At 36.4% G+C, this 144,179-nt stretch overlaps 6 protein-coding genes across 9 annotated transcripts in view; 4 read left to right on the top strand and 2 right to left on the bottom strand.

Moving 5' to 3' along the window:
• LOC138335852 (uncharacterized) overlaps positions 1 to 6,863 on the top strand; it is a 12,113-nt gene extending 5,250 nt beyond the window's left edge. Inside the window, exons 5-6 of the mRNA XM_069285011.1 lie at positions 1,480 to 3,333; positions 3,693 to 6,863. Coding sequence (XP_069141112.1) covers positions 1,480 to 3,333; positions 3,693 to 4,003 — 2,165 coding nt within the window. The 3' untranslated portion in view covers positions 4,004 to 6,863. The remainder of the gene's footprint in view (positions 1 to 1,479; positions 3,334 to 3,692) is intronic.
• Positions 6,864 to 10,623: 3,760 nt separating this feature from the next.
• Positions 10,624 to 38,772, bottom strand: LOC138335846 (ubiquitin carboxyl-terminal hydrolase 19-like). 2 transcript variants are annotated; one of them, XR_011210340.1, is made up of 28 exons: positions 38,441 to 38,772; positions 36,942 to 37,073; positions 36,453 to 36,580; positions 35,901 to 36,072; positions 35,653 to 35,699; positions 35,068 to 35,168; positions 34,620 to 34,691; positions 33,570 to 33,685; positions 33,032 to 33,252; positions 32,228 to 32,387; positions 29,800 to 29,933; positions 29,329 to 29,421; positions 28,710 to 28,775; positions 28,208 to 28,318; positions 27,454 to 27,564; positions 26,698 to 26,781; positions 26,228 to 26,322; positions 22,253 to 22,313; positions 21,799 to 21,914; positions 21,392 to 21,535; positions 20,317 to 20,906; positions 18,629 to 18,729; positions 18,193 to 18,232; positions 17,677 to 17,752; positions 17,268 to 17,420; positions 15,534 to 15,700; positions 11,632 to 15,140; positions 10,624 to 11,588 (listed from the first exon to the last, which is right to left on the bottom strand). XR_011210340.1 is itself a non-coding variant. In XM_069285002.1 (27 exons), the coding sequence occupies exons 1-27, from the start codon at positions 38,598 to 38,600 to the stop codon at positions 14,707 to 14,709; spliced, it is 3,885 nt and encodes a 1,294-aa protein (XP_069141103.1). In that variant the 5' UTR covers positions 38,601 to 38,772; the 3' UTR covers positions 10,624 to 14,706. The 2 variants fall into 2 exon arrangements, 1 of the variants encoding a protein (XP_069141103.1); XM_069285002.1 differs by having other exon boundaries at positions 10,624 to 15,140.
• LOC138305107 (uncharacterized) lies at positions 13,648 to 14,666 on the bottom strand. The gene is made up of 2 exons (XM_069245506.1): positions 14,649 to 14,666; positions 13,648 to 14,274 (listed from the first exon to the last, which is right to left on the bottom strand). The coding sequence occupies exons 1-2, from the start codon at positions 14,664 to 14,666 to the stop codon at positions 13,648 to 13,650; spliced, it is 645 nt and encodes a 214-aa protein (XP_069101607.1).
• Positions 38,773 to 38,873: 101 nt separating the features above from the next.
• LOC138335845 (E3 ubiquitin-protein ligase Hakai-like) lies at positions 38,874 to 52,738 on the top strand. Its single transcript, XM_069285001.1, has 6 exons — positions 38,874 to 38,898; positions 41,654 to 41,845; positions 43,090 to 43,181; positions 48,174 to 48,260; positions 48,508 to 48,569; positions 50,021 to 52,738. The coding sequence occupies exons 1-6, from the start codon at positions 38,883 to 38,885 to the stop codon at positions 51,228 to 51,230; spliced, it is 1,659 nt and encodes a 552-aa protein (XP_069141102.1). The 5' UTR covers positions 38,874 to 38,882; the 3' UTR covers positions 51,231 to 52,738.
• An 11,626-nt stretch (positions 52,739 to 64,364) lies between these two features.
• LOC138335844 (platelet binding protein GspB-like) lies at positions 64,365 to 117,522 on the top strand. Of its 3 annotated transcripts, XM_069285000.1 has the most exons (14): positions 64,414 to 64,476; positions 67,271 to 67,335; positions 73,952 to 74,104; positions 75,008 to 75,145; positions 76,024 to 76,084; positions 77,494 to 78,064; positions 78,548 to 78,679; positions 80,351 to 81,104; positions 83,285 to 83,423; positions 84,498 to 84,611; positions 105,876 to 105,975; positions 106,111 to 106,158; positions 107,263 to 107,300; positions 114,605 to 117,522. In XM_069285000.1, exons 2-13 carry the CDS (start codon positions 67,329 to 67,331, stop codon positions 107,293 to 107,295), a joined length of 2,250 nt encoding a protein of 749 aa, XP_069141101.1. In that variant the 5' UTR covers positions 64,414 to 64,476; positions 67,271 to 67,328; the 3' UTR covers positions 107,296 to 107,300; positions 114,605 to 117,522. The 3 variants fall into 3 exon arrangements, with proteins under 3 accessions (XP_069141099.1, XP_069141101.1, XP_069141098.1); XM_069284998.1 differs by lacking the exon at positions 107,263 to 107,300 and having other exon boundaries at positions 64,365 to 64,443; positions 114,605 to 117,521; XM_069284997.1 differs by lacking the exon at positions 107,263 to 107,300 and having other exon boundaries at positions 114,605 to 117,521.
• Positions 117,523 to 133,660: 16,138 nt separating this feature from the next.
• On the top strand, positions 133,661 to 140,216 carry LOC138335839 (uncharacterized). Its single transcript, XM_069284994.1, has 2 exons — positions 133,661 to 133,778; positions 137,969 to 140,216. Exon 2 carries the CDS (start codon positions 137,971 to 137,973, stop codon positions 140,101 to 140,103), a length of 2,133 nt encoding a protein of 710 aa, XP_069141095.1. The 5' UTR covers positions 133,661 to 133,778; positions 137,969 to 137,970; the 3' UTR covers positions 140,104 to 140,216.
• Positions 140,217 to 144,179: the final 3,963 nt, after the last annotated feature.

Raw genomic sequence — 144,179 nt, 5'->3', positions numbered from 1 at the left:
ACAGAAAGTGATCCTATTAAATAGGTGGTCTTTATACAGAGGACTCTAACACAGGATTTTCTGTAGTTTGTTTTTGTCCAAAAAGTGTGTTATTTGTTTACAGCCGTGCTACCCCAACTGAGAACGATTCGTGTATATAAACCCCTACCGCTCTACCGCTGACTTGTATCGATGTATTGAATGAGTGTACTCTGTAGCCGTGTTATTTATAGACTCGAGTACTGTCGCCAAATCCACAGGTAAATTGGTACTGGATGCTACGCTCGGGCCTCTCCTCCAGCTTAACGAAACTGAATGGCTAGCTAGCTTAACCGATCTATATATCATCAACAATGCGTCTGTATCTACTTAAAAACAAAACAAATATTCTTCAAATTACATCAACATTCACTTGACTAGCATGTCTTTACTTTAGATATTTTAACAATCTTCATATTTCTAGTAAAATTGCATATGAAACTCCTTATAGAACCGTCATGTGTCCCGGCTGCAGGCCGTGTGCAAAAAGTCAAAACACATGTGGGATTTATAAGATGGGTCCTAAACTGTCCTATATTTAGGACTTTCAGTAAGTGGTTTGTAATATTATTACAGCAAAACTAACAAGCTACAAGGTTAGTGGCATTTTTAACCGTATTGTTTTATATAATTAGCCATCAGCTTGGATCTGGTTACCTGCAAAATGTAGTGAGTTCACTCACAATGTGCATGTTTATTGCAAGCCAACGTATCTGCTATCCGATTGCTCTTTAAAGTTTGTTAATGATCTCAAACACACTAATAACTTATTGTGGCAATTTTAAGTAACTAGATTATAATATTTTCAAATAGTTCTGATAACTATTAATGTGTTATATCTCCAGACATTGACATGTACGGAGTACGGCGGACTGTCGATGTTTTTGACATGTTCTGCAAGATATATTTCACTGTTTCAGTTACGGCAGTGGCCAATAAAAGAAAACAAACACAATGCAATTATAATATGATATTTCTTCAAAATACAACACTTCTTTGTGCAAGTTGTCAAGCATTTATTGTGAATGTTTTGCAATGAAATTACCACCTTTATAACATTGAATTTGTGGTTCCCCGGACATCGTTTTCCCCCCAATTTTTAAATGCGGAAAATATACCGATACGATAGTAGATTTTTTTTCAGCATTTTCAGCCCTAAGAGAAAATGCATGTGCAAAGTACACTGGTGTGTAAGTTACACAAGTTTATGGTATTTGTAACAGTTACGATTGTGTTTAGTACAGCTAATGTAGCCAGAGCGCCCGCGATTTACCTGTGGATTGGCGACAGTACTCAAGTCTATAAATAACTAGCTTCACTCATTCAATACATCGATACAAGTCAGCGGTAGAGCGGTAGGGGTTTATATACACGTATTGTTCTCAGTTGGGGTAGCACGGCTGTAACTTTAAGTTGTACCAAGTCAGAACCTTAACACTATGTTGAATTGTACTGTTGCAGGAGACCCTAATGCACCCGAAGTTTTGGAGGGGACGTCTCATCTGCCGGTCGGAGCTATCATAGGGATCGTGTTAGCACTGGTGTTACTGATCGCCTTCATCATCCTACTCTGTTGGTGCTTTAGGATGGGCAAGCTGCCTGGTATGGACGGAAGGCCCATAAACAAACGTCGTCCGAAGGCAAGGCCACAGGACCGGTCCTTGTCAGGCACTGTCAACTCTGCCTTTTCAGAAAAGAAAGTGTCCATGGATCCTTCTCGTAATAATAAATTTAATCTGAACAACCAAGATTTGTGGGATACCATGACAAATGCTTCTCAAGGCTCAATGGCCTCCCTAACTACAGGTCAGCCCACTGGTAAACGTTACATTAACAACTTTAACAGGAATGGGACAAATGCGTCGGGAAGGGGTAGACGTGGACAGGATAATGTGACTGATGATTCAGCTGTTCTGGCCGGGAATCTGGCAAAGAATGCCAATAATCGAGCTATAAATAGCAGTCAGGATACAGATATTGATCAGATGTATGAGAACTATACGTCACCGGCAGCCAGTAGTACGGTCAACAGGCCAGGGCGACAAAGAAGGCCGCAGGAGGAAAATGAAGTAGAGACAAAACGTTCTTTGATAGAAAAACCCAAAGAAAAAGAAGGACCTATAAAGTCATCAGAGACCAAGACAGATGTACCAGAAGAGAAACCGAGTGGTATGTTAGCTGAGTTACAAAGGGAGCTCAGCAAAAGGAAGAGCATGAGAGCAGCCAAGGAGACAGACATCAATGACACAGCACCAGGTGGACCATCCGGCAAACCTGGTGGTGCTAAGGCTCTCCTTCCTGAGGAGATGGACTCGCTGGACGACACCAAGCTGATGTCTATAGATCAGCAGAGTGAGCCTCTGGAGTCTGATAAGATGTCTAATCCTATGTTAAGTAATGCTAATCCTGCCATCCGTGCCTCTGTCAATGAGCTTCGTCCCAGGACAGAGGAGTCGCCAAGAACAAAGAAAAAGAAGAAGAAGAGGAAGAAGTCTATCAATGATTCTGGTCCGCGAAGGCACAGAAACGCTCCCGAAACTGGTGATGAATACGAGCCAGACCATCCTACTGGTTATACTACAGAAGAACCGTTGGAGCCGTTGTCCAAAATTCCGTATACCAATCCCTTATCATCCATACCTCTGCCTCCGGAGGCGCTGGCTCCTGTGTTTGCTACAGACACCTCTACACAGCCCCACTACTACACTCAGCCAGACCAGTATGGCTACCAGCCTCAGGTAGGCGACCAGTATGCCCAGCCACAGATCATTGGCTATGACGGCTATGGTAATGCAGTATATGGCTACAATAACCAGGCCCCCGGGGGTGCCGGTGGAGCACCCTACAATGCTCAGCCTACCTACTACATGCAGCCCGACGGTCAGATTGTGATGATCCCACCCCCGGGGATGGAGAATCAGCCCTATAACCCAGGCCTACAGATAACAGACTTGGGATCCCCAGGGGCACCGGGATATACATCAACACCTTCAATCTACGATCCAAACACCCGCCATCGCAGTCCCAAACATGGACGAAAGTCTAAACCTACAGGTGCCCTGTCAACAGTTCCAGGGGGTCCTGCCGGGACCGTTTTAGACGACCCTAACCTTCCACCCCCGGGGACCACCATGATGAGGACAGGCATTGACCCGTTGAGCGGGGCTCAGGTGAATCAGGTTGTGTGGAGCGACGTGAATCGTGACCCCACTGACCCTGTAGGTGTGGACAATCCTCAAATCACAAGGAAAACCATGGTGAGGGTTACAACAAAAGCTAACGAGGGCGGAGGTGTACCAGATGCTCCTAGTCCAGGTAAACACTCTTCTTCTATCAGACAATCACTGTATGTCTGTCACTAAAGCTCATGACATCTTCAGTAAAGTTCATGGAGTGAATTGTAATCAGAAGACTTAGCTAGAGAAGACGACTTCAGGATAAATGTCTAAGAAATGTTTCTGCACTCCTCATGAGTGCATATGTTAAGTCTACTGGTATTCTGGTACCTAAAGCGTTATGCAATATTAACTTTACAATGAAATTAGAATTAGATGTAAGTGGTTCATAATCCACTTAAATCTTATGATAATATTATGACCATGACAGATTGTGTGATATTCAGACATTGATATTTTGATTTTATACTCAGCTATTTATTTTCTCTTGTTTTGAAGCTTTGCAGCAGATGTCGTTCAATGCGGCCCAGCAGCTTAAGACCGGTGCTGAGCCTGCCTTTATGTCCCCGTCCCGGGGCCAGGTCCAGGGGGGATCCCTACCCTACATGACCCCGGCCCCTATATATGCTGCAGAGACCCCTGAACGTGAGAACACAGGTTTTTACACCGGAGTAAAACCTGGAATTCAAGACACTCCTCAGGTCCCCGCGTCGGGCCCTGGCGGTCCTCGGGTGCACAACGCTCCCCGAGCCAATAACGCCTTCAGAAATAAAATCACTCTTTCCATGGAGGACGAGTCAGCAATTTGATCAGGGGTTACATTTAGTACCAGTTAAACATATAGCACTGCAGCTCAACTGAGATGTAAGGACGTTTATATTCATTTACTACACATCAAGTGTATACCGTGTGATTTCTTCTGTTACATGAGTTATGTACTGTTGTGTTAGATCATTGACCCGTTCACTTAGTCACATCTGTGCTGGCATTAGCAGATATTCTGTTAATAAAACAATGCTGTATTCTGATAGGCAAGTTTAGGCCTAGACACTTCTACATATGTTATATCAGTTATCTTGATATTGTGCACATTTTATTGTATAAAGGCTATACCCCTGAAGTCTTTTGACCTTCTCAATAACATTTCATAGTGTTTTTATGTTTACACAATTTACATTCCTTTGTCTCATTAACCAATCTCATTTTGTCATCAAGGTCACATGTTCTATTGTTCAAATCTGTATATTAATTAATATTAATAGCAATGGATGAAATGTCATACATGTGTATTTTGAACCAGAAGCGATTTGGCATTAATGTTTGTGAAATTGATAGAAATTTAAAGTCCTGATATCTACAGTAAAATTTGAATTTGTTTAAAAGTCAGTAACATACATCTTATCCTTATATGACAGAAGTGTAAAACTATTTGACCTGCCATCCTTGCATTTTCATATAAAGAGTGCTCTTATAGATCAAATATTAATAGTAATTTTGTTATACATGCATTTGTTTGCTTTTAAAAAAACATTTTTTTTTTTTTATGTATTAATTTCTATTGTTGACAAAAAAATCCTGGTAAAAAAAAGAAGGAAAAGGATAGCTCGCCTACAATTGTTCCATCATAAGCTTTAACTGGCTACATGATGTCCCCACCTAATTGACCAGGAACACAGCTACTGTTCAGGTCCATGACCAGGAACACAGCTACTGTTCAGGTCCATGACCAGGAACACAGCTACTGTTCAGGTCCATGACCAGGAACACAGCTACTGTTCAGGTCCATGACCAGGAACACAGCTACTGTTCAGGTCCATGACCAGGAACACAGCTACTGTTCAGGTCCATGACCAGGAACACAGCTACTGTTCAGGTCCATGACCAGGAACACAGCTACTGTTCAGGTCCATGACCAGGAACACAGCTACTGTTCAGGTCCATGACCAGGAACACAGCTACTGTTCAGGTCCATGACCAGGAACACAGCTACTGTTCAGGTCCATGACCAGGAACACAGCTACTGTTCAGGTCCATGACCAGGAACACAGCTACTGTTCAGGTCCATGACCAGGAACACAGCTACTGTTCAGGTCCATGACCAGGAACACAGCTACTGTTCAGGTCCATGACCAGGAACACAGCTACTGTTCAGGTCCATGACCAGGAACACAGCTACTGTTCAGGTCCATGACCAGGAACACAGCTACTGTTCAGGTCCATAAGCTCTAACTGGCTAGCTACATGATGACTGACCCATCTGACTGACCAGGAATGGTCCAGCTAGGTACTGTCTGGGTCTGTTGTCCAACAATAATTAATAGTCTATAACAGCAATCTACAGTGACATTAAAGGTCTGGCTAACAGCCTCTGGGTACATCATGTATGTATAATAACATTAGGTCTGATGTGTATAAAATATATCATACATAGCCTAGAGGCATCATTCTATCAACAAACATGCACAGCGGGCTGGCTTTATCTGCAGTTTGCCAGTCACTTCACAAACTTATTTTATGTTTATCGTTTAATCAATGGCATTATACACTAAGTAAACTGTAAGATAAGTGCAGACATGGTAAATGCTCTAGCTAGAATTCCGTGATTCTCATCTTTGGGTATTTTCTTATGATTTTTGTTTGATTTTTCCCCCAAACATTTTTTTTTGTGAACAAACAAGTACTTGACATGTATTTATAAATTCTTGCTGCATGAGCTTGTGGCAGTATACCTATATGTAGTAATATGCTTGTAGGAAGTGTGTGCTTTTCTATAAATACAAAATTAATCAACATGCATATTGACCGTTTCTGAACGTGGCCTAAAGCTTATCTATCTTATAGATACTTGTACATAATGAAAAATAGAAAAACTACTTTCAAAACGTTTATCATGTAAACTTTGATGAACACAATGAACTTTTCTGTGTTAATGTACCACCACTGTACATTAGGTAACATGTAAATTGTGCCATAAACAGATTGAGTAATTAACTTGTTTTTGAGGGTGTGGTGTTCATAATCTAAGAGAAGTATTAATTTTCTTAACCTTAAGGATGTTTGTATGACAAACTGTTCAATTTTGATTTCAACAATGATTTAAATTTATTGTAATTTTGTGTGTTTTAGATAATTTCACTGTTTAATTTCTATCCATGATCTGGAACCAAGATTATGAAATAGTCTCTTTTTAAGTCTTCAACAATTTTAAGCTTTGATTTGGCCAAATATACATGTCATTGCAAAAAGTTTCCGCTTTTTTAATTGGCAAAGCCCAAACTGAATTGAATCCTGATCTTGGAGTCTGGGGCTTCCTGAATCTGTCACAACTGGGGTACCAAGGATCCTGTTTCTGTGTTGTGCTGATCATTATGGAAATATTTTCGTGTTCAACTGTTGTTCCGCAATTATTTCATGAGTAAAACTCACTAATTTTAAATACATAATGTATGTTGATTTTTATGTAATGAATGTTACTGCAATAATTTTAAAGTCAATGTCTTAAGGTCAATTATCATCTTTTTTAATTCATCATTTCTGACTCTGTCCATGCGGATTACCTCGTATGATCATCAAATTTATATTTATACACAAATAATAAACTATCACTTTTATATTGTAGCTGTCTTTTTTAAATGATAGAATCAAAATAAATACATGTAGTAAAATTCATTTGAGAGTTTTGTTATTCAGAATTGTGTGATTATAGATTGTAATTACATCATATAACTGCACCAGTCACTCTTTCCTAGGAGAGCATCATATGCTCGGAGTAGCATGCAGGCCTTCGTTATATATTTACTGTTGCCATCAGATATAGCTTGAAAACACAAATACTTTATACTTTGTAGGTTTGCAACCAACAAATATAGATGAGATTGTATGTCAAAAGGATTTGTGTAGGTTTGAACAGGTTTGCACTTTGATAACCAAATAACCACATATGATTGAATGTATTTAAACTAGCAAATATTTCAAGCACCTGCAAAAAGTCTTCTTATGTAAACCAAGTGATTTTAACACGCAATTAAAATTTAACTGTAAATCAGGAAATTAAATTAGCGTGAAAAAAGATGGTTTACAGTATATAAGGAGGTATACACACAGTCCATCTACCAGTATATAAGTAGGTATACACACAGTCCATCTACCGGTATATAAGTAGGTATACACACAGTCCATCTACCAGTATATAAGTAGGTATACACACAGTCCATCTACCAGTATATAAGTAGGTATACACACAGTCCATCTACCAGTATATAAGTAGGTATACACACCGTCCATCTACCAGTATATAAGGAGGTATGCACACCGTCCATCTACCAGTATATAAGTAGGTATACACACAGTCCATCCATCTACCAGTATCTACATAAGTAGGTATACACACAGTCCATCTACCAGTATATAAGAGTAGGTTACACACAGTCCATCTACCAGTATATAAGTAGGTATACACACAGTCCATCTACCAGTATATAAGTAGGTATACACACAGTCCATCTACCGGTATATAAGTAGGTATACACACAGTCCATCTACCAGTATATAAGTAGGTATACACACAGTCCATCTACCAGTATATAAGTAGGTATACACACAGTCCATCTACCAGTATATAAGTAGGTATACACACAGTCCATCTACCAGTATATAAGTAGGTATACACACAGTCCATCTACCAGTATATAAGGAGGTATACACACAGTCCATCTACCAGTATATAAGGAGGTATACACACAGTCCATCTACCAGTATATAAGTAGGTATACACACAGTCCATCTACCAGTATATAAGTAGGTATACACACAGTCCATCTACCAGTATATAAGGAGGTATACACACAGTCCATCTACCAGTATATAAGGAGGTATACACACAGTCCATCTACCATGATAATGAACAAACTCTTGTCAAATTAGAAAATAACTGCACCACAGCAATTATTTAATCACATGAGCAAAGATTCAGTTAAAAAAGGTAGATATTTTTTAATTATTAATTTTGAAAAGGTCACAAAATTTAACATTGATAGCAAGAGGGGCTCTTAGAAAGTTTTAATTCCATACTCCTGAGAAACAGCGGCAACAAATTTCATTGTCAATATTCAAGATGGCTGCCTTTCTACATTGTTGTTTTTGGATTACTCCAATAAAGGTTGCACACAAAAGAATAGATGATCAAAGGATCACAGATAACCATCAGTTTAATTAAAATCCACCATCTTATGAGAGTGTGCTTATGATAGTGCATCATCTGATGAGAGTGTGCTAATTATAGTGCATCATCTGATGAGAGTGTGCTAATTATAGTGCATCATCTGATGAGAGTGTGCTAATTATAGTGCATCATCTGATGAGAGTGTGCTAATTATAGTGCATCATCTGATGAGAGTGTGCTAATTATAGTGCATCATCTGATGAGAGTGTGCTAATTATAGTGCATCATCTGATGAGAGTGTTAATTATAGTGCATCATCTGATGAGAGTGTGCTAATTATAGTCCATCATCTGATGAGAGTGTGCTAATTATAGTCCATCATCTGATGAGAGTGTGCTAATTATAGTCCATCATCAGATGAGAGTGTGTTAATTATAGTCCATGGTCTGATGATAGTGTGCTAATTATAGTCCATCATGTGATGAGAGTGCTAATTATAGTCCATCATCTGATGAGAGTGTGTTAATTATAGTCCATGGTCTGATGATAGTGTGCTAATTATAGTCCATCATGTGATGAGAGTGCTAATTATAGTCCATCATCTGATGAGAGTATGCTAATTATAGTCCATCATCTGAAGAGAGTGCTAATTATAGTCCATCATCTGATGAGAGTGTGCTAATTATAGTCCATCATCTGATGAGTGTGCTAATTATAGTCCATCATCTGATGAGTGTGCTAATTATAGTCTTATGAGTGTGCTTATTATAGTCCATCTGATGAGAGTGTGCTAATTGTAGTCCATCATCTGATGAGAGTGTGCTAATTATAGTCCATCATCTTATGAGTGTGCTAATTATAGTCCATCATCTGATGAGAGTGTGCTAATTATAGTCCATCATCTGATGAGAGTGTGCTAATTATAGTCCATCATCTGATGAGAGTATGCTAATTATAGTCCACCATCTGATGAGAGTGCTAATTATAGTGCATCATCTGATGATAGTGTGCTAATTATAGTCCATCATCTGATGAGTGTGCTAATTATAGTCCATCATCTGATGAGTGTGCTAATTATAGTCTTATGAGTGTGCTTATTATAGTCCATCTGATGAGAGTGTGCTAATTGTAGTCCATCATCTGATGAGTGTGTGCTAATTATAGTCCATCATCTTATGAGTGTGCTAATTATAGTCCATCATCTGATGAGAGTGTGCTAATTATAGTCCATCATCTGATGAGAGTGTGCTAATTATAGTCCATCATCTGATGAGAGTATGCTAATTATAGTCCACCATCTGATGAGAGTGCTAATTATAGTGCATCATCTGATGAGAGTGTGCTAATTATAGTCCATCATCAGATGAGAGTATGCTAATTATAGTCCATCATCTTATGAGTGTGCTAATTATAGTCCATCATCTGATGAGAGTGTGCTAATTATAGTCCATCATCTGATGAGAGTGTGCTAATTATAGTCCATCATCTGATGAGAGTGTGCTAATTATAGTCCATCATCTGATGAGAGTGCTAATTATAGTGCATCATCTGATGAGAGTGTGCTAATTATAGTCCATCATCAGATGAGAGTATGCTAATTATAGTCCACCATCTGATGAGAGTGCTCATTATAGTCCACCATCTGATGAGAGTGCTAATTATATTACATTATTGGATGAGAGTGTGCTAATTATAGTCCATCATCTGATGAGTGTGCTAATTATAGTCCATCATCAGATGAGAGTATGCTAATTATAGTCCATCATCAGATGAGTGTGCTAATTATAGTCCATCATCAGATGAGATTGTGCTAATTATGGTCCATCATCTGATGATAGTGTGCTAATTATAGTCCATCATCTGATGAGTGTGTGCTAATTATAGTCCATCTGATGAGTGTGCTAATTATATTACATTATTGGATGAGAGTGTGCTAATTATAGTCCATCATCTGATGAAAGTGTGCTAATTATAGTCCATCTGATGAGTGTGCTAATTATAGTCCATCATCAGATGGGAGTATGCTAATTATAGTCCATCATCTGATGAGTGTGCTAATTATAGTCCATCATCTGATGAGTGTGATAATTATATTACATTATTGGATGAGAGTGTGCTGATTATAGTCCATCATCTGATGAGAGTATGCTAATTATAGTCAATCATCAGATGAGAGTGTGCTAATTATAGTCTGATGAGATTGTGCTAATTATAGTTCATAGTCTGATGAGAGTAAGCTAATAAAAACAAATATTCACCTTTGTTTCGACAATGTAAAGCATTTTATTTACATATCACACTTAAAAAAAGGAATTGAAATCAGTAACAAAATTACAATGGTTTATGATAACAAGTGGATCTTTATGCAACAAAATTACCGTATAGCTGTTATTTACAGGGTCAAAATTTTCATTATTTTACACAAAGAAATTTTAATTTTAGTTGTTATAAATTTCCACAATTTGGCCATGTATATATGATTCAACCATTTCACATTTCAAATTTTCAAATCAAAACAATGTCTCATGAAATTATCTTCTCCGTGAAAATATACGGCTATACGGTAATTGTTTTCTCGAACAGAAAACAAATAATAACACTTTAATCTACATACATACATCACAAGAATAGGGGTGACTCACTAATGCCCTGGTTTTATAATTGATTTATTTACCGCCTCAAAATTACACCCCATACTTAACACCCAATAATAAGTATCTTTTAAAGATCTACTTTTATAATTCTCATTTTCTTTCACAAAATGAATAAAGAAAAAGTACCGTGGGATATAATAAGTTTTAATTCAGAGTTGTGCTCCTTCCTAGAGATACATGGCTACTGTATTTCTATTAACCTAGCAATTTACTTAATTGGTACGTTTCACTTGCAATAACCAATTTTAGATATGACAAAGAAGCTAGGGAAAGACAATGGCTAATCAATTAGACTTGTTTGTTAACTAAGAGGTTATCTTGGCTGCACGAGTCATTGTCTTATTATTGGGTGTGTTTATCACTAAATCAGTTCTGGTCCACAATCCATCAAGGTTATTTGACGAGATGCTCCTATCATACACTGATACAATACAATACATGTTTATGTTACTAGTATTGTCTACAGGAACGCTATCGTTTATAAGTTTGTATGGTTGGACCTTGTTGTTCATTTGTGAATTAATAATAGATCTGCTGATTTATATTGTTTTCAGACAACATTGACAAAGTCCTTGTTGCCTGTATTAGAATCTGCAGACAAAATTGACAAAGTCCTTGTTGCCTGTATTAGAATCTGCAGACAACATTGACAAAGTCCTTTTGCCTGTATTAGAATCTGCAGGTTCATCTGGATTTTTCTTGAAATAATTCCCTTTACAAACAGTCAAACTAGTCCAACCGTATGAATATAAACGGCCCTAGAGATGTTTCTACTGCTTTAGTGTAAGCTAACAATGACCATCTTTTATATTTTAGGGATATTTTGGACATTTTCCTTGTGAGCTCCTGATATATCAGATTTCTTAAAACATAATTTCAAAGGAATGCACAAATTTTGTATGAATTTAAATCTTTAAGATAACATCCTTATAGGATATATAAATGATGTAAATGTCATATTCTCCTCAGAAATATCACAATGTATTAGGGCTATTCCTTACTTCTATACCCATAGATGGATTTCTTTTAAATAAATATCTGATACATGTATATGGGGGGTCTCCCTGAACATCATCCTAGGCCAAGGTATGTTTTACTGGAATAGCCCCGCGATTAAATAAGAATATATGGCCAAACATTTCAATGTGATAGGTACCGATTATTGAGATCACAGTTTCTATGTTCCATCTATTGGCGTTTCACACACAATTGATAGATAAATGAGACAGTCAGATGAGAGTTGAACAAGATTGCTCCTCTTTACCTAGCATCATGATCAAGCTTGTCATGTGCACCTCTATACCTTAATCCAAGGTACCTCCCTGCATGATTCTTTACCTCCATAAATCAGTCTTACACACAAGTTTATGGAATTTAACATAAGTGGAGATAATAAAACACATTCAATCCATAATGAACCCCCATTATCAAATTAGCATCTTTTCTATAACATCACCCCCATTATCAAATTAGCATCTTTTCTATAACGTAACCCCAATTATCAAATTAACATCTTTTCTATAACGTAACCCCAATTATCAAATTAACATCTTTTCTATAAAGTCACCCCCATTATCAAATCAGCATCTTTTCTATAACGTCACCCCCATTATCAAATTAACATCTTTTCTATAACGTAACCCCAATTATCAAATTAACATCTTTTCTATAAAGTCACCCCCATTATCAAATTAGAATCTTTTCTATAACGTAACCCCCATTATCAAATTAGCATCTTTTCTATTACGTCACCAGAATTATATAGCTGTTACCTGTGGAATCAGGAGGGAATTACAAGTGTAGTGTACACCGCTGGTCTATAAAGGACTTCTTCAACATGATTAGACAGAGAGAAATACTTACCAGGGTCTAGACTCAATCTTCTGTACTGAAGACATAGCCATATGATTTAGCCTTGTCTAAGTCATCATAATCAGGGAATAATACTCCCACAAGTAATATAAGATTATCTATTAACACAGAACTGTTGGCATCTAAACTTCATACTTTAATAAGCAGATTCTTCATTAATTGAATTCATTAGCACATGTAGTTTGTAAAGACAATTTTCATTGAGTTATCCTTTCACATACGTTAATTAAATCCTCTGACATTTTTACTATAAATTTGATAATTTTTTTTTTTTTTACTTTAAACGTCAAATTTTACACAAAAAATTTAAAATCTTTGTTTGTTAACTGTTTTACATCATATTAACAGCCTTGGTTATTTAAGGATGTGCCAGGTTTGAAGGGTTGAGGATCAGGAGGAAAACTATGACCTAAATTCAACAGAGTTGGTTCTTGGCTGAAATAGGTTTTGAACTGTCTACCCTGAGGCAGAGGGCTAGTGATAAAAAGTTAGAACATGGAACATCCTAACCACTCAACCACTCCCTCTCCTTGCTGCACAAATTTAATAATAACTCCATTAATAGGGAACATTACAGAACTCTATATAGTTTACTCAACTCCCCTTTATGTCAGGGTTCTGTGTACCAAATTTTATCAAAATCTGTCCAGTAGTTTAGGAGTTTGACAAAGTTGTGTCTACAGACAGACAGACAGACGGACAACCCGATTCCAGTATACCTCCCCCACCCCCGTGTGAATAATAACAGGTTTTCACACATAGACAGCTATTTCTCACTGATGCTAGAGATCAGAGCAATCGTTGACTCACTGATGCTAGAGATCAGAGCAATCGTTGACTCACTGATGCTAGAGATCAGAGCAATCGTTGACTCACTGATGCTAGAGATCAGAGCAATCGTTGACTCACTGATGCTAGAGATCAGAGCAATCTTTGATTCACTGATGCTAGAGATCAGAGCAATCGTTGACTCACTGATGCTAGAGATCAGAGCAATCGTTGACTCAATGATGCTAGAGATCAGAGCAATCGTTGACTCAATGATGCTAGAGATCAGAGCAATCGTTGACTCACTGATGATAGAGATCAGAGCAATCTTTGATTCACTGATGCTAGAGATCAGAGCAATCGTTGACTCACTGATGCTAGAGATCAGAGCAATCGTTGACTCACTGATGCTAGAGATCAGAGCAATCTTTGACTCACTGATGATAGAGATCAGAGCAATCTTTGACTCACTGATGATAGAGATCAGAGCAATCGTTGACTCACTGATGCTGGAGATCAGAGCAATCGTTGACTCACTGATGCTAGAGATCAGAGCAATCTTTGATTCACTGATGCTAGCGATCAGAGCAATCTTTGACTCACTGATGCTAGCGATCAGAGCAATCTTTGAAACAAATATCACAAAAATCACAAGGGATGTCTACAATGAGTAGAGAGTAAAAAATGATGTAAAAGTTTGATAAATATTTCTCCAGATAAAAACAACAAAGTAACCTACACATTCATTATAAAGATTATCTGATGACTTTATATAAACAATATGTATCACATGTCAAGCTTCCAAGACGTTCAGATATATATCAAGTTTTATATTACTCCTGGTCTAACAAGAAATACAACATAGTAAAACAACCTTCCACACGTCATACAACCTACTCACAACTTGTCAACTCCTAAAGATAAATACGTCTCATAAACACATATCCTTATAGTGCCATGTTACCAAGGCAACCTCTAACATCACAATTAACTCGTTACCAAGGCAACCTCCGCCATCACAATAAACATGTTACCAAGGCAACTTCCTACATCACAGTTAGTCGACAGCCTCCATATCCATGTATCCCAGATCTACAGGAGCCTTGTACGTACTGATACGAGTGTCCTCCTCATCCTCGTCACTTTCCTCTTGGTGCTGGGGCTGGCAGTAACGGTTGTCCAGTGTAGCCTCAGTAGCGTTCCCTGAGAGAGACCCTACACTTTTGTCCGTGGAGCCTGTATTGTCCGTGGAGCCTGTATTGTCCGTGAAGTCTGTATTGTCTATGGAGCCTGAAGCATTGCCTGTATTTTTTGTATCATTTGAAGGCTTGGTTTGATCGGAGTCCCTCACACTGTCTGGTTCTGGGGACACTTCTTTGGGGATTGAGAATATATCCCGTCGGCGATAAAATAATAGGTACGCTCCTCTGGTCACTATGTTTTTCTCGTTACTTAATGATGTCACTCTGCTGTCGTCACACAAACGCCAGTCTGACAAAATAATATCGACACGTATGTATAATCATAACTAAAAATTGATTATAATTAAGGTTGTAACCAAAACGCCTATGTATCCAAAACAAAGGTTATATAATTATATTAACTAAGAATTATAAAATAACGCCAATTTATCCAAAACAAATGTTATATAATCATATTAACTAAGAATCATAAAATATCTGTAAGCCTTGAGTGTTCACCTTCATATGAAATTAGTTTATGGAGTAGCTGGCAGGGTAACAATACTATATGCTCCCTCCACAAACATAGCAGGGGAATGAAAAAGGACAGAATCTGATAAACAAGAGAGTCGGACATTGATCATACATACCCACATCATTTTTAATAAGAACACAGAAGATGTCAGACCCTGATCATACATACCCACGTCGTTTTTTGTGGAGTCTGTGAGGTCTGCACACCTCACAAAGGCCGTGTAGTGACCCCCTAGGATGCCCCCGTAATGGTTTACCACCGCATACAGATCATAGATTGGTGGCGGCTCGTTCTTAGGCCGAGTACCGATGTAGAACTTGGATAGATCAAAACCTCTGTGGGCGAAAATAAAAGAGTAACTGATAAATGCTGGTATATTGAATATAAAAACATACAGCAAATTGAGGAATTCTACAAGTCTTGGGAATATGGTACTACAGGAAGTATTGGAGAAACAGCACAATTTACAGGATACCACAATCCAACTCTACTATGGAGTATAACTTTTTATTCCCAGTATACCACAATCCAACTCTACTTATGGAGTATAACTTTTTATTCCTCAGTACTCACTTTTTATTCCCAGTATACTTTTTATTCCCAGTAGTATAACTTTTTATTCCCAGTATACTTTTTATTCCAGTATCACTTTTTATTCCCAGTATCACTTTTTATTCCCAGTATAACTTTTTATTCCCAGTATAACTTTTTATTCCCAGTATCACTTTTTATTCCCAGTATAACTTTTTATTCCCAGTATCACTTTTTATTCCCAGTATCACTTTTTATTCCCAGTATCACTTTTTATTCCCAGTATCACTTTTTATTCCCAGTATCCTTTTATTCCAGTATCACTTTTATTCCCAGTATAACTTTTTATTCCCAGTATCACTTTTTATTCCCAGTATCACTTTTTATTCCCAGTATCACTTTTTATTCCCAGTATCACTTTTTATTCCCAGTATCACTTTTTATTCCCAGTATCACTTTTTATTCCCAGTATCACTTTTTATTCCCAGTATAACTTTTTATTCCCAGTATAACTTTTTATTCCCAGTATCACTTTTTATTCCCAGTATAACTTTTTATTCCCAGTATAACTTTTTATTCCCAGTATCACTTTTTATTCCCAGTATAACTTTTTATTCCCAGTATCACTTTTTATTCCCAGTATCACTTTTTATTCCCAGTATCACTTTTTATTCCCAGTATCACTTTTTATTCCCAGTATCACTTTTTATTCCCAGTATCACTTTTTATTCCCAGTATAACTTTTTATTCCCAGTATCACTTTTTATTCCCAGTATAACTTTTTATTCCCAGTATCACTTTTTATTCCCAGTATAACTTTTTATTCCCAGTATAACTTTTATTCCCAGTATCACTTTTTATTCCCAGTATACTTTTTATTCCATATCACTTTTTTTCCAGTATCACTTTTTATTCCCAGTATACATTTTTCCCAGTATCAACTTTTTATTCCCAGTATAACTTTTTATTCCCAGTATCACTTTTTATTCCCAGTATCACTTTTTATTCCCAGTATCACTTTTTATTCCCAGTATCACTTTTTATTCCCAGTATAACTTTTTATTCCCAGTATCACTTTTTATTCCCAGTATCACTTTTTATTCCCAGTATAACTTTTTATTCCCAGTATCACTTTTTATTCCCAGTATCACTTTTTATTCCCAGTATCACTTTTCATTCACTTGATTTGTAGCTTTTTTACTTATGAATTAATTCAATCTAAAGCCTGAAAGATCTCCCTAGAGGACTTAAAATCGAGTCGGCTTGAAGTCATTACTAATATAGGTATCATCCAGTTGACAATCAGAATGCTGACTCTACTGACATACAACGGTATCACAGAAGGCACATCTTACAGTACTCTTAACAGACCTGACTGGAAATTCCACCATTTTGTCAATCTTGTCGCGCCAGATAAAGTTACGGAATGAGAAGCGTTTGAGTTGAATGATGAGTGTATGGGGCAGTCTCCAGATGGACATTTGTTTTGTGGCCTCTCGATGCTCCTTGCACTTGGGACAGTACCTGCATGAAACAAGGACATAATCATATTATTCTGTGACTTAGTTACCTTATTTTCTGTTTTATAGTATTCTCATTAAAATTGCCAAAACTGAAATAGTCTGAAAATAGTTTTACCTACTTTTGCTTTTCTGAATTTGAGAGTAGCTTTATGATAGGTAGTTCTTTTGTTTACTTTGTCCAATCCTAGTCATGGCCTTGAACTTTGACCTAATGTTCAATGAGGTCATCAATCTATATTCTGAATTAGCAGACTTACCAAGCCTCCTCTGGACTGAGGACTTCGGGCTCTGTGAACAAGTCTAAACACTGGGTAATGGTGATGTTACTGTTCTCTGTAATAAAATACATTATCCTAAGTAACTATTTCACAGCAATAATAAAGAAACCGACGTCAATTAAATGGGATAAATTAAGCCCAAACCGGTAGTGATCAAAGCTAAGATCATGATATTCAGTTTCCAAAAGTATCCCTTGTATCCTAATTTTATTGAAATCAGACAATGTTTTAAAATTATGAGCATTTTTTTTTTTTTTTTTTTTTTTAGAGATTATGGTGGCCATTTTGGATTTCTCACGAAAATTCAAATTCATATTGCACATGCCGCTCATGTCTACATATTACCAGGCATTACCATGTGCAAATCGGCCCCTTTATGTACTTATGTTGTCTGGTCATTGTCTGATGAAGGTGACCGTGTACATATACGTTTTCCTCAGAACATTCACAGGCTGTGTAACAATATCATTTTATAAAAGAATTGGTCTGTCTTACCGTCCAATGAAGCCTGCATACTGGGATCCTCTTCACAGTCCTGTAAAGACAAGGGAAATAATCATAACATTTCTGCACAAACCTGGCAAAGTAGTCCGACCGACAAAAAACACAAAGATATCATAATTTTCCAACTATTCTGCCATATGATGTAGCTAAGACATGAACATTTAAAGATCATAATGCACCAGATTTAAAATGTTCACTTTTATATGTATCATAGAAAATATTTTATTTCTTTTTATCTAATTTTCCTTTTAGCCCTAAAAAATTTGTTTGTGATGTGATTACACATGTGATAAAATAATTAAAAAACATTGAATTCTGCCATAAAAATAATGGTTTGACATTCAACAATATTGAGAGTGTATGTTGCTAATGAAACTTCCTTTAATATCTTTAGATATCATCCAAAACTACAATTAATGAGACATACCAATTCTTTGGTTTGCACGAGAGCATATGGACTGAACTTGTCATTATTCTTCCAATCAATAGAGAGAAACTGGCGATAAGACAAATCCAGGGGTACGTCTCCTATAGGATGATAAGACAGGAATCAACAAAGGTCATTATTCCATCTTTGATTTGGTACAGTAACAACAAAGGTCATTATTCCATCTTTGATTTGGTACAGTAACAACAAAGGTCATTATTCCATCTTTGATTTGGTACAGTAACAAACAAAAGGTCATTATTCCATCTTTGATTTGGTACAGTAACAACAAAGGTCATTATTCCATCTTTGATTTGGTACAGTAACAACAAAGGTCATTATTCCATCTTTGATTTGGTACAGTAACAACAAAGGTCATTATTCCATCTTTGATTTGGTACAGTAACAACAAAGGTCATTATTCCATCTTTGATTTGGTACAGTAACAACAAAGGTCATTATTCCATCTTTGATTTAGTACAGTAACAACAAAGGTCATTATTCCATCTTTGATTTGGTACAGTAACAACAAAGGTCATTATTCCATCTTTGATTTGGTACAGTAACAACAAAGGTCATTATTCCATCTTTGATTTGGTACAGTAACAACAAAGGTCATTATTCCATCTTTGATTTGGTACAGTAACAACAAAGGTCATTATTCCATCTTTGATTTGGTACAGTAACAACAAAGGTCATTATTCCATCTTTGATTTGGTACAGTAACAACAAAGGTCATTATTCCATCTTTGATTTGGTACAGTAACACCAAAGGTCATTATTCCATCTTTGATTTGGTACAGTAACAACAAAGGTCATTATTCCATCTTTGATTTGGTACAGTAACAACAAAGGTCATTATTCCATCTTTGATTTGGTACAGTAACAACAAAGGTCATTATTCCATCTTTGATTTGGTACAGTAACAACAAAGCTTTGTATGAAGACCATACACAGAAATTATCTAACGACAAATATTTGCTATATACATATGCTAAAAGAAGATCATTCTATCTTGAAAACTTTCAAAATAAATGTGATCACATAAAATTTCACAGGAAGTATAACTTGGAAACCTTACAGAATTAGTTATAATTATCTATCAGAGAATCTATATGTCAATAAGAAAGAGGCATTTTAAATCCGTCATGTACCCGGAAGTTTTAGACTATATACCATTTAGCTAATATTTTTTGCAAGGATGATATTTTTTGTGCTTTTGTGATTTTATTTCATCTATGAGATAGGAAGTAATCAGACAAGTTGAGATAGGAAGTAATCAGACAAGTTGAGATAGGAAGTAATCAGACAAGTTGAGATAGGAAGTAATCAGACAAGTTGAGATAGGAAGTAATCAGACAAGTTGAGATAGGAAGTAATCAGACAAGTTGAGATAGGAAGTAATCAGACAAGTTGAGATAGGAAGTAATCAGACAAGTTGAGATAGGAAGTAATCAGACAAGTTGAGATAGGAAGTAATCAGACAAGTTGAGATAGGAAGTAATCAGACAAGTTGAGATAGGAAGTAATCAGACAAGTTGAGATAGGAAGTAATCAGACAAGTTGAGATAGGAAGTAATCAGACATACTCTAATAACCATATAGAACAATTTAATAATGAAATTATGATTTTTCCATTTTAAGTGAAAAACTGCGAAAATTCCCAGCTGTACCATATATAATTATACCTTTGTCATCCAGTCTTTCCCCATCAGGGCCCTTCAGGCCGATACCCTCTTGGTTGACTGGCTTGATGAAGAAGAGAGGCGAGACCCTATCCATATCATCTGATTTAATGCCCAGTACAGGGTTAGTGGGGGTCGGCCTATGGGTCCGCCCGTCTTCCATATCCTCATCCTCCCCTCCCATCTCCGCCTCCCTCGTCATGTCAGCGTAGTCTGACTGGGGCAGTTTGAAGGAAGGATACTCGGGTAGATTCCTCTCGTCCAAGGCCTCGTCGGCTGGTCCCGGATTGAGCTGTATATCTATATCTGTGGGACTAACCTGGTCTATATCACTACTAGAGGGATAATCCTCAGCGTTACCAGTATCGGTGGTGACACTGGACGATGAAGCGGTCAGATCTATCTCCCCTAACTGGTCCTGGCCAGCTGTGATTGTACATGTACTACTGATTGATGATTGACTATCCAAACTGTTCATACTGCCACTCGATTGGCTGCTGCTGCTACTGAGGCTGGACGACGTGGATGATTGACTGCACAGTTTACCAGATGCATCAGGTTTTACGGGAGGTTGAAACACATCCACAGAGTATCTACAAACACAAACAATACATAATATACTATAACAAGCATACTGAGTATTGCCTCATCTGAGTAGATCTAAAGCAATACATGTCCTTTGCCGGTCCCCTATTGGCCTGATCACCTTTAAATTTGTCAAATTCAATTTGATTATCTATGTATACGTTAAATTTGGTAATAACTTGTAATGTTGCTGTGAGAGCACTGTTTCTTTTGAAAATAGTATTCAGTGACCATGACCTTATCACCATGAAATTTGAACTTGTCCAAGATATTTTGATATACCTTTACATATGTGAAATTTGATGATAATCTGTTAAAACTGAAGCTGTGAGAGCACTAAAAGACTTCGTGCAGACTGATGGAAGAAAAGAGAGATGGACAGACAGAGAGATGGACAGACAGACGGAGAGAAATGAAAACTAAAGTCATCTCTAGGCTCACTTGCAGGCACTGATAAGCATGGTTATTTGATCTGTAATTCTGAGGTACTCACCTGGCATAAGCTTCCAAGAGGGTACAGAGCCTGGAGAAGGTTGTCCGTGACTCGGGGATACTGAGTATATATGGACATCCGACAGGTTCTGGGGTAGGTTTACAATTAGTACGATGGAGATTCCAGTGGTCCCTCTGACATTTCCTGACAGTAATTAAAACTAAAGCTGAGAACCCAGTATCATCAATTCAATTACCTTCATTTACAATGAAAGACATAAAAAATGTTAGAGATTATGGTATGTTTATCAAAAGTGTACTAAATGACATGTTATAAATGGTGACACAGAATCCTGATTGACCTCTCTGAACAGTACTGATATAGCCATGAAGTATCTATTCCTTACACATACCTATCACAATATCCGACTTTGAAACATTTTGTACATCTCTTAAGCTTACACATACCTATCACAATATCCGACTTTGAAACATTTTGTACACCTCTTTAGCTTGGTTCCATCAGGACACGGTCGTTTACAGGACGCACAGTGTGAGGGGGCGACGTTAGGTAGAATTGTTCTCTGGAAACATACAATTCTTCATTAATACAAGCTTACAGTAAGTGTTGCAAGCAACACATGTCATCTGGCGTCAATTATATTTTCTAATCTATGGCAATTTGTTATTGTTGCTTAGTTATGCTATCATTGTATGAAGTTTGAACAAATTCTGTTGATGTGTTCTCAAGTTATTGTCCGGTAACTAAAATTTTTGAAACAATCTATTTGAGTAACAGTGACCTTTGTAGTTGACCTTTTGACCCCAAATTCAATACAAAGTTGTATTTTCTCATATGTTACCATTGTATGAAGTTTGATCAAACACTGTAGTCCCCTCTGGTTTCATTGGTTCAACATACCTGAACAACATAAACTTCATACACTGGTTCTCCGGCCACCTCTTCTGATAACACTTCACCTCTGTAATGATTTTAAGCATGTCAGTTTTCAGCATTTTTTTTCTCTCCAATATCCAGGTTTTATCTATACCTAACTGTGATTGGTTTTAGATTTTTTCTGTCATGCCTGTGAGTCCTTATATAATAAAAACAATAAGTATTTACTTACACTCAACATAATGATGGTATCACTGGTCAAACGACCTAACCACTTACATAATGATGGTATCACTGGTCAAACGACCTAACCACTTACATAATGATGGTATCACTGGTCAAACGACCTAACCACTTACATAATGATGGTATCACTGGTCAAACTATCTAACCACTTACATAATGATGGTATCACTGGTCAAACGACCTAACCACTTACATAATGATGGTATCACTGGTCAAACGACCTAACCACTTACATAATGATGGTATTACTGGTCAAACGATCTAACCACTTACATAATGATGGTATCACTGGTCAAACGACCTAACCACTTACATAATGATGGTATCACTGGTCAAACGACCTAACCACTTACATAATGATGGTATCACTGGTCAAACGACCTAACCACTTACATAATGATGGTATCACTGGTCAAACGACCTAACCACTTACATAATGATGGTATCACTGGTCAAACGACCTAACCACTAACAAAATGATGGTATCACTGGTCAAACGACCTAACCACTTACATAATGATGGTATCACTGGTCAAACGACCTAACCACTTACATAATGATGGTATCACTGGTCAAACGATCTAACCACTTACATAATGATGGTATCACTGGTCAAACGACCTAATCACTTACATAATGATGGTATCACTGGTCAAACGACCTAACCACTTACATAATGATGGTATCACTGGTCAAACGACCTTACCACTGACATAATGATGGTATCACTGGTCAAACGACCTAACCACTTACATAATGATGGTATCACTGGTCAAACGACCTAACCACTTACATAATGATGGTATCACTGGTCAAACGATCTAACCACTTACATAATGATGGTATTACTGGTCAAACGACCTAACCACTTACATAAAGATTGTATCACTGGTCAAACGACCTAACCACTTACATAATGATGGTATCACTGGTCAAACGATCTAACCACTTACATAATGATGGTATCACTGGTCAAACGACCTAACCACTTACATAATGATGGTATCACTGGTCAAACAACCTAACCACTTACATAATGATGGTATCACTGGTCAAACGACCTAACCACTTACATAATGATGGTATTACTGGTCAAACGATCTAACCACTTACATAATGATGGTATCACTGGTCAAACGACCTAACCACTTACATAATGATGGTTTCACTGGTCAAACGACCTAACCACTTACATAATGATGGTTTCACTGGTCAAACGACCTAACCACTTACATAATGATGGTATCACTGGTCAAACGACCTAACCACTTACAATATGATGGTATCACTGGTCAAACGACCTAACCACTTACATAATGATGGTATTACTGGTCAAACGACCTAACCACTTACAATATGATGGTATCACTGGTCAAACGACCTAACCACTTACATAATGATGGTATCACTGGTCAAACGACCTAACCACTTACATAATGATGGTATTACTGGTCAAACGACCTAACCACTTACATAATGATGGTATTACTGGTCAAACGACCTAACCACTTACATAATGATGGTATCACTGGTCAAACGACCTAACCACTTACATAATAATGGTATCACTGGTCAAACGATCTTACCACTTACACTATGATGGTATCATTGGTCAAACGACCTAACCACTTACATAATGATGGTATTACTGGTCAAACGACCTAACCACTTACATAATGATGGTATCACTGGTCAAACGACCTAACCACTTACATAATGATGGTATCACTTGTCAAACGACCTAACCACTTACATAATGATGGTATCACTGGTCAAACGACCTAACCACTTACATAATGATGGTATCACTGGTCAAACGACCTAACCACTTACATAATGATGGTATCACTGGTCAAACGACCTAACCACTTACATAATGATGGTATCACTGGTCAAACGACCTAACCACTTACATAATGATGGTATCACTGGTCAAACGACCTAACCACTTACATAATGATGGTATCACTGGTCAAACGACCTAACCACTTACATAATGATGGTATCACTGGTCAAACGACCTAACCACTTACATAATGATGGTATCACTGGTCAAACGACCTAACCACTTACATAATGATGGTATCACTGGTCAAACGACCTAACCACTTACATAATGATGGTATCACTGGTCAAACGACCTAACCACTTACATAATGATGGTATCACTGGTCAAACGACCTAACCACTTACATAATGATGGTATCACTGGTCAAACGACCTAACCACTTACATAATGATGGTATCACTGGTCAAACGACCTAACCACTTACATAATGATGGTATCACTGGTCAAACGACCTAACCACTTACATAATGATGGTATCACTGGTCAAACGACCTAACCACTTACATAATGATGGTATCACTGGTCAAACGACCTAACCACTTACATAATGATGGTATCACTGGTCAAACGACCTAACCACTTACATAATGATGGTATCACTGGTCAAACGACCTAACCACTTACATAATGATGGTATCACTGGTCAAACGACCTAACCACTTACATAATGATGGTATCACTGGTCAAACGACCTAACCACTTACATAATGATGGTATCACTGGTCAAACGACCTAACCACTTACATAATGATGGTATCACTGGTCAAACGACCTAACCACTTACATAATGATGGTATCACTGGTCAAACGACCTAACCACTTACATAATGATGGTATCACTGGTCAAACGACCTAACCACTTACATAATGATGGTATCACTGGTCAAACGACCTAACCACTTACATAATGATGGTATCACTGGTCAAACGACCTAACCACTTACATAATGATGGTATCACTGGTCAAACGACCTAACCACTTACATAATGATGGTATCACTGGTCAAACGACCTAACCACTTACATAATGATGGTATCACTGGTCAAACGACCTAACACACATAATAATGATGGTATCACTGGTCAAACGACCTAACCACTTACATAATGATGGTATCACTGGTCAAACGACCTAACCACTTACATAATGATGGTATCACTGGTCAAACGACCTAACCACTTACATAATGATGGTATCACTGGTCAAACGACCTAACCACTTACATAATGATGGTATCACTGGTCAAACGACCTAACCACTTACATAATGATGGTATCACTGGTCAAACGACCTAACCACTTACATAATGATGGTATCACTGGTCAAACGACCTAACCACTTACATAATGATGGTATCACTGGTCAAACGACCTAACCACTTACATAATGATGGTATCACTGGTCAAACGATCTAACCACTTACATAATGATGGTATCACTGGTCAAACGACCTAACCACTTACATAATGATGGTATTACTGGTCAAACGACCTAACCACTTACATAATGATGGTATCACTGGTCAAACGACCTAACCACTTACATAATGATGGTATCACTGGTCAAACGACCTAACCACTTACATAATGATGGTATCACTGGTCAAACGACCTAACCACTTACATAATGATGGTATCACTGGTCAAACGACCTAACCACTTACATAATGATGGTATCACTGGTCAAACGACCTAACCACTTACATAATGATGGTATCACTGGTCAAACGACCTAACCACTTACATAATGATGGTATCACTTGTCAAACGACCTAACCACTTACATAATGATGGTATCACTGGTCAAACGACCTAACCACTTACATAATGATGGTATCACTGGTCAAACGACCTAACCACTTACATAATGATGGTATCACTGGTCAAACAACCTAATCACTTACATAATGATGGTATCACTAGCCTGTACACTGGTCCAGTCTGAGTCTCTGTTATAGAACTTGTAGATTTTACTTTTGTATGCTTCAATTATCCTCATCTGAAAAATGTAGTTACATACTATATTAGTTTCTATATCCTCATCTGAAAATGTAGCAACAGAGTATTTAGTTACTGTAATAGAACTTGTAGATTTTACTCTTTGTTTCTTTTATCATCCTATGAAAAATGTGAAATCATACTATTTTAGTCTCTTACAGAATTTGTAAGGAAGTGAAAACATTCTGTGTAAAAAGAACAAAGAAATATTTCTAATGACACTGCCGATCTTGTAAACTGTATTTTACAATTTTGAATTTTTTTTATCAAACTGCCTATCTTGTGAACTGTATTTAAATATTTTGAAATAGTTCTTATCAATCTGCTGATTTTGTTTGTCCTTTTTCAATATTAGACAAAGGTTTGATAAACTCACATCTCTTGCTTTAACTCCAGTTTTCTTTGACGCGGCCTCCTTCACCATATCTGTTGTACATTCCTTTGCTAACCAAAGCATTAACTGTAAAACAAAATAAGTGAGTTAAGAACAATTAAGTAATTCCAAATAATGTATTGTGACACCATGTTTTTCATACATTAAAGATGCTCCATCGCCGAAAGAGCATAAACGATTTTCATCATTTTGAAAATAATTGATGTTTAATCGTGTATATAGATGTCTAATTTTGGTGCATGCGCAATCAGTACTTCATTTCATATAGGACATAGTGCCACAGATTTTCGGGATGCAATTAATTATTTTTAATATGTTTTATCTTGAAGTAAAATTAGAAGCTCAAACTTTTCAATGGTGATAATAGTGTTAAGTAAGTAATTTTTGTAACTGAAGAAAAATACTAATTGTCTGCTCCTGGTAGTGAAAAATACCATTTGTCAGCGGTGGAGGATCTTTAATTATAGTAAATGTCATTTCTCATTATTACTTATTCATCTTTGCAATTTAAACAGAAATTTGGGAATATGCCATTTAATATATTTCAAGCCTTTAAAAAATACATCTTTGACCTGTCATGTGGATAAATGGGTCTCCTGAAAATAGTGGTTATAACTAAAATTTTCAACTCCACTCTCCTACGCTATATCAAAGAATAAAAATTGTTCTAATATTTTCTATCTTAATTTATGAAGTTTATAAAAGAGCTAACAAGGAAGGTCCACAAATCGAGTTTACCTGTACAGGTTTTTTGTAGGGGTCCCTCCACATAAATATCACAGGTAACTGTCGCTTCTTCTTTGGTAGTGGCACAGATAGGTAAAGGAAAGGGTCAAAGGTTATCGATACCTGTAGCAAAAAGGAAGAGAACAAATAAAGGGTGTACAACATAAGTTGTGTCTCAATATATAAACAATTATACAATGTAAACATAAACAATTATCTGATATAGCAGAACAACAACAAAATACAAGAAATAGAACTGTACAACCCAAATCTTTGATTCTACACTATCTGTACAGATTTTTTATTAGTATTATAAAACTTTAATTCATGTAACTTTTCTGCCGTGGCCATCTCATGACAGGTCAGTATCTCAGGACTAGAGTCGAACCCACTTGATTTGAAATCAGATCTATAGAAATATTGTTTAATTTAAGATTACATTTTAACTACATAGAAATATGAAGATATGTTGGCTTAAGGTTGAATCCCCAGTTATATTGAAATCTGGTATTTTTCCTTGAAGATTTCAAAGTAACATTGGTTTAGTGTATGGAAATTCAACTTGTTGAGTTCCTACCTGGTATTAAAGCTACAGGTGATGTGTCCAATACAAGGGAGATAATCCTTGATTAATAAACACCAAATTAACAGAGTAAACCTTTAATCCTGTTTCAAACTTATTTGGCTTGCCAAAAATAGTTATTCCAATAACATTTATGTCAGTAAAGAATTTTTTCATAATAAAGCGTTGCTATGAAATACGTACCTTCCCACACACGGGACAGACCAGTTTGGACTTGTACTGGCCTTGGAATAGATCCACAATAAAGGAATCATTTCTCTTCTTATAAACATCCCAAGCCTCTCTGGCAACAGTCTGTTACAGAAAACATTGTATCTTATTTCTCTCTTGTTAATTTAGCTACAGGAGATATTGTAAATGTACATAATTTATCTCTGGCTAGTCTACTAACAGGAAAATTAAAAACATTTCACTTTTGCCACAGCCTGTTACATAAAACATTGAACATTTTGTGCAAATCATGTCTCTTTGGCTACAGTCCGTTATGAAAATTATGGGATATAATATCTTTTGAAATAATCTGTAACACTGAATCCTAATGTCTCTTACTATGGTCTGTTAAAGCAGACATAGAGTATGGTGTATTTCTTTCTGGCTACAGACTGATAACAAAATATGTATCAAATAGATTCGTATGTTGGAATAAAGTGAGCTTGGCAGATTCATACAAGGGCTGGATACAAACCTCATCTGATTTGCCATCAGAGTCAACTGTTTCTGTGTATGGCTTCTTCTTTACTCGATTTAAGTCCTAGGTACACAAAGCAGGAATAACAATTATTCGTCTTACTTCTCTGACAACATTCAGTCTTAACCTCAAAAATAATCCAAAATTTTGAATCTTACATTAAATATTATTTTTTTTACAGGTAAAATGATAAGAAAGATCATGATATTTATTTTATGACATTTTATTGTATGGAAAACCAACACTTAAAACAAAAACTGTAAAATGTTGTATGGTTGTTCATCATCATATCATCAATTATGGTTTTATATAACGTATAGCTGGATATATTCGTGGGGATGATATTTTCACGATTTCGCAGGACATTGCTTTGATCGCGAAAATTTGATGCGAGAAATATTGAAAAATGGTTGAAATATATCTTTAAATCCATATCGCGAAAATTTAAAATCGCTAACATTTGATTTTCTCGTTTTTAGATCAAATCGCGAACATTTTGGTTCGTGAAAATAGCCAGTTATACGGTATTTGTAAAAGGCACATACACTTTATATTTCGTCATATTAATCAAACATATAAACTAAAACAAAAGATTATAAAAGGACTAGCTTGTTACCTCATGAAGACCATCCAAAAGAAAAGCCATGAATTCCTGAGCGTCGTGTTGTGCAAATCCTGTGAACTGACTGGCCTTCATCGCCACTAGACTCTATAAACACCAAAAGATCCATAGGTAAGAAATACCAAATATCATGGACAACTAAAAAATTTTTTTACCATACAACAAAATCTTTCTAAAGTAAATCTATTGACCTTTATCCTTTAAACAAATACTTATCCAACAAAATGTCTTTATTCAAGATAAAACCAAGAAAACTTGCATCAATCAAATCAATGATATAAACAAACATTAGTCATAGAATTGAATACAAAATGATCTGAAGGCATATCATTAGACCTATTTAATATCTATTTTTAATCAGCTTAAAATAAATGCCATTTTTGAGAATTTCATGGTCAAATTTAAGTGAGAACTATCTTTATGCCAACGCTTCAGATCAGGGTTGTTAGAATGTAGGAGATGTACCTTGAGTTTTGAAGGAGCGTAAGAGTAGTGCTTGGCAGACCACAGTATTTTGAGCAGATGTGCGAATTGTACAGCAAGTTTTCCTCCACTACCCAGAGGGTTATCTGTGTTAATGTCTTTCTGATAGGCTCCACCTACAAAAGTACAACTTATAAATACTGCACATACTTAGTATCACTTGGAAAAACTGGCCTTGGCCTGGCTCTCTGTGGATTACAGCATTATTTTATGGCATTTCCCTTCTGTTTTATCATTGCAATTAAAACCTTTATAATCCAGAAACTTGGCTATACTGACCAATACGCTGGTTCAAGGGACATCCAGTATAGATGTGATCGGGTGGTGTAGTGGTTAAGCTACTCGCTTTCACCTAGCCGGCCGGGGTTTGAACCCCGGCACAGAAGTGAAAAGGTTAGGGGTCACCTGCCCGATCACGGGAGTTTTCTCCAGGCACTCTGGTTTCCTCCCACACTAAGACCCCTTGCACACTTACATCCGGGCCATCAAGAGTGATTTACGTAAGTTGTATAACTTGTTAATTTCGTAAGGATGTAAAAGAAATAAAGTTTATATTTATATTATATATTATCCAATGTAGACAAGTTACATTCTATAGTGTATATAAATATTCAAATCTGTGAGATCTAAAATAGTTTCAAAAGCTCTAGATGAAATCAGCAGTTGTATTTTTCTTATACTTTTTATGTTTAGTACAAGTTATGTTTTCACACTTGAGGTTTACATTTTCACTTTCTGTTATAGTCATATGTTTTCACACTTGAGGTTTACATTTTTCACTTTTACTTGTTATAGTTATATGTTTTCACACTTGAGGTTTCACATTTTCACTTTCTGTTAATGTTTTTGACTTTTTATGTTTAGTACAAGTTATATGTTTTCACACTTGAGGTTTACATTTTCACTTTCTGTTATAGTTATATGTTTTCACACTTGAGGTTTACATTTTCACTTTCTGTTATAGTTATATGTTTTCACACTTGAGGTTTACATTTTCACTTTCTGTTATAGTCATATGTTTTCACACTTGAGGTTTACATTTTCACTTTCTGTTATAGTTATATGTTTTCACACTTTCACTTTCTGTTATAGTTATATGTTTTCACACTTGAGGTTTACATTTTCACTTTCTGTTATAGTCATATGTTTTCACACTTGAGGTTTACATTTTCACTTTCTGTTATAGTTATATGTTTTCACACTTGAGGTTTACATTTTCACTTTCTGTTATAGTTATATGTTTTCACACTTGAGGTTTACATTTTCACTTTCTGTTATAGTTATATGTTTTCACACTTGAGGTTTACATTTTCACTTTCTGTTATAGTTATAAATGAGGAGTATGTCACGACTTTTCCATGCTTCATCTGATGCACATTTAAAAATGTTTATGTTCATGCTATCAAGATACTTTGAGGTAATTACTTTCAGATGTAATTTTCCATGTGCTTCATCTGATGCACATTTAAAAATGTTTATGTTCATGCTATCAAGATACTTTGAGGTAATTACTTTCAGATGTAATTGTCCTTGTGCTTAGAGAAGCACAACAAAATGGACACAGCTACATGATATGCCCCCATTTCACAGTTCTTTACAAAGGTGAATATGTGATACAATCAACATCAACACTGTCTCAGAATTCCCTGTAATTTGGACTTTTAAAGACAGTAAAATTTACAGCTACTTATTGTAAAAGTCGCAGAATTCCCTGGAATTGGGGCTAGGACAGTTACTTACTGTAAAACAAGTCGCGGAATTCCCTGGTATTGGGGCTAGGACAGTTACTTATTGTAAAAGTTGCGGAATTCCCTGGCATTGGGGCTACGACAGTTACTTATTGTAAAAGTCGCTGAATTCCCTGGTATTGGGGCTAGGACAGTTACTTACTGTAAAAGAAGTGGAATTCCCTGGTATTGGGGCTAGGACAGTTACTTACTGTAAAAGTCACGGAATTCCCTGGTATTGGGGCTAGGATAGTTACTTACTGTAAAATAAGTCACAGAATTCCCTGGTTTTGAGGCTAGGACAGTTACTTACTTTAAAACAAGTCACCGAATTCCCTGGTATTGGGGCTAGGACAGTTACTTACTGTAAAATAAGTCGCAGAATTCCCTGGTATTGGGGCTAGGACAGTTACTTACTGTAAAATAAGTCACAGAATTCCCTGGTATTGGGGCTAGGACAGTTACTTACTGTAAATTTTAAAGAAGTCACAGAATTCCCTGGTATTGGGGCTAGGACAGTAACTTACTGTAAAATAAGTCACCGAATTCCCTGGTATTTGGGCTCGGACAGTTACTTACTGTAAAACAAGTCACAGAATTCCCTGGTATTGGGGCTAGGATAGTTACTTACTGTAAAAGAAGTCGCAGAATTTCCTGTTATTTGGGCTAGGACAGTTACTTACTGTAAAAGAAGTCACGGAATTCCCTGGTATTAGCCAATGACTGTAAAACGCTGTTCATGAAGCAGGTATTGCCGAGATTATCCAGGCCTGTGTTACCAGGGGAGACAACTTGCTCTAACTCCTTAGATTTGTTCATTGGAGAAACTTTGCATGTAGGTTTCTATAAATAACAACATGTAATATGCAGGTGTAAGGTGCTTAATGCCAGACAAATATTGTAAAACACTGTAGACCAACTAATTTTCACTGCGACATATTTACATCAATTCAATTTCACAATGGTACCGAGTAAAACACTTTACTTACATGCAGTTCATTTTTGTTTCATTGTAATTTTTTTCTCTCTATCGTCTGAGAAATACTCACAAATAAATTGCACATGAAAACAAGTTTGGTGATGATAAATAGTTATTTTAGCTCACAATTGATACTAAAACATAGAATTTCCTTAGCTGTAATATTACTTGCACTGCCTTCTGCAGGATAACACTATGACCTTTTACAGTATTGTTAACTTAGTCCTAATAAAACTTACTCTTTTAACAAGTTGCCCTTGTAATGGAAACAATTCTGACTTAGCTACTAATAAATTGTTTCTATTTTTATATTTGCTGCAATTCATAATTATGAAGCAATATGACAAGAATACATTTATACCAGTACCTTAATAAAACAATGAAGAGTTCTCAGAAAGTTTGATAAAATGAGTTGATGAATAGTGTCACTTGGAAAACTGATGTCCATAACGGTCTCTATCACATGCCAAGTAATCATTGACTATAAAAGAAGTATAAAATTATTTACCTGTGTGTTGATGTCTTTGAGGGGTTGTATCGAGTCGGTGGCTCCCTTGCATGCCTCTATGGTTCTATTGTCAGTGAAGTCACCCTTTTTGACAGTAGATATACTAGAAAGCTCATCAAATACTACACTAGACTGGCCCTCACTGCCGGTGTTCACTTCTCTAGGACTGGATGGTTTTCCTGTGGAAATCCAACTGTCCGACTTGGAAGAACAAGCACTTTCTGGAAAATACAAAGCAAAATGCCCTAAATTTTTGCTTCATTTTCCTAAAGTATAACTGGAGGATCTCTGAACTCAACTAATTTGGATTTCATCACTTATGTAACTTTACATTAAATAATGTTGCCATTTGATACGGTACATAAAAGTTATACAAACTTTAGTGTAAAATTGATTTTGAACATGTTCGTGCTATCATGGAATGAAATATGATCTACACAATATGGACACAAATGTTTTGGTATAAAAACATGAAAATATGATTAAACACTGTTTCATGTTTAGTTTACTTAGGTCTTATAGCTACACATGATCTAACCTTTTCTCTGAGGTGCTTCGAGAGTGTTCCATCGCTGAGGTTTCTTTTTAGTCAGAGTAACTTCTATCATTGTCTGAGTTAAGCGGTATTTTGACTTCGACGGAACAATTTCATTCCTGAAAACATAAAACACATTACACATAAGAATCTACTTATCCATTTTCTCTTTCATATATGGGAGATAATTATTTTCTCTTCACTTTCATATATAGGAGATTATTATACACCCTTTATTAATCCATCTGTATGTAAATGTCTGTATCGTAAAGTTAACACCTGGCTCCAGGATTATAAAACAATCTTAGACCTCAGATTACGTAACTTTTTGTAACATCATCTTTGATTGGCTAAGTCTAAACTATATACAGTTCTGGACTTAATAGTGTTTCACGATCCTGAGGCCAGATACGATCCTGAGGCCAGATCTTAAAATTTATGTTATAAGGCGGCCATATTTTCATAAAGATAATCACAGTTTTCCTGAAATAAACATCATTCAGAAGGGTTAAGATTTAATTAACAATTTTTTAGGAGACTACTTTTTTCAGAATGCTCATGAAAATGAGAGGTCATTCCTTGGAGATTAATGTGGAACATATAACTAGTCCATTTTAATATAACAAGAATTCCACAAAAAATAGTTATTTACAGTTGAAAATATACTGTTAATAATTAGGTGAAGTTATAAAGTCCCGTAACTCTTGCAAATATTTACAGCTTTTGACCAGTATCAAACCACTAAGAGATCTCAATAATGTAAAGCAATATACCAAATTTGTTTGAAATTGGGACAATAAATATCAAATTCATCGAGCTGAAGCCATCTGATTGGATGATTTCAAAGTCCTGTAAGTCTTGCAAGTATTCCCAAATTTTGACCATTATCGAACTCATTCGAGATCACATTGATATACCAGATTTGGTTGAAATTGGAAAATAAATACTAAAGTTACCGCATGGAACCCTTTTCCCAAAGCCGACATAGTGATACCTAAGTGTCACCCTTGCACTGCAGACGACACAATAAAACCATACATTTTTATTACTTACTTCAACTGCACTTCCCAATTGAAAATGGTATTTTCATCAGTATCTACATGTAGCTGTAAAAATTTGGAATTTCTGAAAAAAACCAACCATGAAATATTCCATTTAACACAAACATAATAACAAGCATGTCAAATCCACAATGATCTAGTAAAACATTTGCTGTTGTTTTCTTCCCAAACATTAAAATACTTTGTATGATTTGGTTTGATATTGCGTACAACAAAGGTCATTGATATATCTGCTGTGTTGCATGTGTTTAGGAGACTGCAGATAATTTCCTTGTAATGGTAGGAAATTTCTTGCCTATTTAGCATACTGCATCAGATCATGTCATACTGCCTATGTCACTATGTGGCAAATCAGTTGTCCCACTGTCTTCATACTGAGAGTAAAGCAGAAGCACAAGTTGCCATTTTTATAAGTCTCTGCAGTACATATGATAACTTACCCAGTCTGGAAACACACAGATAGAGTGTGAAGATCAAACACAACCTGTACACCTTGCTGTTTCACTTCCTTTACGTAAATGTGTACCACCATGACATTATCCTGGAAGTAAAATTAAATATGTGATAAATATCAACTGAAACATATGACTGAATCTCACTTTTCAACTAAAACTTCTCTACCATACACAATACCAAATATGAAACTTTATAAATAATTACCAGAATGTCTCTACCGTCAATACATATATTCTTAATAAAGCATATCCAGGAAAAAGCCACTGTACCCTAGGCCTGATAAGTTGAAAATTTTGTCCAAAGACATTGTAAGTAAACTGTATTCATCTAAGCCTAACATAAATTTGCTTATAACCTATTCCATATTAATGAGTTTATTGGCCCAGACACAACTTCAAACTTGATCGCTGTTAACTTGCATCTGAAGTACAAATGTACTTCGATGACTAGAAAATTAGCTGTGGTCCTGCAAATTTCCTAGATAATGAGATTCAAATGTCCATGTAAATGAATGGATTACTGGGTAAGAAAACGCAACCTACTGCTGTGTGTTTGTTACCATTAATTACCTTCTCAATCCAGTCATGCTTGGTATGTTGTAGACGGTAAGCTGATTCTGAAGTTACAGAAAAGAAAGATGTTGAAGCATTCAAATGGATCTAAATACATGAGATAAAATAACCATGGAATATTCTACGCAATGTTAAACTGGACATCATCTAAATACACAAGATATATTAACCATGGACTATTTTGACTAAACTGAACATCGTCTAAATACATGAGATATAAGTATCCATGAAACATCTATACCCACTGTTCATACTGCTAGGCTCCTCCGAGGGGGAGCATTTCCCTTTAGTTTCTTTAGCACCCTTCTCTTCCTGAGGTGATTCTGCGTTCTCAAAACTTTTTTCAGGAATTTCTAAATCCAATTTCTCCGCTGTTTTATTGTCCCTTATATCATCCTCAGATAGATACTTTGGAATCTAAAATACAATTGGTAAGTGTTACAAAACATTTTTATAAATACTTGATAATTATAATAAAATATTGCTCAATTGGTTTGTATATTGTATTTGCTTTCCCTAGTTAAAACAGAAAGTTATTTCAGCTGTTAAAATATTATTGGGTGAATCTTAGCAGAAATGTCTGCCTGAACTCAACGGACTGATGCACTTAATCAAGGGATACTTAAATTGGTATCCCATAGTTTGAGGACCATGTGGTAGATCAGGTTTTCACTTCACTTTTAATTATCCATCCTTAATACATCAAATTTATCAGTATCATTACAGATTTTTAGAAATAATAATCCACTTGCTGGACTTTAATGGAAGTGTTGAAGTTGTTATGATTTTATAGTTACCATGTAAGACATCCAATGGCCACTTTCCTTTTTTACTGCATAAATAACAAGCTGCTTGTTTTTGAAACTGAGTCTGCAAGTATCTGCTTGTATCTGTTGGAAAAAGTTACATGACCAGGTCCTTCCATCTAAAACAAAATAAATGACCTTTATAACTCATCTCACATTTAAATAGTTTAAATGTCATTAATTAATATGTTAATTACCTTTTTAACAAATGGGCCTAGTCTATGACCTTTAAGTCTTATTAGCCCTCTTTCACCTTGAATGGAGGCAAAGGCCATTCATTTGAATAAATTTGGTCACCATGCATTCTAGCATGTTACAGGCACAACATCATTAAATCTTTGCTTATTAGTTTTAGAGAAGAAGACGGTTAAAAGGAAAGTTTGAAGTCATATGGACGATGTGCCATAAGCTCACACGTCCTTTGGGTACTGTAGGTGAAAACTTTTAAGCGAGTGACATCGACAATATCATGTGACGTACCTGGGAACTTGAGGTGGGCATCTGTGTCTGTGATTGAGGGATCAACACCATTCAACTGCTCTGGTTTGAGGTCAACATTCAATATAATTTTTAAGTCAGCATCTGTTTGCAACCACTCAACATCCATATCAACTGCAAATCAAGAAATACATCAACAATTGAGAAAGTAATGTATTGTTTGAGAAGGAAGAAATATATATCCCTGAATCAGCTTTTCAAGTAAACCAGCAGTCTAATGTTTAAAGTACCTAGGACTGAATAGGGAACCAGCATAAAAATGAAGAATAACCAAATGTAATAGAGTTGGAGCACCATCAATGATCATCAAGCAATTCAAGGTGCCAGTACTGTGCAATATAAAGATGACAACCTGTTTCTGCTAGACCTAACACCACATATATCTGGCATATAGATCACAAGTTTTAAAACTAATTTAAAACATGTACCATCCTAAAATCTTTTTACGAAATTCAAGCAGTACGTAGTACATCAATACATAAGACAAAAATAAAGGAAACCTGCTATGGCCTATAAATTTGAGATCCTCTGACAATTTCAAGATAGACTGCACTATTCACCTATTATAGCATCTCTCCATCAAACAAGTGCCTTCATCCAAATGTTCATGTACATTTATTTTTTGCTTGAATTTAATTTAAATATTAACGTAAAGTTACTAAAGTAATTAAAAAGCCAGTCTCTTAAGTTAGCCTATCCTGATTTACAAGATATTATGACTATCAAAAGAGGCCGGTCTAGAAAATAAGCCTGGGATTTTCTACCAAAAAAAAAGAACATAAGCCGTTGCTGCCTACCAAGATTTTAGTGTATATGTACAATCCGCATAACCACTCCTTTTATGCTACATACTTCACCTGTTTTCTTAAGATTTCCTAAATCTCTCTCCAATACCCTAAAAACACATTCTGCATGTTATTTAATATTGGGCAACTATGTGGAAGACCAGTGCATGAAAATACTGGTACACACATTCCTGTTACATGCCTTTACACAACTCCTGTTTTCCTTGAAATCGCAATGAGGCTAAAATCACCTTTCATTAATATAGGTTAAGCAGATAGGTAGCAAAGTATCCAAAAGTAGCGAAAAATACACATTCCTGTCAAGTGCCACGACCAGAAATTGGACCAGGTCTCCAGTGTGAAAAACTATGCCTGAGCCAAGAAGTAGGCCTATATGATCCATCAGCTGAGCGACAGAGACTATATTTAACACTATGTACAACCCACACTGACCAATGCAGATCAGCTAGCTCCTTTTTCCATACGCGTACATCCAATATTACGGTATTCACAGTATGTAATAAATAAACATTATTCCAAATAGAAGATACATTTTATATGGTGAGTGACAACAGATAACAATTATGATGGTCAATATTCGACCCAACATCAGCTATTATATTTTTGACAGCTCATTAACATTTTTTTAGTTATTCAATATATGCTATGGAACCGTTATAAATTTTTTTCTCTCACTTTCTTTCAATCCTGGATGTCCTTCTCGTTGATTTTCTATTTCTTTTTTGCGTTTTGACATATGAAGAGAGGCGGTAAGTTCTTGTCTTGTCTTCAGTGTGTCTTTGTTTTCTTGAACCTGTGCTGTGTCAGTGTCAATGTTCTCTGTACTTGAAGCCATTGCAAATTTGTTCTTGCATTCGGTTCTGGTGCACACCTCAGGCGTGTGCCGTCTTTTCCTGGGATTTTGATCTATTTTCGACAGTTTGTCCTCCGTTTATAAAGTAAACCTTTAGCAGCGTTCCACGGATTTGTTTTAGTTTCTCCACAAGTCATTCACAACTGTCAGGTCGACCGCATGGTAGGTGAATACCAGCCAATCAACTGGCGCCTTACAACAACACAATTTATTAACATCCAATCAGCGAATCCGTTACATCAAAGTTCAAGAAAATCTACCAAGATGGCGGATGAAGCAGGTAACTTGTGTTAACTAATAATTTTAAAATGAAATTTATAGTGGAGTAAGATGTTTTTAATGTAAATCACTTAAAGGAATCACACGGTATCTTAAGCATGCAACACTGCACACAATAAAATTCATTTAGACATATTTTCAATTGCAATTTCCGTATGTAACGTCAAAGTGAAAATGAAAATTTCACATGGAAAAGCCGCTAAGAATCTGGCGAAGTTTTACTTGCGATAATGATAACTCATAATGAAATTGTAATAATTAATGCACTATTTATTGACCGTTTCCGTTTTCAAATGCATATATAGCTGTTTTAAAAGCTCCATGTGTTTCTTCATCGCACATTTTAAAGTATTGATATCTACAATGCTTATGTAACAGGAGAGGAGAAAATGTAGCGGCCAGACCGGGATTCGAACCCGGGACCCTCAGAATACTAGCCGAGTGCTCTACCGACTGAGCTACCTGGTCACCGATGATCGACCCAGTCCAATCCCGCTACACTCCTCCCTCCTTTCTCGAAGTCTTCGCCCTCGAAGACACACGAGACCCTTCCAAACACCACCACCGTGGGTTATTTAGTTGGGCGCCAATTCTGTAAAAGGAGAGGAGAAAATGTAGCGGCCAGACCGGGATTCGAACCCGGGACCCTCAGAATACTAGCCGAGTGCTCTACCGACTGAGCTACCTGGTCACCGATGATCGACCCAGTGCAATCCCGCTACACTTATCACACTCCAGAAGAAAAAAAATACCATAAATAACCCCTTTCACTTCTCCGCGTTCCCCTCTAAATCGTATAATCAAAACGCAGAAGGAGGTGTGCAAATCTAAAAATAAAAAAAAAATAAAAAAGATATGGAGTTGTAGTGGTTTGTACACTTGTCACTTGTAACCATTTCGGATAATTGCCAGGTTCTGTATTCAGGTTGGGCACATGTAAATTTATTGCTATTATAGCGATATATAGCTAAAATAGCTATTTATAGCTATACAAAACTGATGGTTAACAACATTTTTGAAGATAAAAATGCTTCTGCTTAAAACCGACTCCTGAAACTTGCAGTTGTTGTTTATAATGATCATTCAAACATATTGAAAGCAGTTTTGATAAGGTATAATTATTATTAAGGTAATTAAGTTTATTATTGTTTCGAATGTGTTCAAATGTTCCTTATACACATTCCGTGCAAGTTTTAGGAGTAAGTTTTGAGCGCAAGCATGTTTATCTCCAGAAATGATGTTTTTCGCTAGTTTTGTATAGCTATAAATAGCTATTATAGCTATATATTGCTATAATCGCAATAAATTAACATGTGCCCAACCTGATAATAGGAGTGGAGAAAATGTAGAGGCCATACCAGGATATGAACCGAGGACCTCCAAACACTAGCCAAAACTGAGCTTCCTGGTCACCAATAATCGACCTATAGTCCAATCTTGCTATAGTTTAATTCAGTCTGTAGACTATATATATACACTGTTATCACAGTAAGAGTTATGAGGTCCCGGGTTTGAACCAAGGTCTGTGTGTGCATTTTCCCTGCTCCTCTTAAATTTTGATGCCTGTGACCAAAACCATGATTTAAGTGAGATGAACAATAATATTTCTTGACGAGAGGAAACCTGAACATGGTTTGTGTCTTCAGAGCAAAGACTAAGGAAAAAAGGAAAGAAAGCTGAAGAGTGTAACAATTCTAGATGCATATGCATGGTGCATATTGCTAAAGATATCTGTTTGAAATTCCATATTTAGATTCTTCTTTTTCACTTAAGATGTATTAAATTGTCAATAGCGTTTTGTGAATGTAAAGAAAACTGCATGACTGATTGGAATTGATAAGATGCCATCTAGAATTTTGCCACTTTCTCAGCAAGAACTGAAGAGGTCTATCTTCCTTAATTTTAAACTAGGTAAAATGGGAGGTCTTTTTGGTTTTGAGTTCTGCATATCTATTTGGGAACAAATCTGATTGGGTGACCAGGTTTTTTATCACCATTTTTCAGAAAGTACTGAAGGGATCACTCAAATTCTATCATTGTAGTATCAATATGAATTGATGTTCTTGGTGCCTAGTTATATATGCAAATTGCATTTTTTATTGATTTGACATGCACCACAACAAGATGGCTGACAGCCTAAGTGACAGGCAGTATGTATGTCTTCTTCAATTATGATATCTAATGTTTGTATATTCAAAAAGAACTAAGTAGATTTCTCTTAAATTTCACTTTTATAGAAATGATAAGAATTTTAGAAATTTTACAAAAGTGGTTTTTATACCAAAACAGTTACATGTGTATATTATTGAATAACAATTGTGTTTAATTATATACTCCTAATTGAATGTTATATTATATGCAGAACAGTTACATGTATATCTTATCTAATTACATTGGTACGTATATAACTACTCCTAATTTGAATCTACATGTTGGTCATGAGGGGAAAGTGAGGTACGTGTGTATGCCCTATATATAACCTATATATATATAGTGGCTATGATGGTATTAATTATGTATCATAACCAAATATTGATGTTTATTATCTAATATATTTTTATCAAGCTGAAACTGTCCGATGTGAACTGAAGGCCTCAAAACAGCTAGCTAGTGAGATGCTCTAGTGTTTGAGCTACATATATACCTGGTCACAGATGATCAACCTTGTCCAGTCGTGCTACAAATTTAATGATACATCAGTGTCATTGGTATTGAAGCTATTCAATTACTTATTTGTTCTCATTGTTTATTGACAGAGTTAGAGCTGGAATCTGAAAGTGATACAAATACAACTGCTATTGGCACTAGAAGTGTGAAGAAAAACATTTCTATAAAACTGAAACAGCCTGCTAAAGCCACCCGTGGTCGCCCCAGGAAAGGTTCAAAAGTGACCCGCTCTACTTCAAAAAAAGAAGAAACCCTAGAAAAGCCAGATACAGGTGACCAAGGTATGGCTGATAACTAAAATGTGACAAATTCTGACTGTAAACTGCTTATTGAAGGTAAAAGCATGCAGTTACCACTCTACTACTGATCATGAGTGCTTACCTCCAGTAGCTAAAACTGCACTCAACTATTAGCATGTATCAAAGAAAGTTCTGTAAGATTCCATCTCAAGAAATTATACAAAATAATCAAATACAGTATATGACATAATTGAGATCATGATTAGGCTTAGTTTGATATAGTTATTTTTAGCATCAAACTGGACTTTGTTTGCTTGTTTGTGTGAGTTTTACGGCCCATCGATGACCTTAGTTGTCGATGGGCATTAAAACTCAAACAACCAAACAAAGCCCAGTTTGATGCTACTGAATAACTAAATTATCATTACTCATAGCTTTATAAAGCTCTTCTATTTTCAGTGTTTCAGATTGGGGCTAAATTTAGACCATTTTGCCAGTACTCTTTCAAAATTCAATGTCCTTAAGTTTTTGAAAATCCTTACAATAGAGAATGTCCTAACAATGTTTTGTTAAAAACCCAAAATGTCCTAAAGATTTTAAAATCAGTCTGACACACTGATTTTATTATATGATAGTTTATAGGTCATATGGTATTTGATAGTAACATTATAGATTTTATGAAAACAATAACATTGGTTATACCTGTAGTTACCAAGAAAGCAAGAATAGAGAATGGTTAAGTGGTAAGCTTAGTTCATATCCTCAGATGTAAATAGTTTCATTGTTACATGTGTAAAGAAGAATACTACAAATTTAAGTAATTTATCATTGTATACATGTTCTTGATATAAATGATAATAACAAGGCTACAAACAAATATTCGTGTTTCTGGTAACTCGACTGACCCTGTAAAATCAGTGCCTACTCAAAAACTTTTTATCAGTTTTGTCCTCAAGCAAACAAATAACAACCTAAATTTTGTTTGGTTTTGCACAAAATAAGGAGTTTTGGTACAAATTCTGTAAATTTAAGACACTAATAATCCCCTGGGAATCAAATCCATGGTTTATATAAGGTTGAAAAAAGTCTATTTCAGTTTTTCACTGCAAGAAACTGGGATGAAGAGAAAAAATATATATAAAAAAAAAAATCCCTACCTACCGACCCTTCATTTTCAAAGGGTGTTACCAGAAAAAGGAATATTTTTTTATTTAGCCCAATCAACTCTATTGTCTTCCTAAACTGAAAGAAAATCCAACATATGTACGTTTGCTTGAACTTTAAAGCTGGGAGTGATGCAGTGATAGAGCCTCCAATATTTAAGCAGCCAGCACGAGAACCTGTCCACCAGAGTCAGCCTCTCCAGTGGAACCACAAGGTTGGTTTTCTTGAGCTTCTCAACACTTTGAATATTGTATAATGGAAACTCTTCCCCATATACTGCACTATAAAACTAAACAAATCAATGTTTTACATTATATTTCTAATGTCTCTCTTTCGAAATAAACAATATCATGCAACTGTAGTTTTGTAGAGCTTCTCCACTTTTTAATACATCTGTAGTATATTGTGTATATTTTGGAAATTCTCCCCACACACACTTTGACAACTGTTTTGTGTTAAAACTATTTAGTGTTTCACTTTGTTGAAATCTGGAGTAACACATATATAGATGAATGCTGTTTCTCTGGAATTCTATCAGATTTTCCATTACACAGAGAAGTATATGTTACTCAGGATAATGTGTTTGTACTGTTTCTAACAGTCAGCCAATCGTGTTGTTAAGAAATGGTCAGTGTCATCACTGTGTAGATAATGTAAAATTTGAGTAGCATGGTATAACATCATACTGGTTTTACTTGTAACGTCTTTCTAAGAAAACTTGCATAACCTTAAACCAATATTAAAAAACTGCTTTTGATCTTATTATTCAATTATTCAATTCTTATTGGTCGGGCGTCGTATGTCCTTAAACAATTTACATTTTCAAATTATTCTCCAAAATTACTGAAGCAAATTCAATGAAATTTTGCCCAAACCTTCTAAGGCATCATTCTCCTTGCATGCAAGATCAACCAAGAAGATGGAAAAATTGTGAAAGTAACTAGACTAGGAAGGTATGATAATTATAAGCAACAGCAGAATACTGATGAAGGGAAAAAGAAACCTAGACCCATGTTAGTAACCCTAGAGAACGGTGAGATCAAGAAAGAACTTTTCAAAAACATAGGAGAAGCAAAGAAAACTGGGAAGTATGAAAATGTGAGAATCAGTAATGATCTGACAAAAGCAGAAAGGGATCAAGAGAAAAAGTTGTGGGATGAAGCCAAAGCAAAAAATCAACAGAACCCATCGGGGGAATATGTGTACAGAGTAAGAGGACCACCCTGGGCAAGGAGAATAACCAAAGTCCCAAAAAGTGTCTAAACAAGATTTTCGGGCAGAACCAAAACAATGTAAATAGTGTAGATAGAGTTACTATGTTTGTTGAAAAACTTAAATGCTGCTATACAAATGCAGACCAGTTTAAAAATAAAATGGAGGAGTTTGAAGTCCGAACTAGGGATATAGAACCACACATTATTGGAATTACAGAAGTCAAGTCAAAAAACAACAGAAACAAAATGAATCAGTCCGAGTTTAATATTGGCAGCGGTTCAAAATACAATATGTTTACTAAAAATCTTGACAATGACACGGGAAGAGGTATGATACTATATGTCCACAATTCACTTTCGGTAACAGAAGTGTATACAAACACCAAATTTCAGGAACACATATTTGTGAAAGTACAAGTAAATGGTAAGGATGAGCTGCTCATTGGACTCATATACAGGTCACCTACTGACACTGGTATAGACATAAATAACGAAAATCTGTGCAAACTCATTACAGAGGTAAGTAGTATGAAGTTTTCACATTACCTACTGATGGGAGATTTCAATTACCCGGCTATAGACTGGATCAACTGGAATACAAAAGGGGATAACACAAATTCTAGAGAATACAAGTTTATAGAATGCCTCCAAGAAAACAACCTTTGGCAGCACATCAACAAGCCTACTAGATGGAGAGGAGCAGACAATCCGAACGTTCTAGATTTGGTAATCACAAATGAAGAGCACATGATTAGAGACCTCGAAATCCAAAGTCCCCTGGGGAAAAGTGACCACAGCTTTATTGTCTTTGACTTTCAATGCTACACTAAGACATATGGGTATATAAAACATCGGAAAGCCTATGAAAAAGCAGATTTTCTGAAAATCAACCAAGAAATTGAGGAAATTAATTGGGAAGATGAACTACCAGAATCTGAAGATATTGAACATAACTGGAATAGATTTGTGTCAAAAATAAAGGAGCTCGAAGACAGATATATACCTGTAAAGAAAGTACATCTAGGTAACCCCAGGAAACCCAAATTCCCACTAAATAAAACAATCATACAGAAAATAAAAATAAAAACTTCCCTAAACAGAAAATTTATCCGAACGAAAGATGAGAATGTAAGGAAAGAGTACAATAGAGTGAGAAACCAAGTTGTTAAGGCAACACGTAAAGCTAGGAAAAACTTTGAAATGAACATTTCAAAAAACACTAAATCTAATCCTAAAGCAATCTGGCAGTATGTCAACTCAAAAAGTAAGACCAAGGCTGGGATTGGAGATCTATGCAAAGATCCTGCGGATCCAAAATCAGAAAAAACAAACAACAACACGGAAAAGGCTAATATTTTACAGGAGTACTTCAGTAGTGTGTTTACATTAGAACCAGAAGAGGAAATACCATGTATTGAACCAAGAAACATTCAAACACCACTCAACAGTATAGAAATAAATGAAGTTGAAGTTGAAAAGTTGCTGAAAGGTTTAAATCCCGAAAAATCTCCGGGTCCTGATGGTATACACCCTCGGCTAACCAAGGAAACAGCTGACACTGTAAAGATCCCAATTACAAGATTGTTCAGGCAATCATTAAAAAAAGGAAAGCTCCCAAAAGCATGGCGTACGGCAAACATCAGTGCTATGCACAAGAAAGGAAGTGTCTCAATTGCAGGAAATTACAGACCTATAAGCTAAGCCTCACTTCAATACTATGTAAAACCATGGAAAAGATCATTCGAACACATATTACCAAACACATGTCAGCCAATTCACTTTTCACAAACAAACAGTATGGATTTATGTCAGGACGATCAACAGCATTACAACTCCTTAATGTCCTAGAAGAATGGACAGAAGCCCTAGACAGAGCCCTGGATATAGAATGTATATACCTAGATTTCAGAAAGGCATTTGACACCGTCCCCCATCACCGTCTGATGAAAAAACTGGAAGCTTATGGAATCAATAAAGAAACCCTCACATGGTTGGAAGACTTCCTAGTAAACAGACAACAACGTGTTATTATCAACGGCGAAACATCCAAGTGGGGCAGAGTGACATCGGGAATACCTCAGGGTTCGGTGTTGGGGCCGCTGCTGTTTGTCATCTATATAAATGATCTGCCTGAGATGATTAAGTCAACTGTTTACTTATTTGCGGACGACACAAAACTATTCCAGATAATTAACTCACAAGAAAGCAAAAAGTCAATACAAGAAGATTTGCTGCAACTCACACATTGGAGTGAGACTTGGCTACTCAAATTCAACGAGGACAAGTGCAAGTCACTACACGTCGGGAAACACACTGGAGGGAACACTGGATATGTGCTTAATAATACAACATTAGAAGAAGTGGAAGAAGAAAAGGACCTTGGGGTCATATTTGATAAAGAGCTTACATTTGACAAACACATTAGCGAAAAAGTACAAAAAGCAACTTCAATTTTCGGTATGATCAGAAGAACATTTAAGTTCCTAGATTCTAAACTATTTATTCCACTTTACAAATCTTTGGTAAGAACCCATCTGGAATATGCAAGTGTTGTCTGGAGACCATATAAAATGAAACACATTGAACAGTTGGAAGGAGTACAAAGAAAGGCGACTAAACAACTACCGGGAATGGATAACCTATCTTATCCTGAGAGGCTTAAGAAGTTAAAACTCCCAACCCTGAGTTACAGACGTGTACGAGGTGACATGATAGAAACCTACAAGGCAGTTACAGGGAAATACGACAAAGGAGCAACCCAGTTCATAAGGATGTGGTCCGACACATCAGAGAGGTCTAGCACTAGGACAAACTCGCTGAAAATATTCCCCCAGCATACTAAAACATTGATCAGGAAGAACTCATTCTCCGTTAGGACTGCTTCAATATGGAACAACCTACCAGACCATGTCGTTACATCTAAGACATTGGACACCTTCAAAAACAGATTGGACAATCACTGGAACGAACAGGAAATCAAATACAATAACTATAAAGAGAATATCAGCTAGGAAGTGACTATAATCATAATATGTAACTAAAAATATTACGAGTCCAGCAAAGAGGATCTATAAGGAGCCTGTGCTGGAAAACATCATTAAGAATCATCATTAAGAATCATGCCAATCAAAATTAAGAATTATATGGTCCCAACCCCCCAGGGGGGCTGTGGGAGGGGCCAAAAGGGGTAAAATTGACTAAAATTTCAAAAACTTCTCTACTCACAGGTGTGGTAGAATCAAATACTCTTCATATATAGAAAGGTCTTAAGGTCCTTCACAAAAAATGTGAATTATATGACCCTGTGGTCTCTAGTTTTCCCCTGGGGAGGGGGTCAAGTTTTCTTAAGTTTATATAGGAAAAACACATTAATGAACATTATTTGCTCAATTTTCGTAGGAAATGAGTCAAACTTGATTAGAATTATTGGCCTGAGATATAGCATTATAACAGGGGCCGCGGTGGCCGAGTAGTTAAGATGTCCCGACATATTACCACAAGCCCTCCACCTCGGGATGCGGGTTCGAATCCCATGTGGGGCAGTTGACAGGTACTGGCCGCTGACCGGTGGTTTTTGTCCGGGTACTCCGGCTTTCCTCCACAAACAAACCTGGCACATCCTTACATGACCCTGGCTGTTAATAGGACGTAAAACTAAACAAACCAAAGCATTGTAACATCCATATTGGTCCTCGCTGACGGTAACCCCCTGGGGGACCAGAGGGGCAGAACCAAAATCACTCAAATTTCAACAACAAAAAATTCTCAGTTCACAGGTTTGATGAAAGCAAATACTCTTCATAGATTGAAAAGTCTTTATAAAATCACTGACTGACTTCAAGTATATAGTGTTAATATGTCTTTTTATTCTATATCCGAACTCAGGTGACCGTAAAGGCCCATGGGCCGCTTGTTCACTTTAACATTCGATAGATGACATGTGTTTTCTGTTCTATAATCAAACATCTAATCTTGTCTGTGTTTAATTGTAGGTGAACCTTATTGGAGAGAAAGTAGTGGACCCTTTAGTACACTGCTGTGAAAAATGTCTACTGCCCATTCTTATATATGGCAGAATGGTGAGAATTTTAATACCTTTGTCTATTTATACGGTTTGTCTGAATTGAGTAGTAGAATGGAGTATAAAATATTAAATATGAATGTCTGTGAATTGACTATAGAACACTAGATCTATGCACCATCCATTGCTTGGAAGTCCAGTAATTATTTGAAAACATCTGATTTCAGTTACCATATAGCCAAAGATTTATATATAACAGTTTAACACACAATACGTTTTATTTGTATGTGTAATTTTTTTTCCAGATACCATGTAAGCATGTGTTCTGCTTCGATTGTGCAAAACAGACAGAGAAAACATGTCCAAGGTATAAATACTATATTCATAAAAAGTGCTGAGATGACACATTCCGTATCAGTTCCTTGTAACACGTCAACTAAATCAAAATCAGTCCAATATCATACAAAATGGATGTACAATTTACAACTTGTTTATTCTTAAAGTAAATGAAAAATTCCACATACTACTTGACTAAAAATTCAAGCTTAAATGCTAGCATCCTCTATACTCCAAGGGTTACTATCACTATCATTATATACTATACACATGGAAATTTATGCAAGGGCCAAATTTACGCTCATTATGCAGCGTTCGTTAAATCGTGAAAATTTCTTCCATGTGTATTATTTTGTAAATTTCCCAATACAATTAAACCATAGTGATGGACTAGTAACACCTTCCAATTTTTGTCTTTCCATCAAGCACTTAATTAAGATCAGGTAGGGAGGAGTTTTAGCTTTTAGAGTACTATTTATCCCTTTGCCATGCATTTATTTCTATTTATAAAACAATTGTTCATGTAATCTAGATTTTATCTCGGTCGATATTCGATGATTTCAAGTTTACATCAAACAAGAAAGCAAAAATAACAGAGAAAACACATTGCATTGGCAAACAAACAACCGCGATATATATATATATATATATAGGGATACTACTGTAACCTTGATTGGTAATCACACCCCCCATCAAACCTAAATCCTACAATTAGCTGAAGAAAACAAAAGACCGTAGGCCGGTCCCACGTTCAGTTGTCCACGAGTCGCCGCACGACAGATATGTATACCGTGTCAAATTGGTCAGATTAAAAGGACCATTAACATTCATTATTGGTGGCCAACATTGTACTAGATTGCGAAAATAACTCCCACGCGTATAGTTTACTGAAGGAAATGGGCACCTGTGAAAATTTCCACTTTTATAGTATACTAAGATTGTCATAGTAAAACTGAAGACATTTCACGAGAAAATCACTGACAAATTACAGGCCTACAAAGCCTTTCTTTGAAGATTATGTAGAGTCACATAGCAAACCCAACTTCTAAGCCATATGGTCAACGATAGTATCTTTTGAAGTACATATGTAAGGACCAAACTACCTGTCTTATCTGTTATCGCACAGAGAGCCTTCAGATTTGCTATAATATAGTTATGGCTTTCAATATCAGGTGGTACCCATTACTCTTTGCCAGTTAAAATTTGCTGTGGTACCGCCTGATTTGGCCTAAATTAGATAGCTTACAGACAGTATAAAAAAGTACCCCTGTACCTCCTTTCCTGAAAGATGATGAAACCCATGCATAGTCCATGGGTGGGTATTATGACGGTGATAGTAGCCTCTGGAATATCGAGGATGATCTGCTAGCAACACCTATTTCTTTAATATGATGAGTAAATGTCAGTTTAGATTTTGTAATATTTTGTACTTTTCAAATACTTACTTTTTCAATTTGTCTGAATTTATGTAATTTATTTCAGATGTGAGGACCCTGTACAAAGGATTGAACAATCTGCTCTTGGAACGGTGTTTATATGTACATATGAAAGTACTAAGCATGGCAGGGCAGGCTGTCGACGGACTTATCTGTCACAAAGAGACCTTCAGGCTCATGTCCTTCACAGACATATCCGACCTGCTGAACTGAGTGCCAAGATGAGTGGAGATAGGGATTCTCATGGAGGGTCAGAATCTTCTCATCGAAGTAGTCAGTCCTTAGACCAGTATGCAACCTCCTCATCCAAACCCAAGCATATGTCACAGTTAGAACATTACTCGACCTCGTCTGGGAGACATGTGGAGGGATCTCATGGCATCTCGTCCAGGTCAGGAGGGGAGGAGCCATTGTACCGTGAAGACAGGGTGAATCGTGTGATGTCACAACATCCCCCTCACACCCAACCCATGTCATCCCAGCACAGCAATGTCATGTCTGTGAGTGCAGCTATGATATCACATAGCCAGCCTCCTCCCCAGCTGCAGACAATGGGACTGCCACCACCCCAACACCCGGTGTCGTCACACGATGGCTATCAGATGTCCAGTATGCCTTCTATGGCAGGAGGCCGGACTAACTTGATAACTGTCCAATTGCAAGATGATACAGACTTTAGGCGCCCTGAATCTTATATGGGACCTCAAACTGGAGTGATCCCCCCTGCAGTTTCATTTTCGACATCAATTCCCCCTCCAGGACTACCACCCCCACAATTTGCATCATCGACGATGGCTCCGTCGATGCATCAAGGCCCACCTCCTGTATCCTACACTACACCTCAAGTGAACCAAGGCGGGCCTTCTCCTTTCTCCTCCCCCACTGTAGGACAGTCTGCTCTAGTGTCGGGTATGCCTAATGTACCTGTATCTCACCCTCCCCCTGGACCTGTTCCCCCTCCCAGAGTTAATGTCCCTCCGCCTGTTTCACTTCATGGACTACAGGGTGGACCCCCAAGGATGAATATGCCCCCTGGTCCTGCACCACAGACTCACCTTCCCACAGGCCAACCTCGCTACCCAAATCCCCACGGACACTTTGATGAAAATCAACAGAATTCTCCATTTGGACCAGGACAGAACCCAAGGGGAGCATGGACCGGCCCCCCTCAGAGACCTCCCCCTCCCCGTCCTGGAAACGCTCCCATGCATCCCCCACCCCAGAGACCACAATCAGACTATGGACCATTTTACTGAGATTGTGTATGTACTAGTGTCTGTTTACAGAATAAATCATTATATACAAGTTAGAAAAGCAAATACTTGCACACAGGAATATTTTTTGAAATGCTTGTGTTTTAATTATATAAGATACTGGTGAATTTTAGGAACAGATTATTTTTTACAGAATCATTTTCTGATATTGATATGAATATGCTAGTATTTGTGGTTTACTATATGTACTATTATGAACACTTGAGATCAATTTAATTAATATTGCTTCAAAAGCTACTGTACATGTTACATTTAATACTGTGAGCAACTTTTTACTACTGAGGGATTAAGAAGGGTTGTAGGCAATGCATTACTAGTTATAGTTAGTACAGATGTACATGCTTCAATGGTGTAAAAATATTTTAAGGTTAAGATCAAATCTGCACTGAAATATATACCGGTATTTGTCTGTACAAGTGCTTTTGTGTTTCCTCAGTCATGGAACAGAATCTAGACTGAAAATTAATTGAGTAAGATTTCTGAATCAAGTTACATATTATCAAAAAGATTTTAAAAATACAATCATTTATTTAGGAGACTGAAGTTATATTTAGAAAAAACCTATGTGGTAACTCATGCTTTAGCTCTTTAATCACATTCTGTTATATATAATTAAATATTTTAAATGGAAATGATCGAGGTTTGACTACATATGTATATGTATTTCAAATGAAGTTTATTAAGTAAGGTAATTGTTAGATAAGATTGTATTAGAATTCAATGGAATATAGATAAGTTAATTTTTCGTTTTAATTTATCTACACTGTATGTTCAAATTTTTCACGTTTCATATAAAGATTTCAAATTTGAAAGAAAATGTAAAATACATGTATATTCACGATAATTAGACAATGCTAGTTTATAAAATGTTGTCATGCTAATATAGCTCTGAGAATCTACTCCAAAAAGGTTACACATTACTCTGATACTGTACAGTACAAGGGTCTGTACAACTTTAATAAGAGGACACAAGGAATGGACCCTTGTCAGAACCCAGTATTATAGGCATTTTACTGGATAGATGAATGGACCCTTGTCAGAACCCAGTATTATAGGCATTTTACTGGATAGACTAATGGACCCTTGTCAGAACCCAGTATTATAGGCATTTTACTGGATAGATGAATGGACCATTGTCAGAACCCAGTATTATAGGCATTTTACTGGATGGATGAATAGACCCTTGTCAGAACCCAGTATTATAGGCATTTTACTGGATAGATGAATGCCTGAAATAACTTTGTCAGAACTCAGTATTATAGGCATTTTACTGGATAGATGAATGCCTGCAATAATTAGGGATATTGGTAAAATTACAATATGTGATGTCTTAAATATATTCAGCATTGTACTTAGAAATTGTGTGAAAATAAGTCTTAATGCTTGAAAACTTACTGTATGATACAGGGCATTCCCTTGATTTGTTGTTAAGTATGTGGATCAAACCATTGTGGATGATAAACAAATCATAATAAAACTGGCTTATTGTTTTTTGGTTATTTGAATTTTTTTTCCCCAAAACTGCATTAACTGCAATATCAATGACTTGTTTCCATAAATATTGTGTTTGTTGACCCCAGGGCTTCTTTATCATCATATCATCATGTTGGTTTATTGAAATTGCCATTTATCCCTGGTTCATTTTCAGTCTGTCTCTCTGTAATCAATTTATATTGTTATTTCTCTTCATGTGTCTGTCAGTTTCCCATGGTGAGTAGTTATTCATATAACATTTTAGGAGCGATCTGAATACAAGGTCATGACTGATAAACAGCCAATCAGAGTTTTGTTTTCTCTAAAGTGTACTGTAGTGGTATACTAAAGGGAGCATTATATTGATTTCCCAAGGTCTTGTGTCTTAGACATGCATGTTGATCTTTACAGGATCAATTAGAATACAAGATCAAACAGGCATCCATCGAATAATCTATATAGGTCATACGGATCTGTCCCTCTTCCTGGAGCATTTTGATTTATACAGGGAAACTGTTAATTTGTCAAAGTGGCAAAAACTACAATTGTTACAATCCAAGATGACCAACAGCTGACCATGTTGTATTCAGGTCAGACAATTGTTATAATCCAAGATGACCAACAGCTGACCATGTTGTATTCAGGTCAGACAATTGTTATAATCGAAGATGACCAACAGCTGACCATGTTGTATTCAGGTCAGACAATTGTTATAATCCAAGATGACCAACAGCTGACCATGTTGTATTCAGGTCAGACAATTGTTATAATCCAAGATGACCAACAGCTGACCATGTTGTATTCAAGTCAGACAATCGTTATAATCCAAGATGACCAACAGCTGACCATGTTGTATTCAGGTCAGACAATTGTTATAATCCAAGATGACCAACAGCTGACCATGTTGTGTTCAGGTCAGACAATTGTTATAATCCAAGATGACCAACAGCTGACCATGTTGTATTCAGGTCAGACAATTGTTATAATCCAAGATGACCAACAGCTGACCATGTTGTATTCAGGTCAGACAATTGTTATAATCCAAGATGACCAACAGCTGACCATGTTGTATTCAGGTCAGACAATTGTTATAATCCAAGATGACCAACAGCTGACCATGTTGTATTCAGGTCAGACAATTGTTATAATCCAAGATGTGACCAACAGCTGACCATGTTGTGTTCAGGTCAGACAATTGTTATAATCCAAGATGACCAACAGCTGACCATGTTGTATTCAGGTCAGACAAATGTTATACAAAAATGTAATCCAAGCTGACCAACAGCTGACCATGTTGTATTCAGGACAGACAATTGTTATAATCCAAGATGACCAACAGCTGACCATGTTGTATTCAGGACAGACAATTGTTATAAACCAAGATGACCAACAGCTGACCATGTTGTATTCAGGTCAGACAATTGTTATAATTAAAAATGACCAACAGCTGACCATGTTGTATTCAGGTCAGACAATTGTTATAATCCAAGATGACCATATATTCAGGTCAGACAATCGTTATAATCCAAGATGACCAACAGCTGACCATGTTGTATTCAGGTCAGACAAATGTTATAATCCAAGATGACTAACAGCTGACCATGTTGTATTCAGGTCAGACAACTGTTATAATCCAAGATGACTAACAGCTGACCATGTTGTATTCAGGTCAGACAAATGTTATAATCCAAGATGACTAACAGCTGACCATGTTGTATTCAGGTCAGACAAATGTTATAAACCAAGATGACCAACAGCTGACCATGCTGTATTCATGTCAGACAATCGTTATAATCCAAGATGACCAACAGCTGACCATGTTGTATTCATGTCAGACAATCGTTATAATCCAAGATGACCAACAGCTGACCATGTATTCAAGTCAGACAATTGTTATAATCAATCCAAGATGACAGCAGCAACCAGCTGACCATGTTGTATTCAGGTCAGACAATTGTTATAATAATCCAAGATGACCAACAGCTGACCATGTTGTATTCAAGTCAGACAATTGTTATAATCCAAGATGACCAACAGCTGACCATGTTGTATTCAGGTCAGACAATTGTTATAATCCAAGATGACCAACAGCTGACCATGTTGTATTCAGGTCAGACAATTGTTATAATTAAAAATGACCAACAGCTGACCATGTTGTATTCAGGTCAGACAATTGTTATAATTAAAGATGACCAACAGCTGACCATGTTGTATTCAGGTCAGACAATTGTTATAATCCAAGATGACCAACAGCTGACCATGTTGTATTCAGGTCAGACAATTGTTATAATCCAAGATGACCAACAGCTGACCATGTTTCAGTCAGTCAGACAATCGTTATAATCCAAGATGACCAACAGCTGACCATGTTGTATTCAGGTCAGACAATTGTTATAATCCAAGATGACCAACAGCTGACCATGTTGTATTCAGGTCAGACAATTGTTATAATTAAAAATGACCAACAGCTGACCATGTTGTATTCAGGTCAGACAATTGTTATAATCCAAGATGACCAACAGCTGACCATGTTGTATTCAGGTGACATGTTAATCACATGTTGTTAATCCAAGATGACCAACAGCTGACCATGTTGTATTCAGGTCAGACAATTGTTATAATCCAAGATGACCAACAGCTGACCATGTTGTATTCAGGTCAGACAATCGTTATAATCCAAGATGACCAACAGCTGACCATGTTGTATTCAGGTCAGACAAATGTTATAATCCAAGATGACTAACAGCTGACCATGTTGTATTCAGGTCAGACAAATGTTATAATTAAAAATGACCAACAGCTGACCATGTTGTATTCAGGTCAGACAAATGTTATAATCCAAGATGACTAACAGCTGACCATGTTGTATTCAGGTCAGACAAATGTTATAATCCAAGATGACTAACAGCTGACCATGTTGTATTCAGGTCAGACAATTGTTATAATCCAAGATGACCAACAGCTGACCATGTTGTATTCAGGTCAGACAAATGTTATAATCCAAGATGACTAACAGCTGACCATGTTGTATTCAGGTCAGACAACTGTTATAATCCAAGATGACTAACAGCTGACCATGTTGTATTCAGGTCAGACAATCGTTATAAACCAAGATGACCAACAGCTGACCATGTTGTATTCAGGTCAGACAAATGTTATAATCCAAGATGACTAACAGCTGACCATGTTGCGACCATGTTGTGTTCAGATTGTGGTTACTACAGAACATGGTGGGGAACCTACATCTGAAACTAATTTGGAAAGTGCAGTTCTTTTTTTTTTTTAAAGTCAACATCCAAGATGGCTGCCTATCAATCATCTTGATTTTTAATTTGACCTTAAATGCAATTTGCATACCTAGTCATCAATGGAACCTACATCTGAAATTTGAAACTGATCCAATTAGTACAATGAGAAATAGCGATAACAATTTTTTTTTGTCAAAATCAAAGATAGATGCTTGTCACAATTTTCATATTGGTCCCTAAATGCAATATGTGATCACTGTGATCTTGAAAATAGGTCAAGGTCATTCAAGTGAACAAATCTCAGCAGTAGTTCATCCAGTATGCTACAGGTCAAATATTAGAGTATTTAGGCCTTATATATATTTTCACATATATGACCTCATTGACCTATTTTTATTTCTATAGTTGGGACTGGTTAGACCTAATTGTTTATGAAGGACAGATCTGGTGATTTTATATTGTTTTCTGATGAGCCTAGACAAAGCCCTCATAGGCCAGTGTCAAAATCTGCAGGTCTGTCAGGATTTATACTTAACAAGAGGCCCAAAGGGCCTTAACGGTCATCTGACTACCTTGGCAATAGTAAAATTAATAATATAAGGTGTCACTTTGTCAGGACCATGTCAGGATCATTTTCAATTTCTTTCAACAAAGGAGAAGGTACGTTAAGACTCAAATATGGCCTCAAAATTAATTCTCCAGTAAAGAACAACATATTTTGCCATATAACAGCTGAATACATTTGCTTACACATTACATCTCGAAAATATCCCACATGTGCCAATTATGTTCACTATGATGTCATCAACATGCAGTTTCCCGCCATTTTTCACAAAAATCCTTGAAAAATCATACTTTTTGAGTGGTTTTCTCTAAAAATGCATGTGGCCGCCTTCGTGGAGCAGAAAGAGATTTTCACACGTTGTGTATCGTGTATTTACGCATATCCATGCAAAATGTAAAGTTGCTCCAAGGTGGCGGCCAAATCCATTTCAAGCCTTTTCTAACCTAAAGGTGATGAATTTCTAGCAAAATTTGGCGAGAAGAGAAAAATCATCAATTTGATGACATTGATATGAAATTGATGGGGAACAGAGTTAATTTTTTTCGGCCTGAAAAATTAAGGCCAAATACTAGTCCTATCATATCTACTCCTTTTATTTCAAACAAGATCGAGGCCCAATAGCTGCAATATTGTAGCTCAAAAGACTTTTAGACAGATAATGGTGTCGTCTTTAGAGCTACAATTGGTGCCTATTACTGCTAATGGAGCAAAGCCATGGTTATGCAAACCATTATTAAAACTGAACCGGAAAAAATATCAAATTCTCAGCTAGACATTATTTTTTTACATATACATATGAAGGCCTTTCTGAAGAGAATTTATACGGAAGTCTTCAAATTATGAATTGACGTCTTGTGAGCGTTACGGTAGATATTAAGATTGGTAGTTATGTTTGTTTAGGATAACAACATTATGTAAATGCTTGTATGCGCATAAATTAATCGGAAACCTACAACAAAGTATAGAAAATTGTGCCCGAGTGATTTTCGGAGGCGCTGCTCCACTATGACACATAGGGACACATTCGTACCCGGCACTTTGTCGGGACCATGTCAGGATCATTTCATGCAATTTTCAGCCAAATTGCACTGGTAGAACTTGAGAAGAAGTTCAAAATGTGTTTTCAGGATGGGGGCTGTGGTGGCCATCTTGGATTTCGGATCGACCCAAATAAAATAACAACACTTTGTCGGGACCATGTCAGGATCATTTCATGCAAGTTCCAGCCAAATCACACTGGTAGAACTTCAGAAGAAGTTCAAAATGTGTTTTCAAGATGGCAGCAGTGGCGGCCATCTTGGATTTCTGATCGACCCGAAAAATAACAACACTTTGTCGGGACCATATCAGGATCATTTCATGCAAGTTTCAGCCAAATCGAACCGGTAGAACTTGAGAAGAAGTTCAAAATATGCTTTCAAGATGGCAGCTGTGGTGGCCATCTTGGATTTCGGATCGACCCGAAAAATAAGAACACTTTGTTGGGACCATGTCAGGATCATTTCATGCAAGTTTCAGCCAAATTGCACTGGTAGAACTTGAGAAGAAGTTCAAAATGTGTTTCAAGATGGCGGCTGTGGCGGCCATCTTGGATTTCGGATTGACCCAAATAAAATAACAACACTTTGTCAGGACCATGTCAGGATCATTTCATGCAATTTTCAGCCAAATCACACAGGTAGAACTTGAGAAGAAGTTCAAAATGTGTTTTCAAGATGGCGGCTGTGGCGGCCATCTTGGATTTCTGATCGACCCGAAAAATAACAACACTTTGTCAGAACCATGTCAGGATCATTTCATGCAAGTTTCAGCCAAATCGCACTTGTAGAACTTGAGAAGACATTCAAAATGTGTTTTCAAGATGGCGGCAGTGGCGGCCATCTTGGATTTCAGAAAGACCTGAAAAATAACAACACTTTGTCGGGACCATGTCAGGATCATTTCATGCAAGTTTCAGCCAAATTGCACTGGTAGAACTTGAGAAGAAGTTCAAAATGTGTTTCAAGATGGCGGCTGTGGCGGCCATCTTGGATTTCGGATCGACCCAAATAAAATAACAACACTTTGTCAGGACCATGTCAGGATCATTTCATGCAAGTTCCAGCCAAATCACACTGGTAGAACTTGAGAAGAAGTTCAAAATGTGTTTTCAAGATGGCGGCTGTGGCAGCCATCTTGGATTTCCGATCGACCCGAAAAATAACAACACTTTGTCAGAACCATGTCAGGATCATTTCATGCAAATTTCAGCCAAATCGCACTGGTAGAACTTGAGAAGACGTTCAAAATGTGTTTTCAAGATGGCAGCAGTGGCGGCCATCTTGGATTTCAGAAAGACCTGAAAAATAACAACACTTTGTCGGGACCATGTCAGGATCATTTCATGCAATTTTCAGCCAAATTGCACTGGTAGAACTTGAGAAGAAGTTCAAAATGTGTTTTCAGGATGGGGGCTGTGGTGGCCATCTTGGATTTCGGATCGACCCAAATAAAATAACAACACTTTGTCGGGACCATGTCAGGATCATTTCATGCAAGTTCCAGCCAAATCACACTGGTAGAACTTGAGAAGAAGTTCAAAATGTGTTTTCAAGATGGCGGCTGTGGCAGCCATCTTGGATTTCCGATCGACCCGAAAAATAACAACACTTTGTCAGAACCATGTCAGGATCATTTCATGCAAATTTCAGCCAAATCGCACTGGTAGAACTTGAGAAGACGTTCAAAATGTGTTTTCAAGATGGCAGCAGTGGCGGCCATCTTGGATTTCAGAAAGACCCGAAAAATAACAACACTTTGTCAGAACCATGTCAGGATCATTTCATGCAAATTTCAGCCAAATCGCACTGGTAGAACTTGAGAAGACGTTCAAAATGTGTTTTCAAGATGGCAGCAGTGGCGGCCATCTTGGATTTCAGAAAGACCCGAAAAATAACAACACTTTGTCGGGACCATGTCAGGATCATTTCATGCAAGTTTCAGCCAAATCGAACCAGTAGAACTTGAGAAGAAGTTCAAATAGTGTTTTCAAGATGGCAGCTGTGGCGGCCATCTTGGATTTCAGATCGACCCGAAAAATAAGAACACTTTGTCGGGACCATGTAAGGATCATTTCATGTAAGTTTCAGCTAAATCGCACAGGTAGAACTTGAGAAGTTCAAAATGTGAAAAGTTAATGCACGGTGGACGACGACGGACGAAACATGACGACTATAGGTCATCCTGACCTTTTTGGTCTGATTACCTAAAAACATTTCTTTTACAAACAATCGAACCAGTTGTTTCACATAAACGATAATGATTCGGGTCTCTAAGGCTACTAGTTATTGAGAAAAGGACTAGTGTAAGAGTTTAGCCAGTTTGACCACTGTTACCTTAAATAAGGCCAAGGTTGTTCATTTAAACAAATATGGCAGCAGTTCATGCTACAGGCCCAATTATCAATATCTTTGGATTATTTAGGAGAAGTTGATTAAATGAAAATGACTTCAGGTCAGATAACCAAAAAATAAACACATACACATTGTAAAAAGAATAATCTTTATTTATAACATGACAAATAAAATATATATTATAAAAGACTGTAAATGTCTATATAATAGTACCAATACACATGTACAACTCTCAGCTCTTGATAAAATCTTCAATGAAACTACTAGAAGTTCAATTTGAAACTACCGAGGGTAATGTCCTATGGAAAACTCCTGGAATGTCTTGACTCTTGATAAGCACTACTGTTATGGTGCAACAGTTCACTTCTACAACACTGCTAATCCAGATATCCACTGAAAAATTTGCTGTCCAACTTGCATACCTGTAGATGAAATAAAACAGAAAAATAACAAGAACTGTATGAATTTGAGAAAAGCAAAGCTAGCCTTTAAAGACCAAAGAGCTTAATCATGCAAGTACAATTTTAATGCTTCAAACTTTCCATTCCAAATCATTATGCTACTAAAAGTGAGTGTTGGACCGACTCAATTTTCAATAGAAGACTATCGATTATTGAAATAGGAGATATCTCCTACTTATGTTTCATTGTTCTGAACCTTTATTAGTGCAACACTAAAAAGTCTGTAAAATGCTTTGATATAAAAGAAATTAAATATTTTTAAGAGAGCAAGATGATTTGTCAGCACAGCATAAAACAGTCAATACAGGCATTTTGACAACCTTCACGGACCTTAAAGCTTATCATTTGTTTGTTTGTTTGTTTGTTTGATTAATTAACGTCCTATTAACAGCTATGGTCATGTAAGGACGGCCCCCCCATGTATGCAGTGTGTTGTGTGTATGTTGTGCGAGGTGCGTGTTTCGGGAGACTGCGGTATATTCATGTTGTGTCTTCTTGTAAATAAAGCTTATCATTATAAAAGGAAACGTAAACAAGAATTCTATGGAATTGGATGTGTCGCCTGCAGAGCAGTTTAAAACGTCACAAAAAATAGTTTTTTTACAGTTGAAAATATTATGAACAATTAGGTGAAGTTATTAAGTCCTGTAACTCTTGCAAATATTGACGGATTTTGACCAGTCTCAAACCAATCTTAGAACTCATTGATATATAGCAATACAGAGGACTCCACATAATCGAATAACGGTTATTCGAATATTTCGGTTATTTGCATAAAATTCTGCGGTCCCGATTTTTTCCTTCTTTATCTTTGTTTTTCAACTCCGTGTATTTGCATAGACTTTTACATGACCTCCGGTTATTTGAATAAAATATTTGGGAAATTCTAAAAATATAATCGAATATTTTTCAATTCTGCAATATATTTTTAGCGAAATTCGCCGATATATGTTTCAATTTTACTAGAAATCATCATGGTAACAGATTAACGTTAAAGTATGGCTTGTTATTTTATGCATGAATCTGCAAAGGTATTCGACGCTGTTACGATTTACATCAGCAGCGGTTGATCATAACTTTAGTATATTCACTGGCTCAAACATCTAATTAAAGCATTTGCACTTTCAAATATGTTTATTTATTAACGTAACGTACCTTAGTTCGCGATCGGTTGGAGAAACCATGCTTCCTTATAAAAATCGCCATGCATGATCAGTAGTCTCGTTCAACCAGAGTCTTGTTGACTACGACAGACATGTGCGTATCAAGCGTCTTGTTGAACGAGACATAAAAGCATGCAAAGTCGGCGTGCAATGACTACCGCAAGTTTCGTACAGTATGTAAGCTTAGGATAAAAAAGATACTTGCTACGTTGTTTCATTGCTACTTGAATATGCATTAATTTCTGAAATGTTATCAAGCTATTCGCCGTATAGATCAACAAACAGGGAGAATTCTCAAAACACATTTAGGTCGAGTGAACGCATGGCTTCATCACCTGCCGCCATTTTCGAATTCATATGTGTAAAAACAACACTACTAGTTGATCGGCACTTTGAAGTTTAATCACGATCGTAAGTTCATTTTGCCAGGCTAATGTACGTAAATTTGTTAATAATTTAGGTTCAGAATTGTAGACACAAATCCAATCCTGTTTTGTAGAATCTAATAGCATTTGATATCGATCGTTTAGCTGTTTCTCAAATATTTACGTGTCGATCTAACGTAAACAAGAATCTAATATTGGAAATTTTTTTGTTATTAAACAATTAAAATCGATTAACAACTTCGAAAATAATTACTTGTTGTTCGTTTTAAGTGTAAATAATTAACATATTTATCAAGTAAACGAAACGAAACCTATTTGCCTATTCACACATATGTGTGGGGTCAAACGGAGGTGCAAAATGTCATCTCCGCCTATTCGAATACTCCGGTTATTTGCATATTTTCTTCTGGAAAATGACCTATGCAAATAAGCGGAATCCTCTGTATACCAAATCTGTTTGAAATCAGACAATAAATACTAAAGTAATTGCACCTAACCTTTTCCCGGACACCGACACTGACATAGTGATACCTATGTGTCGCCCTTGCATTGCAGGCGACACAAAAATTAGAAGATTTCTTAATCATATGCAATTTCATACATACATTTCATCCAGTCTAAAGTGTATCAACGGTTCTTTTTCTTTTCCCTCTTGTTTTTCTTTGAGCTACACACATGCTGTGGATGTTGGCCACTGTTCTGTCCAGCATCAAGTTGTTTCAAATCTTCTTCGCTGTCCTAATAAAAATGGAAAAAATATTCCAATATTTACATTTAAATTTTATTGATTGTCTGCAACTGTATAGACCATCTATATAAAACATAGATTTCAAAAAAGATAGTTTGATGCTTATATTTACATTTTTAAACTTTTCCCAAATCCAAGATGGCCCCCGGCCCACTGTCAGTAATTAAGTTTTTCGTTCAGCACAAAAATGTTTACCATTTACCTAGTAATTAACGTACTTCATCTTATTGTGTTGAAGATCATATTAGCTAATTAACCATTTCAATATCAGACAGATCCATCCATACTTTCTAGGAAAAGTTGGTAAAGTTACAATACTGTACAGGAAAGAAACATGATCTTGCCCGGCACATGGTCTTGCCCACACGTAAATTACGTAATTTCAGCTAATTTTGATAAAGTAACAAACTTATAAAGTTATAAAAAAGTACAGAATGTCAATTGAAAGTAAATTCTAATACAATCTCAGTTTTTAGTCTAAGATGCAGATGTACAGTGTTACCATGCCATGGGGCCATAGCCTAGGAAGAATGGCGGAAAGTGTCTCCTGATTTAAAAATTTGCCAACATTTTTTTATTTGATATTTGTAAAAAAAATTTATTGAAATTTAAATGTTCTGCTAATTAATTGAAGATCAAAATATTATTAAAATTGGATTATATAGTGTACTTCGCAAGATCATGTGCCATGATTATTTCCAGTTCCAACATAGGGTAATGTAAATGTTTTACGTTTATTTTTGGTAAACTGAAAAAAATATCATTTATTTTTGGAAGGTAGTGAAAAACAAATGCTTGGTTCTTGCTGTCACCATATAACAATAAAAAGTATCTTAGTATCTATAAATTATCTATCGTCTTCTACAGAACAGTGGGCAAGATCATGTGCTGGCATTGCAGTAATTTGTTTACAGACTGACGGATATACATCCTCGATACTCCAGGGGTTTCGATCACTTACGATCTCTACATCCCTGGACTATCTCATAGGAAAACTGGAGACAACAAAACAGCACAGGTAGGCTATTTTAGTCCTTTGATGCACACCAAAAGAGCCTGAACTGAGGTGGTTGACTGTGTGGCATTGATGTTGGGCATCGCTCTCTCTGTAGTCTTCAAAGGAAATCTTTGCAGTCCTATGATTAGTTCAGATGTTTTCTGCTTAGCTGCCTCCAATTTTACTTTGGGATAGTCCAGGGGTGTAGAGATCGTACTAAGTGATCGGAATCCCTACAGTACAATAGAGTATACCGATCGCGAGGATGACGGAAATAGGATTCTAAATCAATTGTTTACATTAATTTATGAGATGCCAGTCATGCCATCACAACCATTTACCTTGTCCAGTTCACTTTTTGGTATAAAGATAACGGCAAACACACACACAAGCTGAAACAGTGCTCCTAAAAGAAGTCCATAGTGTAAAACGTTTTCAAACAGGGTTGGTGCCTCTATCTCGATCGCCATCTTGGATTATGCTGTCAATTTTCCGACATCCATATTTCTTTTAAATATCCTTTTAAAATCCCATGCTATCCTTTTTTTTCTGAAAAAACCCCCATATAAACCGTATGTAAATTATTATTAGTATTGATAAATTATAAAAATATCTATAAGATCAAACTTTTTATTACGACATAGGGGCCTAGCAACTTTTTCTTTCATTTCCGCTTCCGTTATATCGTCCAATCAAAAAATTGAATATTTGCAGCGACATCTGACGTTTACCTTTTAAATTACAAGAGGGAAATACAAACAGGTGTGTTATTGCCAAACTGATTGTCGTTAGAAGGTAGTTTTTTCATTGCTGTTATTTGATTTTCTTTTTCCTATTTCTATTCTACACACGTGCGTGACACGTGCACGTGTTGCATGATCCAATGATCATGCAAACCCTCTTCAAAATTCCTAGCAACATTCATGACATTCCTGAAGATCTCAGTAGACTTACAGTTTCAAAATTCTTTAACCATTTAATGGTTTATCAATGTATCTTACATGTTCTTGCGTCGAATGGATTTGCCATGAGGTCTGGAGTACAATTTTGAAACGCAGACTGTTTTGGCCCCCACCCCAAATTTACTCTCCATGTATATGTAACTAGGCCTATATAATCCAATAATATTAGATCTCGATATTGAGAAACTTCTGATGGGCACGACGTAATGATCAAAAGTGTCTCGTCGTGCTATACCTCTAACATTGTTGCAGTAGCTAGGCCTATAGCTAATGAGATCAGGCGATTCATTAGGACTAAGTCTGTGTCCCGAAACGTTATATATAGCGTCATGGTACGTAAAACTCTTCACAACATTAGGACTAATCTTACGTACAGTGATGTTTATATATTTCTCGTTATGCTAAGTAAAATATATTGTACCAAGAAAAAGGTAACAAAGGATTGTACAGTATATTTTAAGATGTCCATTGAAATTGGAAGCCCTTGTATTATATAAAAAGGACCTTACACTCGTGACTATCTTATATATGAAGTTTATCAAACCAGTGCAATAATTTGATATATGCCGCGAGCCTTTTGGCAATTGTATAACAAATTTGATAAATTTCATATAACATTGTCACGAGTGTAAGATTCTATTTATGACATCACTTTTATTAATAGAAATATAAGTAAAACTTTCAATTTTGTCTCTTTATAATAATAAAGCAGTAGAGATCCGGCTCAGATGTGACTTTCCCGTCTAACTATCTGAGACAATCATGCAACTTCATATACAGATTAAACATCAAAGCTACACGTGATGTCATAAACGTGTCTTGCGATATTTTTGACATGGCTGGACGGGCCAGTTATGTGATAAATATATTTCTGCCATATGTAAGGGAGAATCAGATTGTACTGATTAGCAATGGCAATGAAGAGTAACTCAATGTCTTTGCTGATCAATGGCAATGAAGAGTAACTCAATGTCTTTGCTGATCAATGGCAATGAAGAGTAACTCACTGCCTTTGCTGATCAATGGCAATGAAGAGTAACTCAATGTCTTTGCTGATCAATGGCAATGAAGAGTAACTCAATGTCTTTGCTGATCAATGGCAATGAAGAGTAACTCAATGTATTTAATTTGGTGATCAATGGCAATGAAGCATAACTCGCTAATCAATGGCAATGAAGCGTAACTCGATGCCTTTGCTGATCAATGGCAATGAAGAGTAACTCAATGTCTTTGCTGATCAATGGCAATGAAGAGTAACTCAATGTCTATGATGATCAATGGCAATGAAGAGTTATTCAATGTCTTTGCTGATCAATGGCAATGAAGAGTAACTCAATGTCTTTGCTGATCAATGGCAATGAAGAGTAACTCAATGCCTATGCTGATCAATGGCAATGAAGAGTAACTCAATGTCTTTGATGATCAATGGCAATGAAGAGTAACTTAATGTCTTTGCAGATCAATGGTAATGAAGAGTAACTCAATGCCTTTGCTTATCAATGGCAATGAAGAGTGACTCAATGTCTTTGCTGATCAATGGCAATGAAGAGTAACTCAATGTCTTTGTTGATCAATAGCACTGAAGAGTAACTCAATGTCTTTGCTGATCAATGGTAATGAAGAGTAACTCAATGCCTTTGCTTATCAATGGCAATGAAGAGTTACTCAATGTCTTTGATGATCAATGGCAATGAAGAGTAACTCAATGCCTTTGCTGATCAATGGCAATGAAGAGCAACTCAATGTCTTTGCTGATCAATGGTAATGAAGAGTAACTCAATGCCTTTGCTTATCAATGGCAATGAAGAGTTACTCAATGTCTTTGATGATCAATGGCAATGAAGAGTGACTCAATGTCTTTGCTGATCAATGGCAATGAAGAGTGACTCAATGTCTTTGTTGATCAATAGCACTGAAGAGTAACTCAATGTCTTTGCTGATCAATGGCAATGAAGAGTAACTCAATGCCTTTGCTTATCAATGGCAATGAAGAGTAACTCAATGTCTTTGATGATCAATGGCAATGAAGAGTAACTCAATGTCTTTGCTGATCAATGGCAATGAAGAGTAACTCAATGTCTTTGCTGATCAATAGCACTGAAGAGTAACTCAATGTCTTTGCTGATCAAAGGTATGTTTTGATTGGTTCACCGTCCTATTATATCACCTGTGTCATTTAAAGATATATGCCAGGTTTAGTATTAGGTATAGAGGAAAGCCCAGGCAAAATCTACCAGTGTTCAATACCTGCATGGCAACTGCATGCCCATAGCCATGTGAGAATCGAGCTTGTGACCCAGAGGTGAGAGGTTTGTGGTAATAATAAATATGTCTGGACATTAACCACTCGGCCACCCCAAACCCCTAGGCCTGTATTTGTCTCTGTTTTTTTCTTCTTTCCTTTCTATTGATTCCTTGAACGGTACAATTAACTAATAACTTTGATATGTAATTATTTAAAATTAAAAGGTTTTATATAGTGAATGCACAGGTTTTGAATGATAATTAAATGCTCTAATTCATGATACACAATTTTTAAATGATTGTTGGCAGCTCATGATGTAATGATTTAGTTTCCTGACTATGAATTAAAGAATTACAACCTCATACCTTTTACTTTTTTTCAGATTCTGCATTATTCATACAAAATTTTTAACCTTATTGCCTAGATGAAATATAATCAAAATGGAAGGTATGTATTATAATTGATTTTGTAAAGTGCACTAATTGTAGATTAACGTAGACTGTCCCTTCTGTGATGTCATATGTTTGTAAGGTCGCTATCCGGATCCCGGCAAATGTATTTTATTTCTTCGTACCCATCTATTACAAGTTTGAGGTCTGGCCTAGCTTGGCAGCTGGGTTATAATATATTTTTATTTTTTTAATTTTTTTTTATTCAATTTTTATCATTTTTTTATTATATTTTATTTAATAAAAAATAAAATCATTAAGATATGTAATTATTGTGTTATCTTGTATGCTCCAATAAATAGTAAATGAATAACATAAAACATTGAAAGGTGCTACAGATTTGCCTATTTAACCGTTTTCAGGCCAAAATTTAAGGGGTATAAGAAAGCAAATCAGTCATATTTTGAAAAATAATGTGGTGAAGTATACTTTTGTCAATCTTTATGGAAATTTTAAAAAATCTTTTTTTCCTTCAAATCATTTTTTCAGAAAAAAACAAAAACATGAATATTTTGATACAATTTTCCACTAAAATTGGGTCTGGATTAAATCTTAACATAATGATATTTCATTTTATTGTTGAAAATGTTAACACAGCTTATTTGATATATCACCTACTGAAAGTATGAACAAGAACTGGCATATTATAAGCAGAAAATATCATTTATTTTAAAATCCTTAAAATCTGGAATATTAAGTCATTAGTATATATTTTTAATTAAGCAACCCTGGAAGAAAAATGGAACTGGTGATCAGGGTATACCTAAAATCAAAATATCGAAAAATAAACGAAATCCTTTAGAGGAAAACAGAAGGGACAGTCTACCTAAAGATCTGATAAATAAGAAAACCATTATCTATTAACCATTAACTACTCTCTTTTACAGTCTATGAAACAACGTACATTTAGTGTAAAATTTCAAATGTAAAATTTCTTTGCTACTATACAGCTAATGGTCAATTTTCATAACTACTCAATAAGATTTAGTACAATGATTACCAGGTACAATAAAATATGTAATCATCTGACCACCATTATCTTTTGTTTTTAGGTTTCTTGACCCTTCAGGTCAGGATGACCTATTGTCATTATGCTTTGTACGTTGTCGTCCCCTGTGCATGAACTTTTCATTCAAATAACTTCTTTTCAATAACTGAAAGGCCCAGGGTACTGATATTTGGCCTATGGCATGCTGGGATGAAGGGCTATCAGGTTTGTTCAAATGAATGACCTTGACATATTTTCAAGGTCACAGGGGTCAAAATGGCTGAAATCTTTAAACGACTTCTTGTGAATAACTAAGAGGCCTAGATACCTGATATTTGGCCTGTGATATGCTGGGATGAATGGCTAACAGGTTTGTTCAAATCAATGACCTTGAGTGCTTGACCTCCATTCAAGGATACAGGTGTTAAATATATAGGCTTATATTAAAACAACTTCTTGTGTATAGCTAAGAGGCCTAAAGACCTGATATTGGACTTGTGCCATATTTGCTTAAAGGGCTAAACCATGTATATTAAAATTAATGACCATCATCAAATATATTAGAAACTGAATTTCTTCTATTAGAGTTTGTTGTATTGCCTTGTTTGCCACTACTATATTCTTTAAGATGTTGAGATTTTATTGTGCCAATAATCAGATGACCATTAAGGCCCATGGGCAGCTTGTTTCCAAAAATGTACACTTGATTTTAAATTCCATTTGATGCTGTATGATATTCTGTTTAAAGCTGTCCATTTGATGCTGTATGATATTCTGTTTAAAGCTGTCCATTTGATGCTGTATGATATTCTGTTTCAACCTGTCCATTTGATGCTGTATGATATTCTGTTTCAACCTGTCCATTTGATGCTGTATGATATTCTGTTTCAACCTGTCCATTTGATGCTGTATGATATTCTGTTTCAACCTGTCCATTTGATGCTGTATGATATTCTGTTTCAACCTGTCCATTTGATGCTGTATGATATTCTGTTTCAACCTGTCCATTTGATGCTGTATGATATTCTGTTTCAACCTGTCCATTTGATGCTGTATGATATTCTGTTTAAAGCTGTCCATTTGATGCTGTATGATATTCTGTTTCAACCTGTCCATTTGATGCTGTATGATATTCTGTTTCAACCTGTCCATTTGATGCTGTATGATATTCTGTTTCAACCTGTCCATTTGATGCTGTATGATATTCTGTTTCAACTCTGTCCATTTGATGCTGTATGATATTCTGTTTCAACCTGTCCATTTGATGCTGTATGTATTCTGTTTCAACTGTCCATTGATGCTGTATGATATTCTGTTTCAACCTGTCCATTTGATGCTGTATGATATTCTGTTTCAACCTGTCCATTTGATGCTGTATGATATTCTGTTTCAACCTGTATGTTATTCTGTATGTCATTGTGTGTAGTATTTTACTGTCCATTTGATGCTGTATGATATTCTGTTTAACCTGTCATTTGATGCTGTATGATATTCTGTTTCAACCTGTCCATTTGATGCTGTATGATATTCTGTTTCAACCTGTCCATTTGATGCTGTATGATATTCTGTTTCAACTGTCCATTTGATGCTGTATGATATTCTGTTTCAACTGTCCATTTGATGCTGTATGATATTCTGTTTCAACCTGTCCATTTGATGCTGTATGATATTCTGTTTAACTGTCCATTTGATGCTGTATGATATTCTGTTTAAACTGTCCATTTGATGCTGTATGATATTCTGTTTCAACTGTCCATTTGATGCTGTATGATATTCTGTTTCAACCTGTCCATTTGATGCTGTATGATATTCTGTTTCAACCTGTCCATTTGATGCTGTATGATATTCTGTTTCAACCTGTCCATTTGATGCTGTATGATATTCTGTTTCAACCTGTCCATTTGATGCTGTATGATATTCTGTTTCAACCTGTCCATTTGATGCTGTATGATATTCTGTTTCAACCTGTCCATTTGATGCTGTATGATATTCTGTTTCAACCTGTCCATTTGATGCTGTATGATATTCTGTTTCAACCTGTCCATTTGATGCTGTATGATATTCTGTTTCAACCTGTCCATTTGATGCTGTATATATCTGTTTCAACTGTCCATTTGATGCTGTATGATATTCTGTTTCAACCTGTCCATTTGATGCTGTATGATATTTCTGTTTCAACCTGTCCATTTGATGCTGTATGATATTCTGTTTCAACCTTTTGATGCTGTATGATATTTCTGTTTCAACCTGTCCATTTGATGCTGTATGATATTCTGTTTCAACCTGTCCATTTGATGCTGTATGATATTCTGTTTCAACCTGTCCATTTGATGCTGTATGATATTCTGTTTCAACCTGTCCATTTGATGCTGTATGATATTCTGTTTCAACCTGTCCATTTGAGTGCTGTATGATATTCTGTTTCAACCTGTCCATTTGATGCTGTATGATATTCTGTTTAACTGTCCATTTGATGCTGTATGATATTCTGTTTCAACCTGTCCATTTGATGCTGTATGATATTCTGTTTCAACCTGTCCATTTGATGCTGTATGATATTCTGTTTCAACTGTCCATTTGATGCTGTATGATATTCTGTTTCAACCTGTCCATTTGATGCTGTATGATATTCTGTTTCAACCTGTCCATTTGATGCTGTATGATATTCTGTTTCAACCTGTCCATTTGATGCTGTATGATATTCTGTTTCAACCTGTCCATTTGATGCTGTATGATATTCTGTTTCAACCTGTCCATTTGATGCTGTATGATATTCTGTTTCAACCTGTCCATTTGATGCTGTATGATATTCTGTTTCAACCTGTCCATTTGATGCTGTATGATATTCTGTTTCAACCTGTCCATTTGATGCTGTATGATATTCTGTTTCAACCTGTCCATTTGATGCTGTATGATATTCTGTTTCAACCTGTCCATTTGATGCTGTATGATATTCTGTTTCAACCTGTCCATTTGATGCTGTATGATATTCTGTTTAAAGCTGTCCATTTGATGCTGTATGATATTCTGTTTAAAGCTGTCCATTTGATGCTGTATGATATTCTGTTTCAACCTGTCCATTTGATGCTGTATGATATTCTGTTTCAACCTGTCCATTTGATGCTGTATGATATTCTGTTTCAAGCTGTCCATTTGATGCTGTATGATATTCTGTTTCAACCTGTCCATTTGATGCTGTATGATATTCTGTTTAAAGCTGTCCATTTGATGCTGTATGATATTCTGTTTCAACCTGTCCATTTGATGCTGTATGATATTCTGTTTCAACCTGTCCATTTGATGCTGTATGATATTCTGTTTCAACCTGTCCATTTGATGCTGTATGATATTCTGTTTCAAGCTGTCCATTTGATGCTGTATGATATTCTGTTTCAACCTGTCCATTTGATGCTGTATGATATTCTGTTTCAACCTGTCCATTTGATGCTGTATGATATTCTGTTTCAACTGATATTCTGTTTAACTGTCCATTTGATGCTGTATGATATTCTGTTTCAAACCTGTCCATTTGATGCTGTATGATATTCTGTTTCAACCTGTCCATTTGATGCTGTATGATATTCTGTTTCAACCTGTCCATTTGATGCTGTATGATATTCTGTTTAAAGCTGTCCATTTGATGCTGTATGATATTCTGTTTCAACCTGTCCATTTGATGCTGTATGATATTCTGTTTCAACCTGTCCATTTGATGCTGTATGATATTCTGTTTCAACCTGTCCATTTGATGCTGTATGATATTCTGTTTCAACCTGTCCATTTGATGCTGTATGATATTCTGTTTCAACCTGTCCATTTGATGCTGTATGATATTCTGTTTCAAACCTGTCCATTTGATGCTGTATGATATTCTGTTTCAACCTGTCCATTTGATGCTGTATGATATTCTGTTTCAAGCTGTCCATTTGATGCTGTATGATATTCTGTTTCAACCTGTCCATTTGATGCTGTATGATATTCTGTTTCAACCTGTCCATTTGATGCTGTATGATATTCTGTTTCAACCTGTCCATTTGATGCTGTATGATATTCTGTTTCAACCTGTCCATTTGATGCTGTATGATATTCTGTTTCAACCTGTCCATTTGATGCTGTATGATATTCTGTTTCAAACTGTCCATTTGATGCTGTATGATATTCTGTTTAACCTGTCCATTTGATGCTGTATGATATTCTGTTTCAACCTGTCCATTTGATGCTGTATGATATTCTGTTTCAACTGTCCATTTGATGCTGTATGATATTCTGTTTCAACCTGTCCATTTGATGCTGTATGATATTCTGTTTCAACCTGTCCATTTGATGCTGTATGATATTCTGTTTCAACCTGTCCATTTGATGCTGTATGATATTCTGTTTCAACCTGTCCATTTGATGCTGTATGATATTCTGTTTCAACCTGTCCATTTGATGCTGTATGATATTCTGTTTCAACCTGTCCATTTGATGCTGTATGATATTCTGTTTAAAGCTGTCCATTTGATGCTGTATGATATTCTGTTTAAAGCTGTCCATTTGATGCTGTATGATATTCTGTTTCAACCTGTCCATTTGATGCTGTATGATATTCTGTTTCAAGCTGTCCATTTGATGCTGTATGATATTCTGTTTAAAGCTGTCCATTTGATGCTGTATGATATTCTGTTTCAACCTGTCCATTTGATGCTGTATGATATTCTGTTTCAACCTGTCCATTTGATGCTGTATGATATTCTGTTTCAACCTGTCCATTTGATGCTGTATGATATTCTGTTTCAACCTGTCCATTTGATGCTGTATGATATTCTGTTTCAACCTGTCCATTTGATGCTGTATGATATTCTGTTTCAACCTGTCCATTTGATGCTGTATGATATTCTGTTTCAACCTGTCCATTTGATGCTGTATGATATATTCTGTTTCAACCTGTCCATTTGATGCTGTATGATATTCTGTTTCAACCTGTCCATTTGATGCTGTATGATATTCTGTTTCAACCTGTCCATTTGATGCTGTATGATATTCTGTTTCAACCTGTCCATTTGATGCTGTATGATATTCTGTTTCAACCTGTCCATTTGATGCTGTATGATATTCTGTTTCAACCTGTCCATTTGATGCTGTATGATATTCTGTTTCAACCTGTCCATTTGATGCTGTATGATATTCTGTTTCAACCTGTCCATTTGATGCTGTATGATATTCTGTTTAAAGCTGTCCATTTGATGCTGTATGATATTCTGTTTCAACCTGTCCATTTGATGCTGTATGATATTCTGTTTAAAGCTGTCCATTTGATGCTGTATGATATTCTGTTTAAAGCTGTCCATTTGATGCTGTATGATATTCTGTTTCAACCTGTCCATTTGATGCTGTATGATATTCTGTTTCAACCTGTCCATTTGATGCTGTATGATATTCTGTTTAAAGCTGTCCATTTGATGCTGTATGATATTCTGTTTCAACCTGTCCATTTGATGCTGTATGATATTCTGTTTAAAGCTGTCCATTTGATGCTGTATGATATTCTGTTTAAAGCTGTCCATTTGATGCTGTATGATATTCTGTTTCAACCTGTCCATTTGATGCTGTATGATATTCAGTTTCAAGCTGTCTATTTTTTCAGACGAACTCGCTTTATTGGTTGATGTCAGCATTCCCAAGGAAATGGACTCTCCTCCTCTGATTCTCCACCCCCTTATCAGTAGTGGTATGCCCCAGGTCTCTTCCAAACTCACAGAGGATGGTGGCAACAAGGAGAATGCAGATGCTACCATAGGTAATACAGTCATCATCAGGTATTTATTGCAAATTATAGCACATGGAAGGTGTTTGTGGACACAATGCATGACCATGTGGATAACAAGTTTTTTTTTTTTTCATTACACTGGTAATCCCAATGTTAATAATATTGCCAAAACTTTTTAGGAAAATATGACAGAATGGATAATTGTAATAAAGTTTTGACAGAATTATCATATGATATTTTATATTATAGTGCATTAAAGATGCTCCACCGCTGACAAATGTTAATTTTTCACTATGAAAAACAGGAGCAGATGATTTAGTATTTTTCTTCAGTTACAAAAGTTACTTACTTTACACCATTACCACCATTGAAAAGTTTGAGCGTCTAATTTTACTTCAAGTTAAAAATATGAAAAATAATTAATTGCATCCCGAAAAAATTCAGTGTCACTATATCCTATATGGAATGAAGTACTGATTGCGCATGTACCAAAGGCAAAATAAATTATTTTATATTATTTTTTGTGTTAATTAGACTATTATATACACGATAAACACCAACTATTGTTCAAATGACAAATATCATTTATGCTCTGTCCGCGGTGGAGCATCTTTAATTGGTTATGCATGATTTTGCTGTGTCAAGCTGCAATTACCATATTCGATCCAAATACTGCTTCCATCCCTATAAATGCCCTTCCCACTTTTTGAGGCCTCCATTTACTCTTAGGTACAACAATTTGATGAAATGTTATTTTTGGGGCTGGTCCTATTAAGCGCCCCTTCATTTCTTTAATTTTATGCACCATTGCATGATCTTATTGGGTTGAATAGAATATCTGAATTTGCTTAAATCAATTTATAGCCAAATTTCTAGGATTACCTGGATACTTGTGTTTCTTCCTTGTATTTAGTCGCTGTATCATGATTTCAGACTCGATTGAGATTGAGCGTAGTGATGAAAGCGATCGCCGCCACAGCCTCACTCTAGCTACACCTGGAGTCCTACATCAACGTATCTTACGGGATGTCACCCAAAAGGCAAACTTCAGTAATACTGTGTCTAGTCCGGGTATACCTCTTTTTCTGTCTAACAGAATACATATACATAAAACACCCAAAAAGTAAAGAACTAGTCAGTGTCTGTACTAAAGGAATAATTCAAACATGTAGGTGATTTTGAACGGTTGTCAGGGCTCGAATTTTACATTTTTTGCCACTTGCTAAAAATAGCAAGTGCCATAAATTTTTACTTGCTAAAATATATTTTTTACTTATAATTGATATCTGTATTCAAATTACAGTTATGTTATATGTAAAATACTTTATTTTTGCATGATGATGTGAGGTGTATAAGTACATAATAAATATCAACAACATTACTGTAAGAACTGGGCCCCCATATTTTCCATTACAACAATTTTTCACAATCATTATGCCATTTTTACTGTTGTCCCTGATAAAAACCACTTGCTAAAATAAGCAAGTGCATATTTTTTTCACTTGCTATTCTGGTATATCTACTTGCAAAAAGCAAGTAAAACAGCCTGAAATTCGAGCCCTGGCTGTGGTTTCTCTGTAATGCCTTAACCTATAGAAATCTATTGTTGTGTGGTAAAAGTTCTAGAGTATTCCATCCATTTTTAATCGGATATAATTTTCATTAACTCACTAGCTCTTCAAACTTGGAAAACACTCAGAATTTAGATTTTGTATACTGATAGAAAGGCTAAGGATTTATCAAGCTGTTTGTCTCCATATGTGATCATATTAATCTTCAGATAATACTGTAAAAAAATGTTTGCATATTTTTTTGATCGATTGATCAGTAGATTTATTTCCAATCCTCAAGGTATACATATTCATATGTAAGTAAGCAGACAATGTCAATTACATGCATCATAGGATCCTGAACATGTTTAAGTAACTATGTACATATCTCATTTTCAGCCATTCCTATGATTGAAGATGAAGTATTTGATTTTGATTTCGTCCTGTCGCCAGCTTCCAGGTAATATAACAAAAGACTAGAGTTGTGCATTTATTGAAAATATACATGCATTCTTTCAATGATAGTTCATAAACACTATGATCTCTTTTTCAGAAACCCTGCATCAATATTACAAGTTAATAAACTACATGATCTCTTTATCAGAAACCCACCATAAATATCACAAGTTAATAAACTATATGATCTCTTTATCAGAAACCCACCATAAATATCACAAGTTAATAAACTACATGATCTCTTTATCAGAAACCCACCATAAATATCACAAGTTAATAAACTATATGATCTCTTTATCAGAAACCCACCATCAATATCACAAGTTAATAAACTATATGATCTCTTTATCAGAAACCCACCATCAATATCACAAGTTAATAAACTATATGATCTCTATCAGAAACCCACCATGAATATCACAAGTTAATAAACTATATGATCTCTTTATCAGAAACCCACCATCAATATCACAAGTTAATAAACTATATGATCTCTTTATCAGAAACCCACCATCAATATCACAAGTTAATACACTATATAATCTCTTTATCAGAAACCCACCATAAATATCACAAGTTAATAAACTATATGATCTCTCTATCAGAAACCCACCATAAATATCACAAATTAATAAACTATATGATCTTTTATCAGAAACCCACCATAAATATCACAAGTTAATACACCTATATGATCTCTTTATCAGAAACCCACCATCAATATCACAAGTTAATAAACTATATGATCTCTTTATCAGAAACCCACCATCAATATCACAAGTTAATAAACTATATGATCTCTTTATCAGAAACCCACCATAAATATCACAAGTTAATAAACTATATGATCTCTATCAGAAACCCACCATAAATAAGTGGTACAAGGTAGTTAATTAGGATTCAGAAGAGACAATATCAGCAGACACGAACCAGATGTTTTTAAGATTTATTAAGGTAGTAGGTTTCCTAATGAAATTTGCCTGTATTTTGTATCAAATCATTTTAATGGTATTGTGTCCTGATGAAGCCTGACACGGGCAAAACAATTAGACCAACTACCTGAATGAACCTCAAAAACACCTGCCTCCTGTCTGTTGAGATTGTCTCCCCTGAATCATAGTTTCCCCTACCTCTGATGAGTATTCAGGGGGCTGGTGGAGGACCCATATACCCACCTATCAAACAAGGACGGCATTAGCTCTATATCTCGGAAATATAGCTAGTCTAAACTTAATACTGTAATGCAAAACTCAACCTATACAAATACAAATACTGAAATATGTTTTTTGGGAACAAAAAACTGAGCAGAAATATGTGTGAACCTATCTTACAACATCACTGTAAAACATAACTTTCACTGAGACATATTTGTATTCTTCATTTCTATAAATCTTGTTTACTTTTAATTCGCAGTTCTATTGAGCACAGTAAGGAGGAGGAAGATGAAGAAGAAGTGTTCTTTGGACCTATGGGATTTACAGAAAAATGTGTGGCTCAGACTGTCGGGCCAGAAGTAAAACCTTTAAGTCCTCTTAATGCATGCCAAATAGCAGAACTTGTAAAAGAGGCTGCATTAGTTGCTTACAGATTAAAGACAGACGGTGAAAATTCCACACATAATGATAGCGTTTCTCCGCCCAAAAAGCGACATTCTCGGAGTGGAACATTTACTATGGATGATAGTCCTCTCAAACTGCTATCTCTGCCAATCATTGAATGTGACGAGCTGAGTCCTAGTGTAGAGGTTGCAAAGAAACCTGGTATTCCTGAAAAGAAAAATGGAAACACTGTCACTAAGAGCAGTCCTGGCAAAAAAAATGGTAACATGGTCACTAAGAGCAGTCCTGGCAAGAAAAATGGAAACACAGTTACTAAGGGCAACAAGGAAACTCTGCTAGAACAAGGGAGAAAACTTTTAACACCAAACAGGTCCCGGAGATCAGGGGTCGGAACTCCAGCTAAGGCTAAGAAAAGTTTACAAGGGGTACTCTTAAAAATATGTACACGGCCCGCCAAAAGTTCTGTTACATATGTTAAAATTTGCTGACAATTTACCTCTGAGAAAACTCAAAAAAATGCAATTAATGATTAAGAGAATATGAATAAGTTGATATATAATATATACTGATGCCTGTATGAACAACGCTAACATATTTCTGTACTTTATGTATATTTTTTAAACTACATGTGTAATAGAACTTTTGGAGGGCAGTATATATGTATTATTTTATTGATTGGCAGTAAGACTGTGGTGGTATGCTGCATTCTATCTCTTCATTAAGAAATCTAATCTATAAATGAAGTTTTTATCTGTATGTCTGTTCACCATGATGCTGTTTATCCCATTTGTAAATGGATTAGCATCAATTCACCACAGTATTTAAAAAGAAATCTTTGAAAATTGCACATGAAGCAATGATGTTTTCAGTTTGCACATCTGAACATTTGTTTTATTTGTGTTTTTCAGATGTTTAAGCCTAAACCTGCTGAGAAAAAGCCTGAAATAGAGTTAATGACTGAGAGAGAGATATCAAAGCCTGATCTGACATCTCGGACCAGTAATCCAGTACCAACCATCAAACAAGCACTGACAAGCAAGGTAGAGTTAGTTCCCCTGCCCAACCTTGTCATTATATATACTTATATGTTTGATCATCAACCTGCTTAACCACTGTAAGATGTTTGATCAAATTTGACCAGTCGCATCCCTATCAGTTTGGGATTTGAAATTGTACAAATGGTCAGACTGACCCCACACCCCATGTAGGCCTGCCAGCCTGGATCCACAGTGGTCAATATGGATGTACATAGGGGTTATATTAGACATGATTGATTGAGGTGAGCCAGGTCGAGCTACTGTAACCAGCTTTCTGTTATGTGCCATTTATTTTCCAAGAATTTCATGATCAAGGTAAATTCGCAAAAGTTTATCTCTGCGAAATAATTTAAAACCATTCTTGCACAACTAAATTCAAATATATCTCAATTCAATTTCAAAATCACAAAATTATGTTACTGCGAAAGACAGTTGGTTTGCAGTAGTTCTTTCCCTAATATTTAACTGATATGGTCCTGAACGGGAAAATACACTCTGAAATGAGAAAAATATCACTGTCAATTTTTAGATTGGTCAGAATGTCTCCTCCACCGAAGGCTTTACCACACAACCTCTACTGAATGGATACAATCAATTTATCTATTGTGGCTAGCAGGAATAGTTTCTTATACTGAATAAAAGTAGTGTACTGAGGAAAATAGATTCTTCGTGGGATATTGTGTCTAGTTTTTCGGAGGATCATTGGTTCATCTATTTGCATCAGCATCTTAAATAAAGAATACATGGTTAGTATCTTACAATACAAGGTTTATTTTGGTGTGAGACTTAGGAAAGCCGAGATGACGAGGCTTTGCCGAGTCATCTCAGCTTTCCGTGTTGAGCACCAAAATAAAACTTCTTTCTTTGATGCGCAAGAAAAAATTCATTAAAAACCAAATGAGAGTGGACTCCGTTTAACCTCTGAGGGAAATGTATAAGCGTCTCCACAAACAGTTCCGGTTATTCTGTTCAGTGTGTAATATCTCTGAAACAATATGGAAATACTCAAAAAAAGAAATAATTACCCATCAAAAAATTACTTTACGGTACATGCTTTTGCCATGAGCCAAGAAAAAAAAACAGCCATACAAGAGTTTCGATATTGTAAAAATGAGGTTATTCCAGTGAATGTGACGTCACTTTTTAGCTGTACTGAACGAAGTTTCATTCACTGGAAGGTTAAAGTTCAGGGTTAAGTTAGAAAAAGTTCTGTCAGGTGTGAAATAAATTCATGTGATTGTATTGACAGATCAAGCATTTTGTATTGACGGATAAAGCATAGGTTTATCTGTCAGTAGTTATTCGACTGTATGTGCGTCAGTTACAAGATAAAATACTGTATTATGGCATTATAGCAAAACGTCTTGGTGACTGAATTATCTACTTCATGTATAAATTGTGTAACATGGCAACAAAAACATCCAAAATATGATGTTTTTCGGGGTGTGATGGTATTAACTTGTTGTATATTTCTAAAATAATTACAATGTGTTTAACAGATATCTTCTTATAAATGTATTATTGAGTATTACTCTGTATGATTGGAAGGTAACATCTATTCATAACATCATTTGTACACAAAACTTTGATATGTAAATCTTTCAGTCCTTACTAAGACAGAAAGCTATGTGTACAAACTAACAATGTTTAACTTGTGGTATGTCTCTTTGTCAGGTACCAAACAAAAAGAGTGGTCTCTCCAAACCTCGACTTCAGTCTCCTAAGACTCATACAGCTTTAAAAGTAGTAGATACATCAAATGTTGTGCCTGCAGCTTCAATAGGGACCAAGCCATCATCTTTGAAGCGTTCTTTGATGGTACCTAAATCATATTCTAAAGCACCTGAACCAACTACAAACGTTTCTACAGATACCTCAGCGAATAAACCAAGTAATTCTAATCGACGATCAATACCAGGTCTAAGAAGGTCTTTAACTGTAAAAACTGACTCTTCTAATAAAAACATGAGTACAGCAACAAATCGTCGGTCCCTTAATGCGACGGTAAATGTGTCCAACAGTCGCTCCATTCCACAAGCATCATCGTCGTCGGACAGAGACAGTAAACTTAGAGGGCCTACTAGTAGTAATGGTACAAAACTAAATAGATCCTATACTATATCAGAGCCTGAGACATCAGACATTCCCGGCAGTAAGAGGCCAGCATCCAAACTAAGCTTACTACAGCCCGGTCAGATCAAGAAAAAGGCCATAGCCGTGCCTTCTACCTCCACTAAAGGACCAGTCAAGGCTATTGCCATAGCCGCTCCTTCTACCTCAACTAAAGGACCAGTCAAGGCTATTGCCATAGCCGCTCCTTCTACCTCCACTAAAGGACCAGTCAAGGCTATTGCCATAGCCGCTCCTTCTACCTCCACTAAAGGCCCGGTCAAGGCTATTGCTCCTGCTGGAATCAATTCTCGCACAGGTTTGTTAATATCGACAGTTACATAACTCTGGTTTATTACCAGTCTTATATTGATTACATTCATTTCTGTATTGTGAACAGGGATGCCAACTATATAGAGGGGGACTTGTGATTTTCAATCTACCACAACAACATGCTGCAAGTAACACAATTTTCATCGTTTGTCTCCCATAATGCCATGTTGTAAGTAATATGGTATTAAGTAAGATGGAGTATCTGGCCCTTTTGATTGTCACTAGTCATCTCTAAAGGTTACCAAGGTAATAAGTAAGATGGAGTATCTGGCCCTTTTGATTGTCACTAGTCATCTCTACAGGTTACCAAGGTAATAAGTAAGACGGAGTATCTGGCCCTTTTGATTGTCACTAGTCATCTCTAAAGGTTACCTGGGTAATAAGTAAGATGGAGTATATGGCCCTTTTGATTGTCACTAGTCATCTCTACAGGTTACCAAGGTAATAAGTAAGACGGAGTATCTGGCCCTTTTGATTGTCACTAGTCATCTCTACAGGTTACCTGGGTAATAAGTAAGATGGAGTATCTGGCCCTTTTGATTGTCACTAGTCATCTCTACAGGTTACCAAGGTAATAAGTAAGATGAAGTATCTGGCCCTTTTGATTGTCACTAGTCATCTCTACAGGTTACCAAGGTAATAAGTAAGATGGAGTATCTGGCCCTTTTGATTGTCACTAGTCATCTCTACAGGTTACCAAGGTAATAAGTAAGATGAAGTATCTGGCCCTTTTGATTGTCACTAGTCATCTCTACAGGTTACCAAGGTAATAAGTAAGATGGAGTATCTGGCCCTTTTGATTGTCACTAGTCATCTCTACAGGTTACCAAGGTAATAAGTAAGATGGAGTATCTGGCCCTTTTGATTGTCACTAGTCATCTCTACAGGTTACCTGGGTAATAAGTAAGATGGAGTATCTGGCCCTTTTGATTGTCACTAGTCATCTCTACAGGTTACCAAGGTAATAAGTAAGATGGAGTATCTGGCCCTTTTGATTGTCACTAGTCATCTCTACAGGTTACCAAGGTAATAAGTAAGATGGAGTATCTGGCCCTTTTGATTGTCACTAGTCATCTCTACAGGTTACCAAGGTAATAAGTAAGATGGAGTATCTGGCCCTTTTGATTGTCACTAGTCATCTCTACAGGTTACCAAGGTAATAAGTAAGATGGAGTATCTGGCCCTTTTGATTGTCACTAGTCATCTCTACAGGTTACCAGGGTAATAAGTAAGATGGAGTATCTGGCCCTTTTGATTGTCACTAGTCATCTCTAAAGGTTACCTGGGTAATAAGTAAGATGGAGTATCTGGCCCTTTTGATTGTCACTAGTCATCTCTACAGGTTACCAGGGTAATAAGTAAGATGGAGTATCTGGCCCTTTTGATTGTCACTAGTCATCTCTACAGGTTACCTGGGTAATAAGTAAGATGGAGTATCTGGCCCTTTTGATTGTCACTAGTCATCTCTAAAGGTTACCAAGGTAATAAGTAAGACGGAGTATCTGGCCCTTTTGATTGTCACTAGTCATCTCTACAGGTTACCAAGGTAATAAGTAAGATGGAATATCTGGCCCTTTTGATTGTCACTAGTCATCTCTAAAGGTTACCAAGGTAATAAGTAAGACGGAGTATCTGGCCCTTTTGATTGTCACTAGTCATCTCTACAGGTTACCAGGGTAATAAGTAAGATGGAGTATCTGGCCCTTTTGATTGTCACTAGTCATCTCTACAGGTTACCAGGGTAATAAGTAAGACGGAGTATCTGGCCCTTTTGATTGTCACTAGTCATCTCTACAGGTTACCAGGGTAATAAGTAAGATGGAGTATCTGGCCCTTTTGATTGTCACTAGTCATCTCTACAGGTTACCAAGGTAATAAGTAAGATGGAGTATCTGGCCCTTTTGATTGTCACTAGTCATCTCTACAGGTTGTCAACCCTGATTATGTACACCTTAAATTAGAAAAAATAGCATAACCATCTATGTTTAATGAGGTATATATGTAATCTAATAATCTATTCCTGGTGATTTATTATTAATTACAGTTGTGGTGATTCCTTAGGTTTTCAAAATTACTTTAAAATATTTGTATATATATGCTATATTTCTGTTTTCCCTCTGATAATTTGTGTGTGCACACTGCTATGTGTGGCTGTAATGTTTTCAGTGGAGAGGAAGCCTAGTGTCCGGTCAGTGTCCAGTTCCTCTAGTCAGGATGTGTCCATGTCCACTCCAATTAAACAACAGAAAAATGCCCAGCCCAAACTTCTGTCCAGCACATTCACCGCCACACCCTCCAGCTCGGGGTAGGTATCTTTTCCTCACTCCCTCACATGTTAGTTTAATTTTGTTTAATTTTTGTGATTGTTGTTTTAAACTCCTTATTTATAATATAAAAAGCTTTTATTGATGTTTCACAACCTATTGAAAATTAGATTTGTAATTTCACTTCACTGTTCACTTCAATGTTAATTAAATTGTTATCTTTGAATGATGTTTGTCAATATTCCTCTAGGGCTTGTTGTTTTGTTAGATTTCAACAAAAAGCATTTTTTTGCTATGAGTATTTAACTCACCTGGCCAAAAGGGCCAGTGAGCTTATATCCTGGTGTGGTTATAATGATGCCAATGTGGGTGATATAATGATGCCAATGTGGGCGTATAATGATGCCAATGTGGGTGATATAATGATGCCAATGTGGGTGTGTAATGATGCCAATGTGGGCGGTATAATGATGCCAGTGTGGGCATAATGATGCCAATGTGGGCATATAATGTTGCCAATGTGGGTGTATAATGATGCCAATGTGGGTGATATAATGATGCCAATGTGGGTGTATAATGATGCCAATGTGGGTGTGTAATGATGCCAATGTGGGTGATATAATGTTGCCAATGTGGGCGGTATAATGGAATGCATGTGGGTATAATGATGCCAATGTGGGCGGTATAATGTTGCCAATGTGGGCATATAATGTTGCCAATGTGGGCATATAATGTTGCCAATGTGGGCGGTATAATGATGCCAATGTGGGCGGTATAATTGTTCCAATGTGGGCTATAATGATGCCAGTGGGCTTCATTGTCTTTATTCCTTCATTGTCTTTATTCTTGTTTGGATCCCATTTGAATTTGTTGATGCTGTGATCAGCGGGAAAGTAACACCATTATCACACAGGCTTTTGTTAAATTCTGGTTACACATCACATGTGGATTGTTATAAGAATCAAATCTAAAACAGGCAAGACATATAATTCTTGTTTTGGTTTTGTTTGTGTCTCTTAATTTGTTGTTTTATAGAAGATGACAAAGAGAATGGTAAACAAGAGAGTTATTTAGGTAAAGACTCACAGCTGAGTGACAATGTTGTTTTATTACAGAAACTCTAGTAACTTTCTGAGCAGTACTCCAGCCTCAGGCAGCAAACGACGGTCATGTCTTCCAACGCCCAACTCCTCTAGGACCAGCTCACTAGGCTCCATACCACCTCCAAGGTTTAAAGTCTTTCTAATACAATCTTATCATTTATATATCTATTGTTTAGGACCAGCTCACTAGGCTCCATACCACCTCCAAGGTTTAAAGTCTTTCTAATACAATTTTATCATTTATATATCAATTGTTTAGGACCAGCTCACTAGGCTCCATACCACCTCCAAGGTTTAAAGTCTTTCTAATACAATTTTATCATCCATATATCAATTGTTTAGGACCAGCTCACTAGGCTCCATACCACCTCCAAGGTTTAAAGTCTTTCTAATACAATTTTATCATCCATATATCTATTGTTTAGGACCAGCTCACTAGGCTCCATACCACCTCCAAGGTTTAAAGTCTTTCTAATACAATTTTTATCATCCATATATCTATTGTTTAGGACCAGCTCACTAGGCTCCATACCACCTCCAAGGTTTAAAGTCTTTCTAATACAATTTTATCATTCTTATATCAATTGTTTTAGGACCAGCTCACTAGGCTCCATACCACCTCCAAGGTTTAAAGTCTTTCTAATACAATCTTATCATCCATATATCAATTGTTTAGGACCAGCTCACTAGGCTCCATACCACCTCCAAGGTTTAAAGTCTTTCTAATACAATTTTATCATCCATATATCTATTGTTTAGGACCAGCTCACTAGGCTCCATACCACCTCCAAGGTTTAAAGTCTTTCTAATACAATCTTATCATCCATATATCAATTGTTTAGGACCAGCTCACTAGGCTCCATACCACCTCCAAGGTTTAAAGTCTTTCTAATACAATTTTATCATTTATATATCAATTGTTTTAGGACCAGCTCACTAGGCTCCATACCACCTCCAAGGTTTAAAGTCTTTCTAATACAATCTTATCATTTATATATCAATTGTTTAGGACCAGCTCACTAGGCTCCATACCACCTCCAAGGTTTAAAGTCTTTCTAATACAATTTTATCATTTATATATCAATTGTTTAGGACCAGCTCACTAGGCTCCATACCACCTCCAAGGTTTAAAGTCTTTCTAATACAATTTTATCATCCATATATCAATGTGTTTAGGACCAGCTCACTAGGCTCCATACCACCTCCAAGGTTTAAAGTCTTTCTAATACAATTTCATCATTTATATATCAATTGTTTTAGGACCAGCTCACTAGGCTCCATACCACCTCCAAGGTTTAAAGTCTTTCTAATACAATTTTATCATTTATATATCAATTGTTTAGGACCAGCTCACTAGGCTCCATACCACCTCCAAGGTTTAAAGTCTTTCTAATACAATTTTATCATTTATATATCAATTGTTTAGGACCAGCTCACTAGGCTCCATACCACCTCCAAGGTTTAAAGTCTTTCTAATACAATCTTATCATTTATATCAATTGTTTAGGACCAGCTCACTAGGCTCCATACCACCTCCAAGGTTTAAAGTCTTTCTAATACAATTTATCATTTATATATCAATTGTTTTAGGACCAGCTCACTAGGCTCCATACCACCTCCAAGGTTTAAAGTCTTTCTAATACAATCTTATCATCCATATATCAATTGTTTAGGACCAGCTCACTAGGCTCCATACCACCTCCAAGGTTTTAAAGTCTTTCTAATACAATCTTATCATTTATATATCAATTTTTAGGACCAGCTCACTAGGCTCCATACCACCTCCAAGGTTTAAAGTCTTTCTAATACAATTTTATCATTTATATATCAATGTTTTAGGACCAGCTCACTAGGCTCCATACCACCTCCAAGGTTTAAAGTCTTTCTAATACAATTTTATCATTTATATATCAATTGTTTAGGACCAGCTCACTAGGCTCCATACCACCTCCAAGGTTTAAAGTCTTTCTAATACAATTTTATCATTTATATATCTATTGTTTAGGACCAGCTCACTAGGCTCCATACCACCTCCAAGGTTTAAAGTCTTTCTAATACAATCTTATCATTTATATATCAATGTTTTAGGACCAGCTCACTAGGCTCCATACCACCTCCAAGGTTTAAAGTCTTTCTAATACAATTTTATCATTTATATATCAATGTTTTAGGACCAGCTCACTAGGCTCCATACCACCTCCAAGGTTTAAAGTCTTTCTAATACAATTTTATCATTTATATATCAATTATTTAGGACCAGCTCACTAGGCTCCATACCACCTCCAAGGTTTAAAGTCTTTCTAATACAATTTTATCATTTATATATCAATTGTTTAGGACCAGCTCACTAGGCTCCATACCACCTCCAAGGTTTAAAGTCTTTCTAATACAATTTTATCATTTATATATCAATTGTTTAGGACCAGCTCACTAGGCTCCATACCACCTCCAAGGTTTAAAGTCTTTCTAATACAATTTTATCATTTATATATCAATTATTTAGGACCAGCTCACTAGGCTCCATACCACCTCCAAGGTTTAAAGTCTTTCTAATACAATCTTATCATTTATATATCAATTATTTAGGACCAGCTCACTAGGCTCCATACCACCTCCAAGGTTTAAAGTCTTTCTAATACAATCTTATCATCCATATATCAATGTTTTAGGACCAGCTCACTAGGCTCCATACCACCTCCAAGGTTTAAAGTCTTTCTAATACAATTTTATCATCCATATATCTATTGTTTAGGACCAGCTCACTAGGCTCCATACCACCTCCAAGGTTTAAAGTCTTTCTAATACAATTTTATCATCCATATATCTATTGTTTAGGACCAGCTCACTAGGCTCCATACCACCTCCAAGGTTTAAAGTCTTTCTAATACAATTTTATCATTTATATATCAATTGTTTAGGACCAGCTCACTAGGCTCCATACCACCTCCAAGGTTTAAAGTCTTTCTAATACAATCTTATCATCCATATATCAATTGTTTAGGACCAGCTCACTAGGCTCCATACCACCTCCAAGGTTTAAAGTCTTTCTAATACAATCTTATCATCCATATATCAATGTTTTAGGACCAGCTCACTAGGCTCCATACCACCTCCAAGGTTTAAAGTCTTTCTAATACAATTTTATCATTTATATATCAATTGTTTAGGACCAGCTCACTAGGCTCCATACCACCTCCAAGGTTTAAAGTCTTTCTAATACAATCTTATCATCCATTATATATCAATTGTTTAGGACCAGCTCACTAGGCTCCATACCACCTCCAAGGTTTAAAGTCTTTCTAATACAATTTTATCATCCATATATCTATTGTTTAGGACCAGCTCACTAGGCTCCATACCACCTCCAAGGTTTAAAGTCTTTCTAATACAATCTTATCATTTATATATCAATTGTTTAGGACCAGCTCACTAGGCTCCATACCACCTCCAAGGTTTAAAGTCTTTCTAATACAATCTTATCATTTATATATCTATTGTTTAGGACCAGCTCACTAGGCTCCATACCACCTCCAAGGTTTAAAGTCTTTCTAATACAATTTTATCATCATATATCTATTGTTTAGGACCAGCTCACTAGGCTCCATACCACCTCCAAGGTTTAAAGTCTTTCTAATACAATTTTATCATCCATATATCTATTGTTTAGGACCAGCTCACTAGGCTCCATACCACCTCCAAGGTTTAAAGTCTTTCTAATACAATCTTATCATTTATATATCTATTGTTTAGGACCAGCTCACTAGGCTCCATACCACCTCCAAGGTTTAAAGTCTTTCTAATACAATTTTATCATTTATATATCAATGTTTTAGGACCAGCTCACTAGGCTCCATACCACCTCCAAGGTTTAAAGTCTTTCTAATACAATTTTATCATCCATATATCAATTGTTTAGGACCAGCTCACTAGGCTCCATACCACCTCCAAGGTTTAAAGTCTTTCTAATACAATCTTATCATTTATATATCAATGTTTTAGGACCAGCTCACTAGGCTCCATACCACCTCCAAGGTTTAAAGTCTTTCTAATACAATTTTATCATTTATATATCAATTGTTTAGGACCAGCTCACTAGGCTCCATACCACCTCCAAGGTTTAAAGTCTTTCTAATACAATTTTATCATCCATATATCTATTGTTTAGGACCAGCTCACTAGGCTCCATACCACCTCCAAGGTTTAAAGTCTTTCTAATACAATCTTATCATTTATATATCTATTGTTTAGGACCAGCTCACTAGGCTCCATACCACCTCCAAGGTTTAAAGTCTTTCTAATACAATTTTATCATTTATATATCAATTGTTTAGGACCAGCTCACTAGGCTCCATACCACCTCCAAGGTTTAAAGTCTTTCTAATACAATTTTATCATTTATATATCAATTTTTTAGGACCAGCTCACTAGGCTCCATACCACCTCCAAGGTTTAAAGTCTTTCTAATACAATTTTATCATTTATATATCAATTGTTTTAGGACCAGCTCACTAGGCTCCATACCACCTCCAAGGTTTAAAGTCTTTCTAATACAATCTTATCATTTATATATCTATTGTTTAGGACCAGCTCACTAGGCTCCATACCACCTCCAAGGTTTAAAGTCTTTCTAATACAATTTTATCATCCATATATCTATTGTTTAGGACCAGCTCACTAGGCTCCATACCACCTCCAAGGTTTAAAGTCTTTCTAATACAATCTTATCATTTATATATCAATTGTTTAGGACCAGCTCACTAGGCTCCATACCACCTCCAAGGTTTAAAGTCTTTCTAATACAATCTTATCATTTATATATCTATTGTTTAGGACCAGCTCACTAGGCTCCATACCACCTCCAAGGTTTAAAGTCTTTCTAATACAATCTTATCATCCATATATCTATTGTTTAGGACCAGCTCACTAGGCTCCATACCACCTCCAAGGTTTAAAGTCTTTCTAATACAATCTTATCATCCATATATCAATGTTTTAGGACCAGCTCACTAGGCTCCATACCACCTCCAAGGTTTAAAGTCTTTCTAATACAATCTTATCATTTATATATCAATGTTTTAGGACCAGCTCACTAGGCTCCATACCACCTCCAAGGTTTAAAGTCTTTCTAATACAATCTTATCATTTATATATCAATGTTTAGGACCAGCTCACTAGGCTCCATACCACCTCCAAGGTTTAAAGTCTTTCTAATACAATTTTATCATTTATATATCTATTGTTTAGGACCAGCTCACTAGGCTCCATACCACCTCCAAGGTTTAAAGTCTTTCTAATACAATTTTATCATCCATATATCAATGTTTTAGGACCAGCTCACTAGGCTCCATACCACCTCCAAGGTTTAAAGTCTTTCTAATACAATCTTATCATTTATATATCTATTGTTTAGGACCAGCTCACTAGGCTCCATACCACCTCCAAGGTTTAAAGTCTTTCTAATACAATTTTATCATCCATATATCTATTGTTTAGGACCAGCTCACTAGGCTCCATACCACCTCCAAGGTTTAAAGTCTTTCTAATACAATTTTTATCATTTATATATCAATTGTTTTAGGACCAGCTCACTAGGCTCCATACCACCTCCAAGGTTTAAAGTCTTTCTAATACAATCTTATCATCCATATATCAATTTTTAGGACCAGCTCACTAGGCTCCATACCACCTCCAAGGTTTAAAGTCTTTCTAATACAATCTTATCATTTATATATCAATTGTTTAGGACCAGCTCACTAGGCTCCATACCACCTCCAAGGTTTAAAGTCTTTCTAATACAATTTTATCATTTATATATCTATTGTTTAGGACCAGCTCACTAGGCTCCATACCACCTCCAAGGTTTAAAGTCTTTCTAATACAATCTTATCATCCATATATCTATTGTTTAGGACCAGCTCACTAGGCTCCATACCACCTCCAAGGTTTAAAGTCTTTCTAATACAATTTTATCATTTATATATCAATTGTTTAGGACCAGCTCACTAGGCTCCATACCACCTCCAAGGTTTAAAGTCTTTCTAATACAATTTTATCATTTATATATCAATTATTTAGGACCAGCTCACTAGGCTCCATACCACCTCCAAGGTTTAAAGTCTTTCTAATACAATTTTATCATTTATATATCAATGTTTTAGGACCAGCTCACTAGGCTCCATACCACCTCCAAGGTTTAAAGTCTTTCTAATACAATTTTATCATTTATATATCAATTGTTTAGGACCAGCTCACTAGGCTCCATACCACCTCCAAGGTTTAAAGTCTTTCTAATACAATTTTTATCATTTATATATCAATTGTTTTAGGACCAGCTCACTAGGCTCCATACCACCTCCAAGGTTTAAAGTCTTTCTAATACAATTTTATCATTTATATATCTATGTTTTAGGACCAGCTCACTAGGCTCCATACCACCTCCAAGGTTTAAAGTCTTTCTAATACAATTTTATCATTTATATATCTATTGTTTAGGACCAGCTCACTAGGCTCCATACCACCTCCAAGGTTTAAAGTCTTTCTAATACAATCTTATCATTTATATATCTATTGTTTAGGACCAGCTCACTAGGCTCCATACCACCTCCAAGGTTTAAAGTCTTTCTAATACAATTTTATCATCAATATATCTATTGTTTAGGACCAGCTCACTAGGCTCCATACCACCTCCAAGGTTTAAAGTCTTTCTAATACAATCTTATCATTTATATATCAATGTTTAGGACCAGCTCACTAGGCTCCATACCACCTCCAAGGTTTAAAGTCTTTCTAATACAATTTTATCATTTATATATCAATTGTTTTAGGACCAGCTCACTAGGCTCCATACCACCTCCAAGGTTTAAAGTCTTTCTAATACAATCTTATCATTTATATATCTATTGTTTTAGGACCAGCTCACTAGGCTCCATACCACCTCCAAGGTTTAAAGTCTTTCTAATACAATCTTATCATTTATATATATCAATTGTTTAGGACCAGCTCACTAGGCTCCATACCACCTCCAAGGTTTAAAGTCTTTCTAATACAATTTATCATCATCATATACAATTTTTAGGACCAGCTCACTAGGCTCCATACCACCTCCAAGGTTTAAAGTCTTTCTAATACAATTTTATCATTTATATCTATTTTTAGGACCAGCTCACTAGGCTCCATACCACCTCCAAGGTTTAAAGTCTTTCTAATACAATCTTATCATTTATATATCAATGTTTTTAGGACCAGCTCACTAGGCTCCATACCACCTCCAAGGTTTAAAGTCTTTCTAATACAATCTTATCATTTATATATCAATGTTTTAGGACCAGCTCACTAGGCTCCATACCACCTCCAAGGTTTAAAGTCTTTCTAATACAATTTTATCATTTATATATCAATTGTTTAGGACCAGCTCACTAGGCTCCATACCACCTCCAAGGTTTAAAGTCTTTCTAATACAATTTAATCATCCATATAATCAATGTTTTAGGACCAGCTCACTAGGCTCCATACCACCTCCAAGGTTTAAAGTCTTTCTAATACAATCTTATCATCCATATATCAATGTTTTAGGACCAGCTCACTAGGCTCCATACCACCTCCAAGGTTTAAAGTCTTTCTAATACAATCTTATCATTTATATATCAATTGTTTAGGACCAGCTCACTAGGCTCCATACCACCTCCAAGGTTTAAAGTCTTTCTAATACAATCTTATCATTTATATATCTATTGTTTAGGACCAGCTCACTAGGCTCCATACCACCTCCAAGGTTTAAAGTCTTTCTAATACAATTTTATCATCCATATATATCATTGTTTAGGACCAGCTCACTAGGCTCCATACCACCTCCAAGGTTTAAAGTCTTTCTAATACAATTTTATCATTTATATATCTATTGTTTAGGACCAGCTCACTAGGCTCCATACCACCTCCAAGGTTTAAAGTCTTTCTAATACAATCTTATCATCCATATATCTATTGTTTAGGACCAGCTCACTAGGCTCCATACCACCTCCAAGGTTTAAAGTCTTTCTAATACAATTTTATCATTTATATATCTATTGTTTAGGACCAGCTCACTAGGCTCCATACCACCTCCAAGGTTTAAAGTCTTTCTAATACAATTTATCATTTATATATCAATTGTTTTAGGACCAGCTCACTAGGCTCCATACCACCTCCAAGGTTTAAAGTCTTTCTAATACAATCTTATCATCCATATATCTATTGTTTAGGACCAGCTCACTAGGCTCCATACCACCTCCAAGGTTTAAAGTCTTTCTAATACAATTTATCATCCATATATCAATTGTTTAGGACCAGCTCACTAGGCTCCATACCACCTCCAAGGTTTAAAGTCTTTCTAATACAATTTTTATCATTTATATATCAATTGTTTAGGACCAGCTCACTAGGCTCCATACCACCTCCAAGGTTTAAAGTCTTTCTAATACAATCTTATCATTTATATATCAATTGTTTTAGGACCAGCTCACTAGGCTCCATACCACCTCCAAGGTTTAAAGTCTTTCTAATACAATTTTATATCATTTATATATCAATTGTTTAGGACCAGCTCACTAGGCTCCATACCACCTCCAAGGTTTAAAGTCTTTCTAATACAATTTTATCATTTATATATCAATTGTTTAGGACCAGCTCACTAGGCTCCATACCACCTCCAAGGTTTAAAGTCTTTCTAATACAATTTTATCATCCATATATCTATTGTTTAGGACCAGCTCACTAGGCTCCATACCACCTCCAAGGTTTAAAGTCTTTCTAATACAATTTTATCATCCATATATCTATTGTTTAGGACCAGCTCACTAGGCTCCATACCACCTCCAAGGTTTAAAGTCTTTCTAATACAATCTTATCATTTTATATATCAATTATTTAGGACCAGCTCACTAGGCTCCATACCACCTCCAAGGTTTAAAGTCTTTCTAATACAATTTTATCATCCATATATATCAATTGTTTAGGACCAGCTCACTAGGCTCCATACCACCTCCAAGGTTTAAAGTCTTTCTAATACAATTTTATCATTTATATATCATTGTTTAGGACCAGCTCACTAGGCTCCATACCACCTCCAAGGTTTAAAGTCTTTCTAATACAATTTTATCATTTATATATCTATTGTTTAGGACCAGCTCACTAGGCTCCATACCACCTCCAAGGTTTAAAGTCTTTCTAATACAATTTATCATTTATATATCATTGTTTAGGACCAGCTCACTAGGCTCCATACCACCTCCAAGGTTTAAAGTCTTTCTAATACAATCTTATCATTTATATATCTATTGTTTAGGACCAGCTCACTAGGCTCCATACCACCTCCAAGGTTTAAAGTCTTTCTAATACAATCTTATCATCCATATATCTATTGTTTAGGACCAGCTCACTAGGCTCCATACCACCTCCAAGGTTTAAAGTCTTTCTAATACAATTTTATCATTTATATATCAATTGTTTAGGACCAGCTCACTAGGCTCCATACCACCTCCAAGGTTTAAAGTCTTTCTAATACAATTTTATCATCCATATATCAATTGTTTTAGGACCAGCTCACTAGGCTCCATACCACCTCCAAGGTTTAAAGTCTTTCTAATACAATTTTATCATCCATATATCAATGTTTTAGGACCAGCTCACTAGGCTCCATACCACCTCCAAGGTTTTAAAGTCTTTCTAATACAATCTTATCATTTATATATCAATTGTTTAGGACCAGCTCACTAGGCTCCATACCACCTCCAAGGTTTAAAGTCTTTCTAATACAATCTTATCATTTATATATCAATTTTTAGGACCAGCTCACTAGGCTCCATACCACCTCCAAGGTTTAAAGTCTTTCTAATACAATTTTATCATCCATATATCAATTGTTTAGGACCAGCTCACTAGGCTCCATACCACCTCCAAGGTTTAAAGTCTTTCTAATACAATCTTATCATCCATATATATCATTGTTTAGGACCAGCTCACTAGGCTCCATACCACCTCCAAGGTTTAAAGTCTTTCTAATACAATTTTATCATCCTTATATCAATATTGTTTAGGACCAGCTCACTAGGCTCCATACCACCTCCAAGGTTTAAAGTCTTTCTAATACAATTTTATCATTCATATATCTATTGTTTAGGACCAGCTCACTAGGCTCCATACCACCTCCAAGGTTTAAAGTCTTTCTAATACAATCTTATCATTTATATATCTATTGTTTAGGACCAGCTCACTAGGCTCCATACCACCTCCAAGGTTTAAAGTCTTTCTAATACAATTTTATCATCCATATATCAATTGTTTAGGACCAGCTCACTAGGCTCCATACCACCTCCAAGGTTTAAAGTCTTTCTAATACAATCTTTATCATTTATATATCTATTTTTAGGACCAGCTCACTAGGCTCCATACCACCTCCAAGGTTTAAAGTCTTTCTAATACAATTTTATCATTTATATATCTAATTGTTTAGGACCAGCTCACTAGGCTCCATACCACCTCCAAGGTTTAAAGTCTTTCTAATACAATTTTATCATCCATATATCAATGTTTTAGGACCAGCTCACTAGGCTCCATACCACCTCCAAGGTTTAAAGTCTTTCTAATACAATCTTATCATTTATATATCTATTGTTTTAGGACCAGCTCACTAGGCTCCATACCACCTCCAAGGTTTAAAGTCTTTCTAATACAATTTTATCATCCATATATCAATTGTTTAGGACCAGCTCACTAGGCTCCATACCACCTCCAAGGTTTAAAGTCTTTCTAATACAATTTTATCATCATTATATATCAATTGTTTAGGACCAGCTCACTAGGCTCCATACCACCTCCAAGGTTTAAAGTCTTTCTAATACAATCTTATCATCCATATATATCTATTGTTTAGGACCAGCTCACTAGGCTCCATACCACCTCCAAGGTTTAAAGTCTTTCTAATACAATTTTATCATTTAATATATCTATTGTTTAGGACCAGCTCACTAGGGCTCCATACCACCTCCAAGGTTTAAAGTCTTTCTAATACAATTTTATCATTCCATATATCTATTATTTAGGGACCAGCTCACTAGGCTCCATACCACCTCCAAGGTTTAAAGTCTTTCTAATACAATCTTATCATCCATATATCAATTGTTTAGGACCAGCTCACTAGGCTCCATACCACCTCCAAGGTTTAAAGTCTTTCTAATACAATTATTTATATATCTATTGTTTAGGACCAGCTCACTAGGCTCCATACCACCTCCAAGGTTTAAAGTCTTTCTAATACAATTTTATCATTATATATCTAATTGTTTAGGACCAGCTCACTAGGCTCCATACCACCTCCAAGGTTTAAAGTCTTTCTAATACAATCTTATCATCCATATATCAATTATTTAGGACCAGCTCACTAGGCTCCATACCACCTCCAAGGTTTAAAGTCTTACTTTCTATCATATATATCAATCTTATCATTTCACATAACTCCAAGGTTGTTTTAAGGACCATTATATCTCACTACTAGGCTCCATACCACCTCCAAGGTTTAAAGTCTTTCTAATACAATTTTATCATCCATATATCTATTATTTAGGACCAGCTCACTAGGCTCCATAACCACCTCCAAGGTTTAAAAGTCTTTTCTAAATACAATCTTATCATCCATATATCAATTGTTTAGGACCAGCTCACGTAGGCTCCATACCACCTCCAAGGTTTAAAGTCTTTCTAATACAATTTTATCATCCATATATCAATTGTTTAGGACCAGCTCACTAGGCTCCATACCACCTCCAAGGTTTAAAGTCTTTCTAATACAATTTTAATCATCCATATATCAATTTGTTTAGGACCAGCTCACTAGCTCCATAACCACCTCCAAGGTTTAAAGTCTTTCTAATACAATCTTATCATCCATATATATCAATGTTTTAAGGACCAGCTCACTAGGCTCCATACCACCTCCAAGGTTTAAAGTCTTTCTAAGTACAATCTTATCATCATATATCATTGTTTAGGACCAGCTCACTAGGCTCCATACCACCTCCAAGGTTTAAAAGTCTTTTAATACAATTTTATCATCCATATATCAATTGTTTAGGACCAGCTACTAGGCTCCATACCACCTCCCAAGGTTTAAAAGTCTTTTAATACAATCTTATCATCATCCATATATCAATTATTTAGGACCAGCTCACTAGGCTCCATACCACCTCCAAGGTTTAAAGTCTTTCCTAATAACAATCTTATCATCAATATATCAATTATTTAGGACCAGCTCACTAGGTCCCATACCACCTCCAAGGTTTAAAGTCTTTTCTAATAAATTTTATCTTCTAATACAATAGGTCTCCCATACCACACTCCAATGTTTTTATAGTCTGTTGCTAAATACAAACTAAACATCAATATATCAATTAAATAATGACCAGCTCACTAGGCTCCATAGAAACCACGCATCCAAGGTTTAAATAAGTCTTTCTAATACAAATTATTAACATCCATATATCTATTGTTTAGGACCAAGCTCACTTAAGGCTCCATACCACCTCCACCAGGTTTAAAGTCTTTCTAATACAAATCTTATCATCGACATATAGTCAATTATTTAGGACCAGCTCACTAGGCTGTCCATACCACCTCCAAGGTTTAAAGTCTTTCTCTTAATACAATCTTATCATTATACATATCAATGTATTTTAGAGAGTGGACCAGCTCACTAGGCTCCAATTAGCCACCTCCAAGGTTTAAAGTCTTTCTTACTACAGAAAATTACTTATCATATATCATATCTCTTGATTGTTGGAGCCAGCTCACTAGGCTCCATACCACGGCTCCAAGGTTTAAAGTCTTTCTAATACAATTTTATCATGCCCATATTACTTATTTGTCTGTAGGACAGCATCCACTAGGCTCCATTACACCTTCCTAGAGGTGTTATAAGTACTTTGTCTAATACAATTTATTATTCATTTATATATCTTGTGTTAAGGACCCAGCTCACTATGGCTTCCATAGCAGCCGTCCAAGGTATTTAAAGTCTTTCTAATTCAATTTTATCATAGTATATTATCTATATATTCTAGGACCAGACTCACTAGGGCTCCGCAGTACCACCGACCAAGGTGTTTAAGTACTTCCTATTACGCAGAATCTTATCATCCATATATCAATGTTATTAGGTCCAGCTCACTTGGGTTACCATACCACCTCCAATGGTTAAAGTCTTTCTAAGGACAGATCTTATCATTTAATATATCAAATTGTTTAGACTCACAGGTCTCGCACGAGGACTTCACAAACTCACCGTTCCATAGTGTATAAAAGTGTCTTTTCAAATACAATTTTATCATTCCAGTTATATCTATTGTATAGTGGACCAGCGATCCACTAGGGCTCGCATACCACCTCCAAGGTTTTTATAGTCTTTCAAAGTCTTTCTGAATACAATCTTATCATCAATATTATGTGCAATGTTTTAGGACCAGCACACGAGGCATCCAAACCACCGGCTCCAAGGTGTATAAATGTCTTTCTAGATACAATCTTTATCAGTCATATTCTAATTCATTTAATGACCAGGCTCACTAGGTCTCCATATAACCACCTCGCCAGAGTTTTTAAAGTCTTTCAAAAACAATGGTGTGATCATTGTTCAATATTTACAGCTCACTGTCCTTTACCAGTGGTAATGTTTGATTTGTTTTCAATATTTACAGCCCCCTCTTAACAATATATTGTTCAATTATTTAACAGCCCCCTGTTCCTTTAGAATGCTAGTATGGTTTTGGAGATTTTTTTTCAGCCCCTCTGTCCTTTTAGAAGTGGTAGTATGGTGTGATATTGTTCAATATTTACAGCCCCCTGTACTTTAGAAGTGGTAGTATGGTGGTGTGATATTGTTCAATATTTACAGCCCCCTGTCCTTTAGAAGTGGTAGTATGGTGTGATATTGTTTCAATATTTACAGCCCCTGTCCTTTAGAAGTGGTAGTATGGTGTGATATTGTTCAATATTTACAGCCCCCTGTCCTTTAGAAGTGGTAGTATGGTGTGATATTGTTCAATATTTACAGCCCTCTGTCCTTTAGAAGTGGTAGTATGGTGAGATATTGTTCAATATTTACAGCCCTCTGTCCTTTAGAAGTGGTAGTATGGTGTGATATTGTTCAATATTTACAGCCCCTGTCCTTTAGAAGTGGTAGTATGGTGTGATATTTTTCAATATTTACAGCCCTCTGTCCTTTAGAAGTGGTAGTATGGTGTGATATTGTTCAATATTTACAGCCCTCTGTCCTTTAGAAGTGGTAGTATGGTGTGATATTGTTCAATATTTACAGCCCCCTGTCCTTTAGAAGTGGTAGTAATGGTGAGATATTGTTCAATATTTACAGCCCCTGTCCTTTAAAGTGGTGAGTACGGTGTGATATTGTTCAATATGGTAGTATGGTGAGATATTGTTCAATATTTACAGCCCCCTGTCCTTTAGAAGTGGTAGTATGGTGAGATATTGTTCAATATTTACAGCCCTCTGTCCTTTAGAAGTGGTAGTATGGTGTGATATTGTTCAATATTTACAGTCCCCTGTCCTTTAGAAGTGGTAGTATGGTGTGATATTGTTCAATATTTACAGCCCTCTGTCCTTTAGAAGTGGTAGTATGGTGTGATATTGTTCAATTTTTACAGCCCCCTGTACTTTAGAAGTGGTAGTATGGTAATATTGTTCAATATTTACAGTCCCCTGTCCTTTAGAAGTGGTAGTACGGTGTGATATTGTTCAATATGGTAGTATGGTCCTCTGTCCTTTAGAAGTGGTAGTATGGTGTGATATTGTTCAATATTTACAGCCCCCTGTTCCTTTAGAAGTGGTAGTATGGTGTGATATTGTTCAATATTTACAGCCCCCTGTCCTTAAAAAGTGGTAGTACGGTGTGATATTGTTCAATATTTACAGCCCTCTGTCCTTTAGAAGTGGTAGTATGGTGAGATATTGTTCAATATTTACAGCCCTCTGTCCTTTAGAAGTGGTAGTACGGTGTGATATTGTTCAATATTTACAATCCGCTGTCCTTTAGAAGTGGTAGTATGGTGTGATATTGTTCAATATTTACCGCCCCCAGTACTTTAGAAGAGGTAGTATGGTGTGATATTGTTCAATATTTACAGCCCCCTGTACTTTAGAAGTGGTAGTTCTAGTATGGTAGTATGGTGTGATATTGTTCAATATTTACAGCCCCCTGTACTTTAGAAGTGGTAGTATGGTAATATTGTTCAATATTTACAGCCCCCTGTACTTTAGAAGTGGTAGTATGGTAAAATTGTTCAATATTTACAGCCCCCTGTCCTTTAGAAGTGGTAGTATGATGTGATATTGTTCAATATTTACAGCCCCCTGTCCTTTAAAATTGGTAGTACGGTGTGATATTGTTCAATATTTACAGTCCCCTGTCCTTTAGAAGTGGTAGTATGGTGTGATATTTTTCAATATTTACAGCCCCCTGTCCTTTATAAGTGGTAGTATGGTGTGATATTGTTCAATAATTACAGCCCCTGTCCTTTAGAAGTGGTAGTATGGTGTGATATTGTTCAATATTTACAGCCCCTGTACTTTAGAAGTGGTAGTATGGTGTGATATTGTTCAATATTTACAGCCCCCTGTCCTTTAGAAGTGGTAGTATGGTGAAATTTGTTCAATATTTACAGCCCTCTGTCCTTTAGAAGTGGTAGTATGGTGTGATATTGTTCAATATTTACAGCCCCCTGTCCTTTAGAGGTAGTATGGTGAGATATTGTTCAATATTTACAGCCCCCTGTCCTTTAGAAGTGGTAGTTTGGTGAGATATTGTTCAATATTTACAGCCCCCTGTCCTTTAGAAGTGGTAGTATGGTGTGATATTGTTCAATATTTACAGCCCCCTGTCCTTTAGAAGTGGTAGTATGGTGAGATATTGTTCAATATTTACAGCCCCCTGTCCTTTAGAAGTGGTAGTATGGTGTGATATTGTTCAATATTTACAGCCCCCTGTCCTTTAGAAGTGGTAGTATGGTGTGATATTGTTCAATATTTACAGCCCCCTGTGTCCTTTAGAAGTGGTAGTATGGTGTGATATTGTTCAATATTTACAGCCCCTGTCCTTTAGAAGTGGTAGTATGGTGAGATATTGTTCAATATTTTACAGCCCCCCTGTCCTTTAGAAGTGGTATCATGGTGTGATATTGTTCAATATTTACAGCCCCCTGTCCTTTAGAAGTGGTAGTATGGTGTGATATTGTTCAATATTTACAGCCCCCTGTCCTTTAGAAGTGGTAGTATGGTGAGATATTGTTCAATTTTTACAGCCCCCTGTCCTTTAGAAGTGGTAGTATGGTATATTGTTCATATTTACAGCCCCTGTCCTTTAGTGGTAGTATGGTGTAATATTGTTCAATATTTACAGCCCCCTGTCCTTTAGAAGTGGTAGTATGGTGTGATATTGTTCAATATTTACAGCCCCCTGTCCTTTAGAAGTGGTAGTATGGTGTGATATTGTTCAATATTTACAGCCCCCTGTCCTTTAGAAGTGGTAGTATGGTAATATTGTTCAATATTTACAGTCCCCTGTCCTTTAGAAGTGGTAGTATGGTGTGATATTGTTCAATATTTACAGTCCCCTGTCCTTTAGAAGTGGTAGTATGGTGTGATATTGTTCAATATTTACAGCCCCCTGTCCTTTAGAAGTGGTAGTATGGTGTGATATTGTTCAATATTTACAGCCCCCTGTCCTTTAGAAGTGGTAGTATGGTGTGATATTGTTCAATATTTACAGCCCTCTGTCCTTTAGAAGTGGTAGTATGGTGTGATATTGTTCAATATTTACAGCCCCTGTCCTTTAGAAGTGGTAGTATGGTGTGATATTGTTCAATATTTACAGCCCCCTGTACTTTAGAAGTGGTAGTATGGTAATATTGTTCAATATTTACAGCCCCCTGTACTTTAGAAGTGGTAGTATGGTGTGATATTGTTCAATATTTACAGCCCCCTGTCCTTTAGAAGTGGTAGTATGGTGTGATATTGTTCAATATTTACAGCCCTCTGTCCTTTAGAAGTGGTAGTATGGTGTGATATTGTTCAATATTTACAGCCCCCTGTCCTTTAGAAGTGGTAGTACGGTGTGATATTGTTCAATATTTACAGTCCCCTGTCCTTTAGAAGTGGTAGTATGGTGTGATATTTTTCAATATTTACAGCCCTCTGTCCTTTATAAGTGGTAGTATGGTGTGATATTGTTCAATATTTACAGCCCCCATGTCCTTTAGAAGTGGTAGTATGGTGTGATATTGTTCAATATTTACAGCCCCCTGTCCTTTAGAAGTGGTAGTATGGTGTGATATTGTTCAATATTTTGTCAATATTTAAGCCCCTGTCCTTTAGAAGTGGTAGTATGGTGTGATATTGTTCAATATTTACAGCCCCCTGTCCTTTAGAAGTGGTAGTATGGTGAGATATTGTTCAATATTTACAGCCCCCTGTCCTTTAGAAGTGGTAGTATGGTGTGATATTGTTCAATATTTACAGCCCCCTGTCCTTTAGAAGTGGTAGTATGGTGTGATATTGTTCAATATTTACAGCCCCTGTCCTTTAGAAGTGGTAGTATGGTGTGATATTTTTCAATATTTACAGCCCCCTGTCCTTTAAAAGTGGTAGTACGGTGTGATATTGTTCAATATTTACAGCCCCTGTCCTTTAGAAGTGGTAGTATGGTGAGATATTTTTCAATATTTACAGCCCTCTGTCCTTTATTAGTGGTAGTATGGTGTGATATTGTTCAATATTTACAGCCCCCTGTCCTTTAGAAGTGGTAGTATGGTGAGATATTGTTCAATATTTACAGCCCTCTGTCCTTTAGAAGTGGTAGTATGGTGTGATATTGTTCAATATTTACAGCCCCCTGTCCTTTAGAAGTGGTAGTATGGTGAGATATTGTTCAATATTTACAGCCCCCTGTCCTTTAGAAGTGGTAGTATGGTGTGATATTGTTCAATATTTACAGCCCCCTGTCCTTTAGAAGTGGTAGTATGGTGTGATATTGTTCAATATTTTACAGCCCCCTGTCCTTTAGAAGTGGTAGTATGGTGTGATATTGTTCAATATTTACAGCCCCCTGTACTTTAGAAGTGGTAGTATGGTGAATATTGTTCAATATTTACAGTCCCCTGTCCTTTAGAAGTGGTAGTATGGTGTGATATTGTTCAATATTTACAGCCCCCTGTCCTTTAGAAGTGGTAGTATGGTGTGATATTGTTCAATATTTACAGCCCCCTGTCCTTTAGAAGTGGTAGTATGGTGTGATATTGTTCAATATTTACAGCCCCCTGTACTTTAGAAGTGGTAGTATGGTGTGATATTGTTCAATATTTACAGCCCCCTGTCCTTTAGAAGTGGTAGTATGGTGTGATATTGTTCAATATTTACAGCCCCTGTCCTTTAGAAGTGGTAGTATGGTGTGATATTGTTCAATATTTACAGCCCCCTGTCCTTTAGAAGTGGTAGTATGGTGTGATATATTGTTCAGTATTTACAGTCCCCTGTCCTTTAGAGGTAGTACGGTGTGATATTTGTTCAATATATGGTAGTATGGTGAGATATTGTTCAATATTTATAGCCCCCTGTCCTTTAGAAGTGGTAGTATGGTGTGATATTGTTCAATATTTACAGCCCCCTGTCCTTTAGAAGTGGTAGTATGGTGTGATATTGTTCAATATTTACAGCCCTCTGTCCTTTAGAAGTGGTAGTATGGTGAGATATTGTTCAATATTTACAGCCCTCTGTCCTTTAGAAGTGGTAGTATGGTGTGATATTGTTCAATATTTACAGCCCCCTGTCCTTTAGAAGTGGTAGTATGGTGTGATATTGTTCAATATTTACCGCCCCCTGTACTTTAGAAGTGGTAGTATGGTGTGATATTGTTCAATATTTACAGCCCCCTGTACTTTAGAAGTGGTAGTATGGTGTGATATTGTTCAATATTTACAGCCCCCTGTACTTTAGAAGTGGTAGTATGGTGTGATATTGTTCAATATTTACAGCCCCCTGTCCTTTAGAAGTGGTAGTAGTATGGTAAAATTGTTCAATATTTACAGCCCCCTGTCCTTTAGAAGTGGTAGTTTGGTGAGATATTGTTCAATATTTACAGCCCCCTGTACTTTAGAAGTGGTAGTATGATGTGATATTGTTCAATATTTACAGCCCCCTGTCCTTTAAAATTGGTAGTACGGTGTGATATTGTTCAATATTTACAGTCCCCTGTCCTTTAGAAGTGGTAGTATGGTGTGATATTTTTCAATATTTACAGCCCTCTGTCCTTTATAAGTGGTAGTATGGTGTGATATTGTTCAATATTTACAGCCCCCATGTCCTTTAAAAGTGGTAGTACGGTGTGATATTGTTCAATATTTACAGCCCCTGTCCTTTAGAAGTGGTAGTATGGTGAGATATTGTTCAATATTTACAGCCCTCTGTCCTTTAGAAGTGGTAGTATGGTGTGATATTGTTCAATATTTACAGCCCCCTGTCCTTTAGAAGTGGTAGTTTGGTGAGATATTGTTCAATATTTACAGCCCCCTGTCCTTTAGAAGTGGTAGTATGGTGAGATATTGTTCAATATTTACAGCCCTCTGTCCTTTAGAAGTGGTAGTATGTGGATATTGTTCAATATTTACAGCCCCTGTCCTTTAGAAGTGGTAGTATGGTGTGATATTGTTCAATTTTACAGCCCCCTGTACTTTAGAAGTGGTAGTATGGTAATATTGTTCAATATTTACAGTCCACTGTCCTTTAGAAGTGGTAGTATGGTGTGATATTGTTCAATATTTACAGCCCCCTGTCCTTTAGAAGTGGTAGTATGGTGTGATATTGTTCAATATTTACAGCCCCCTGTCCTTTAGAAGTGGTAGTATGGTGTGATATTGTTCAATATTTACAGCCCCCTGTCCTTTAGAAGTGGTAGTATGGTGTGATATTGTTCAATATTTACAGCCCCCTGTACTTTAGAAGTGGTAGTATGGTAATATTGTTCAATATTTACAGCCCCCTGTCCTTTAGAAGTGGTAGTATGGTGTGATATTGTTCAATATTTACAGCCCCCTGTCCTTTAGAAGTGGTAGTATGTTGTGATAATATTGTTCAATATTTACAGCCCCCTGTCCTTTAGAAGTGGTAGTATGGTAATATTGTTCAATATTTACAGCCCCCTGTCCTTTAGAAGTGGTAGTATGGTGTGATATTGTTCAATATTTACAGCCCCCTGTCCTTTAGAAGTGGTAGTATGGTGTGATATTGTTCAATATTTACAGCCCCCTGTCCTTTAGAAGTGGTAGTATGGTGTGATATTGTTCAATATTTACAGCCCCCTGTCCTTTAGAAGTGGTAGTATGGTAATATTGTTCAATATTTACAGCCCCCTGTCCTTTAGAAGTGGTAGTATGGTGTGATATTGTTCAATATTTACAGCCCCCTGTCCTTTAGAAGTGGTAGTATGGTGTGATATTGTTCAATATTTACAGCCCCCTGTCCTTTAGAAGTGGTAGTATGGTGTGATCTTGATCAATATTTACAGCCCCCTGTCCTTTAGAAGTGGTAGTATGGTGTGATATTGTTCAATATTTACAGCCCCTGTACTTTAGAAGTGGTAGTATATGGTGAGATATTGTTCAATAATTTACAGCCCCCTGTACTTTAGAAGTGGTAGTATGGTGGATATTGTTCAATATTTACAGCCCCCTGTACTTTAGAAGTGGTAGTATGGTGTGATATTGTTCAATATTTACAGCCCCCTGTACTTTAGAAGTGGTAGTATGGTGTGATATTGTTCAATATTTACAGCCCCCTGTACTTTAGAAGTGGTAGTATGGTGAATATTGTTCAATTTTTACAGCCCCCTGTACTTTAGAAGTGGTAGTATGGTGAGATATTGTTCAATATTTACAGCCCCCTGTCCTTTAGAAGTGGTAGTTTGGTGAGATATTGTTCAATATTTACAGCCCCCTGTACTTTAGAAGTGGTAGTATGGTGTAATATTGTTCAATATTTACAGCCCCCTGTCCTTTAGAAGTGGTAGTATGGTGTGATATTGTTCAATATTTACAGCCCCCTGTACTTTAGAAGTGGTAGTATGGTGAGATATTGTTCAATATTTACAGCCCCCTGTCCTTTAGAAGTGGTAGTACGGTGTGATATTCTTCAATATTTACAGCCCCCTGTCCTTTTAGAAGTGGTAGTATGGTGTGATATTGTTCAATATTTACAGTTCCCTGTCCTTTAGAAGTGGTAATATGACGTAATATTGTACAATTTTTACAGCCCCCTGTCCTTGAGAAGTGGTAGTATGGTAATATTGTTCAATATTTACAGTCCCCTGTCCTACAGAAGCTGTAGTGGTTCGTCCTATGGCAGTGTGAGTGACACCTCCTACACCAAGGGAGGCAAGTCCAGGAAGCCGAGTATTGGAACTGTAAGTTTGATAGAAACGTTTATATCGTATGGATCATGTTCGTGTCTCTAATGACAGGTTTGATTATGGTGTTGGTGTACTACTCAAGTTTAGTGTATATATATATATTAATACATTTTTTTGCTTATTTTACAGTATGGTTGTCTAGACGAGATCAATGAGAATTCACCCAGTGCTTTGATGGTAAGTTCTTTGTTACCTTTTGTTATGATCACATTATCCCTTGAATCTGAGAAATACGCCCTGTCCTGTATATATCATCCTCTGTACTCCAGGGGTTCCAATCACTTACGATCTCTACACCCTTGAACTATCTCAAAGTAAAACTGGAGGCAACTGAATAGAACAGGTAATTTAGTCCTTTGATGTACATCAAAAGAACCATATAACACATTTTGGTTGAAGTAGGGCATCGCTCTCTCTGTAGTCTTCAAAGACATTTTTTGCAGGCCTGTGATTGGTTAAGAATTGTTTGCCTGAGCTGCTTTCAGTTTTACAATGAGATTGTCCAGGGGTGTAGAAATTGTTTGTGATCGGAACCCTTGTAGTATCGAGGATGTCTATATATATGTGTACTTTATGTACAGAAATTATGATATGACGTCATAATTCAGCAGGTAGCTAGGGACGCCTTGAAGATGCCCAGGAAGGCTGAAATTCTTATGTCATGAAGGTTTTTTTCTTATATATATCTTGACTTCCTGTAACTCCATTCTATTTGTTGTCTATACTGGGTCTATACTGCAGACTTGAACACAAGAAGAACAAGTCAGTGATTTGGGCTCAATTATATTTGTAAAGCATCCGATGTAACCAAATAAACATTAGTATATTTTTTTCTCCTGAAACCAAAAGATTGTTACATCAAGGGAGTCATCCTTGGTACGCCAGGGGTTACTACCACTGTTGTTATATCCAACCCTGGACAATGGCATATCAAAACTGAGGCAATCCAGGAGAAATAACTGACCAGTCACAGGCCTTCAGAGATTTCCTTTGATGATTACAGAGAGACCAAACTTCAAAGTTTAACTTAAACTTCAACTTTAATGTACATCAAAGGACTAAGCTGTCTGTTGTCACATACAGAGCCTTCAGTTTGATATGGCATGGCCTAGGAGTGGATATAAAGACAGTGATAGTAACTCCTAGAATATCGAAGATGCAATTGAATTGAAATAGTTTTAATAATTAGTTTGGAAAAAATGTCCCTAGCTAACAAGTGTTGTGAATTTATGTATTTTGACTTGTTTAGAATTTGTAATAGTATTTATAATCTTTTTCTAGGCTGCTTGTAAGATTTCGACAACCAATGCCTAAACTATGTATGTACAAAGCATTACCCATGCTATATATGCCATATATGCCAGCTTGCTGCATGCTAAACTAGCTACTATATGACACCTGCCCTTAATTAGACACAGCCATAGGATAACCACTTCTTTTTCATCTTCTATAATTTCATCATTCATTGTGTTTTGAACTGTAATGTGTGTTGCTATTGTAGATATCTGAACTGTGCTTTCCAGAGAACAGAGTGTAGATTATTGAGTTGTATTTTGCCAAATATTTGCGGTAATAGAAAACTAAGGAAAATGTTGTGTCAAACCAAAGATTAAATGTTGTTGTCTACATACACATGTTTTTACTTTAAAAATAGCATTTTACTTTATCCTAAGTCAACTGTATAGGCTTTGTTTTTGATCAAATTTTTGTGCTACAGTACAAAATGTATATTCAAGGCTTCAGTTATTTGGAACTTCATATTCATTGGATGAAGAACATCTATTATATACTTTTTTTTTTTTATCCCCCACGAAATGCGTTTGCAGGGGATGTTCAGTTTTTTTGTTTTTGTTTTTGTTTTTTTTTCAGTTTTACAATACTCACATACATTTAAAGTTATACTTGAATAATTGTTACTTTGACCTTGATATAATTGGGTTTTTTTACCAACTGCGGGCGTGGGGAATAATGCCACACTTTACGTCTCCTTGTCGTATAAGTCCTTAATTAATAGTGAATATCAACATGTTTATCCGTATATTTATGGGATGTAAAACAAATAAACAAACAAGCATGTATACATATCCTCAATACATTGGACCTAACCTAAATCCTACAAATTACTTGTAGACCTTTGGCCTGGCCTACATTGGACCTAACTTAAATCCTACAAATTACTTGTAGACCTTTGGCCTGGCCTACATTGGACCTAACCTAAATCCTACAAATTACTTGTAGACCTTTGGCCTGGCCTACATTGTACCTCACCTAAATCCTACAAATTACTTGTAGACCTTTGGCCTGGCCTACATTGGACCTAACCTAAATCCTACAAATTACTTGTAGACCTTTGGCCTGGCCTACATTGTACCTAACCTAAATCCTACAAATTACTTGTAGACCTTTGGCCTGGCCTACATTGTACCTAACATATATCCTACAAATTACTTGTAGATCTTTGGCCTGGCCTACATTGTACCTAACATATATCCTACTAATTACTTGTAGATCTTTGGCCTGGACATTAATATATTCAAAATCTGTAGCATACTTATCCCACTGTATCTATCTATTTTATATACATGTAATAGTATTTAACATCATTGGGACTGACAGTGTATTATACTGAAAGGGCTCAGGTATTATAACCTTATTTATCCCCTGCAAAACGCGTTTGAGGGGGATATTAAATTGGGCTCCGTCCGTCTGAGATTCTTTTCTGTGCTATAACTCAAAAATCATTTAACTCAGCTCCTTGAAACTTTCTTTATACATCAGACAAGTGCCTTAGTTCTGTCTTTTGCTATTGCGGACCTTCCATTTTGGGATTTTATTCTGTTACCATGGAAACTCGGTCAAAAATATCAAATTACTGTTTATTTTTGTTACCTGTTGTTATTTTTATATTTAAAGTTATACTTAAATAATTGTATTTGGATTTTTATACCAACTACGGGGTGCAGGGGATAATGCCACGTTTTGCGGCTCCTTGTTTCATTCAAGGTCACCTAAGACCATACCATAATCATTGTCATTAATCATGGAGCCCCGAGACCTTATTACATGACAAACATCACAGTATTACTGATGATGGCAGTCTTCACAACAGAACCTCATTTTCAATAGCTACTTTTGTTATTACTGTAAAGCATGCAGATAGTTAGCAAAGTTGTTTTTGAAGTTTGTACAGTAAATAGGTTACATACTTTATGAAGTTTGTACAGTAAATAGGTTACATACTTTATGAAGTTTGTACAGTAAATAGGTTACATACTTTATGAAGTTTGTACAGTAAATAGGTTACATACTTTATGAAGTTTGTACAGTAAATAGGTTACATACTTTATGAAGTTTGTACAGTAAACAGGTTACATACTTTATGAAGTTTGTACAGCAAACAGGTTACATACTATTTCCATGCATGGAAAATCCATTTCCAGTCAAAATGGGTTTCTTAAAAATGATATGTTAATAGGTATGGAACTGAATTAAATGTAAAAGAAAAATTGAAGGATAGTAATATTGAATCCTAATCAGGTCACAAGATGACAAGATGTAGTGAAATCTTTTTGTAGTCTCTCAGGAAAATCGATGATATATAATACACCCTAATTTTTTACATAAAATGTATGATATGGAATATACCCTTGATATATGTATATATATATATATATATAATATACCCTAATTTATTACATAAAATGTATCATATTGAATATACCTTTATTATATATATATATATACATAATATACCCTAATTTATTACATAAAATGTATGATATACCGTATTTTCCCTAATGAGGGCGCCGGGCGCGGGTAAATGGCCTAGGGGGGCGCCGTTATTTGAGACCATTTTTAGATGTTTTTTTCTGAAACAGACTATAGTCATCTTGCTTTTAGTTTCGTATTTTTCTGAAACTTACTATAGCCAAATTACGTTTTGAAGTCAAGTAAGTATTGAAATTACATAATTATGAAGAAATGTTTGCACCAGAAGTATTAAACATTGGTTAAATATGTATGTTTCACGGAATTTTGGCATTTTATGCTAGCCTGTTTGTTTTACCATGCGTACACAAAATGGCGGACGGTGCTTTCGATCGCTACTTTCGTTTTGTGGCAGATGGGAAATACCGACAAGAGCACACAATTAAATGCTTAGAAATGATAACATGCCTGTTATTTAGTAACCTTTTATCATAGACATACAGTAAGTGTTAATAGGTATGGAACTGAATTAAATGTAAAAGAAAAATTGAAGGATAGTAATATTGAATCCTAATCAGGTCACAAGATGACAAGATGTAGTGAAATCTTTTTGTAGTCTCTCAGGAAAATCGATGATATATAATACACCCTAATTTTTTACATAAAATGTATGATATGGAATATACCCTTGATATATGTATATATATATATATATAATATACCCTAATTTATTACATAAAATGTATCATATTGAATATACCTTTATTATATGTATATATATACATAATATACCCTAATTTATTACATAAAATGTATGATATATGTGTTAATTACATTAAATGTATGGACCTGATAGGTGCTTGTATTGCTTGACATTTCCCAGGAGGGACTAAGGCTGCTATAGGTGGGGATAGAGGAAGCTTGTGGTCTAAGTTTGATGACTCGTACCAATACATAGTATTTCCTGTACCTGTCATGTATTGTCTCCTGCTTTGATCCACTTTTCTCCCATACTTCCCAAGGATATCCCGCGGTTGCTAGGGAAAAGATATCTCTATCTTACACAAGGAGGTGTAAGAAAGCTCATACGCGCTAGACGTCCGCCGTGCGTTAACTTTTCACATTTTGAACTTCTTCTCAAGTTCTACCTGGGCGATTTAGCTGAAACTTACACGAAATGATCCTGACATGGTCCCGACAAAGTGTTGATATTTTTCGGGTTGATCCGAAATCCAAGATGGCCGCCACAGCCGCCATCTTGAAAACACATTTTGAACTTCTTCTCAAGTTCTATTGGTGCGATTTGGCTGAAACTTGCATGAAATGATCCTGACATGGTCCCGACAAAGTGTTGTTATTTTTCGAGTCAATCCGAAATCCAAGATGGCCGCCACAACCGCCATCTTGAAAACACATTTTGAACTTCTTCTCAAGTTCTACCTGTGCGATTTGGCTGAAACTTGCATGAAATGATCCTGACATGGTCCCGACAAAGTGTTGTTATTTTTCGGGTCGATCTGAAATCCAAGATGGCCGCCACAGCCGCCATCTTGAAAACACATTTTGAACTTCTTCTCAAGTTCTACCAGTGCGGTTTGGCTGAAACTTGCATGAAATGATCCTGACATGGTCCCGACAAAGTGTTGTTATTTTTCGGGTCGATTCGAAATCTAAGATGGCTGCCACAGCGGCCATCTTGAAAACACATTTTGAACTTCTTCTCAAGTTCTACCAGTGCGATTTGGCTGAAACTTGCATGAAATGATCCTGACATGGTCCCGACAAAGTATTGTTACATCTTTGGTTGATCCCAAATCGAAGATGGCTACCATGACACTATATCTAATTAATTTCCTATATGTTAAGGCCCTTGGGCCTCTTGTTAGAAATAAAATTTGTTGAAAGAAATTAAAAATGATCCTGACATGGTCCTGACAAAGTGACACCATATATAATTAATTTTACTATTGCCAAGGTAGTCAGATGACCGTTAAGGCCCTTTGGGCCTCTTGTTTTTCTACAAAGTATGGGAGAAAAAGAATCCAACATGGGTCTGTCAAGTGGACAGAGATATCTCAACCCTTGTGATAGATATTGGCCATCAACCCTCGGCAAGCCTGGGGTTGACCAGCCATAATCTTTCACTGTGGTTGAGATATCTGTCCACTTGACAGACCCATGTAAGATTCTATTGATCTATGTCGCTATGTATGCCTTTTTTTCACACTGGATCCAAGATGGCTGCCTTGATCACTGATTGGCTGAAAGCTTGCCTTGTGATAACTTTTTTTTACAATATATTTCATGGTTTAATAAGACACCTGTTGGAAGGAATAACTTCTGATTGACAAACATAACTACTGTATGATTTTGATGGTTTGTTCTAAATACAAAATGCCAGCCATTGTCTGGTGTCAGACTTGTGCCAGGTTTATATGGAGTCTGGGTATTTATGCTCTAGTGATAGTTTGGTGTGGCTCAGTTTCTGTGTGTGACTGGTTTTCTTTATCTTACTGTTATCACTGAAACAAAGGATAAAACAACCTCAATGTTATAATTGTTATAAGTTCAAATTTGTATATGTCGTGGCAATTAGTACAAGCCATGAAAAACATTGATGAAACATTTCAAATATTTCCATAAATGAAAAAAATAAAATGCAAAAGTAGTTTCTAATAGATGCATTTAGATTGTTAAAAATGTATTTTATTAAATGGCTTTGAATACCAAACAGAAACCGGGTTTTTTTTAATGTATACACAATATGAGTAGACTGTAGGGATACTTTTGATGTTCAATGCTTATATCAACATTTGATAATAATTTTATGATGGTTTTGCTTTTATAATGAAAAACAGAGTTCATTACAGTAAAAGACAGAACAGCCGGTTGAATAGCCATCTTCCATGATCATAGGCACGACAATTTTGACATCACAATGATAATGACGTCAAAATAAGTCAATAGCAGTTCATAGAATGATGAAGGCTAACTGTGCTTCATACACAGTGGTGTTGCAATGAAAATGTAAAAATACTGATACATACTTCATATCAATATAATGGTAATATAGTAATTCTGCATTGTATCCTTCTCAGAAACAGGATGTGTGTAATTAGGATTGTGTATGACGTCCTATCCTTAATTCTGTGTTGTAGCCTAGGAAACAGATTGTGTATGACGCCCTCCACTTAATTCTGTGTTATAGCCTAAGAAACAGATTGTTTATGACGTCCTATCCTTAATTCTGTGTTGTAGCCTAGGAAACAGATTGTGTATGACGTCCTATCACTTAATTCTGTGTTGTAGCCTAGAAACAGATTGTGTAATAGGTCTTTCCTTAATTCTGTGTTGTAGCCTAGGAAACAGATTGTGTATGGTCGTTTATCTTAATTCTGTGTTGTAGCCTAGGAAACAGATTGTGTTAAAGCGCCCTTTATCTGTGTTAATTCTGTTTTTGTAGCCTAGGAAACAGATTGTTTATGACGTCCTATCCTTAATTCTGTGTTGTAGCCTAGGAAACAGATTGTGTATATGACGTCCTATCCTTAATTCTGTGTTGTAGCCTAGGAAACAGATTGTGTATGACGTCCTATCCTTAATTCTGTGTTGTAGCCTAGGAAACAGATTGTGTATGACGACCTATCCTTAATTCTGTGTTGTAGCCTAGGAAACAGATTGTGTATGACGTCCTATCCTTAATTCTGTGTTGTAGCCTAGGAAACAGAATGTGTATGACGTCCTATCCTTAATTCTGTGTTGTAGCCTAGGAAACAGATTGTGTATGACGTCCTATCCTTAATTCTGTGTTGTAGCCTAGGAAACAGATTGTGTATGACGTACTATCCTTAATTCTGTGTTGTAGCCTAGGAGACAGATTGGGTATGACGTCCTATCCTTAATTCTGTGTTGTAGCCTAGGAAACAGATTGTGTATGACGTCCTATCCTTAATTCTGTGTTGTAGCCTAGGAAACAGATTGTGTATGACGTCCTATCCTTAATTCTGTGTTGTAGCCTAGGAAACAGATTATATATGACATCCTATCCTTAATTCTGTGTTGTAGCCTAGGAAACAGATTGTGTATGACGTCCTATCCTTAATTCTGTGTTGTAGCCTAGGAAACAGATTGTGTATGACGTCCTATCCTTAATTCTGTGTTGTAGCCTAGGAAACAGATTGTGTATGACGTCCTATCCTTAATTCTGTGTTGTAGCCTAGGAAACAGATTGTGTATGACGTCCTATCCTTAATTCTGTGTTGTAGCCTAGGAAACAGATTGTGTAATAGGTCCTTTCCTTAATTCTGTGTTGTAGCCTAGGAAACAGATTGTGTATGTTGTCCTATCCTTAATTCTGTGTTGTAGCCTAGGAAACAGATTGTGTATGACGTCCTATCCTTAATTCTGTGTTGTAGCCTAGGAAACAGATTGTGTATGACGTCCTATCCTTAATTCTGTGTTGTAGCCTAGGAAACAGATTGTGTATGACGTCCTATCCTTAATTCTGTGTTGTAGCCTAGGAAACAGATTATATATGACATCCTATCCTTAATTCTGTGTTGTAGCCTAGGAAACAGAATGTGTATGACGTCCTATCCTTAATTCTGTGTTGTAGCCTAGGAAACAGATTGTGTATGTTGTCCTATCCTTAATTCTGTGTTGTAGCCTAGGAAACAGATTATATATGACATTCTATCCTTAATTCTGTGTTGTAGCCTAGGAAACAGAATGTGTATGACGTTCTATCCTTAATTCTGTGTTGTAGCCTAGGAAACAGATTGTGTATGACGTCCTATCCTTAATTCTGTGTTGTAGCCTAGGAAACAGATTGTGTATGACGTCCTATCATTAATTCTGTGTTGTAGCCTAGGAAACAGATTGTGTATGACGTCCTATCCTTAATTCTGTGTTGTAGCCTAGGAAACAGCGAGTTGTGAACACCCCTAACCTACCCCAGCAGAAGAAGTTATCTAAATGGTCCCCAGTGAGAAAAGCTAAACCCATTTGTCTGGATGAAGCTGTGAGCCTGTGTACCAAACGAACATTTAACAGATAGACTTGAAGTCATTGGTAGAGGACTGGGAAGAATTCACCAGATGTGACGTCCCCTATAGGGCAGCTGTATATTGGGGTTTACTTTAATTAGTTTTATATATTTAGTAAATCAATTAACCTTCTGTAAACCACTTTATCTTCACAAAATATAAAATAAATTTTCACATAATTTAGTGAGATAGTCCAAATTTGGATTACCTCGTAAAATATTCCAGGAATATTTGTATCTAATGACTGCAGGCTGTTAGTAAAAGCCCCTGAACACAAATATTGGTGCTTGCAAATACATGTATGTTGGAAATAACAAAGATGCAAAAAATTGTGTGAAAATAAAGTGATTTTTAGTACCATTACATTAACTCACATCTAGCCAGAATATTTTATTGAAAATATGAGTAAAATTTTAGTAGCATTACATTAACTCACATCTAGCCAGAACATCTTATTGAATATGTAAGTAATTTTATCATGAATGTATATGTTGGGGTCAGTATGTCTATACAGATTTAATCTGTCTTCACTATAAACACGTGTGTAGGATAATTAGATAAGACTGAATGTTGAAATGCTGATTTTGAAAACCTAAAAAAAAAAAGGAAAAAAAAAAGAATTAAAAAAATAATGACTCGCAGATTTTGTATCGTTTGATAATCAAATTATTTTGTATTTTCTGTTGGGGAAGATGTTAAAAATCTTTGTTTTCCGATTTCAGGAGAATGTAATTTATTGTGTCCACTTTACTACTTTATTGGTACATGATGTCTATTTTCTTTACAAGTGAATTGGAAGTTTTGAGTGTATCCTAGACATGAAGTTAACAAGTGAAACAATGGTAAGACTGCTAGGTAGAATGTTCCCTGATAGGTTTAGGCGTATCACGATTATACAGGTGTGTACTATTGTATCTGTATATTTGTGTAGAGATCTGTGATACGACTGATTGAACACCCCTGGGCTACTTCATTCTCTTCAGTCAGGATTCCCCTGGGGACAACAGATAGATCTGTTGCTCCGGTGATGTGTATCTCACCTCGGTAAAACCCCATCCCTTGTTTTGTCAAAACCATGGAAGATTCATGGTCAAAATAAGGGTCAAGTATAAATCTTGGTCGATATTTCATTAGGAATATATACAGAAGACTGCACAGTACTATAAATCTGTTGTATAAACTTAGTGTTGTATCTACATCGTAATACATTTGTATATAGGTGAGGGTCTATAGTAAAGCTTAAGTGATAACTGCTCGATACCTCTGTGATACGTGTGATATGTACCGACCTAGTTGTGTAACTCTGTATTGTAATCCCTGTAGTCTCCCAGTTTTAATGTGTGTTGTAAATACTGGTTTATGAACTTGCAGTCCTATTGTAACCAGTTATTGATTGAGAATTATGTTTCAGTTCTTATTTTATTTTGAGCCATGATATCATTACGTATTTCTCTGAAAAATGAAATGATTTTGAGACGTTTTTACTAAAACATTATACCCTTGGTGTTAAAACAAGGTTTAGGATTTATCAGGTTCACACATCTATTATTTGAGACGTGCCATTATACATTTGTAGTGCAAGCAGGTTTTCTATTTCCAAAATTTTGGTTGCCATTGTAACCGGGTCATTATACTTATGTTTTACAGTCAACAGCTGTTAGCTTTAGGATAAATTTTGTTCAAATTTCATTGTACACACTCTACATACATTAATAATTACATTATTGCCTTGGATTTGTTGTGTTAAACATGTTTACTGTACCATAAGAAAACCTACCAAGTCTTACAATAAACCCAATGTCTTTTCTCATCTGATCAGTGTCTGATCGATGATTGTACGGTAAGAGAAACAGACTTTTTATTTAATGTGTTCTGTGATTAGTCCTTGGTTTAGTACATGCCTTTTATGATATTGATAGACACACTGCAAGTCCACTACAATCATTGAACTTTACTGGTGAGAGCGTGTGAATTAATTGGGACATGATCTCAGCCTCAATCAAATGAATAAGAGATATTAGGTAACTCTTCTGTGAATCTTGGTTGTGTCATCATGAATTCTGGTCATTTTTTTATTGATAAATAACTCAATAATCAATTCTTGTGTTATTACATATGTAAATATTGACATTATAGGCCCATTACCTTCCTGAAACGGCTTTTAATTTTGGAAAACAGGAATGTAAAATGAGATTTGTAGAGTCGCAAAAGTTATAAGGTTACTGTTACACTTATCATCACCTTGTGATAAAGATAAATACATTAATCTTTCTGTTACACTTATCATTACCTTGTGATAAAGATAAATAAATTAATCTTTCTCTTACACTTATCATCACCTTGTGATAAAGATAAATACATTAATCTTACACTTATCATCACCTTGTGATAAAGATAAATAAATTAATCTTACTGTTACACTTATCATCACCTTGTGATAAAGATAAATACATTAATCTTACACTTATCATCACCTTGTGATAAAGATTAAATAAATTAATCTTACTGTTACACTTATCATCACCTTGTGATAAAGATAAATAAATTAATCTTACACTTATCATCACCTTGTGATCAAGATAAATACATTCATCTTACTCTTACACTTATCATCACCATGTGATAAAGATAAATAAATTAATCTTACACTTATCATCACCTTGTGATCAAGATAAATAAATTAATCTTACTCTTACACTTATCATCACCTTGTGATAAAGATAGATAAATTAATCTTACTGTTCTACTTATCATCACCTTGTGATAAAGATAAATAAATTAATCTTACTCTTACACTTATCATCACCTTGTGATAAAGATAGATAAATTAATCTTACTGTTACACTTATCATAAATAAATTAATCTTACTCTTACACTTATCATCACCTTGTGATAAAGATAAATAAATTAATCTTACTCTTACACTTATCATCACCTTGTGATAAAGATAAATACATTAATCTTACACTTATCATCACCTTGTGATAAAGATAAATACATTAATCTTACTTTACATATTACATCACCTTGTGATAAAGATAAATACATTAATCTTACACTTATCATCACCTTGTGATAAAGATAAATACATTAATCTTACACTTATCATCACCTTGATGATAAAGATAAATAAATTAATCTTACACTTATCATCACCTTGTGATAAAGATAAATACATTAATCTTACACTTATCATCACCATGTGATAAAGATAAATAAATTAATCTTACTGTAACACTTATCATCACCTTGTGATAAAGATAAATACATAAATCTTACACTTATCATCACCTTGTGATAAAGATAAATAAATTAATCTTACTGTACACTTATCATCACCTTGTGTATAAATAATTAATCACACTTATCATCACCTTGTGATAAAGATAATAAAGTATATCACTTGTGATAAAGATAAATACATTAATCTTACACTTATCATCACCTTGTGATAAAGATAGATAAATTAATCTTACTCTTACACTTATCATCACCTTGTGATAAAGATAAATAAATTAATCTTACTGTTACACTTATCATCACCTTGTGATAAAGATAAATAAATTAATCTTACTGTTACACTTATCATCACCTTGTGATAAAGATAAATACATTAATCTTACTTACATTCCTTGATAAAGATAAATAATTATCTGTTACACTTATCATCACCTTGTGATAAAGATAAATAAATTAATCTTACTCTTACACTTATCATCACCTTGTGATAAAGATAAATATATTAATCTTACACTTATCATCACCTTGTGATAAAGATAAATACATTAATCTTACTCTTACACTTATCATCACAATGTGATAAAGATAAATAAATCATCACCATGTGATAAAGATAAATTAAATTAAATCTTACTGTTACACTTATCATCACCTTGTGATAAAGATAAATACATTAATCTTACACTTATCATCACCTTGTGATAAAGATAAATAAATTAATCTTACTCTTACACTTATCATCACCTTGTGATAAAGATAAATAAATTAATCTTACTCTTACACTTATCATCACCTTGTGATAAAGATAAATAAATTAATCTTACACTTATCATCACCTTGTGATAAAGATAAATAAATTAATCTTACTGTAACACTTATCATCACCTTGTGATAAAGATAAATACATAAATCTTACACTTATCATCACCTTGTGATAAAGATAAATACATTAATCTTACACTTATCATCACCTTGTGATAAAGATAAATAAATTAATCTTACTCTTACACTTATCATCACCTTGTGATAAAGATAAATACATTAATCTTACACTTATCATCACCTTGTGATAAAGATAAATACATTAATCTTACTCTTACACTTATCATCACAATGTGATAAAGATAAATAAATTAATCTTACTGTTACACTTATCATCACCTTGTGATAAAGATAAATACATTAATCTTACTGTTACACTTATCATCACCTTGTGATAAAGATAAATACATTAATCTTACACTTATCATCACCTTATGATAAAGATAAATAAATTAATCTTACACTTATCATCACCTTGTGATCAAGATAAATACATTCATCTTACTCTTACACTTATCATCACCTTGTGATAAAGATAAATAAATTAATCTTACTGTTCTACTTATCATCACCTTGTGATAAAGATAAATAAATTAATCTTACTCTTACACTTATCATCACCTTGTTATAAAGATAAATAAATTAATCTTACTGTTACACTTATCATCACCTTGTGATAAAGATAAATAAATTAATCTTACTCTTACACTTATCATCACCTTGTGATAAAGATAAATACATTATACATTAATCATCTTGTGACACTTATCATCACCTTGTGATAAAGATAGATAAATAAATTAATCTTACTGTTACACTTATCATCACCTTGTGATAAAGATAAATACATTAATCTTACTGTTACACTTATCATCACCTTGTGATAAAGATAAATACATTAATCTTACACTTATCATCACCTTGTGATAAAGATAAATAAATTAATCTTACTGTTACACTTATCATCACCTTGTGATAAAGATAAATACATTAATCTTACACTTATCATCACCTTGTGATAAAGATAAATACATTAATCTTACACTTATCATCACCTTGTGATAAAGATAAATAAATTAATCTTACTCTTACACTTATCATCACCTTGTGATAAAGATAAATACATTAATCTTACACTTATCATCACCTTGTGATAAAGATAAATAAATTAATCTTACTGTTACACTTATCATCACCTTGTGATAAAGATAAATAAATTAATCTTACTGTTCTACTTATCATCACCATGTGATAAAGATAAATAAATTAATCTTCAGTGTTAACAGAGGTAACACATATATTTGTGCATTGTTTGGTGTTGTAGTATTAAATTGTTTTTAAGAAATTTTTAATTTGTTTCAGAAAGATAGTGGGTCTTGGTGAATGTTCATTATGTAGCACATTTATAGGGAGGTTAGGTAGTATATCACTCAGCATTATTAATTTATGTATCCATTGTTTATCAGTTATTCATACAAATTTACTTTGTTGTTAATTAGGCCAATTATTGTAGGATTTCTTCAATGCCATTTTATGAGAGAATCATATGGTCACTACTGATCTAAGTTCAATGGATGAGCCCAATTGTCTGTAAAGGTTAATTACTTGATTAGAGAAAACTGCTAATTAGAATTTGCTGCAAAAACTGTATATGCCTTCAAATAAGTTTGTGGGAAATACATAAGGTAGTTTAGAATTTGTTAGATTGGTCAAGTTTTGTTAACCAGAAATAATTCTATTGGAATTTATAAAATTGTTGTTTAAGTATGGTAAGCTTAATCAACCTTGGAACTAGTCGCCTCTGGTAAATAATAAATATCCCTATCTCATCTGTTTCTTCTCCACGGGAGATTTCTAATTCCTCATTTATGAAGCAATGATGAAAAACATCTTCCAGAATTATCAACACTTTCGTGGGGATCTAAGGACCTCCGATCTAACAACATCTAGGGTATGATGATTAATAAAATAATCATTTTTGATTAAGAAACCCTTAATAAAAGAAGAGAAACCTAACGTGGTTTCTCATAAGATGTAAGAACGGAAACCTTGTAAGGGTTTCCCACACCCCTGATAGTGTGAGAAGTGACACCTTGTGGGGGTTTCCCACACCCCTGATAGTGTGAGGAGTGACACCTTGTGGGGATTTCCCACACCTCTGATACTGTGAGGAGTGACACTTTGTAAGGGTTTCCCACACCCCTGATAGTGTGAGAAGTGACACCTTGTGGGGGTTTCCCACACCCCTGATAGTGTAAGGAGTGACACCTTGTGGGGATTTCCCACACCTCTGATACTGTGAAGAGTGACACTTTGTAAGGGTTTCCCACACCCCTGACAGTGTGAGGAGTGACACCTTGTGGGGATTTCCCACACCTCTGATACTGTGAGGAGTGACACTTTGTAAGGGTTTCCCACACCCCTGATAGTGTGAGGAGTGACACCTTGTGGGGGTTTCCAACACCCCTGATACTGAGAGGAGTGCCACCTTGTGAGGGTTTCCCACACCTTTGATAATGTTAAGAGTGACGACACCTTGTGGGTTTCCCACACCTTTGATAATGTTAAGAGTGACGACACCTTGTGGGTTTCCCACACCTCTGATATTGTGAGAAGTGACACCTTGTGGGGGTTTCCCACACCTCTGATAGTGTGAGAAGTGACACCTTGTGGGAACTATTGCTTCACTTTGTATCCATTATTCATCCTCTGGCCCTGTGTCTTACGTTGCCATGGTCCTCTCCAATATAGTTGTGCAATCTAACACATACTTTGTATACTTGGTCATCCTTGGCGAAGGACTTTGTTATGTGTCAAAAATAGGTAATTGGGACCATTTTTAGACCTTTCAAAACTTATCTGTCCTAAACGACACTGAAAACCAGGTCATATTGTCCCCTTCAACCATTGATGTACTTTCAATAAAAGGCTTGTCTGGGACAATGGAACATTGTACGCTGGTGTACCATGGTGGTTAGTGTATACAATCCCAGTCACTCCAGTTTATATTTCGACCTTATAAGTACATCACAAAGAAAAAGTTTTAAGGGCTCTCTTCTATACTGTGAGGCACTGGCAATATATGTGACTATATTAACTGAACTGTCTTGTTATTCTGTAGTACTATCTTTGTGTAATTATGTCAAGTGCTTATGTTATTAAAAACTGATTACGAGATACATGATCCCTTGTTTTCTTTACAATTCAAATATAAGCATGTAGTCGACAAACTAGTCCTGGGCCCATATTCATGAAACCGTTCTCATGCTTAAAATCACGGTGATCAGACAATTCTGTAGAAGGAGACAAGCAGGAGCAATAGCAATGGTACAGGAAACAAGCAGGAGCAATAGCAACAGTACAGTAGGAGGCAAGCAGGAGCAATAGCAACAGTACAGTAGGAGGCAAGCAGGAGCAATAGCAACAGTACAGTAGGAGGCAAGCAGGAGCAATAGCAACAGTACAGTAGGAGGCAAGCAGGAGCAATAGCAACAGTACAGTAGGAGACAAGCAGGAGCAATAGTAACAGTACAGTAGGAGGCAAGCAGGAGCAATAGTAACAGTACAGTAGGAGGCAAGCAGGAGCAATAGCAATAGTAACAGTACAGTAGGAGGCAAGCAGGAGCAATAGTAACAGTACAGTAGGAGACAAGCAGGAGCAATAGCAATAGTACAGTAGGAGACAAGCAGGAGCAATAGTAACAGTACAGTAGGAGGCAAGCAGGAGCAATAGTAACAGTACAGTAGGAGGCAAGCAGGAGCAATAGTAACAGTACAGTAGGAGACAAGCAGGAGCAATAGCAATAGTACAGTAGGAGACAAGCAGGAGCAATAGTAACAGTACAGTAGGAGGCAAGCAGGAGCAATAGCAATAGCAACAGTACAGTAGGAGACAAGCAGGAGCAATAGCAATAGTACAGTAGGAGGCAAGCAGGAGCAATAGTAACAGTACAGTAGGAGACAAGCAGGAGCAATAGCAATAGTACAGTAGGAGGCAAGCAGGAGCAATAGTAACAGTACAGTAGGAGGCAAGCAGGAGCAATAGCAATAGTACAGTAGGAGGCAAGCAGGAGCAATAGTAACAGTACAGTAGGAGACAAGCAGGAGCAATAGCAATAGTACAGTAGGAGGCAAGCAGGAGCAATAGTAACAGTACAGTAGGAGGCAAGCAGGAGCAATAGCAATAGTACAGTAGGAGGCAAGCAGGAGCAATAGTAACAGTACAGTAGGAGGCAAGCAGGAGCAATAGCAACAGTACAGTAGGAGACAAGCAGGAGCAATAGCAACAGTACAGTAGGAGACAAGCAGGAGCAATAGCAATAGTACAGTAGGAGACAAGCAGGAGCAATAGCAACAGTACAGTAGGAGGCAAGCAGGAGCAATAGTAACAGTACAGTAGGAGACAAGCAGGAGCAATAGCAATAGTACAGAAGGAGGCAAGCAGGAGCAATAGTAACAGTACCGTAGGAGACAAGCAGGAGCAATAGTAACAGTACAGTAGGAGACAAGCAGGAGCAATAGCAACAGTACAGTAGGAGACAAGCAGGAGCAATAGTAACAGTACAGTAGGAGACAAGCAGGAGCAATAGTAACAGTACAGTAGGAGACAAGCAGGAGCAATAGCAACAGTACAGTAGGAGACAAGCAGGAGCAATAGCAACAGTACAGTAGGAGACAAGCAGGAGCAATAGTAACAGTACAGTAGGAGACAAGCAGGAGCAATAGCAACAGTACAGTAGGAGGCAAGCAGGAGCAATAGTAACAGTACAGTAGGAGGCAAGCAGGAGCAATAGCAATAGTAACAGTACAGTAGGAGGCAAGCAGGAGCAATAGCAACAGTACAGTAGGAGACAAGCAGGAGCAATAGTAACAGTACAGTAGGAGACAAGCAGGAGCAATAGTAACAGTACAGTAGGAGGCAAGCAGGAGCAATAGCAACAGTACAGTAGGAGGCAAGCAGGAGCAATAGTAACAGTACAGTAGGAGACAAGCAGGAGCAATAGCAACAGTACAGTAGGAGGCAAGCAGGAGCAATAGTAACAGTACAGTAGTAGGCAAGCAGGAGCAATAGTAACAGTACAGTAGGAGGCAAGCAGGAGCAATAGTAACAGTACAGTAGGAGACAAGCAGGAGCAATAGTAACAGTACAGTAGGAGACAAGCAGGAGCAATAGCAACAGTACAGTAGGAGGCAAGCAGGAGCAATAGTAACAGTACAGTAGTAGGCAAGCAGGAGCAATAGTAACAGTACAGTAGGAGGCAAGCAGGAGCAATAGCAACAGTACAGTAGGAGACAAGCAGGAGCAATAGCAATAGTACAGTAGGAGACAAGCAGGAGCAATAGCAATAGTACAGTAGGAGGCAAGCAGGAGCAATAGTAACAGTACAGTAGGAGACAAGCAGGAGCAATAGCAATAGTACAGTAGGAGGCAAGCAGGAGCAATAGCAACAGTACAGTAGGAGACAAGCAGGAGCAATAGCAATAGTACAGTAGGAGACAAGCAGGAGCAATAGTAACAGTACCGTAGGAGACAAGCAGGAGCAATAGCAATAGTACAGTAGGAGACAAGCAGGAGCAATAGTAACAGTACAGTAGGAGACAAGCAGGAGCAATAGCAATAGTACAGTAGGAGGCAAGCAGGAGCAATAGTAACAGTACAGTAGGAGGCAAGCAGGAGCAATAGCAACAGTACAGTAGGAGGCAAGCAGGAGCAATAGCAACAGTACAGTAGGAGACAAGCAGGAGCAATAGCAATAGTACAGTAGGAGACAAGCAGGAGCAATAGCAACAGTACAGTAGGAGGCAAGCAGGAGCAATAGTAACAGTACAGTAGGAGACAAGCAGGAGCAATAGCAATAGTACAGAAGGAGGCAAGCAGGAGCAATAGTAACAGTACCGTAGGAGACAAGCAGGAGCAATAGTAATAGTACAGTAGGAGACAAGCAGGAGCAATAGCAACAGTACAGTAGGAGACAAGCAGGAGCAATAGTAACAGTACAGTAGGAGACAAGCAGGAGCAATAGTAACAGTACAGTAGGAGACAAGCAGGAGCAATAGCAACAGTACAGTAGGAGACAAGCAGGAGCAATAGCAACAGTACAGTAGGAGACAAGCAGGAGCAATAGTAACAGTACAGTAGGAGACAAGCAGGAGCAATAGCAACAGTACAGTAGGAGGCAAGCAGGAGCAATAGTAACAGTACAGTAGGAGGCAAGCAGGAGCAATAGCAATAGTAACAGTACAGTAGGAGGCAAGCAGGAGCAATAGTAACAGTACAGTAGGAGACAAGCAGGAGCAATAGTAACAGTACAGTAGGAGACAAGCAGGAGCAATAGTAACAGTACAGTAGGAGGCAAGCAGGAGCAATAGCAACAGTACAGTAGGAGGCAAGCAGGAGCAATAGTAACAGTACAGTAGGAGGCAAGCAGGAGCAATAGTAACAGTACAGTAGGAGACAAGCAGGAGCAATAGTAACAGTACAGTAGTAGGCAAGCAGGAGCAATAGTAACAGTACAGTAGGAGGCAAGCAGGAGCAATAGCAACAGTACAGTAGGAGACAAGCAGGAGCAATAGCAATAGTACAGTAGGAGGCAAGCAGGAGCAATAGTAACAGTACAGTAGGAGGCAAGCAGGAGCAATAGTAACAGTACAGTAGTAGGCAAGCAGGAGCAATAGCAATAGTACAGTAGGAGGCAAGCAGGAGCAATAGCAATGTAGGTGGATAGGTAAATGCTCTAGATTGAATTGGAAGGTAAAACCGACGTGACGCGATGGTGACGTTAATCAATGACGCTGACTGAATGAGAATGATGTCACAGACAGATACAGTGAACACGTCGCTTCATCAACCACTAGATCAAACCTAATTATGTACACACGTGCTGTCTATTCCCGTGCCAAAATACTTTCAACATCAATTTCCAAACGTTTGTAAAATAGTTTTTAATTCTATCCCGGAACTTGACAATGATATACCACTGTCAACACAGACATTTTACATGGCTCTGAAAGACACGATATTAACAGTAATAAAGCTACATTGGATACATTTCAGTGCTTTGTCAGGGATACCGATAGATTTTGCTGAATCTTGTTGAATATATTTCGTTGAATTCGTTGAATATCTTGTAAAATCATGTTTTTTTTTTCTGTTTGTAATGATATAAACTAGGAGACATTTCGTATATGATGTTTATCAATATCTAGCTTGATGTTTTAGGATATCATCATAAAAATAGCAATTGAGATTATAATATTTATGTATATATATATATTGATTTGTATGTACTGTTAATATGAAAGGAGAGGGCGTGTATAGGTATGTTGCCTGTTGCCCAATTCCGATTGTCTTTAACATCCGACAATAAAATATTCTGAAATGAAATGAAAATGGTTTGTGATGATAGACAATTGAACTGGGAGGCGGCGCCTGAAGGAACTCCGCACTGCTCATCTTTGATCTTTCAATGCTTTAAAGTTAGTGCCACTGGTGGAATATTCTTTGTAAGCTCCTGTTTATTCTTTCGACAAAACTTCTACCAAGGTCACCTTCCTGTGACTCTACATCTTAATCATCATAGAATTCGTTGTTCTTCTCCTACGATCCTTACATTTTAGTTGTTGTCACATCACCTAATTGTGATGAGCTCGTGTGTAATGTATATGTTACCAACTCCGTGTCCATCGCCTAATTGTGATGAGCTCGTGTGTAATGTATATGTTACCAACTGCGTGGCCATCACCAAATTGTGATGAGCTCGTGTGTATTGTATATGTTACCAACAACTCCGTGGCCATCACCTAATTGTGATGAGCTGGTGTGTAATGTATACGTTACCAACTCCGTGTCCATCACCTAATTGTGATGAGCTGGTGTGTATTGTATATGTTACCAACTCCGTGTCCATCACCTAACTGTAATGAGCTCGTGTGTAATGTATATGTTACCAACTGTGTGGCCATCACCTAATTGTGATGAGCTCGTGTGTATTGTATATGTTACCAACTCCGTGGCCATCACCTAATTGTGATGAGCTGGTGTGTAATGTATACGTTACCAACTCCGTGGCCATCACCTAATTGTGATGAGCTCGTGTGTATTGTATACGTTACCAACTCCATGGCCCTCACCTAATTGTGATGAGCTCGTGTGTATTGTATATGTTACTAACTCCGTGGCCATCACCTAATTGTGATGAGCTCGTGTGTAATGTATATGTTACCAACTCCGTGGCCATCACCTAATTGTGATGAGCTGGTGTGTATTGTATATGTTACCAACTCCGTGGCCATCACCTTATTGTGATGAGCTGGTGTGTATTGTATACGTTACCAACTGCGTGGCCATCACCTAATTGTGATGAGCTCGTGTGTATTGTATACGTTACCAACTCCGTGGCCATCACCTAATTGTGATGAGCTCGTGTGTAATGTATATGTTACCAACTCCGTGGCCATCACCTAATTGTGATGAGCTGGTGTGTATTGTATATGTTACCAACTCCGTGGCCATCACCTAATTGTGATGAGCTCGTGTGTATTGTATACGTTACCAACTCCGTGGCCATCACCTAATTGTGATGAGCTGGTGTGTAATGTATATGTTACCAACTCCGTGGCCATCACCTAATTGTGATGAGCTCGTGTGTATTGTATATGTTACCAACTCCGTGGCCATCACCTAATTGTGATGAGCTGGTGTGGATTGTATATGTTACCAACTCCGTGGCCATCACCTAATTGTGATGAGCTGGTGTGTATTGTATATGTTACCAACTCCGTGTCCATCACCTAATTGTGATGAGCTCGTGTTTATTGTATATGTTACCAACTCCGTGGCCATCACCTAATTGTGATGAGCTCGTGTGTAATGTATATGTTACCAACTGCGTGGCCATCACCTAATTGTGATGAGCTCGTGTGTATTGTATGTGTTACCAACTCCGTGGCCATCACTTAATTGTGATGAGCTCGTGTGTATTGTATGTGTTACCAACTCCGTGGCCATCACCTAATTGTGATGAGCTCGTGTGTATTGTATGTGTTACCAACTCCGTGGCCATCACCTAATTGTGATGAGCTCGTGTGTATTGTATACGTTACCAACTCCGTGTCCATCACCTAATTGTGATGAGCTCGTGTGTATTGTATACGTTACCAACTCCGTGTCCATCACCTAATTGTGATGAGCTGGTGTGTATTGTATACGTTACCAACTCCGTGTCCATCACCTAATTATGATGAGCTCGTGTGTATTGTATACATACCAACTCCGTGGCCATCACCTAATTGTGATGAGCTCGTGTGTAATGTATATGTTACCAACTGCGTGGCCATCACCTAATTGTGATGAGCTTGTGTGTAATGTATATGTTACCAACTGCGTGGCCATCACCTAATTGTGATGAGCTCGTGTGTATTGTATATGTTACCAACTCCGTGGCCATCACCTAATTGTGATGAGCTGGTGTGTATTGTATCTGTTACCAACTCCGTGGCCCTCACCTAATTGTGATGAGCTGGTGTGTATTGTATATGTTACCAACTCCGTGGCCATCACCTAATTGTGATGAGCTGGTGTGTATTGTATATGTTACCAACTCCGTGGCCATCACCTAATTGTGATGAGCTGGTGTGTATTGTATATGTTACCAACTGCGTGGGCATCACCTAATTGTGATGAGCTCGTGTGTATTGTATATGTTACCAACTCCGTGGCCATCACTTAATTGTGATGAGCTCGTGTGTATTGTATGTGTTACCAACTCCGTGGCCATCACTTAATTGTGATGAGCTCGTGTGTATTGTATGTGTTACCAACTCCGTGGCCATCACCTAATTGTGATGAGCTCGTGTGTATTGTATACGTTACCAACTCCGTGTCCATCACCTAAATGTGATGAGCTCGTGTGTATTGTATAGGTTACCAACTGCGTGTCCATCACCTAATTGTGATGAGCTCGTGTGTAATGTATATGTTACCAACTCCGTGGCCATCACCTAATTGTGATGAGCTCGTGTGTAATGTATACGTAACCAACTCCTCGGCCATCACATAATTGTGATGAGCTGGTGTGTATTGTATACGTTACCAACTCCGTGTCCATCACCTAATTGTGATGAGCTCGTGTGTATTGTATACGTTACCAACTATGTGGCCATCACCTAATTGTGATGAGCTGGTGTGTATTGTATATGTTACCAACTCCGTGGCCATCACCTAATTGTGATGAGCTCGTGTGTATTGTATACGTTACCAACTCCGTGTCCATCACCTAATTGTGATGAGCTCGTGTGTATTGTATACATTACCAACTGCGTGGCCATCACCTAATTGTGATGAGCTCGTGTGTAATGTATATGTTACCAACTGCGTGGCCATCACCTAATTGTGATGAGCTTGTGTGTAATGTATATGTTACCAACTGCGTGGCCATCACCTAATTGTGATGAGCTGGTGTGTATTGTATATGTTACCAACTGCTTGGCCATCACCTAATTGTGATGAGCTCGTGTGTATTGTATACGTTACCAACTCCGTGGCCATCACCTAATTGTGATGAGCTCGTGTGTATTGTATATGTTACCAACTGCGTGGCCATCCCCTAATTGTGATGAGCTTGTGTGTAATGTATATGTTACCAACTGCGTGGCCATCACCTAATTGTGATGAGCTGGTGTGTATTGTATATGTTACCAACTGCTTGGCCATCACCTAATTGTGATGAGCTCGTGTGTTATGTATATGTTACCAACTCCGTGGCCATCACCTAATTGTGATGAGCTCGTGTGTAATGTATATGTTACCAACTGCGTGGCCATCCCCTAATTGTGATGAGCTCGTGTGTAATGTATATGTTACCAACTGCGTGGCCATCACCTAATTGTGATGAGCTGGTGTGTATTGTATATGTTACCAACTGTGTGTCCATCACCTAATTGTGATGAGCTCGTGTGTAATGTATACGTTACCAACTCCGTGGCAATCACCTAATTGTGATGAGCTGGTGTGTAATGTATATGTTACCAAATGCGTCGCCATCACCTAATTGTGATGAGCTTGTGTGTAATGTATATGTTACCAACTCCGTGGCCATCACCTAATTGTGATGAGCTCGTGTGTATTGTATATGTTACCAACTCCGTAGCCATCACCTAATTGTGATGAGCTCGTGTGTAATGTATATGTTACCAACTCCGTGGCCCTCACCTAATTGTGATGAGCTCGTGTGTAATGTATACGTTACCAACTCCGTGGCCCTCACCTAATTGTGATGAGCTCGTGTGTAATGTATACGTTACCAACTCCGTGGCCATCACCTAATTGTGATGAGCTCGTGTGTATTGTATACGTTACCAACTCCGTGGCCATCACCTAATTGTGATGAGCTCGTGTGTATTGTATATGTTACCGACTGCGTGGCCATCACCTAATTGTGATGAGCTCGTGTGTAATGAATATGTTACCAACTCCGTGGCCCTCACCTAATTGTGATGAGCTCGTGTGTAATGTATACGTTACCAACTCCGTGGCCCTCACCTAATTGTGATGAGCTCGTGTGTAATGTATACGTTACCAACTCCGTGGCCCTCACCTAATTGTGATGAGCTCGTGTATATTGTATACGTTACCAACTCCGTGGCCATCACCTAATTGTGATGAGCTCGTGTATATTGTATACGTTACCAACTCCGTGGCCATCACCTAATTGTGATGAGCTCGTGTGTAATGTATATGTTACCAACTCCGTGGCCATCACCTAATTGTGATGAGCTCGTGTGTAATGTATATGTTACCAACTCCGTGGCCATCACCTAATTGTGATGAGCTCGTGTGTATTGTATATGTTACCAACTGCGTGTCCATCACCTAATTGTGATGAGCTCGTGTGTAATGTATATGTTACCAACTCCGTAGCCATCACCTAATTGTGATGAGCTCGTGTGTAATGTATATGTTACCAACTCCGTGGCCCTCACCTAATTGTGATGAGCTCGTGTGTATTGTATACGTTACCAACTCCGTGGCCATCACCTAATTGTGATGAGCTGGTGTGTATTGTATATGTTACCAACTGCGTGGCCATCACCTAATTGTGATGAGGTGGTGTGTAATGTATATGTTACCAATTGCGTGGCCATCACCTAATTGTGATGAGCTCGTGTGTAATGTATATGTTACCAACTCCGTGTCCAGTCGCGCGGTGTTCCTTCAGGGTTACCTACTAGTTCAATTAGCGATAAGTATCACAAAATTCACGTTAAACAAACAACATGCTGGTCGGAATATTCCAAAATCCTGCCACATATATACACATTTATACGATGCCTATAATCCAGAGCGAATCGAACTAAATCGTCTAATAGAAAGGCTTTACAGGGACGAACAATCATCCCTGAATCTTACCAAATAATATGGTTACACACTTCCGCTTTTCACCCTGTCAGTTTTTGCTTCATTATTATAAAAGATAGTATTATCATATAATTAGCCCCTGCCGGTGAAACCGGAGGGGACTAAATTGTTTGTTTCCGTTTGTCCGTCCGTCCGTCCGTCTGTCTGTCTTTCCCAATCGTTTCCAGACTATAACTTGAGAAAAAAATCAACGGACTTGATCAAACCTCACACAATGGTAGCATATAGGAAAATACAGCTTGGAATTGAACTTATGGGTAAAAGGTCAACTACAAAGGTCACTGTAACTACAAATAGTTTTTTCGTTTCCAGACGATATATTAAGGAAAAAAATCAACGGATTTGAATAAAGCTTCACACAATGGTAGCATATGAGAAAATACAGCTTGGAATTGAACTTTGGGTCAAACAGTCAACTACAAAGGTCACTATTACTAAAAGCAGATTTTTTTTCACAGAATATTAGTTTGGGGTCAAAAGGTTAACTACAAAGGTCACCGTTACTAAAAAAAAAATATTTCAAAAATTTTAATTTCCAAATAAGTTGAGAGCACCTCAAAGAAAATTGTTCAAATTTCATACAATGGTAACATAGGAGATAACATAGCTTCATATCGAATTTGGGGTCGAAAGGTCAATTACAAAGGTCATTATTACTAAAAATAGATTGTTTACAGTTGCCAAACAACAACTTCAGAAAACATCAACGGATTTTGATGAAACTTCACACAATGATAGCTTATAAGAAAATACAGCTTGGGATTGGATTTTGGGGTCTAAAGTTCAACTTCAAAGGTCACTGTTACTGAAAATAGATTGTTTCACAAATCATTTTATTTTCCGGATGGTAAGTTGAGAACACATCAACGGAATTTGTTCAAACTTCATACAAAGGTCACATAGGGGATATCATAGCTTGGGATTGAAATTGGGGTCAAAATGTCAACTACATAGGTCACTGCTACTAAAAAAAGTTTGTTTTACAAAATATTAGTTTCCAGACGTTAACTTAAAAAAACACCAATGCATTTTTGATCAAACTTTATACACTTTGATAGTATATGGAAAAATACAACTTTGAATCGAATCAAGGGTCAAAAGGTCAACTTCAAAGGTCACTGTTACTCAAAATAGTTTTTCGTTTCCAGACGATATATTGCGAAAAAAACCAAGAGAGTTTAATAAAGCTTCACACGATGGTAGCATATGAGAAAATACAGCTTGGGATTGAATTTGGGGTCAAATGGTCAACTAAAAAGGTCACTATTACTAAAAATAGATTATTCACAATATATACGTTTCCAGGAGATAATTTGAGAAAAAATCAACGGATTTTGATCAAATTTCATACCATGATAGCGTATGAGAAAATACAGCTTGGGATTGGATTTGGGGTCAAAAGGTCAACTACATAAATCACTATTACTAAAAATAGATTGTTCACAAAATATTAGTTTCCAAACAACAACTTCAGAAACATCAACGATTTTTAACAAACTCCACACAATGGTACCATATGAGAAAATAGAGCTTGGGATTGAATTTGGTGTCAAAAGGTCAACTACAAAGGTCCCTATTACAAAAGATAGTTTCCAGATAACAACTTGAGAACTCGTCAACGGAATTTGTTCAAACTTCATACAATGGTAACATAGATGAAAACATAGCTTGGAATTGAATTTGAGGTCAAAAGGCAACTGTTACTAAAATAGTTTGTTTCAAAAAATTTCGTTTCCGGCCTATGACTTGAGACAAAATTAGTTCTAACTTCATACAATGGTAACATAGATGAAAACATAGCTTGGAAAATGAATTTGAGGTCAAAAGGCAACTGTTACTAAAATAATAGTTTGTTTCAAAAAAATTCGTTTCCGGCCTATGACTTGAGACAGAATTAGTTCTAACTTCATACAATGGTAACATAGATGAAAACATAGCTTGGAAAATGAATTTGAGGTCAAAAGGCAACTGTTACTAAAATAGTTTGTTTCAAAAAATTTCGTTTCCGGCCTATGAGTCGTGTGTTGCTTGTTGTAAATGATCCAATTCATTTTTCAACACAATCACATTATTAATATACTCAATAGATCCCTTTTTGTAACAAACGAATTATAAATATTGGTGTTCTATTTTTCCACTGAATTATCATTATTTTCTTAAATACTATGATTACTTCATTATTTGTGTATACTTATTTTATATATTTAATTTAAATCTTCATTTTGGAGGAAAAAGATACACTAAAACTAGTTTTCTGAAATAAGCTCCCTTTTAGCCACAGATAATCAAACATCAACATGTTTTAGATAAACAAAATAAATACAGAGATATTGCCGGAGGACCAAGCGATTGTATGGACGGTTTGTGATGGTCAGTCACGATCTGGTCACTGTAGCGTCACGTGTAGTGAAAGGCTTCTGTCTCCAGCAGGTACCCTCCTTGACGTCACTGGTCAAGTTAGGGTATATTATAACACTGATCATTGATCAGCTCGACTTCTATTTCAAGATCACTTACCGAGAAACACTTACCAACACCTACTCTGACTGAATAGGTCCAACGAACGGTATGTATTACATTTAAGTTTCTCTCTTTTGTTAATAATTAGATAAAAGACGGAGATTTATAAGTTTTACTATCGTATTTGTTTTGTTCTGGTAGGCGGACTAGCTTCATCAAAGTTTGTTCTTTAACCTTTATTTATTTTGATCTCTAAATAGCTTTAAAAAACGCTGAAAATACTTTAGTAAATGATATGTTATTATTTATTTGCATTTTTGTTCTGGCGGAATAATTCCAACAGACGAATTTGCGCATCTTTTATTGTCGCTGAAAGGCTTCAGTGAAGGGGTACTGAAAGGATTTAACCATTTTTGATCGCTTGATGAATAACTTCAGCTAAAGATCATGTAAGAGATTTTAGTATCTTTAGTATTATAATGGAATAACAATTTGAACACAATCAGATAGTGACTGGTTCGTTTTCTCGTTGGCGTATCTATCGTAAGTGAACTTTTTTCTCTAAATCTAGGTTTTTTGTCATGTTTTTTTCCCCCTTTTGAGTTCTGCCTTAACATTACTTGAAAACGTTTTTTTTTATTGTGGTTAAAATGTGTTAAATCTATTTATTGTTTTATTGTGTCGTTAAGGCATAAATACGGTCCACAGCATTAATATAAAGTCAAAAGTATTTACTTCAGCATTGAAAACGAGTTTTGTTTGCAAACTGTTTGCAATTTATTTCGTACCCTGATGAAATTAAAGGATCAGGGAAAAGAATTGTAACATAAAAAGACACTTATCTAGTTATTAACAAAAAATTAGACATTGCAGTATTTTGAACTGCAAGTATTTGATATGCCCACACAATTAGATATTGAAATTTTCCGTTAGGTACAGTAATACGAAATGGAAAACAATTATGTTGGATAAATTTGCTTTGTGGCGGAATTAGTTTTAGGATGTATGTCAAATCACATAAAGACTAGACGATAAATAAAAGACAAGGGTAACAAAATGTTAACCGTGTTTTGAATTGCTAGGAAACATGTGTAATAAAATTCTACAGTTTAGTTTTATCAGATTATTCTAATGGAAAGTTCAATTGTTCGGTAGTATAGCTGGTTAAACTGGTCATAAACATATTATCTTCTTCCAGTTCTCTTTATTGTCACCAATGGCTTAGAGGTGGCTTGTCTGATGCCAAATTCTGTTTCTTTTTCTTGCAAAAGCAAACATACATGTGAAACTCAATCCATAATTGATCATATACATGATAAAAGAGAACCAGTCGCATCACAACACAGTTATCGGACTGGTTATCACTTACCAGGCATTGTTGCTGAAGATTTACTCGACCGTATCATTACGTAGTCACCCATTCAGCCAGCAACTTATGCCTGGTCATGCTTGATTGTTACAACAATGCTAATGACGTTGGCCTCAGATCAGGTAGAAAATTGGACAAATATTATCTATAGCCCATGGGTAGGAAAGATACATTAAACAGTCACATCTCAACCGGTATACCCCGTCACGACTAGGCCATGGAATACACATGTACTCCAAGTCTGACCTTTTCATCCCTAGGGGGAACATTTGATTGTCTGGTTCTCTCCAAAGTATTACGCCACGGTTTCAACCAATTACCAACCACCGTATGTATGTTTGTGAACAGAAAGATTTTAGCTAATACATCCTGATATTTTAAATATGTGTTTCGCAAAGATGTTTCGATATTATCCTTTCGACTTTCAACTTTCCTTTTCCAATCTCTTTAGACAACTACAATATAAAGACAAATATATTTACAACATTCAAGAGATATAATAATGTGGACAAGTTAAGTGAATATAATTTTTTTAAAAAGAACCTTTTCTTAGTTAAATAGCCGTACAACTTTAATATTTGGTATCGTACAATAGTATACCGGGTATAAAAAGTTTCTTTCAAAATTGAAAACTTAAATAATGAAATTCATCACCGATATGATTATTGGTATCGTAATAAGAACAAATGAAATGTTGATAATTTACATTATTCCATCTACCAGTTTCTACCATGGATTTACGATTACGTATTCTTTTATACATCAAAATTCTGCCGTTGTCATTAAATATATTAAAATATAAAGGTCAATCAGTCTGTATGCGTGTGTGTAACTAGTATGTGTTGTATATATAAATCTATATAAATTACAATCCAAAATTGTTCACGTGAGTGGTTTGAAAACACCAACTCTAGGCTCTGGCAAAAAAATCTTTGTCCAATGAAATTATCAAAATCATCTTCAAAATGATTGCCTATACATGAATATTATTGAACAATTTAGAATAAAGTAAATGTCCCGCTGGGTCACCAGAGAGTCATTTTATGTTTACGTCATTGGCCGCATAAATAAACATGAACTAAACATAAATATATATATATATATACATAAAAAAACACAACTATAAAACAGTTTTTTCTCCCTAGCGCTATACCATGTAAATGACTATTACGTCCATTGGTCAAGATGAATCAACAGCAGACAGAATGGAACTTTTTACAATAAAAATAACACTTTCATCAAAACTTAATCAATATGAGTTGTTATGTACATTACAGCATGTGTCATATCAAAACTGGCATCAAGTATCAACCACATTACAGCATGTGTCATATCAAAACTGGCATCAAGTATCAACCACATTACAGCATGTGTCATATCAAAACTGGCATCAAGTATCAACCACATTACAGCATGTGTCATATCAAAACTGGCATCAAGTATCAACCACATTACAGCATGTGTCATATCAAAACTGGCATCAAGTATCAACCAAGTCCATTTTAAATATCTTAACGAAGTCCATTTGGATTCATCTAGCCACTTGGTGTTCTCAAACTACTGTCTATTTTCTCCTTTAGAATTTATAAACTTGGCCATGTAAACACAACACTTACCATCCTGTGTCAGTGCTAACATCAATTGGTTTATGTTACTAGGTATATTTCTCTCAACGAGCGTCTTAGAATTATCAAACTAATAGTTGTCTTCTTTACATACATCAAACCACAATCTATTCCTACATCAGCGCAGAAATAAATGTCAGTTTTCAAGTCAATTCTTTTATTACACTCAGATACACATTGTGTATAACGAGAGGTCATACATATAGAATTCGATTTGAAGGCATGACAGACGAAATTAAATGCATTATTTGTATAAAGATTAAAAAAATTACGAACAAAATTCAGTGTGTCATAATATTTTGTCCAACAAATTGTTTCACCTTTAAAATTGGTAACAAAAATACACTTGTATTGAGTATAGTAATAATTGACTTATTCTTATGTTTTAATATGTTAGAAAAATACATGTATTTTAGATAATTTTGAGATGTAACTAATACTATAACAAATTACATAATTTCTGAGAAAAAATAAGCATACATTTGCGAACATTCTTTATGAAAAATGGAGAACATGTCTTTCATTTTAGTTTGATTAAGATGTCTCGTGAAGTAAGCAGGAATGTAATTCCCATGTAACTGGCTTACAGTATAATTTGAACATAAAAATAGATATTGGAATTCATCACCAATACCGGTATTACATAAATGACATATTCTATTGTTTCGTTGAACTCCTATCCATCTTCCAGTTTCAAAGGCTAACCGTAATTCAACCAAAACATCAATAATACCGATATAGCTTAAGAGTAATCTGCAGTTTACTATACATCTCGTAACTTTACATATTAACCCAGGTATTTATATAATAAACATCATCACATATTAACCCTCACCGTGGTCTTAATAACTAACCACATGCTTACATACAATTATGCGTTGTTACCTTAAAGATGCTCCACCACCGACACAAACGAAACCCATCATTTGAACAATAACTTATGTTACCTGTCTAATAGATCTGTTTTGTTTTGTTTTACAATAACTCGACCGAGAAGCCATCTCATTACAATACCAATCATAACTTACAGATATTCATTAAAATCTTGAAAATGGTAATTCAAAATGTACATGTGACGATTTGACGGTTTTCACATTGTCATCTTAGCCAGATATGATGCAAAATCTTTTTAGACGTTTGTTTACAAAAGGTGATAGTGTCCATTTACACCTGTTTACCACTACACAAGTTATCCAAATACAACACTTACTGGCTGTGTATTGAAGGTCGCCATGACTATTCCGCCATTAATTACTAGGTGATACACCAGATAGTAAACATTCTCATTCTTGTGTGTTACAGGCATGGGGCGCCTTTTGGAGTTTTGCCTCTGTGTTGGGCTGTTGACACAGGTAGCATATCCTGTTCAAGCACGTGCTGCCAACCAAGAGCTGCTAAAGAGACTTCTGCATGTGCTGTCAGAGAAGGCCAACGAGCAAGCACTCCAGAACGTCATACAATCACAAGGGCAGGGGGAAATGGATCAACTCCAGGTTCGTGGTAAAGGTCGTGCTGATGGCGAGGGGATTTCGCGCTTGCTCGAAATAATGCAGCGCATCTGCAACAATGCTGATTTCGAAGATATCGACGATATGGCCTTGAAGGAAGAATTAGAACAAATCTGTTCTGTTTTTAGCGACGACAGTGATGAGGAAAGTGGTGAGGACAATGACGACGTCGACAACGACGATGATGATGATAATGACGACAACGACGATGATGATGATAATGATGACGACGATGATGATGACGACGACGACGACGATGATGATGATGATGGCGACGACGATGATGACGACGACGATGATGACGACGACGACGATGATAATGACGACGACGTTGATGACGATGATAATGACGACGACGATGATAATAATGACGACGACGATGATAATGACGACGACGTTGATGACGATGATAATGACGACGACGACGACGACGATGATGATGATGATGATGATAATGATGACGATGATGATGATGATGAATCAGGGCCGACTAGCGGTCCAGAAACAGCAAATGCCAAAAGCTACGTAAAAAGAATGAAGCCAAAACCACTTAAAAAACAAGTGAATACTGCAATGAAATTGTTAAAGAAGGCGTGCAAGCTAGCGGAGAAACCGAAAACTGGCCTGGGACCGGCGCGTGACACCATAGAGAAAGTATGTGCTGCAGTATACACTCAAGTTGACATGGAAGACAGCAAGGATGACGAGATGGACAAACGTGGTAAAGAAGTAGTGTTCGAGAAGGCATTAGCCGCCTTACAGAACCTGTGTGCAAACGACGGCTTAGATAAACTAAAAATGAAGATTGAAGGGAAACCGGCAAAAGAGGTCTTAAAAACGATATGTGACATAATCAATGAACCAAATCCAACAGGTGAGCCGACTCCAACTGAAGAGCCCCAACCGACCCCTATTCCTGACGCAGTTATCAAAAAGACTTTAAATATGTTGAAGAAGGCGTGCAAGACGATTGAGAAAACTAGCGATGGACAAGGCCCTGCTCGCATTGTCTTGGAGGAAATTTGCGGAGCATTAACAGAAGAAGCTAAATCTACACCAGAAAAAAGGAAGCCAGGTGACAAGGCTGGTCGCTTGTTCCAGAGCACACTTACAGCACTTACCGATATATGTGACAAACGTAGTGCTCAAACAAAGCGCGCCAAAATGTGGGGGAAAGAGTACGATGAGATATTGGACATAGCTTGTGGTATCATTGAGGGTGGCGGCGGGCCGAATCCGACTGGAGGTCCCAAACCTACCGGAGGACCCAAACCTACCGGAGGTCCCAAACCTACCGGAGGTCCCAAACCTACCGGAGGACCCAAACCTACCGGAGGACCCAAACCTACCGGAGGTCCCAAACCTACCGGAGGTCCCAAACCTACCGGAGGTCCCAAACCTACCCCTATCCCCGATGCGCTGACTAAGAAGGCTTTAAACATGTTGAAGAAAGCGTGCCAGACTATTCAGAACACCGACGCTGGACAAGGTCCTGCTCGTATTGTTATAGAGGAAATCTGTAGCTCAATAGAAGAAGAAGAGGAAAAATCTACACCGGAAAAACGCATGCCCGGCGACAAGGCTGGCCGCTTATTTGTAAACACATTAAAGCTGCTGACCAGGGTGTGTGACAACCGTGCTTCCGCTCGACAGTGGTTCGATATACTGGACAGAATCTGTGAAATTATAGAGGATAACGACGTCAGACCTACAGGTGGCCCAAGGCCGACTGGTGGTCCCAGACCGGAGAAACGGCGCAGACCAAAACCACCACCGGGAGGACCAAGACCGACTGGCGGTCCAAGAGACGACAAAAAGAAGAAATTCCTTATCAAAATTCTGAAGAAATTCGAAAGGTTGTGTTCTAAGGGCGTGACAGCTGAAGATCCTATTCTACTGCAGTCGATCTGCGAGGCCATCGCCGAATAAACCTGGTCGGTACAGTAGTATAGTGATTCATCGTATATAGGACATTATAACAGTCTTAGACGTTGTGTATTGATTATCCGTAAGGAATTGCTCATTAAAAAAGTATAACTGAACATTTCAATGTGGGTTTTTTTTTTCAAATATCAAGGTAACATGAAGTTCCATAAAGATATTTATCAATCCTCCAAAAATTTATTTATCTATCCAAAAAGTTATTATTATCAATCCTATCTAATCAAAATAATCTGCCACTTGGTTTGTTTTTCTTCTTGTATTGTACAAGCCGCGGGCGCTTGATTTTAAGCTCACTTGGCACGAAGGGCCGGTGAGCTTATGCCATGGCGCGGCGTCCGTCGTCCGTCCGTCCGTCAACATTTCCTTTAAATTGCTAGAGTTCTGCATGGATTGTAACCAAGTTTGGCCACAAACATCCTTGGGGGAAGGGGAACAGAACGTGTATAAATTTTGGCTCTGACCCCCCCCCCCCCCCCCACCCCCCCCCCGGGGACAGGAGGGGCGGGGCCCAATAGGGAAAATTAAGGTAAATCCTTTAAATCGATACTTGTCCTAGAGTTCTCCATGGATTGTTACCAAATTTGGTAACAAACATCCTTTGGGGAAGGGGAACACAACTTGTATAAATTTTGGCTCTGACCCCCTGGGGGCAAGAGGTGCAGGGCCTAATAGAAATAGAGATAAACCAATAAATCGCTACTTTTCCTAGAGTTCTGCATGAATTGTAACCAAATCTGGCCAAAACATCCTTGAGGGAAGGGAACAGAAGTTGTATGAATTTTGGCTCTGACCCTCCCCCCCCCCGGGGGGGCAGGAGGGGCGGGGCCCAATAGTGAAAATAGAGATAAATCCTTTAAATCGCTACTAGTCATAGAGTTCTGCATAGAGTGTAACCAAATTTGTCCAGAAACATCCTTGGGGGAAGGGGACAGAGTTTGTATAAATTTTGCCTCTAAAATAACATCCGATAAAAAAACGGCTGACCAGTCGACTCTCATGTTATGGGAGTATACACGTGGCCTAAACAATTCAAATTGGTTCTGTATTTTCCAGTTTATCGTCATCGACAAACATGTTCTTCTTACTATCAATAAAATGTTAGTTCTGCTTGATATTTTTCAAAATTTTCGTTTGATATTTTTATTTTGTAATTTGGTCGCCTTCCATCATAATTGATTCTGTCCTAACCTAGCTTCACAGACGAAGGAACGACAACTCTGGATAGAGGCTGAAAAGATATCGCAAATGGTATGTTTAACAGAAAGATGGTGACAAATCCGGCCACTTCAGGCATGTTTTCCACGTAGGAGAGTTGATATTATCTTCAATCCTTAACGTACATGATGTATAGTCTAAACTATCTGTGTATTGTTATTATTTAACTGTGCACTCTTGTGTACGAAATCCTAGTAGTTTTGGTATGGCTATATAAATAACGTCTTAAGTAAGAAGATAGTTCGTGTTTTAGCCTAACAGAAATATATTATGGACTTAAATAATTTGTCCGTGAATTACACTATAACAATATCGTTCGTGAAACTTAACAGAACCGTACTGCTACAATAATGTAAAACTACTCGGTTTGGTAACGAAATCATATACCTCAAAAACATATCGAGAAATTATGTGAAAAGGTGGAGAATGAAATGTTTATATATAAATGAAATTTCCTCTGTCCGTGAAGGATGTCCAAGCTCAAATTGCCGATCGCATGGTCTTTCTGCAGAATGTTTTCCGAAACTACTATGATTTCGTACACGAGACTACATACCAATACACAGATGGTTTTATACTATAACTACTTTATGTACTATGATTTCGTACACGAGACTACATACCACTACACAGATGGTTTTATACTATAACTACTTTATGTACTATGATTTCGTACACGAGACTACATACCACTACACAGATGGTTTTATACTATAACTACATTATGTACTATGCTTTCGTACACGAGACTACATACCACTACACAGATGGTTTTATACTATAACTACATTATGTACTATGCTTTCGTACACGAGACTACATACCACTACACAGATGGTTTTATACTATAACTACATTATGTACTATGCTTTCGTACACGAGACTACATACCACTACACAGATGGTTTTATACTATAACTACATTATGTACTATGCTTTCGTACACGAGACTACATACCACTACACAGATGGTTTTATACTATAACTACTTTATGTACTATGCTTTCGTACACGAGACTACATACCACTACACAGATGGTTTTATACTATAACTACTTTATGTACTGCTGCTTTCGTACACGAGACTACATACCACTACACAGATGGTTTTATACTATAACTACTTTATGTACTATGATTTCGTACACGAGACTACATACCAATACACAGATGGTTTTATACTATAACTACTTTATGTACTATGCTTTCGTACACGAGACTACATACCACTACACAGATGGTTTTTATACTATAACTACTTTATGTACTATGCTTTCGTACACGAGACTACATACCACTACACAGATGGTTTTATACTATAACTACTTTATGTACTATGCTTTCGTACACGAGACTACATACCACTACACAGATGGTTTTATACTATAACTACTTTATGTACTATGATTTCGTACACGAGACTACATACCACTACACAGATGGTTTTATACTATAACTACTCTTTGTTCTATGCTTTCGTACACGAGACTACATACCACTACACAGATGGTTTTATACTATAACTACATTATGTACTATGCTTTCGTACACGAGACTACATACCACTACACAGATGGTTTTATACTATAACTACTTTATGTACTATGCTTTCGTACACGAGACTACATACCACTACACAGATGGTTTTATACTATAACTACTTTATGTACTATGCTTTCGTACACGAGACTACATACCACTACACAGATGGTTTTATACTATAACTACTTTATGTACTATGCTTTCGTACACGAGACTACATACCACTACACAGATGGTTTTATACTATAACTACATTATGTACTATGCTTTCGTACACGAGAGTACATACCACTACACAGATGGTTTTATACTATAACTACTCTTTGTTCTATGCTTTCGTACACGAGACTACATACCAATACACAGATGGTTTTATACTATAACTACATTATGTACTATGATTTCGTACACGAGACTACATACAAATACACATATATGTTTTATACTATAACTACATTATGTACTATGATTTCGTACACGAGACTACATACAAATACACAGATGGTTTTATACTATAACTACATTATGTACTATGCTTTCGTACACGAGACTACATACAAATACACATATGGTTTTATACTATAACTACATTATGTACTATGATTTCGTACACGAGACTACATACAAATACACATATATGTTTTATACTATAACTACATTATGTACTATGATTTCGTACACGAGACTACATACAAATACACATATGGTTTTATACTATAACTACATTATGTACTATGATTTCGTACACGAGACTACATACAAATACACAGATGGTTTTATACTATAACTACATTATGTACTATGCTTTCGTACACGAGACTACATACAAATACACATATGGTTTTATACTATAACTACATTATGTACTATGATTTCGTACACGAGACTACATACCAATACACAGATGGTTTTATACTATAACTACTTTAAGTACTGCTTTCGTACACGAGACTACATACCAATACACAGATGGTTTTATACTATAACTACTTTATGTACTATGCTTTCGTACACGAGACTACATACCAATACACAGATGGTTTTATACTATAACTACTTTATGTACTATGATTTCGTACACGAGAGTACATACCACTACACAGATGGTTTTATACTATAACTACTTTATGTACTATGATTTCGTACACGAGACTACATACCACTACACAGATGGTTTTATACTACAACTATTTTATGTACTATGCTTTCGTACACGAGACTACATACCACTACACAGATGGTTTTATACTATAACTACTTTATGTACTATGCTTTCGTACACGAGACTACATACCACTACACAG

Source organism: Argopecten irradians, chromosome 12, assembly GCF_041381155.1.
Source record: "Argopecten irradians isolate NY chromosome 12, Ai_NY, whole genome shotgun sequence".
Taxonomy (NCBI): domain Eukaryota; kingdom Metazoa; phylum Mollusca; class Bivalvia; order Pectinida; family Pectinidae; genus Argopecten; species Argopecten irradians.
This window is presented reverse-complemented; position numbering and strand designations above follow the sequence as displayed.

What these genes read in the sequence shown, in the direction of transcription:
- LOC138335846 (XM_069285002.1), bottom strand. Translation starts at nt 38,600, where the DNA reads ATGGCTTCAAGTACAGAGAACATTGACACTGACACAGCACAGGTTCAA. An exon ending in AGCATGACTGGATTGAGAAG is followed by an intron (nt 35,169 to 35,652) that starts GTAATTAATGGT and finishes TTTTACTTCCAG; the next exon opens with GATAATGTCATGGTGGTACA. An exon ending in ATTCCGTGACTTCTTTTACA is followed by an intron (nt 29,934 to 32,227) that starts GTAAGTAACTGT and finishes GTACTTTTGTAG; the next exon opens with GTGGAGCCTATCAGAAAGAC.
- LOC138335845 (XM_069285001.1), top strand. An exon ending in GCCAGATACAGGTGACCAAG is followed by an intron (nt 41,846 to 43,089) that starts GTATGGCTGATA and finishes TGAACTTTAAAG; the next exon opens with CTGGGAGTGATGCAGTGATA. An exon ending in TTCTTATATATGGCAGAATG is followed by an intron (nt 48,261 to 48,507) that starts GTGAGAATTTTA and finishes TTTTTTTTCCAG; the next exon opens with ATACCATGTAAGCATGTGTT.
- LOC138335844 (XM_069284998.1), top strand. An exon ending in TGGAATCAATTCTCGCACAG is followed by an intron (nt 81,105 to 83,284) that starts GTTTGTTAATAT and finishes TAATGTTTTCAG; the next exon opens with TGGAGAGGAAGCCTAGTGTC. An exon ending in GGCTCCATACCACCTCCAAG is followed by an intron (nt 84,612 to 105,875) that starts GTTTAAAGTCTT and finishes CAATATTTACAG; the next exon opens with TCCCCTGTCCTACAGAAGCT.
- LOC138335839 (XM_069284994.1), top strand. Translation starts at nt 137,971, where the DNA reads ATGGGGCGCCTTTTGGAGTTTTGCCTCTGTGTTGGGCTGTTGACACAG.